The sequence below is a fragment of the Leptodactylus fuscus genome, chromosome 5 (assembly GCF_031893055.1).
Source record: "Leptodactylus fuscus isolate aLepFus1 chromosome 5, aLepFus1.hap2, whole genome shotgun sequence".
NCBI classification, from domain to species: domain Eukaryota; kingdom Metazoa; phylum Chordata; class Amphibia; order Anura; family Leptodactylidae; genus Leptodactylus; species Leptodactylus fuscus.
The window spans coordinates 207,789,134-207,933,312 of record NC_134269.1 but is presented as its reverse complement, the minus strand read 5'-3'; the positions used below and the strand labels follow the sequence as shown (position 1 = coordinate 207,933,312).

Sequence of the window (144,179 nt, the reverse complement as noted above, 5' to 3'; positions counted from 1 at the left end):
TTTCTACCCATCGAAGATGAGTGCGGGGACGTGTTAGTGATGAGGAAGAGCGGTAATGATTTATCAAACCTTCCAGAATCTGACACCTGTCATTATAGGGGGGGGGGGTTCTCACTATCCTTGGTCAATGTCCGTTGCTCTCATCTGTCACAGGACATTGAATGAGAGATGGAGCCTCTTTGTTGAGTGTCTGTCTGCATTCACCCCCATGTAAAAAAACAAGAGTGAAGGGGCAGCAGCCTATGGACGTGCGGGAAAACGGGGGGCTGCGGGTGGTCGCTGAGAATCTGTGGTGGTGGGCGGCATTTCTCTGCCATCAGTACTGCGAGTATCAGTATCAGTAGTGGCACACCTTGTGACTTAAATGGGGCACCTCTTGGGGTTGAAGCTCATAAGGGGAGGGGGGCACATCACAAAGGGGACTAAACTTACGGTTGAGATTCTGTGTCAGTCGCACGCGGTTATGGGTTGGCTTACTGTATACAGAACTATATGGGATTACAAAGAAGTGGAAAAGCAAAATTACAAAAAAAATAAAAAAAAATCATTCAGTTCCTGCATCAGCCTCTAGATGGTGCTGTGTGCATTGATAACAATGGATTCAGTACAGTCCTGCTATAATATTAGTAAAGTCAGAGGTGAATGTTGTGATCTGTAGAATCCCATTAAACCAATGAAATCTGTTTTTTCCGCAGCTTCTCCGTCCTCCATCACCACCTATGAGACGTGCCAGACCTACGAGCGGCCTATAGCGTTCACGTCGCGATCACGCAAATTATGGATCCAGTTCAAATCGAATGAGGGCAATAGCGGGAAAGGATTTCAAGTGCCTTATGTCACGTATGACGGTATGATCTGTGCACATATGTCATGTAGGGTCATGTGTGATGGCCTACCAGAGGATCCCATAGGAATAAAGAACCAGGTGGGGCAGTGCTCTGTACCCATATGCCCTCCATTCCTGTAAGCGGTGGAGGTCCCAGGGGTCGGACATCCCTAATCAGCTAGTTATAGGGGTGGGAATACCCCTTTAAGTGGCGACGAGTGACAAACTCTGCTCTGCTACATATTTGGATAGTACAAGCCTATAAATCGATCCCGTACTTGAGTCTGTATAGTATAGCAGCTAGGCGGGAGTTATTAGGAAGCACCCCGGTGCCGGGAACGTTCCAGAGACAAAAGCAATCGCTCTGATGATCCAGATCCCCCGGGTAGAGAAGTGAGGGTGGAACTTGGCGTCATAAATGTCCCGTTACAGATGGATGATCCCAATTTCAGACCCAATCCAAAATGATAAACTGAATCTAATTATGGTTTGTTCCATCTGCTTTTCATTTCACAGAGGATTACCAACAATTAATAGAAGATATTGTCCGTGATGGAAGATTATACGCTTCGGAGAACCATCAAGAAATTTTAAAAGTACGTAATCCGAAAAATGAACGGCGAGAAAAAGTTGGGTTTTGAGGTTGGAGCTCTTATCCACTGAGCCAAGGAGTCAGGGTAGAGTTACAGAGGCCAATGCCTGGCCATATTGATGACTTGTAGGCCCCGATAAAAGATGCGATCAGCATGGATTGCTTTAAGGGGCAACGATCGGAACAAACGTTCATAGGAATATTCCATTGACCAGTGATTGGCCCATATTAAAGTGCCTTAAAGGGATCCTATCATTGGATAACCTTTTTTTTCTCTCTAACACGTAGAACATGCTGCCTTTCAGTAGAAATCCCAGTTTTTGTCTGTTTGCAAATGAATTCTCTCGCAGCACTGAGGGCGGTCCTCAGCGCTCAAACAGCACTGGGCGTGTACCCAATGCTGCGAGAGAACTCTCCAGCGCTGCCTCCATCTTTTTCTGGAACGCCCTCTCCCTGTGTCGTCTTCTTTCCTGGGTTTCAATCTTCTAGGCCTCCGGCCGAGCCAATTGTGCATGCCCGGGCCACAAGAAAATGGCCACTTACACAGTAGGCAGGTATACAGTATAGGGTAAGCGGCCATTTTCTTGTGGCTGGGCATGCGCAGTCAGCTCTGATTGAAACCCAGGACGGAAGAAGACACAGGGAGAGGTTGTTCCAGAAGAAGATGGAAGTGTCGCTGGAGAGTTCTCTCGCAGCATTGGGGACGCCCCCTGTGCTGTTTGAGCGCTGAGGACCGCCCCCAGTGCTGCGAGAGAACTCATTTGCATACCTACCTGTACACCCCCCTGAAGAAGACCATGCCATTTCAGTACCTACTGAATCCTATCATGACCGTTGGACTCGGGCCAGATCCGTTTTCTCTTAGATAACTTTTTGTGTGTGTTTCGGTTCCACAGGACAAGAAGTTGATCAAGGCTCTCTTCGACGTCTTAGCGCACCCCCAAAATTATTTCAAGTACACAGCGCAAGAATCTAAGGAGATGTTTCCAAGATCTTTTATTAAACTGCTCCGCTCAAAAGTTTCCAGATTTTTACGGCCTTATAAATAGCTTTATTTTTGAAAATTTTTATTTTTTTTTTTCAATCCATATTCATCTGAAATCTTCCACCCTCTCCGCGGTAGTCACTGATCCACAGAAGACTGGTTTTGTAGTCTTAATTTTCCCATTCAGTCGAAAGATGAAAAATTTAAAAAAATTAAAAAAAAAAAAGAAGGGCTTATTTGACACATTTTTTTGGATGCCTCTCGGAGTAATCCTCTCCTCAGCTCGAGGTACAAAAATCCTCCCGTCTCCGCACCTTGATCCTCAAAGCTGCAATATCAAAAAGTTGTTCTCAAAAAGTAGGCAAGCTGCTGTGTACAGTGAGACAAAACCTTCCCGTAGGCAACTGCACAGGATGACGAGTGGCTCAGTGAGCAAGTGCGATCCTTGGGCCGGAAGTCAAAAGCTCCATCCATTCCGTATCACAGTATTCTCTGTCGGGGAATTTTTGGGTCACGTTTTTGAATTTGGTGGACGTGTCTAGCATTGTAGACCTCACCTTCGGTCCTGTTCATGGACATGGATTACACAGCATCGGTGGACACAACTTAGAAAAGTATTTGCCCCCTTTTGCACTGACATTACCTCCGGTCAAGAGATTCTCTTCTCAACACGTATTATGGTGACCGCTCCGTTACACATGGGACGTAACTATTCCGACCTGGGATGGAAGGTTCTTGGACTGCAGTGGCACCTCATGGACTTTGGTGGGGGTCTTCACAGAGTAAGGATTACGCATACACATCATCTCTGTGTTGGTTTAAGAATTTTTTTTTTTTTTTTTTTTTTTCACTTCTTCAAGTCACAAGAAAGTGACTCATTCTTGTTTCTCCGGTTGGTTTAAGAAACTACCTGCAAAAACGAGTATTATGGCAAGAGAGCGACGTGTGTAGTATAATTATTTTAAATTGCACTTGAATTTTGTATGTAATGTTAGGGGGAAGAGGTTATTTTTTTTTACTTTTTTTTTTTTTTTTTTTTTTTTTTTTTTTTTTTAGATTTTAGGATTCTAATCTAAAACCAAAAAACCATAATGGCTGTATAGTGATTTCTTTCACATTCTGTGTATAAACGACAGCCCTTCTTCAGTCCTCAGACTATGGCGTACTACAGTTTGGCATGGCCATAGGCGGTCTACTACTTTGTCTCGGTGTTAGAGATGATTTCTATATAATTTAGGGATTCTGAAAATGTGGCCCCACTGGAAGCACCAAAGTTACAGCCCCAGACAAACGTGACAACTCAGATAGGTGTGCATAGGTTCTAAACGGACATAGGAAGATGATCCACCGCTCTGGCAGCGACTTTTCTCCCTTTAGAACTAAAGGATTGGGCATGTTGAAATCCAACATGTCCCATCCTACTTTTCCCTCATGGCAGATGGATCAGGATATCGCTATACATTATACATAGTCAGTCATTCCCAGGAAAATCAACAGGTTTGGCCAACATTTACCCCATACACATGCATGCTCAGCTTGTGACACAGGCAAATGTATTGGCCTCTCCCCTTTTCTGGGACATCACTGACACAAAGTGGTCATGTCACGTGTTAGACGGTACGGAGCCTTGGGCCTGGGAGATTTGCCCAGTCTTACGGGAGGTCTCCTCTCTTTTTGGGAGACTCTAGAATTCTAGTAGTTCCATAGTGAGGTATTTTTGGTTTTCTAGCAACCATAGGATCATGACCGGGTGACGATCAGTTGAGTACAGGATAGACATGGCAGAAGCGCTATACGCTACACAGTGGACTGCCTCTTCAAGGGGCAATAGTCAGGAAGAAGGAAGGTTATAATATGTGCTATGTATATAGTGAGAGGAAGGCCTGAGCGAATGTGCGGAGAGCGGAGGGCAAGACCGATTCGGCACTGATCTGAGGGCAGAGGAAACTTAAAGGGGTAGACCCCAGATTTAATTGTTACAACCTTTCCACAGGATAATCAGAGGGGGTGAAACCACTTGGACCCCCACTGATCAAGAAACGGGGGTCCCACTTGCCCATTCGGATGGTCAATTATGTACAATGCCACAACATTTGCGGTCTATGGCCCGGTCTATCCAAGTCCAGTGGCAGTGCACATGCTCCCTTTAAAAGGGGGAAAAGGGGCACTCATTCTCATGATCAATAGGGGTCCCAACAATTGAGCCCCCCCACCAATCAGCATGGTATTTCCCACCCTGTGCATATGGATAACATTAAAACTTGAGCCAACCCTCTTAAAGGGTTATTCCCATTTCAGATATTTTATGGCACATCCTGCGAGTGTTATAAATTTGGGTCCCGATTCACCCACCGCACCTCCCCAACTGCCCTGGATTCATCGGAAAGATTTAGACACAATGGTGAAGCGGGGGGCATGTTTTGTATATTGTTGAGTGGAGACCATAGAAAAAGAGGCATTATATTGTGTGGGGGTCACAAGGGGACATTATACGGTGTGGCCATTGTGGGGGGATGTTATAACTTTGTGGGGGCCACCAGAGAGAATGATATTGAGTGGGAGTCACATGTGGGAATAATATTGTGTGGGGGCACTAAGGTGGCATTATACTATGTGGTGGCAGAAAAGGACTAGGTGAGACTGAGTGGGGTTAATGGGGCAGTTGGGCGGGGTTAGAAGTGGGGCTTATCATACAAATTTGATGTGGCAAATATCCATTTTGTCATCTAAAAGTTGGGAGTTTTCCATAGACTTCTATTGAAATCCTAAAACCTACCCTGTAGTTATACCATAAAGGTCTAATATTGAAAAACCCCTTTAAGTAGTCTTGCTAGGACTCACTACTTTTCTCTCTCTTTTCCCCTTGATAATCAGATTTTTCTGCATAAAAATGAGCAAAGAAAGTAGGCCTGGGCCCATTGGGCATTTTTGGATAGTAGTTTAGATCCCAAAACATTCTGATACTGCCCGGGTTCCCTGTTGGTCCCTCTTAACACACAGGAAATGCCACTCGGCCAATCACTGGATGAGGATGATCACAGTGATTGGCTGAGAACTCACTTCCTGTGTATGATGAAGGAACAGGAAGTAGAATTCTACAGGTGACCCAGGGAGCAGAGCAGGATGGGCAGGGTTGATATTGCAGTTGAAGGATGACCCTGGTTCTCTCGAGGCACAAGAAGGAGAGGGAGCCAATTGTGAAAAGAAAAAAGTTTTGACCTGTCAGAAAAACCCCTTTGAAGAAGGAAAACCTAGTGATAAACTAGTGATATTTTTGGGTCTAGAAAGGGCCACGAATGTGTAGTGGAATACCTCGTACCCCTCCCAGTCAGCAGAACAAACAGTTGGTTCATCATGGTTCCTTCAATCTGCTGATCGATGACGATCCTTGTGATCAGACTCTACTAATCGCATGTTGATGGCTAATCCTAAGGATAGGCCATCAATGCAGATTCCTGGAAACCATTTCACACCTGTGGCCAACATGAGATGATAAAAACATAAAAATAATACACAACCATTAACCCTTTGAGCACTATAACAAGACTGGGCTGTTTTTAATCGGAGCCGAACTTTTGTCTGGGGCTGTTAACCATCACATCGGACCGGCGCAATCTGGCACATACGCGGTTTAATTTTTCTCTGAATGTTTTTACTTTTGTTTAAATTCATCGTCATCTCATGGTTTTTGCCTCTCTATTCCCCGACATAAAACATCTTCCCTCCCCCCTCGGAAAAAAAAAAAAAAAAAATTGTACAGGAAATTATTAAAAAAATTTTTTTGATGCCTGAGTATACAGTTACAATGTAGTGTGTATTTTATTTATTCTGCCATTAGCTTAGTGTTATCGGTCGATTCACTTTTACGAGAAAGGCAAAGTTTGGGGTTTTTTTTGGTTTTTTTACTATTAGTACAATTTTTTTTTTATACCCGTTGTATTTCCATAGCAGCCATTTTGTGGGCAGAGTATTTTTAGGTGCAAAAAAATTTAAATTTTTTACTTACTTGATATGGTGAACTGAAGACTGTCACGGTATCTAAAATTAAAAATGAAGGCAATTTTCCTTAAAAAAAACTTTTACTGTTTAGCTCCTATGCAAAGCTACAAACAGACTGTGTAGTCAGATCCCGGAACCTTATTTAGTGTTCTAGATCCTCCACCAGAAGAGTTCTAGATTCCTACTGTAAGTCCTGTTCCGAACCTTAGGGTAGGTTCACGTGGAGGAATCTGATGTGGATTAGGTGGCGCATTCCACCCCCGAATCTACAGCAGATACCGCCCCCCAATGGAAGGCAGAGGCTACAGCAGGACACTGAAAAAATAAGCTTCCTGCTCTATCTTGACACCGATTTTGCAGCTGAATTCCTCTTCATTTTCTGCTGTGTGAACCTACCCTTAATGACCCAAATGTACAGAATCGTAGATCCCTATAAGTGTGGATGATCTAACACAGTTGTGATGGCATTTGTGACCATAATATGGTACCGAAACCCCTTAAGGGGTTATTTTCAATTGTAAATGATTTCTTCCAGAAATAGCGCCATCTCCATCCACAGTTTGTGTGTGGTATTACAGTCTAACACTATTCGCTTCATTGGACTTTAGCTGTAATACCAGAAACAACCTCTGAAGAAGTGTGGCACTGTTTCTAGGAAAAAGCATCCATGTTTTTTTTTTGTTTTTTTTTACCCTTTTGAGATTGAGATCATTCCCTTTAACACCAAGACATAACACCGAGCAGAACCAGTGCCCACCAAAAATAGTGACCCTTAAGGCCCCCTCTCCTTTAACAACCCCTAGGAAATAGACTATAGTAACCTCATAATTGGGTGCTTTCTGCTGTTAGAGCCTGGGTCTACCGGAGGATCCTCTGGGCCCATCTAACCCTGGTGACCACTTCTCGCCCATCCTCTTCTTTACGGTTGGATACAATTCGTCCAAATTCAACCAAATCCTGTAAAAGTAAAAAAATTACAAAATGAAAAAAAAAATAAAAATTATGAATTGAATCTATAAATTCCAAAAAAATTCAAAAACTTTTTGCCTTTTTGTAAAAGTGAATCCACCAATCCAGAAACGTCTTGTAATATACATCCATAAAGTGTACATATGTTGTCTTAGTTGTAATATTTAAGCCTTTGATATTCCTTGAAAAGGTCGAGTATATATGTAAAACATCACACTCTTGCTTACGGCTTATAACTAAAAACTCTGTATTATACTCGTAGACAAAACGCCCGTCTCGTTGTACCATAAACAAGTTTGCATCTAAATTGCCAAGAATGTAATAAAAAAAAAATGACTTTAATTTTACAGACGGTTCCTGTGCCCTGAGATTTGTTCAATCTTTGTTACGAAAAATAGCGCCACCCCTGTGCGTAGGTTGTGTCTGGGACTGCAGCTGAGTTTCATTGAAGTGAATGGAGCTGAGTTGTAATACTATGCACAACCTGGGGACAAATGTGGCGCTGTTGTTGAAAGAAGGCAGCTATGTTTTTCTAATATGTCCTAAAGTCACGTGGGCATTTATAGGATTGGGCCTGGTTGTCACATTTATTGGTCCCAAGGCCTGTTTGCTACACTGTTCTATTGAAAAGGACAAGGATGAACTGTAATACCAAACACAACCACTATCCTATGTACGGCACTGTGCTCGGTAAGTAGCAAAGAAGCCACAGCAAGTGATATCATAGTCCTGGGCAATCCCTTTAAAGACTAGTTCAGCAAGCAGAAATCTTAAAGGGGTTGACCAGGATTAGAAGAGAAGAAAACAGTGCCACACCTGCCGGCAGTTTTTCAGTGGTATTGCAGCTCTGCTCCATCAATCTTAATGGAGTTGAGTTGCACTATCAGACACAAACCATGGACAAGGTTGGCGCTGTGTTTGGAAGAAAGCAGCCATGTTTTTCTCATTCTGGACAAACCTTCATGAATAGTAAGGTGACTGAGCATCCCATGGGAGAACTGGAGATAGTTGCAGGTCTCATAAATATCTATTCAGATCCCCCATGGGATACTCGTTCACCTCACTATCATTCCCCACCAGAAACCATTTCAACAGGCCGGATGAGGTTGTGGACCCCCATTTTTGGATCCATTTGATGGCCGCAGTAACATCAGATCCCAGACCCGTCCTCAGATCCGCTTTTGTCCCTGGCGAGCAGCAGGTACTCCTTTCTCCGCCAAGGTTGACTATGGGTTAAAAAGCGGCGGACCCTCCCATCCCAATATGCCGAGTCTTAAGACTCCTTTAATCCCCTTACATCCAGCCCTAAATACCCAGAATCCCAGAGGAAAATAATGATTTGATTTGGAGTCTGATCAATCGCGGTCTGAAGCGTCTGATAAAACATCCGGATATAAGATAATGAGGCGCTCTCCCGAGACGGTGGCGCTCTCCTACCTAAAGCCACTTGGATCATTTGGTGTTTACTAAACCGAGGTTCTGTCTGTTCTTGTCTGGAGCGCCTCCACTTTCATCTGGGAACGTCTCGGAGACGGCGCTGGTTGGGAAGAGTAACATCAGAAGGCAGAAATTACAAAAAAAAAAAAAAAAAAATCCATAGTTGATAAAAATCCTTGAGTCGTCTTCTGTTCTAATCTACTTATTTCTGTTTATAGGAAAGAAGAGTTGTCATCACCACCCAGCTTTCCCAGAATAAAGAAATCTAGAACTGAAGAGAAAAGAGCAGAGACCAGCAAGAGCGGCTCTGTCTCTGGAGGACCCGAACTGTCCATGCATCACACAGATAACACATTGATTTCAATGCAAACTGTGTAATCCTTCATTTGTCCTGTTGGCGCACTGTTGGGGGATCAAATACCTTTCATCAGGTTGATCACTGGGGTTCTCAAAAGAGGAACACACTGAGATCAGCCTAGGCCTCATGTACACGGAGTATTGGGCCTGATTTTTAAAAAAAATTTTTTAACAATGCACTAGGATGACATCAGAGTCTTCCGTGATGTATTCATTTCCGATCGGTTTTGTTCTAGGCCCTGTTCTATAATAGTTGGAACGTAGCATCAATCATGTGCACGAGGCCTTAGTGTCAGGGACTTTATAGAAGACAATACAGCTCAGCAAGAGTTTCTCTTGCTCTGGAGGACCCGACCTGTCCATGCATCACACACATGGCTCATTGATTTCAATGATTGCTGTGTAATGCTTTGTTTCTCCTGTGGAGGCACTGTTGAGAAATTTAAAATCAGGTCGATCACTTCAGGTCTCATAAGCTTATTGTCAGGGGGACAAAGGGGCATTGCCCAAAGCGGATTTGCCCTTTAAAGACAGACTTACCAAAATTGGTTGTGACTCATTAGCATTGTGAGGTTGGCCCTGCCCCCTTTTAGTGAGGCCACGCCCCCTTTATATGACATGGCGATGAAACTGTGCTGGTCACGACCCTTTTTGTAGTCTGACCAGCACATATCATGCCCAGGTCACGTATGTCCAATGCAGCATCCTTACACCAGGCCCGGGGGACTTGCCAGCCCTTATTTTGGGAGTCTCCCAGACATTCCAGGAGAGTAAGCAAGTATGGTGGAAGAGAATCTCTGGTTGTGCAGTTCCTCCGTTATTCCTCCTGGCAATATACGAATAAACTGACAACTAGGTGACCATTTCTTGTGTCAAATCCGTTCTCATGAGACAATGCCCCTGTGTCTAGTGCCACACCCTGTCATTTTGTTCATAAATTTCCAGGAGGAATAACAGAGGAACGGTACATTGCAGAGTTATGAGAAAAGATGATCCAGAATTATTAGTCAGGATAGGTCACGGCTCTTCTTTAAAGGTCAAAACCATCCAGTTATTTGGGTCAGGGCCTTTATACGGTATAATATAATATACAATGTATTACATGGTGTCATTTTTAGAAGGTGCATTACCAAGTTCTGACAGGAGAGAGCAGCAAAGAGGAGGGAATAACAGAGAATAAATAGTCATTGGCTTAATGTTACTATTTAATAATTTTTGAGACCTTTTTAGTAAATCTCTATGTTCTGCAGGACCTGCAGTGATGTCACCGGCTATACAGGTCCAAGTGCAGGTCCTTCACACTCAGTGATGCCCCCTAGGGGGCTCGAACCCACAATATTTTGATTGTATGTCCCATAGACTGCAATACAAGTGTCCTCCAGTCTACAGGACTCAGAAGATGTAATGATATATGATATCAGCATAAGGTGACGATCTGAGCTCTGCTACATCTGACAACTCTGCCATTATTCCAGTGAGTTTGGGTGCTGTACAACACACATAGGAAACACGTCACTGTGCAGACACTATGATGTCTATAAAACTTACCTGCTATCTGAAATAAGAAACAGCTCCACTCTTATCCACAGGATGCGTCAGGTATTGCAGCTATTCAAATGCATATGGCTAAGTTGCAATACCTCTATACTTTTTCCCCAGAAACAGCGCCACCCTTGTTTATGGGTTGTGCCTGGAATTGCAACCCAGTCACATTTACTTTAACACTGTAATACCAGACACTGCCTATGGCAGGAGTGGCGCTGTGTCTCATCTTTTAGTTTTTTTCACCATCTAATTTTTTGGGTTTTATTATTAATATATTTTATTTTGTATTTTTACTATTATTGTATCTTTTTATTTCTATTTTTATTCAATTTTATTTTGAATTATTTTTAATCATAATAAAAATATTATTTGTTTTAATTTTTCCCCATTTATTTCATCAGTCTGGGTTTTCTTACTCCGCCTTTTGTCATCCATTTCCCACAATATTAGACAGTGTCTGCTAATACGGAATTAAAGGGATTTTCCAGATGTCTGATCCTGATGGCCTATCCTTGGTGTACGTTTTCAGCATCAGATCAGTAGGAGTCCTATACCTGGCACCACCACCGATCAGCACTGCTTACCACAGAGCCATACATTGTATAGTGGCTGTTCTTGGTATTGCAGTTTGTCTCCAACTATTTGAATACCACTAGGTAGCAAACAGGTCATGTGACCAATAAAGGTGGCATCACTGGGCTACTTAGCTAAAGCAGAGAACCCCCATCTCTTCACTCAGCTGATCACTGGATGGGGGGCTCGTGTGTAAGACTCCCACTGATCTGATCCTGATCACCTATCCTAAAGGTTAGACACATCCACAGTCTATAGGGGGCAATTATTCTTTAGTTATCATTACCATGTTACCTGATAAACAGGAAGCAGAGCCGCAGTGTAAAGCATGGCATGGCAGAAGATAAGACCGGGAGGGGCTCTCGGGTTTCCTGAACCATAGCTGTCACTGATGTCACCGACTGACCATAGTGGTCACTGACCGACCAGAGCTGTGTCCACATGGAGGAATGCTGAAAAAAAAAATGACAAGGAAGAAACAGTTTTGGTGAAGCAGGTTCAGGTGTAGCAGAGCTGAGGTGGTCATGTCACATAAGTCATTGTAAGTTACTGCAGTGATAAATGTTTTATCTAGAAAATAAATGCAGATATAGCAGAGAGGAGGTGGTCAGGACTCAACGTGCTATAGTGATGGAATATAATGTCTTTGAAGATAGATAGATAAATAGATAGATAGATAGATAGATAGATAGATAGATAGTGTTGGCCAAAAGTCTTGGCCCCCCTGCAGTTCTGTCAGACAATGATTACAAGCACAAACTCTTTGGTAATATCTTCATTTATTTTGCTTGCAATGAAAAAACACAAAAGAGAATGGAAAAAAAAAAAGTCACATCATTGATCATTTTACACAAAACTCCACAAATGGTGCGGACAGAAGTATTGGCCCCTCAGCCTAATACTTGGTAGCACAACCTTTAGACACAATAACTGCGCACAACCGCTTCCGCTAACCAGCAATGAGTTTCTTACAAGGCTCTGCTGGAATCTTAGATCCTTCTTCTTTGGCAAACTGCTCGCGGTCCCCCCTGAGATGTGAAGGGGGCCTTCTCCAAACTGCCACCAAGAGATCTCTCCCCCTCCCCCACAGGTGTTCTATGGGATTCAGGGCTGGACTCATTGCTGCCACTTTACAAGTCTCCAGGGCTTTCTCTCACCACCATTTTCTAGTGCTGACCTGAAGTGTGTTTTGGGTCATTGTCCTGCTGGAAGAGCCCTGACCTCTGAGGGAGACCCGGCTTTCTCACACTGGGCCCTACATGATGCTGCACAATGTGTTGGTCGTCTTCAGACTCCATAATGCCATGCACACGGTCAAGCAGTCCAGTGCCAGAGGCAGCAAAGCAACCCCAAACCATCAGGGACCTCCGCCATGTCTGACTGTAGGGGGTGTCTTCTTCTCTTTTTTCCTGTAAACTCTATGTTGAGGCCTTTTCCTACTTTTGTCTCCTCTGACCAGAGAACATTCTTCCAGAACGTTTTTGGCTTTCTCAGGTAAGTTTTGGCAAACTCCAGCCTGGCTTATGTCTCTGGGTAAGAAGTGGGGTCTTCCTGGGTCTCCTACCATACAGCCCCTTCTCATTCAGACGCTGACACTGGATAGTACGGGGTGACACTGTTGTACCCTCGGACTGCAGGGCAGCTTGGACTTGTTTGGATGTTAGTCGAGGTTCTTTATCCACCAACCGCACAATCTTGCGGTGAAATCTCTCGTCAGTTTTTCTTTTCCATCCACATCTAGGGAGGTTAGCCACAGGGCCATGGGCTTTACACTTCTTGATGACACTGCGCACGGTAGACACAGGAACATTCAGGTCTTTGGAGATGGACTTGTAGCCTTGAGATTTCTCATGCTTCCTCACAATTTTGCTTCCCAAGTCCACAGACAGTTTGGTCTTCTTTCTTTTCTCCATGCTCAATGTGGTCACACAAGGACACAGGACAGAGGTGGAGTCAACTGTAATCCATTTCAACTGGCTGCAAGTGTGATTTAGTTATTGCCACCACCTGTTAGGTGCCTCAGGTAAGTAACAGGTGCTGTTAATTACACAAATTAGAGAAGCATCACATGATTTTTCAAACAGTGCCAATACTTTTGTCCACCCCCTTTTTTATGTTTGGTGTGGAATTATATCCAATTTGGCTTTTTGACAATTCTTTTTGTGGTTTTCCATTGAAGACAAATTAAATGAAGATAATACCAAAGAATTTGTGATTGCAATCATTTTCTGGAAGAACACTGAGTATTATCTGACAGAATTGCAGGGGTGCCAATACTTTTGGCCAACACTGTAGATAGATAGGAGAGAGAGAGAGAGAGATAGATAGATAGATAGATAGATAGATAGATAGATAGATAGATAGATAGATAGATAGATAGGAAATGGAAAAAATGGCAGCACTCCAATATTTAGAAAAAGTGTGGATTTATTCCAAGCAGCGACGTTTCGGTTCTTATCTGAACCTTTCTCAAGCTTCTCTTTCTTTTTTTCTACTAGATAGATAGATAGAGGAGATATAGATAGATAGATAGATAGATAGAGGAGATATAGATAGATAGATAGATAGATAGATAGATAGATAGATAGATAGATAGATAGATAGAAGAAATATTTATTAACACATACACAGATGTAGCAGAGTGGAGTGTGTTATTTGGCATAGGGACAGTGATACACATCTTCCATGACAGCATATGTAAAGATATAGTGGAGCTGAGTCGGTCATTTGGCAGAATGCATTATTACACAGTGGTAGAATGACATAGAAGCAGATGTATATTGTAGATAGATAGATAGACAGGAGATAGATAGATAGATAGATAGATAGATAGGAGATAGATAGATAGATAGATAGATAGATAGGAGATAGATAGATAGATAGATAGATAGACAGGAGATAGATAGATAGATAGATAGATAGATAGATAGATAGATAGACAGGAGATAGATAGATAGATAGATAGATAGGAGATAGATAGATAGATAGGAGATATATAGATAGATAGATAGATAGATAGATAGATAGAAGATAGATAGATAGATAGATAGATAGATAGATAGATAGATAGATAGATAGATAGATAGACAGTCCTATGAAAAAGTTTGGGGACCCCTATTAATCAATCATTTTTAGTTCTAAATATTTTGGTATTTGCAACAGCCATTTCAGTTTGATATATCTAATAACTGATGGACACAGTAATATTTCAGGATTGAAATGAGGTTTATTGTACTAACAGAAAATGTGCAATATGCATTAAACCAAAATTTGACCGGTGCAAAAATATGGGCACCTCAACAGAAAAGTGACATTAATATTTAGTAGATCCTCCTTTTGCAAAGATAACAGCCTCTAGTCGCTTCCTGTAGCTTTTAATCAGTTCCTGGATCCTGGATGAAGGTATTTTGGACAAACAATTCAAGTTCAGTTAAGTTAGATGGTCGCCGAGCATGGACAGCCCGCTTCAAATCATCCCACAGATGTTCAATGATATTCAGGTCTGGGGACTGGGATGGCCATTCCAGAACATTGTAATTGTTCCTCTGCATGAATGCCTGAGGATTTGGAGCGGTGTTTTGGATCATTGTCTTGCTGAAATATCCATCCCCGGCGTAACTTCAACTTCGTCACTGATTCTTGAACATTATTCTCAAGAATCTGCTGATACTGAGTGGAATCCATGCGACTCTCAACTTTAACAAGATTCCCGGTGCCGGCATTGGCCACACAGCCCCAAAGCATGATGGAACCTCCACCAAATTTTACAGTGGGTAGCATGTGTTTTTCTTGGAATGCTGTTTCTTTTTGGACGCCATGCATAACGCCTTTTTTTATAACCAAACAACTCAATTTTTGTTTCCAAAATGAAGCTGCCTTGTCCAAATGTGCTTTTTCATACCTCAGGCAACTCTATTTGTGGCGTACGTGCAGAAACGGCTTCTTTCTCATCACTCTCCCATACAGCTTCTATTTGTGCAAAGTGCGCTGTATAGTTGACCGATGCACAGTGACACCATCTGCAGCAAGATGATGCTGCAGCTCTTTGGAGGTGTCTGTGGATTGTCCTTGACTGTTCTCACCATTCTTCTTCTCTGCCTTTCTGATATTTTTCTTGGCCTGCCACTTCTGGGCTTAACAAGAACTGTCCCTGTGGTCTTCCACTTCCTTACTATGTCCCTCACAGTGGAAACTGACAGGTTAAATCTCTGAGACAACTTTTTGTATCCTTCCCCTGAACAACTATGTTGAACAATCTTTGTTTTCAGATCATTTGAGAGTTGTTTTGAGTAGCCCATGATGCCACTCTTCAGAGGAGATTCAAATAGGAGATCAACTTGCAATTGGCCACCTTAAATACCTTTTCTTATGATTGGATACATCTGGCTATGAAGTTCAAAACTCACTGAGGTTACAAAACCAATTTTGTGCTTCAGTAAGTCAGTAAAAAGTAGTTAGGGGAATTCAAATCAATAAAATGATAAGGGTGCCCATACTTTTGCACCGGTCAAATTTTGGTTTAATGCATATTGCACATTTTCTGTTAGTACAATAAACCTCATTTCAATCCTGAAATATTACTGTGTCCATCAGTTATTAGATAGATCAAACTGAAATGGCTGCTGCAAACACCAAAATATTTAGAACAAAAAATGATTAAGATTAATAGGGGTGCCCAAACTTTTTCATAGGACTGTATAGATAGATAGATAGGAGATAGATAGATAGATAGATAGATAGATAGATAGATAGATAGACAGGAGATAGATAGATAGATAGATAGATAGATAGATAGATAGATAGGAGATAGATAGATACATAGATAGATAGATAGATAGATAGATAGGAGATAGATAGATAGATAGATAGATAGATAGGAGATAGATAGATAGATAGATAGATAGATAGGAGATAGATAGATAGATAGATAGGAGATAGATAGATAGATAGATAGATAGATAGATAGATAGATAGGAGAGAGATAGATAGATAGATAGATAGATAGATAGATAGATAGATAGATAGATAGGAGATAGATAGATAGATAGATAGATAGATAGATAGATAGATAGATAGATGATACTATAATAGAGCAGATCTCAGTTGGTCATATGTAACAATTCATTCTGCTATATAGCAATGTGATGAGCCATTTCCATTCCAGCACTGATGTAGCAGAGCTGAGTCGGTCACCGCTGTGATCTACTGATGTGTTCTCTGATTTATTTGCGTTCCATGACAAATTCCGCTCTGCTACATCAGTGGCGTTAAGCGATCCCCCTTCTGCCCCCTCCTGTATTATATTGTGTACGGCAGCGGGCGTCATCTATAGGTCCCGTTGTGTTCTAGGGGGTGCGCTGGGACCGGTGTCAATCATCGCAGCATACACACCCCCCGTATACAGACACAGCAGCTCCGCCGTCGTTGGCAGCGTTCTCCTCCAGCACGGCGCCTGTCAGCGAGGACCGGAGCAGCTCTCGGACAGAAGCTTGTGGGATCCGCGCGGAGGTCAGTGCCCTGGGGGTGGCGACACTTCTTTTATTGTGTTTTGGGTCTGTTTTAGGGGGGTTAAGGGGCCTCGCAATGGTTCCATTCTCTTCCGTCACCCCATTGTATGTGTGAGCAGGATAGTCGCCGAACATTCCAGTACTGGAGGGGGACTGCTGCCACAAAGTGTAAAACCGCTGCAAAATGACGGATTATGTGACCGGGGCCAAAGTGCAGAGATCCTGGCACCAGCCGCCAACTTCCCTGCCCGGAGGTTGTGCCTGAGGGTCGGCGTCTGCCAGCCTGCCATTGTACCGCTGGTGTATCTTACAGACACAGCAGCCGAAACGATAAAGGGACCCCGATGGGATTATCATCTGGTCTCCTGCTGTATGGGGTAGCCATTCTAATGTTCACCCAGCTTTCCCAGGACCCTGAGAGGCATCTAGTATGTCAGAAAATGCAGATTTTTTTATGTTATTCTGTACTAAATTGGGTGACAACTATTTACTGTCTTACTCAGCTTTCTGGCGACCCCGAATGGCATGCACATCCACCTTTTGATTAAATGATATAACAGTATAAAGTTATAAACTTTTCCGTTTCGGTTCGATAACCCCTATAAGCATCATAAGGACTATCACTCAGCTTTACCAGGATTCTGAATGGCATACACATCTGCCTTTAAAAAAAAAATGTATTCACAATCAGTTTCCGTGGAAAGTAGTGTCATAGCTAGTAATGGTTGATATGATGTTTGTAGGGGGTTATCTCCCAGCTTTCCAGGGATCCTGAGTGGCAAATGACCCTTTCAATATAATAAAGATGCAGATGAATGTCATTCAGAACCCATGGAAAGCTGGGGCAGTCGCTAATAAGAGATATTGTAATACTTATACTTATAATACTCAGCTTTCTGCATACCCTTTACTTACATATGCAGATTTGGATCATTCAGAAACTGTAGAAAGTTGGGTACAGCAGTGAAGCTTAGAGGGATTATCACTCAGCTTTCATTAGATCCTGAGTGGCACCTGCCATTTACAAAAGGTGTGTATAGGTATATACCGTTCAGTGTAGGACACAAATGATTTAAATAAGGAGATATCATTCAGCTTTCCTAAAACCCTGACCAGCATATTCCTTTATATCGTAGTAATTAGTAAATATAACATTCAGAATCTGTGTAAAGCTGGGAGACTGTAGTGAATGTAAACCATTGTGATACATTACAGGGGTTGTCACTCAGCTTTCCACAGACCCTGAGCGGCATATTACTTTATACTGTTATGTAGAGTCTATGGGGAAAATGTATCACCACTCTCAGTTACCCCTTGCAACCAATCACAACGCAGCTTTCATCTTTCAGCAGCAGAATATAAAATGAAAGCTGAGCTGTGATTGGTTTTTAGGGGCAACTAAGAGAGTGGTGATAAATTTGCCCCATAATTCATGATAATAATTGTAATTTTATTTGTCATTCGGGGTCTGTGGAAAGCTGGGTGACTCATGGTATAGATAGTGACCGTCATGGGTGGTGTCACTCAGCTTTCTGCATGCGCTGAATGGTATATATGTATACATTACATGGAAAGATGGATAAAAAAAACATTAGTAAATACAGAATACAGAGGCGCAGAGGATTTAAGGAGAGAGAAGAATCCATATCCACCTTTTGTTTCACACGTCATACTAATAGAGGACCTGGGAGCTGAGATATGGAAGATAATGGGATGTCAAATACCAGCGACCCCCCAAACACCTCCCCAAATCTAATAGAAGCGAGTCCAATAAACCAGAACATTTGGTAATCCAGAAATGATCCAAATTTAGGGAATTTTACTACGTTACACCGCTAGACACGACAAAACCGTGATGGCGGCATCACACTGGAAGTCTAAGTTATTGTATGATGCTCTATGATGTAGCAGAGCTGAACTTGTAACACCGGATGTACCTCAGTCACAGCTTAAAGTTGTCTTCATTTTTCCCACAATAGCGCCCCACCTGTCCATGGCTGTATATGGCTACAGCTCAGCGACGTTGAAGTAATTAAGGCTCAGCTGCGATACCAAATGCAACCTGTGGTGGCGCTGTTTCTGGGGAAAAAAACTGCCAGGTTTCACAATGTACGAAGCCGATTGCTGGGACAAATCCTTTCCCTATCCCCTTATCTGTAAATTATATGAACACAAGAAGGTCAGGGAAGGTGTATACAAGGAGAGCGGGACCTCGCTGGCAGACCATGCCACCCTGCAGTGCCCACCCTGCCATGCTGTGTACACACTACCCCCCACAGTATGAATTACTACAGGGCAGCATTCAGGAGCTCCCCAAAAGTTTCCCCTTTTCCACCCCGTCCCAACTGGCAGAAGCAGTTTCCCCCTTCTAACCCCAACCGGCAGCAGAATTGTCCCTCTAACCACCAATCCCCAACCAAACGCAGCATTCTCCCCCTTCCCACCCCAACCAGCAGCAGCATCGTCACCCCTTCCCACTTCTCCCCAACTGGAAACAGCATCCCTCCCCAATCTGCAGCAACATTGTCCCCCCCACCCCTCCAACTGGCAGCCGCATTGTCCTAAATACATCTTCTCCTAATGACAGCTTTTCCACCCCTCCCAAATTCTCTAGGAGCACAGGAGATATTGGAGGTGGAGGACGAGTGTCATGAGAGTCTGTCAGCCTCCCCTCTGATGTCCTCTGTGGTACTTCTCCTGACTCCTGCTGAACTACAGGTGCAGGACCTACACACTTCGGCCGGGTCATGTGACCATGATTGCAGGTCCTTAAGATGTGTTGCCCACAGAAGCTGCACTGATAATATTGAATGGCATTATCAGTGCGGTGTCTCCTTTGAGATGGCAACCGACCCACTGATCAACGAGCCCCCACCAGGCAACCGACCCACTGATCAACGAGCCCCCACCAGGCAACCGACCCACTGATCAACGAGCCCCCACCAGGCAACCGACCCACTGATCAACGAGCCCCCACCAGGCAACCGACCCACTGATCAACGAGCCCCCACCAGGCAACCGACCCACTGATCAACGAGCCCCCACCAGGCAACCGACCCACTGATCAACGAGCCCCCCAACTGGCAACCGACCCACTGATCGACGAGCCCCCACCAGGCAACCGACCCACTGATCAACGAGCCCCCCAACTGGCAACCGACCCACTGATCGACGAGCCCCCACCAGGCAACCGACCCACTGATCGACGAGCCCCCACCAGGCAACCGACCCACTGATCGACGAGCCCCCACCTGGCAACCGACCCACTGATCGACGAGCCCCCACCAGGCAACCGACCCACTGATCGACGAGCCCCCACCAGGCAACCGACCCACTGATCGACGAGCCCCCACCAGGCAACCGACCCACTGATCGACGAGCCCCCACCAGGCAACCGACCCACTGATCGACGAGCCCCCACCAGGCAACCGACCCACTGATCGACGAGCCCCCACCAGGCAACCGACCCACTGATCAACGAGCCCCCACCAGGCAACCGACCCACTGATCGACGAGCCCCCACCAGGCAACCGACCCACTGATCGACGAGCCCCCACCAGGCAACCAACCCACTGATTGACAAGCCCCCAACTGGCAACCGAGCCACTGATCGACGAGCCCCCACCTGGCAATCGACCCACTGATTGACAAGCCCCCAACTGGCAACCGAGCCACTGATCGACGAGCCCCCACCTGGCAATCGACCCACTGATTGACGAGCCCCCACCAGGCAATCGACCCACTGATTGACAAGCCCCCAACTGGCAACCGAGCCACTGATCGACGAGCCCCCACCTGGCAATCGACCCACTGATTGACAAGCCCCCAACTGGCAACCGAGCCACTGATCGACGAGCCCCCACCTGGCAATCGACCCACTGATTGACGAGCCCCCACCAGGCCTGCATGGACAAGTATTAAAAGGGGAATTCCTTCACACAATGATCCTGAAGTGTCCGACATTGAGCATCCAAAAAGTTGTCCACTGATGGTTCTCCTAGAATACAACGGCCTAGGACCTTACATTGAGAATTATCTGGTTACTGTATATTTTACGCTAGTATTACTTAGGTTGTATACAGCAGTATTATCTTGGCACTATATGGCGATCTAATATTACTGTGTGGATGCCCAACCATTAAACAAAAACAGCGAAGTGAACATGCTTTTCTTTCACACATTGCCTTAATCACCTCTACAAATAATAGTGCCATTGTGTTAGATGGTACAAATAGAAGGTGTAATGCTTCATTTCTCCTGCGGAGGTGCTGCAGGTAAAGTAAACATTTGTTGCCAGGCCCTCTAACAGTGCAGATTTCTGGTCACCCCAGCCCTGCAGATAGACAGGTTACTGTCACCAGACCCCAGTATATCACCTCAACCCTGCAGATAGATAGGTTAGTGTCACCAGAACCAGCATATCACCCCAGCCCTGCAGATAGATAGGTTAGTGTCACCAGAACCAGCATATCACCCCAGCCCTGCAGATAGATAGGTTACTGCCACCAGACCCAGCATATCACCCCAGTCCTGCAGATAGATAGGTTACTGTCACCAGAACCAGCATATCACCCCAGCCCTGCAGATAGATAGGTTAGTGTGACCAGAACCAGCATATCACCCCAGTCCTGCAGATAGATAGGTTACTGCCACCAGAACCAGCATATCACCCCAGCCCTGCAGATAGATAGGTTAGTGTCACCAGAACCAGCATATCACCCCAGCCCTGCAGATAGATAGGTTAGTGTCACCAGAACCAGCATATCACCCCAGCCCTGCAGATAGATAGGTTAGTGTGACCAGAACCAGCATATCACCCCAGTCCTGCAGATAGATAGGTTACTGCCACCAGAACCAGCATATCACCCCAGCCCTGCAGATAGATAGGTTACTGCCACCAGAACCAGCATATCACCCCAGTCCTGCAGATAGATAGGTTACTGTCACCAGAACCAGCATATCACCCCAGCCCTGCAGATAGATAGGTTACTGTCACCAGAACCAGCATATCACCCCAGCCCTGCAGATAGATAGGTTAGTGTGACCAGAACCAGCATATCACCCCAGTCCTGCAGATAGATAGGTTACTGTCACCAGACCCAGCATATCACCCCAGTCCTGCAGATAGATAGGTTAGTGTCACCAGAACCAGCATATCACCCCAGCCCTGCAGATAGATAGGTTACTGTCACCAGACCCAGCATATCACCCCAGCCCTGCAGATAGATAGGTTACTGTCACCAGACCCAGCATATCACCGCAGCCCTGCAGATAGATAGGCTAGTGTCACCAGTACCAGTATATCTATATGCAGGGCTGGGGTGATATGTTGTGGTCAAGTGACTGATTCCATTTAAAGGGAATGTATTGCATTATTTTATATTTTACACTTGAGACATCGCTGTTTATGTCTATATACAAATTAGCTCTTTGGGGCAATGGCCTTTCCCTCATTGCTCCACAGGGTTTGCAAAAAATCTCTCTCTCTCTGTAACGGAGGCAGTGATTCTCAAGGGCAAAACACCGTTTATTCAGATGACCCTAACCCATCTATCTGGGAGGTTTGTTCAATAATGATCTAATCTGGTCACACACTAACTTTAAAAGTGGACGATTCCTTTAAGTAATTGAATACCTTGATATGAATTCACTCTCAGCTGAGGAGCAACCGCAAAATAGATGTCACCAGTAGCTGTCACCGCTCCCGCCTCTGGCGCCTGTTTACACCAGTTTTCATGATAATTGTGATTAATTGAGATTAATTTAAATCTCGTCAATGTCGCGCGGGGCATGAAAAGACGCCGCACTCTGAGGATGCTCCTTGTTGACAGAGAGGCCGGCGAGCGACCGGCTGACGTTGTCAGGAAGGCGGCTGATCTGGAATTGAAAAGTGAGTGTGATTACTTTCTATGTGAGCGGCTCAGCATGTTCCTACAACAGAAGTAAGAATTCCCAGCCATAAATATCGTGCGGTGACATCCAGCTATTAAAATCTCACTAACAGTAACATATGCCGCAGTTAATGAGGTCTGGGGGCTGTCTGCTCCGCCATGAACAAAATGCCGCTACTGCATAATCAGGAGGGAAATCGCAGGGGTCAGAGGGGGCGCCGCAAAACTGTAAAATCTGCAAAAAAAATCTACATTTCTTTCCCTTCATTTATCCTATTAAATGTTGGTTTATGTTCCCTGCCTGCAATCTCCTAATACAGGAGAAAATCCTATCCCTGGATCTGATAACCCTGTTTTTTTAAAGGGGAGGGGGATCGTTAAAGGGGTTCTCCGCTTTGGACAAACCCTACTTGTTAAAAGGGTCTCTTGACAATAAGAGGATCAAAAAGTGTCCACTTAGGGATCAGCTGTAATCTGTCTGGAAACAAGGTGGTGAGTGTTCAATTTCCCTACAGCACCACCGCAGGGGAAACTAGGCATTACAACATGGCTATTTAATTGAATAGGTTGTCTGTTTTGTACAGGACAGGGAAGGTCCTCCAGAGAGGGAGACACTCTTTGTAAGTGCTCTTCATTCCACCAAGAGTTGAGGATTCTCTGCAGCGCCATCATAGGAGAAACTAAGTATTGTATTTAAATTAATGGGTTGTCTGTGATATACAGGACAGGGCGGATCCTCCAGAGCGGGAGACACTCTTTGTGCAGGATCTCGTGGTGGAGTGAAGGTGGTTATAAAGAGTGTCTCCTGGTGTGGAGGACCTGTCCTGTCCTGTATTACACAGGCAACCTATTACTTTAAATGGACACCATGTAATACTTAGTTTCCGCTATGATGGCGCTGCAGGCAAATTGAACTCTTACCACCAAGTTTCCTGATAGATTATAGAAGGTCATCTTGGTGGAATGAACAACAGTTACAGAGGTTACCTTCAATAATCTGTCAGGAAACTTTAGTAAGAGTTCACTATCACTGCAGCGCCACCACAGGGGAAAGTAAGCATTACACCGTGTCCATTTAAGCACTGTGTGCCAGTATTATCTGGGCCTGGACACTGTATGGCAGTATTATCCAGGCACTGTGTGGCAGTATTATCTGGGCCTGGACACTGTGTGGCTGTATTATCCCGGCACTGTATGGCAGTATTATCCAGGCACTGTGTGGCAGTATTATCGGGCCTGGATACTGTGTGGCAGTATTATCTGTGCATTGTATGGCAGTATTATCCAGGCACGGTGTGGCAGTATTATCTGGGCCTGGACACTGTGTGGCTGTATTATCCCGGCACTGTATGGCAGTATTATCCAGGCACGGTGTGGCAGTATTATCGGGCCTGGATACTGTGTGGCAGTATTATCTGTGCATTGTATGGCAGTATTATCCAGGCACGGTGTGGCAGTATTATCAGGGCCTGGACACTGTGTGGCAGTATTATCCAGGCACAGTATGGCAATATTATCTGGGCACAGTGTGGCAGCATTATCTAGGCACTGTGTGGCAGTATTATCCAGGCACTGTGTGGCAATGTTATTTGGGCACTATACAGCAGTATTATCTGTTATGTGGCGGTATCTAGCCCCGTCATGACACGATAACCACCTGCCGCCATCTTGAATATTTAAAATTGAATTGGTACGGGTGAAATCATTTAGGTCTCTAGGAAAAAATACCATTTTATTAAATATAATCCGTACGACTAATGCTTGTGAGTTCTGACGAACGCCGTCACTTTGTTCCTATCACCATTTATGATGTAAAAATTGGGTTTTAAAAAAAAATACCTCAATTAGAAATCTGCTCCGGCTCGGAGCGCCTGACGGTAATTATGTCTGCCGGGGGGGGCGACTTACCTTCTGTTGAAAAACACAAAGCTCTGTCATTTAAGTGCTGCTTTTTAGCAACATTTAGAGGCTTGTCGCTTGTCATGTGTGGGCATGTAAAATTAATTTTCTTTTTTATCTCGGCCTAAAAAAAAAAACCCACGAAAAAAAACACCCAGTAATACAAAGGAGCAGAATAATAAGAATACAGACAAGAAAAAAACGGATTGTTTATAGTTGGCGGCGCAGGATTCGGCTTAAAAATACAATAAAGGGGATTTTCGTTCTTGGAAACCGGTTTTGGAATTTTTTTTTCTTTGTGTGTAATAATTTAACCCCTTCTGTTCCTGAAATAGGAACACAAGGGGTTAACAAGTAAAAAAATAAATTAGGAATATAACAAATTACGCCGAGCGCCAACTGTACTATAGGCGTCAATCAACCCCCCGCCTTTGTAAATATACACCCCCTCCCCCTTCATAAATATATACCCCCGGCATTAACCCCCCCAGGCTATTTCTCACATGGCTTATGTGTGAACACAGTTACATCTTCTGCCTTTTTTTTTTTTTAGGATTTCGAGGAGGGGATTGTATTGTAGACGGAGAAGAAGATGACATACTTGTCTCTCATTGGGGTGGGAAGATAGCAGGGACAATCGTATGAAAGTAAAACCAGGACCACACTGCGACGATGGCGTACACCCACTCGCACATCATGGCATCGAGAAGGCATCCGCCAAGTCGAGTCATTATTGAACTAGACGAGTACAGCTCCAACCCCACGCAGGCGTTCACCTTCTACAACATCAACCAGGGACGATTCCAGCCGCCCCATGTACAAATGTAAGTAACCCGCTCCAAGGAGGCGACTGATAAGGAGGATGAATTAGAATCCGATACTAATGTTATATGTGTGTGGCGTTTTACATAGGACTGCAGGGAAACCTTAGAAGATTCTTAAGGTGGGCAGTAGAAACTCTTGTACTTCTACCTAGGTCTACGTTTCATCCGGACCATGGACTTCTAACCCAAAGGCTTACAGGAATCTCAGAAAGGAGGGGGAACTATTCCGAAATAAAGCTTGCAGGGGGTTTTGGGGGTTAATTAAGCTAAGGATGGATGGATAGATAGATGATAGATAGATAGATAGATAGATAGATAGATAGATAGATAGATAGGAGATAGATAGATAGAAGATAGATAGATAGATAGATAGATAGATAGATAGATAGATAGATAGATAGATAGATAGATATAGATAGGAGATAGATAGATAGATAGATAGATAGATAGATAGATAGATAGATAGATAGGAGATAGATAGATAGATGATAGATAGATAGATAGATAGATAGATAGATAGATAGATAAATAGATAGATAGGAGATAGATAGATAGATAATGTACAAGATGGATAATGTAGATAGATAAATATGAGATAGATATTGCAAAGATAAATAGATGATTAGATAGATCGATAGATATTACAGAGATACCTACTGCGTAGAAGACATAAATAAGTACAGAAATATTAGAGAGACAGAGGTTAGAAAGATAGGTATGAGATTAATAGATATGACATAGATAGAAGATAAATAACCACATAGAAAGATGGATATACTTTTGTTAGATGATAGATAGATAGATAGATAGATAGATAGATAGATAGATCAGTAACTATATTGAAAGATAAATAACTCACTACCTATTCAATAGCTAGATAGATTAATTAGATAATAGAGATAGATGATAGATAGATAGATAGATAGATAGATAGATAGATAGATAGATAGATAGACAGACAGACAATCCAGAAGATCAAAAATTGTCAAAGTACTCTAGTAGTTCTAGTGAAAACCAAAAAGTGCTCAATTTCCCATATTCGGTGACATTTCAATCCACATGAGCAAAGTCCTAATGGTGGACTACAATGTCCCTGAAGATGAGCAAAACACCCACCTTTTTGCTTTCAGCTAGAATTACTGGAGCGCTGTAACATTTCTGGATTTTCTAGATAGAGAGATGTGAGAATCATTTTTTATATTAATTTTCTATGTGTCTAGACACAGGTAATGGACTGTGATAGACAGACAGATAGATAGATGATAGATAGATGATAGTAGATAGATAGATAGATAGATAGATAGGAGATAGATAGAGAGATAGGAGATAGATAGGAAGATAGATAGATAGGAGATAGATAGGAAGATAGATAGGAAGATAGATAGGAAGATAGATAGATAGATAGATAGATAGATAGATAGATAGGAGATAGATAGATAGATAGATAGATAGATAGATAGATAGATAGATAGGAGATAGATAGGAAGATAGATAGGAAGATAGATAGGAAGATAGATAGATAGATAGATAGATAGATAGATAGATAGATAGATAGATAGGAGATAGATAGATAGATAGATAGATAGATAGATAGATAGGAGATAGATAGATAGATAGATAGATAGATAGATAGATAGATAGATATGAAATTGCCTTCTTCTGATGTCAATCTTCTGTGTATCTAGATAGATAGATATTTCTGTGTGATTTGTGCCATATGACTCTGATATCTTCCACCAGTGACTTGCCTTACACGTCACATGTCTGATATATAGCAGTAACTATTAGAAGATGGTAAATAATATAACATTCGGGCGCTGAGCTTCTGAGCTATACAGGGAGGATGAGAGAGAACTTTATATCTTGTACTTTCGCCCATCATTTGTTCAGCTGTCTGATCGGTGAAATATAAAATCATCATCTGGCGCTGCGAGGAATTATTGTTATGGAGGATCAGAAAAGTATTTATTATGTCCCATAAATATCCGTGAGCGCTGCGGCGATAAATACTGACTAAAGCAGGAGTGATGCTCGCCTGTCAGGGAAGACAGAAGGTAGACGGATGGGTCTGGGGGAATCACGGCCCAACACTACAACTAGGACCGCTGTATTAAGATAAATGGATATATATATATATATATATATATATATATATATATATATATATATATTTTTTTTTTAAATAATTTTTATTTATGTGGCTAATAATAATTATATTGGATTTCATTATTTATTTATTTATTTTTTTAATTCTTTGGGAGCTTCCAAATATCCATTGCCTGTTACATGAAGTTCCTGGTGCCCAGTGCAAAGACTGTAACAGGGCCCCACCGAGCCCTGGTGTTGTCCTATGTGGTAGAGGACTTGAAGCCCCCAGCCCTGTGTAAAATCTGTATTGGGTCCCCCAGCTATACATTGCGGTATATTTTATTGGAACCATAGCAGCCCGGTAGCGACTTGTACTGCAGCACGTCGTATAGCTACACCCCTGTCCACTGCTATTCTATTGTACCTCTGCACCCCTTGAGGGCGACTATGCCCAGAGCTACCATCATGGCTGCACAGGTCGTACCCAGGGAAATAAGAGGCCCAAACACAACAGTGTCCTGCCACCTACATGACACCGCATGGGCGGTACATATTTTAGCCTATACAATAAATGGACCTACTTATTAGGGCAGGGATGGGCAAGCCTGGTACCCAATGTGGTGCCCTATTCTATTCTTCCTTCCCCATGACCCACTACATCTACAATGTGGGGCGCAGGGTCTGTATATACATCATATCATTCCCCTGCATCCATGAGGGATTTTAGGGCTTGGGAAGAGCAGCTCGGGGGCAGTACTGTTTATTATTGAGGAGACATAGGGGTGTAAAGAGACTTAGTTTTCAGGCAATGCCCCATGGGAAAAAAAAGTAGGCAAATTAACTCATATAAGCCAGCTTGGCTGGTATGGCCCAAATCACACCCAAAATATAAGTAACTGGGTACAAGACTGATGCTAATTGGCATAATATGAGTCCAGGGGCCCCGACCATTCACCACATTTGTCTAATTGAATATATAGTATATACCATAGATCATACTTGCAAGTTACAGGGGCTCCCGAAAAATGGAAAGTCCTCCCAAACTCCCAGAAGACCAGCCAAGTTTCCCAGGCCCCGGGGTTAGCAGTCACTTTGGGCGTGGTGTGGTCAATGCATTTCATGCCCACATCCCAAGAAAGTGGGTGTGGTGATAAATTACATGGTATGCCGAAAGCGTGCCAATGTCCAGAAGGGGGTGGTCACACCTGTAGGGGGCCTCGCCCAAAAAATGTTCACAGCATGTGCGGTACACTGTTCTCACAGACTCCAGTCCCCAAATGTTGGCAAGTATGCCATAGAGGTACGCAACGCAAAGGAGGTTTAAGACGGCACCTTAAATGGGGCGTAAATTTTAACTATCCATATACTTCATTGGGATTTAGGTTAACACTTTATACTCCACTTATGTGTACATTATAGAAAATATCATGAGTTATACAGCAAATCCTCTCCATAAAACCGGATTTGCAAACTTTCCCGAAAGCTCCTGTAAAAAGTAGCGTCCTGAGAGAGTGGGCAACTCTCCGATGCCTGGCTCCTGCGGTGTAATACCTCATTTACTCCTGCGGTGGCGCTGTAGGGAAATGGTATCCTTACAGCCAGGTTTTCCTACAGCTGATCTCTGGGGATTCCCTCCAGGGAGACACTTTATGGTCAGAAGGTTAAGAATTTCTAACACTAAGAAGGTGGAGAACCTCTAACATCTATGGATGGCCCCTCAAATTTGAGAAGATTCCTAAGGCTTCGGTTTTCTACAAGATCTGACTGGTTGGTGAAAGCCGCCTCTGAGCTTTAGTACCGGGCAAGGACACGTCGATAGACAGGAGTATACATTGAAGGACTACACCGGATCAACATGGCACCCTCATTCCGATAGTCGGTCCTCCACCGATTACACCTTCATGACCCTTGATGTGTTTTACTAGAAAGCCCTGTGACACGTGGCCCCCGGGGTCCCTATAAATGGGTCTTCTAACCTCGCTGTCATCTATCCCGCTGGTTTCCTCCATCTCTGGCAGTATTCCTTCCCACTCTTATTAATAAATCCCCCGCAGAGGTTTTATTGAATTCCTTCTAGGTGCAATGTAAGAAGAAAGGTTAATCTTCTCGGAGAAGCCGTAATTAACCTTGTCAGTGCTGCGGCCTCTGATACCGCCATTCACACTAATTAAAACCTAGTGCTCTTTGTGGTAACCGGAGTAAATTATCACCAATTATAGCGCGATGTGGAGCGTCTTCATCAACAGTCTCTTGTTAGATGCCGCGTTCAGTCATTACTCAGGAAGCCAGGCTTTCATATGCTGCCAGACTAATTATATCTCTTAAAGGGGCCGCCCCACAGTAATTCTCATCATAACTGCCTGGTATACAGATGGATATGCTAGATAGATAGATAGATAGATAGATAGATAGATAGATAGATAGATAGATGGATAGATAGAAGGATATGATGATGATAGATAGATAGATAGATAGATAGATATGAGATCGATATAGACATAGATAGAAAGATAGATATAAGATGAATAGATATATATTAGATGAAAGAAAGAATAGATAGATAGATATGAGATAGATAGATAGATAGATGATGAATAGAAAGAAAGAAAGAAAGAAAGAAAGAAAGAGATAGATAGCTATGAGAGAGAGAGAGAGAGATAGATAGATAGATAGATAGATAGATAGATAGATAGATAGATAGATATAAGATGAATAGAAAGAAAAAGAAAGAAAGAAAGGAGAGATAGATCGATAGATAGATCGATAGATAGATATGAGATATAGACATAGATAGATAGAAAGATAGATATAAGATGAATAGAAATATATTAGGAAAGGAAGGAAGGAAGAAAGAAAGAGATAGACTCGTAAGATAGATAGATAGATAGATGATAGATAGATAGATAGATAGATAGATAGATAGATAGATAGATAGATAGATAGATATAGACATAGATAGATAGATAGATAGATAGATAGATAGATAGATAGAAAGATAGATATAAGATGAATAGAAATATATTAGGGAAGGAAGGAAGGAAGGAAGGAAGGAAGGAAGGAAGGAAGGAAGGAAGGAAGGAAGGAAGGAAGAAAGAGATAGACTCGTAAGATAGATAGATAGATAGATAGATAGATAGATAGATAGATAGATAGATAGATAGATTTGCAAACCCAAAAAAGTAATTTTGCTTGTTAGATACTGAATGAAATTAAACAGACAGATTAATATTAATGAGTCCAATCTCTTAAAGGGGCGGCCCTCGGAGTTTTTCCTTGTCATGTCGGCTTCTTTTATAGTTTTTATTCTGCAGTTACATTTCCTGGAGGAGAATGTCCCATTCTTATGTTAAGTTTTGCATTTCCATAGAGAGTCTGTGAGGATGATAATGAGAATAAAGATTTATTTAAAAAGGGAACATATTCCAGAAGTGGCGATCACTGTGAGGTTCTCTTATCAAGAAGAAAGAAAGTTCTGCCATTCTGTGTTATAATGTACATGTCTGTAGGAAAGCTGGGTGACGGATATTATTACATTTATCTGAGCTCCCGGAGGGCTTTTAATGCCGTCCTGCCCTGTTATGATAGATATGATAGATTCTCATATTATTGCCCCATACTATATGGGAACCAGTGATGGGGAAATTATATTGTGGGGCAGTGAGGTGGGCTATTATCCTGTGGGGACACATTAGTGTGTGGGGCATTAGGAGGAAATATTAAAGGGGTGGTTGGGCTTGTATTTTTAACAACTGGATCAGGGAGAACTGCCTGCATCCACTTACCGATCCATGCTTCTGCTTGTTGCCTCCATTTCCTTCTTTAGCCTTCCATGGGCCCTGTTCATCGCACATTATGTCCACAATGATGTAATGTGTGGTGCACAGGGGCCCCCTGGAGGCTGAAGGCGGAACAGGAGACTATGAGGAGCAGCAGAATAGGTAAGTTAATATGGGCCCTTACTTGACCTCCCCTGTTAATTAAATAGTAAGTAGTGGGGGTCTGATAAGGACCCCTAAAGGCACAGGGCTCAATGGAGGATTTACGAGGACCCAGTCCAAGCCTGATGGCATTCAAGAGACTAGAAAAGATGGGTGAAATATGTAGTAAATGTATTAGATAGACAGAAGATACACAGATAGAAAAGATAAATAGATAAATAGTAAGACTATGAACTGCTGTGACTCCAGAGTGGCGGGAAGAGGCTTACTGTAACTCTGTTTGGGAAGGCGGAGAGGCACTGCTAGGACTATTGGGGGTAAGAATGAATAGAACTGTGGTGAAGGGAAAGGAAGGCCACTATTGTGACTGCTGAAAGGCAATGTTGTATGAAAGGCATACCACCCTGCCACTGTCCCGCGCAGCTCCCTACATATCCCGCTATGTCCCTTTAATGATTTACTGATCAATCATTCCTCCGATCACCGCCTGCTCTTACAACAGATAAGAGGCTGCGGTGATCGGAGGAACGTTTTACTATGGTTCAAAGACCTTGTGTGACATCACAATGTGAAGTGACTAGGTGGGCGTGTCAGTGTCCCATGCAGTGAAGAGAGAAGAGATCAGTGTAAGGTACTGAGACGGGAGGGGGAAGGGGGGGATGTGAGATGCAGGATGGAGAGAGAGTGTGTGTGTGTCTGTGTGGGGACAGAGATGGAGGAGGGGACATGAAATGGAGCAGATAAAGGGGATCACTTAAACTGGGGGACAACTGGAGAGGGCATTAAACCGTCGGAGGAGCTGGAGGGGGACCTGTCTGCCTCTAGTTGCCCCCAGTTTAATGTCACTGTCCAGCTACCCCTACGGTTTAATGTCTGCTTCTAATTGCCCACCATTTAATGTCCCACTTCATCTGCCATTTATTTATTGCCCCCTTCAACTACCCCCATTGCTAATGTCCCCCTCCAAGCTGATCCAGTTTCATGTTTAAACTGGAGCACCAGGAGAGGGACTTCATACTGTGGGGCAGTTGGAGGGGAACATTACAATATGGGGGCATATAATGTGCGGGTGACTGTAGGAGGATTATACTGTGTCGGGGGACATGAAAAATGAAAGAGAATGGGCGGAGTCAACATAAAAGTGGGCGGGGCTAAATTTGTTGTGGTGCGCTATGCGAGCCGCACATTTTGTCCCTCTTTCTGTTGTTCAAAAGTTGAGAGGTATGTGAAAGGACCTACTATAACTTTATTTAGGAAGGGAGAGAGGCACTGTACAGACTACTGGGGGTGAGAGTGAACAGAACTTTGTTGAAGGGGAGGAGAGGCACTGTTGTGATGGCTGAAGGGCATGGATGAAGGAAAGGGCCTATTATAATATGAATTAGGAATTGACAGAGGCACTGCTAGGACTACTGGGGGTGAGAGGGAATAGAACTTTGTTGAAGGGAAATGAGGAGAACTGCAGTGACTGCTGAAGGGCGCCGCTGCAGGAAAGGGCCTACTGTAACCTTATTTAGGAATAGGTTGAGACACTTCTAGGACTACCGGGGGTATGTTGGAGGGGGAGGGGGGCAATGGAACTTGAGGAGCACTATTGTGGTTTAAAGAGGAAGACCTGCTGTGACTACTAGGAAAATGGGATATGAAATAGACGCAGAGGTAGATATGAGAGATGGATAGACACATATGAGATAGATAGGAGATAGATAGATAGATAGATAGATAGATAGATAGATAGATAGGAGATAGATAGATAGATAGATAGATAGATAGATAGATAGATAGATAGATAGATAGAACTAGTGGATATACTGGTGGATACTTAGTATCTAGCTGTCTTCATACTACCTTGTGGATCTACAATATATCTGACACCAATTTAAACTTTAGTAGGTAACATCTCTACTCGGCGCCCTCTTGGAGACAGACTGCTGAACGCTGCACTTTAAAAATATGTTAAACTTCACTATTGTCAGACTACAAAGAGAAGTGTTCATCTGACAAGCCGACTATTCCCCTGCGACGCTTCCTGCTGCTCTGCGATTCTATCTCCTGCAATCCCAGAGGAGCTAATTATTACCAATGTATATCTATTGTAGAAAATCAGGAGGCAGTGACAGATATGGGCGGGGGGCGCTCATGAGCTTCCACTTTTATATGTTGTTTTTTCATAAATTGTATGAAATCTGTGAATATGTGTCAGACTGGAGAGGAGACAGTCTGGGGCCCCATAGTGCTGGAGGGGCCTGTAAGTCAGGAAAGTTAGGAGACTTCTTAGTACTGCGTAGGGTGGTCCAATCCTATCAGTCCTGACACAGAGGCAGAATGTACACAGGGCTAAAGCTCATCCTATATAAGGCTCAACCAACAATCCAATTTATTAGGATAGCCTATATCTAACCATCAGCCTATCCTTCTATCTACATGTCTGACTTTTATTCTGTTTGTCTATCCATAACACTATCCCTTTATATAGAGAATTTTATTAATTATTCTATCAATATCACATCTATCCCTCTTATCTATATATCCATCTCTCTCTCATTATCTATCTATCTATCTATCTATCTATCTATCTATCTATCTATCCCTCTTATCTATATATCCATCTTTCTCTCTCATATCTATCCATCTATCTATCTCCTATCTATCTATCTATCTATCTATCTATCTATCTATCTATCTATCTATCTATCGATCTATCTATCCCTCTTATCTATATATCCATCTCTCTCTCTCATATCTATCCATCTATCTCCTATCTATCTATCTATCTACCCATCTCTCTCTCTCATATCTATCTATCTATCTATCTATCTATCTATCTATCTATCCATCTATCTATCTATCCATCTATCTATCTATCTATCTATCTCATATCTATCTATCCATCCATCTCATACCTCCTCATATCTCTATCTATCTATCTATCTATCTATCTATCTATCTATCTATCTATCTATCTATCCATCTCTATATCTATGATGAGTAAAAGGGTAACAATGTTTTGTACTTGTGACTTTCCGACTCCTTATCTCCTCATCCACTACAGCTTGGACTATAAGACTGCCATCATTCTATAGACAATCCTCTTGGCTATCTCATACATAAATGTGACTTGTAACTATTTAGCATATGATTAGTTCTGCAGATTCTTGTCATGTAACTACATTGTTACTGTTTTGCTCCTGGTGGTGGAAAAATCTTTATCTTCTTGTCCATTACATCCTGTCCTCACATTCCCTATAGCTCAGGGTGCCATTAGCTCAATTCCCAAGTGTAAGATCACTGGTTCACATCGAGGATCAGCCATGAAGACGTTTTCCCAAGATAAGAGAAACCATATTCTCCAACTTATCGATAGCAGTGTCTCGGCCATGAAAATTGCCAAACACATGGGAGTGCCTTGACAGGTGGAAGAATATGAGATATAGTATGTCCATCCATGCAGAAGCCAGTGGTAGACGTCCAGGCAAAATATTGGCGTCAACAAGTCGGCTCATCGCAAGGTCTATCAGTTCTGGCGCGGCAAACATGGCAGTGGAGATGGCTCGTAGGCTTGCAACGTGCGACCTGGAATGGTGGCCTGAAAAAGGTGAAGAAGTCTCGACTTCAGTATTGTAATAAGAAGGGTCGACTTGAATTTGCAAAAAAGTACAAAGCGCAAAAGTAGAAACAGTAGAAGATTGGAGATGGGCGATTTGGAGCAATGAGATGAAAGTCAATAGACTGGGATCTGATGGGTGCAAATGGGTCTGGAAGAAACAAGGAAAAGGGGGCTAGCAGATCGAGAAATTGAAGGAACTGTCACGTTTGGTTAAGGAAGTCTGATAATATGGGGTTGTTCCATAGCCAAAGGCGTTAGATAGTTGACCAGGATTGATGGTCTGAATGCTGAGGTGTCCTACAAGAGGAGTTACTTCATACACTCTTGTACTACGGGTATGACCGGCAGGACAATGACCTGAAGCATATACCTGATTAGCAAATAGATGGTTCAATGTCAATGAAGTAGAGGTGCTGGATGGTCCTCACAGTCCCAAGAGCTCAACCCAATCCAACACTTGTGGATAGAGTTAAAGAAAAAGCTGTATTCGTAAGCGAATCTATACCAACATTGGGAATGTGGTTGAGAGCCCAGAAGGATTCAGACAGTGCTGAAAGGTGGATTTACAAAAATAATAAAAATTAAACTTTAAATTTTTAGGAGCAAAAGGGTAACAATACAGTTACATGAGAAGAATCTGCAGAACTAGTCATAGGCTAAATAGTGACAAGTCAGATTCATGTACGAGATAGCCAAGAGGATTGTCTGTAAGATGATGGCAGTCTCATAGTCCAAGCTGTAGTGGATGGGGAGATATGGAGCCTGAAGGTCACAAGTACAAAACATTGTTACCCTTTTGCTCATCAGTGTATTGGTCTGTTATCTATCTATCTATCTATCTATCTATCTATCTATCTATCTATCTATCTATCTATCTATCTATCCATCCATCCATCTTCTATCTATCTATCTATCTATCTATCTATCTATCTATCTATCTATCTATCTATCTATCTATCCAACAGTCTTTCTTTCTTATCTATTTGGATTTCCTCCTTTCCTGAGCTGTATACATCTCCCGACATAGAAGCGATCCTCCTTGTGCTGTATAAATCTTCTACAATGATGGGGACAGCTATCTGCCAATAAAATATGCAAAGCAGCCTCTTCCTCCACAAAGTAGAAGACATTCTGTACCGCAGCTATTTTAATCGGCTACATCGAGGGAATCTTCACAAGGATTTCAGCTTGAAACAAATATTAATAGCAGATTGAGAGAGACGCCGGTGTCTCTGAGGCTCCATGACAGACTCAAAGGGGAAGGACTGAAGAATAACAATGTGCAGCTCATATTAAAGGGACCCTCCATCTACAACCACCAGTGACCGCGGAATTTACAGGAATGTGAAAAGTTCTACCAGATTTAGACTTCACTCCTCACAACCCTTCTTGCCCCTTTCCTGCCCGTAGTTTGGGGACATTTTTCGGACACCACTTTTTGGCATTATTATTTGGGCACTGTTTATTATTATATACTATCTCTTATACCATTTTAGGTGTTTGTTGGGCATCAGGTTTATGAGCAAAGTGGTTGAGAATGAACCACATTCGACCCGAATTTTCCAAAAGTTTTGGATTTGACACAAACCCAAAACATTTTGGATTCACCATCCATGACTCCCTATATATTGGGGTATAATAAGGAGAGGCCCCAGGGGAGGTGCAGAGACCTAATAAACCCTTACTCTCACTTACCCTCACCAATCCTTAGCTCTTTCACAGTATACGACATTCCCTCAGGGTCCACTTGGTGGTTTTCCTGCCACACGTCCCTGGGGACCACATGACCACTGAAACCCAATCACAAATTTAGGCAATTGACTATATACATATATCGATTTTGAGCGTCTCCCCATCATATGTCTATCATCGTACGGGAAGCCAAGAGTAATTTATGGTGTAGTATTGGTGGTCTTCTAATTTTTGACTCAACATACCGTTCCTAGGCTCCAGATATGGTAGACCATTATTTTATGTCACACTATATCGTGTATTGTATTTTCCTCCAGGGTAGATCCTGTGCCCCATGATGCTCCAAAACCACCCGGTTACACCCGATTTGTTTGCATTTCCGACACCCATTCAAGGACCGATCTCATCCAAATGCCATATGGAGATGTCTTAATCCACGCTGGAGATTTTACAGAGCTTGGGTTACCGAGTGAAGTCAAGAAGTTCAATGACTGGCTTGGTAAGTAATGAAGAAGATTTAGATCCCTAAATAGTCAAAAATTGGACTTCTCATATATATGTTTACTGGATGTATGGGATCTCAAAGTCATGAGTAGCCCAAGGGACTCAGAAAAATTGCCTTTGACAACGTCACTCTGTCTAAAGGGATAATTAATTAACCCAACCCAAACCAACCTCTTAACTTTCTAAGGGCCCTGTAGAAGTCATTGGGCTTGCCACCATAGCAGACACAGGCCTGGCTAGGTTTTAATGTCTACATTAAAGGGCTTGTCTCAAGTGCAACACTTATGACCTATCCAATGGATTCTGTCTGATCAATGGTGGTCCCACTGTCAGGACCACCACCAATCACGAGAGCGAACATCCCATGTCTCCCGATTCAGTAAATCAGAGTTCAAGCATGTGTCCTATTCAGAGTTGATGACGCTGGACTGATGATGAAAGCCAAGTGCTGGCCCTTATGTTCACGATCATTGGGAATCCCAACCGGTTAGACAATTGCCACCAATCTTGTGGATAGGTCATAAGTGTCAGTATTCAGACAACTCAGAAGTCCATATGCTTGATCATCCAACTCCTCCATCCTGGGCCATCATGCTACTGATACTACAGTGATACTCCAGATGGAAATGTTAACGGTAGAGATGAGCGAACACTAAAATGTTCGAGGTTCGAAATTCGATTCGAACAGCCGCTCACTGTTCGAGTGTTCGAATGGGTTTCGAACCCCATTATAGTCTATGGGGAACATAAACTCGTTAAGGGGGAAACCCAAATCCGTGTCTGGAGGGTCACCAAGTCCACTATGACACCCCAGGAAATGATACCAACACCCTGGAATGACACTGGGACAGCAGGGGAAGCATGTCTGGGGGCATAAAAGTCACTTTATTTCATGGAAATCCCTGTCAGTTTGCGATTTTCGCAAGCTAACTTTTCCCCATAGAAATGCATTGGCCAGTGCTGATTGGCCAGAGTACGGAACTCGACCAATCAGCGCTGGCTCTGCTGGAGGAGGCGGAGTCTAAGATCGCTCCACACCAGTCTCCATTCAGGTCCGACCTTAGACTCCGCCTCCTCCGGCAGAGCCAGCGCTGATTGGCCGAAGGCTGGCCAATGCATTCCTATGCGAATGCAGAGACTTAGCAGTGCTGAGTCAGTTTTGCTCAACTACACATCTGATGCACACTCGGCACTGCTACATCAGATGTAGCAATCTGATGTAGCAGAGCCGAGGGTGCACTAGAACCCCTGTGCAAACTCAGTTCACGCTAATAGAATGCATTGGCCAGCGCTGATTGGCCAATGCATTCTATTAGCCCGATGAAGTAGAGCTGAATGTGTGTGCTAAGCACACACATTCAGCACTGCTTCATCAAGCCAATACAATGCATTAGCCAGTGCTGATTGGCCAGAGTACGGAATTCGGCCAATCAGCGCTGGCCAATGCATTCTATTAGCCCGATGAAGTAGAGCTGAATGTGTGTGCTAAGCACACACATTCAGCACTGCTTCATCAAGCCAATACAATGCATTAGCCAGTGCTGATTGGCCGAATTCCGTACTCTGGCCAATCAGCACTGGCTAATGCATTGTATTGGCTTGATGAAGCAGTGCTGAATGTGTGTGCTTAGCACACACATTCAGCTCTACTTCATCGGGCTAATAGAATGCATTGGCCAGCGCTGATTGGCCGAATTCCGTACTCTGGCCAATCAGCGCTGGCTCTGCTGGAGGAGGCGGAGTCTAAGGTCGGACCTGAATGGAGACTGGTGTGGAGCGATCTTAGACTCCGCCTCCTCCAGCAGAGCCAGCGCTGATTGGCCGAATTCCGTACTCTGGCCAATCAGCACTGGCTAATGCATTGTATTGGCGTGATGAAGCAGTGCTGAATGTGTGTGCTTAGCACACACATTCAGCTCTACTTCATCGGGCTAATAGAATGCATTGGCCAGCGCTGATTGGCCGAATTCCGTACTCTGGCCAATCAGTGCTGGCCAATGCATTCTATTAGCTTGATGAAGCAGAGTGTGCACAAGGGTTCAAGCGCACCCTCGGCTCTGATGTAGCAGAGCCGAGGCTGCACAAGGGTTCAAGCGCACCCTCGGCTCTGATGTAGGAGAGCCGAGGGTGCACTTGAACCCTTGTGCAGCCTCGGCTCTGCTACATCAGAGCCGAGGGTGCGCTTGAACCCTTGTGCACACTCTGCTTCATCAAGCTAATAGAATGCATTGGCCAGCGCTGATTGGCCAATGTATTCTATTAGCCTGATGAAGTAGAGCTGAATGTGTGTGCTAAGCACACACATTCAGCTCTACTTCATCGGGCTAATAGAATGCATTGGCCAGCGCTGATTGGCCAGAGTACGGAACTCGACCAATCAGCGCTGGCTCTGCTGGAGGAGGCGGAGTCTAAGATCGCTCCACACCAGTCTCCATTCAGGTCCGACCTTAGACTCCGCCTCCTCCAGCAGAGCCAGCGCTGATTGGCCGAATTCCGTACTCTGGCCAATCAGCACTGGCTAATGCATTGTATTGGCGTGATGAAGCAGTGCTGAATGTGTGTGCTTAGCACACACATTCAGCTCTACTTCATCGGGCTAATAGAATGCATTGGCCAATCAGCGCTGGCCAATGCATTCTATTAGCGTGAACTGAGTTTGCACAGGGGTTCTAGTGCACCCTCGGCTCTGCTACATCAGATTGCTACATCTGATGTAGCAGTGCCGAGTGTGCATCAGATGTGTAGTTGAGCAAAACTGACTCAGCACTGCTAAGTCTCTGCATTCGCATAGGAATGCATTGGCCAGCCTTCGGCCAATCAGCGCTGGCTCTGCCGGAGGAGGCGGAGTCTAAGGTCGGACCTGAATGGAGACTGGTGTGGAGCGATCTTAGACTCCGCCTCCTCCAGCAGAGCCAGCGCTGATTGGTCGAGTTCCGTACTCTGGCCAATCAGCGCTGGCCAATGCATTCTATTAGCCCGATGAAGTAGAGCTGAATGTGTGTGCTTAGCACACACATTCAGCTCTACTTCATCAGGCTAATAGAATACATTGGCCAATCAGCGCTGGCCAATGCATTCTATTAGCTTGATGAAGCAGAGTGTGCACAAGGGTTCAAGCGCACCCTCGGCTCTGATGTAGCAGAGCTGAGGGTGCACAAGGGTTCAAGTGCACCCTCGGCTCTCCTACATCAGAGCCGAGGGTGCGCTTGAACCCTTGTGCAGCCTCGGCTCTGCTACATCAGAGCCGAGGGTGCGCTTGAACCCTTGTGCACACTCTGCTTCATCAAGCTAATAGAATGCATTGGCCAGCACTGATTGGCCAGAGTACGGAATTCGGCCAATCAGCGCTGGCCAATGCATCCCTATGGGAAAAAGTTTATCTCACAAAAATCACAATTACACACCCGATAGAGCCCCAAAAAGTTATTTTTAATAACATTCCCCCCTAAATAAAGGTTATCCCTAGCTATCCCTGCCTGTACAGCTATCCCTGTCTCATAGTCACAAAGTTCACATTCTCATATGACCCGGATTTGAAATCCACTATTCGTCTAAAATGGAGGTCACCTGATTTCGGCAGCCAATGACTTTTTCCAATTTTTTTCAATGCCCCCAGTGTCGTAGTTCCTGTCCCACCTCCCCTGCGCTGTTATTGGTGCAAAAAAGGCGCCAGGGAAGGTGGGAGGGGAATCGAATTTTGGCGCACTTTACCACGTGGTGCCTGAATCTGTGACTCGGTTCCTCCATTGCTCTTTGGAGCAATGAGGAAGTTGCCTCTTACCTTTTTGGCGCAATGGCAATGCCTGTGCTTCTCCAAAGAGATAAGTGGCCACGCCCTCATTGTTCCAAAGAGAAAAGAGGCCATGCCCTCATTGCTCCAAAGAGATAAGTGGCCACGCCCTCATTTCTCCAAAGAGATAAGTGGCCACACCCTCGTTGCTCCAAAGAGATAAGCGGCCACGCCCTAATTGCTCCAAAGAGATAAGTGACCACGCCCTCATTTCTCCAAAGAGAAAAGCAGCCACACCCTCATTGCTCCAAAGAGATAAGTGGCCACACCCTCATTGCTCCAACACACTCTTTTGCACATTGACAATAATTAGCAATATCTTGGCCACCGAGGAACTGAGTCACAGGCAGAAAACGCTGATTGATTCCGGGGACCCTAACCTATCTATCTGTAGAGCTGGGTTAATATTTTGGGTTTTGGTGACACCCCCTTAATACTATGTGCCTGGATGATATGTAGCCTTGTATACCTGTCTGCTGGACGTTATTTATTGGTTTGATTCGGCACTGCTTGGGTAAGACCACAAGGTATATAGGCTCACCATCCCCCTCTGACTACAAGATGATCCTCATTTACATGTTGTTGTTTCGGCACTTGTATTATTTGCTATTTTTCTAGCCTATAATGAGTCCTGTTACGTTACCATCAGCATCCGGCTATTTTTACCCCTCATCCCATGGCATCTAATTCCGTATAATATCTTCTCTCCTAGGAAGCCTCCCGTACGAGTATAAGATAGTAATTGCCGGCAATCACGAGTTGACATTTGACCACGAGTTCATGGCCGACTTAATCAAACAAGATTTCTATTATTTTCCTTCTGTGTCGAAACTGAAGCCGGAGAATTATGAAAATGTTCAGTCTCTGCTCACAAACTGCATCTATCTCCAAGATTCTGAAGTTACCGTGCGAGGATTCCGGATATACGGCTCCCCGTGGTAAGAACAACTTATTAAAACCCGGGAAACGCCGGCATATAACAAACTGACATATTCCATCAGGTAAAAATCCACAGAGCCGGGGCAGAGGCGCCAATGTTTAACGCCTTCTGGTATCTTAATGTATGGCGTCGTAAAAATGCTGCATTCTGTGTCGGCCGCCGCACCCAGGGTCATGTTTATTCATGGGATGTATATTATTACCAGGAACGGGGGAATATTCCGACCCTCGTCGTCTAATCAAAAGGAGATGATGCCGTCTTTGTCAGGATTGTACATATACTCGGGATGAGGCCTGGGTCTCTGAAGACTGCCAGGAGATGTATTAAAGGGGTATATATTTTATATATCACGTGAGAATAAATAATGTAAGGAGAATATGAAATACATATTATGTCTTCCCTGCCCAAGTCAGGGTCCCTTTCCATGGGAAGGGGCTATATCTGTGTACCGGTGGGTCCAAGCTCTAATCACAATAATGGTCCAATGAAGTCTCCAAAATTTGAAGGATATTATGGTCTTTTTACTCAGGGTTTTTGAAGGTTGGGCCCCCAGAATCAGTTTATCTGGTGGTCCCAAGGAACCTCAGTCCAACACCAGAAGGGGCAACTATACCTCTATTGGAATTGGCACGACCATATACTACATGGTCATCCATTCTCCAAATAGTAAATTTTTGTAGTGAAATTTTTGTGGTACCAAATGTAGACAATTGGGTGCTACACCCCAGTGTCTACTGGCCTGGGTAGTCTAGGTCTACTGGCCGCGGTAGTCTAGGTCTACTGGCCTGGATAGTCTAGGTCTACCAGCCTAGATAATCTTAGTCTACCAGTCTGGGTATTCTAGGTCTACCGGCCTGGGTAGTCTAGGTCTCCCGGCCTGGGTAGTCTAGGTCTCCCGGCCTGGGTAGTCTAGGTCTCCCGGCCTGGGTAGTCTAGGTCTCCCGGCCCGGGTAGTCTAGGTCTACCGGCCCGGGTAGTCTAGGTCTACCGATCCGGGTAGTCTAGGTCTACCGGCCTGGGTAGTCTAGGTCTACCGGCCTGGGTAGTCTAGGTCTCCCGATCCAGGTAGTCTAGGTCTCCCGATCCGGGTAGTCTAGGTCTCCCGATCCGGGTAGTCTAGGTCTCCCGATCCGGGTAGTCTAGGTCTCCCGGCCTGGGTAGTCTAGGTCTCCCGATCCAGGTAGTCTAGGTCTCCCGATCCGGGTAGTCTAGGTCTCCCGATCCGGGTAGTCTAGGTCTCCCGGCCTGGGTAGTCTAGGTCTCCCGATCCAGGTAGTCTAGGTCTCCCGGCCTGGGTAGTCTAGGTCTCCCGGCCTGGGTAGTCTAGGTCTCCCGGCCTGGGTAGTCTAGGTCTCCCGGCCTGGGTAGTCTAGGTCTCCCGGCCTGGGTGGTCTAGGTCTCCCGGCCTGGGTGGTCTAGGTCTACCGGCCTGGGTGGTCTAGGTCTACCGGCCTGGGTGGTCTAGGTCTACCGGCCTGGGTGGTCTAGGTCTACCGGCCTGGGTGGTCTAGGTCTCCCGGCCTCGGTGGTCTAGGTCTCCCGGCCTCGGTGGTCTAGGTCTACCGGCCTGGGTCAATCGGTCCAGGCGTTCTAAGTCTACTGGTTTGGGTATTGTAGGTCTTCTGCAATTACTATTGCTCTCCTTTGTGTGGGGGAAGGGGGAACGACAAATACTTAGAAGAGGGAGAGAGACACTGATCATACGGTGCAAATTATGGTGTCTGGTGGAGGGACTCCCAACATTTCTTCCCTTTTTTTACAATAGAAAGAGGTTATCTCCCTTCACACTACAGGACTTAAATATTGATAACCTATCCTTAGGAAAGGTCATCGGTATCAGAGTGGTGGAGGTCCAACAGGCGGCTCCTCCTCTGATCAGCTGTTTGAAGGGACAAGCCTTTTACTGCTTACCAAAGACAGCACCATACAGAGTGGCAGTACTCGGATTGCAGTTCAGCCCCATTCACTTGAATGGGACTCAGCTGATATCAAACCATGTGATCAATGAATCTGACATCACTTACTGTGAAGTCTTGGAATGCAGACACACTACAATAAGCTGTTCTTGAAGTGTCCCCATGCTGGGACCGTCAACGACCAGCTATAATCTGTGGGGAAACTTGTTATTAAGCATTCAAAACTCCTGCAGTGCCCCCACAGGGGAAGTGAAGAATTACACCATGCCCATTCAATTGGTTGCCTGTAGAGTAGGACTAATCTAACCACTTTAAAAGTTTCCCAGGCCTAATAATAGATAGCCTATCCTTAAGACAACTGGGATATGTTTGGTATCACAGCTCAAGCCTTTCACTTGAATGGAACGGAGATGGGATCAGGTCATGTGACTGGTGAACGTGATGTCATAGGGCCTGTGAAGTATTAGCTGATCCGCAGGGGTCCCCTGCCAATCTTCAAACTATGACCTATCATCAATGAATAAGTCCTTGAGAATCTCTTCAAGAAGTCTAGAAGGGGGTGACATAAGGACCAGCTCCTAGCACCCCTGACAAACTGTTTAATTTAGATAAGAAAAGCCTTTTCTGTTCAGATATTTTCCCTGCATCGCCCTCTGCAGGGTAACTGTTGTATTACAAAGCGGCCTTTGATTTCGATGACTGTCTTTCTAACGCATGCGCAGCTCCAGTCAGCCATTACTGGAGCCGCTCATACAAGAGGGGAGATGTATCAGTCCCTATACATCATATATGGTGGCATACAACGTGCGCCACGAACCCAGTTTCACACCTCAGTCGCCATATTGTCCGGGGACCTATTCATTATAACTCACGCCAGGCGATTTATGGAGACTGGAGACTCTTATCCACGACCTTATACCTGTATCAAGACTGGCATACGATATGCCAATCTTGATCAACCTACACCCAATGCGTTTCTCCGTCCTGGCTTGTACAGAGTGAGATCGCAGAGATATGGACAGGCAGTGGCGTAACTACCGCCATAGCAACAGGGGTCTTTTCGGATCCCTGAGTATAATGATTGGCGGACCGGGAGAGGTAAGAAACATAAAAAACATGTTACTTACCTCTCCACGATCCTGCCAGGCCTCCTTCCTGACGTCTCTGACGTCACATGAACCCGACCTGCATCCCGGGTCATGTAACGTCCGACGTCATTGAACAAGGACAGCAGCGCAGAAGGCAGCGGAGAAGACAGTATAGGAGCCGGGAACAGGTAAGTAACAGTAGTTTTTTATGTTTTTATTCCCCCGGGCCTCCGATTATTATACTCTGGGGTCTGAAAAGATATATAGAGTATAATAATTGTTTATGGGTGTCCACAGTGGGACATAATACTGTGTGTAGGGGCCACTATGGGGCATAATACTGTGTGCAGGGGCCACTATGGGACATAATACTGTGTGCAGAGGCCACTATGGGGGATGATACTGTTTGCAGGGGCCACTATGGGGAATAATACTGTGTGTAGGGGCCACTAAGGGACATAATACTGTGTGCAGGGGCCACTATGGGGCATAATACTGTGTGCAGGGGCCACTATGGGGCATAATACCGTATGGAGGGGCCACTATGGGGGATAATACTGTGTGCAGGGGCCGCTATGGGGGATAATACTGTGTGCAGGGGCCACTATGGGACATAATACTGTGTGCAGGGGCCACTATGGGGGATGATACTGTTTGCAGGGGCCACTATGGGGAATAATACTGTGTGTAGGGGCCACTAAGGGACATAATACTGTGTGCAGGGGCCACTATGGGGCATAATACTGTGTGCAGGGGCCACTATGGGGCATAATACCGTATGGAGGGGCCACTATGGGGGATAATACTGTGTGCAGGGGCCACTATGGGGTATAATACTGTGTACAGGGGCCACTATGGGGTACAATACTGTGTGTAGGGGCCACTATGGGGCATAATACTGTGTGCAGGGGCCACTATGGGGGATAATACTGTGTGCAGGGGCCACTATGGGACATAATACTGTGTGCAGAGGCCACTATGGGGGATGATACTGTTTGCAGGGGCCACTATGGGGAATAATACTGTGTGTAGGGGCCACTAAGGGACATAATACTGTGTGCAGGGGCCACTATGGGGCATAATACTGTGTGCAGGGGCCACTATGGGGCATAATACCGTATGGAGGGGCCACTATGGGGGATAATACTGTGTGCAGGGGCCGCTATGGGGGATAATACTGTGTGCAGGGGCCACTATGGGACATAATACTGTGTGCAGGGGCCACTATGGGGGATGATACTGTTTGCAGGGGCCACTATGGGGAATAATACTGTGTGTAGGGGCCACTAAGGGACATAATACTGTGTGCAGGGGCCACTATGGGGCATAATACTGTGTGCAGGGGCCACTATGGGGCATAATACCGTATGGAGGGGCCACTATGGGGGATAATACTGTGTGCAGGGGCCACTATGGGGGATAATACTGTGTGCAGGGGCCACTATGGGACATAATACTGTGTGCAGGGGCCACTATGGGGGATGATACTGTGTGTAGGGGCCACTAAGGGACATAATACTGTGTGCAGGGGCCACTATGGGACATAATACTGTGTGTAGGGGCCACTAAGGGACATAATACTGTGTGCAGGGGCCACTATGGGGCATAATACTGTGTGCAGGGGCCACTATGGGGCATAATACCGTATGGAGGGGCCACTATGGGGGATAATACTGTGTGCAGGGGCCACTATGGGGGATAATACTGTGTGCAGGGGCCACTATGGGACATAATACTGTGTGCAGGGGCCACTATGGGGGATGATACTGTGTGTAGGGGCCACTAAGGGACATAATACTGTGTGCAGGGGCCACTATGGGGCATAATACTGTGTGCAGGGGCCACTATGGGGTATAATACCGTGTGCAGGGGCCACTATGGGGCATAATACCGTATGGAGGGGCCACTATGGGGGATAATACTGTGTGCAGGGGCCACTATGGGGGATAATACTGTGTGCAGGGGCCACTATGGGGGATAATACTGTGTGCAGGGGACACTAAGGGACATAATACTGTGTGCAGGGGCCACTATGGGGTATAATACTGTGTGCAGGGGCCACTATGGGGGATAATACTGTGTGCAGGGGCCACTATGGGGGATACTACTGTGTGCAGGGGCCACTATGGGACATAATACTGTGTGCAGGGGCCACTATGGGGGGTAATACTGTGTGCAGGGGCCACTATGGGGGATACTACTGTGTGCAGGGGCCACTATGGGACATAATACTGTGTGCAGGGGCCACTATGGGACATAATACTGTGTGCAGGGGACACTATTGGGGATAATACTGTGTGCAGGGGTCACTATGGGGCATAATACTGAGTGCAGGGGCCACTATGGGGCATAATTCTGTGTGCAGGGGCCACTATGGGGTATAATACTGTGTGCAGGGGCCACTAAGGGACATAATACTGTGTGCAGGGGCCACTATGGGGCATAATACCGTATGGAGGGGCACTATGGGGCATAATACTGTGTGCAGGGGCCACTATGGGGCATAATACTGTGTGCAGGGGCCACTATGGGGCATAATACCGTATGGAGGGGCCACTATGGGGGATAATACTGTGTGCAGGGGCCCCTATGGGACATAATACTGTATGGAGGGGCCACTACGGGGAATAATACTGTGTTAAGGGGCCACTATGGGGGATAATAGAACGCGCAGAAACGCGTAGGAGGGGGTCGGTCGAGGTCTTTGGCATCGGTGTCGGTCGGGGGGAGGGCCCCATGTCAAAAGTTCGCCACGGGGCCCCGCCACTCCTAGTTACGCCACTGTGGACAGGGGTTGGTTGTCACCATGAGACTTCCCCTTTAAATAAGTCGCATCACCTCTGAGATAAGTTACAACACGGAGCTGAATTATTTCATTTCTTTGTCCATAAATCGAGTATTAGGGAGAGGAATGACACACACAGAACGCGCGAGGCAGAGTCTCTGCTCAGACAAGCTCGTCCTTGTGTACGGTAAATACGGCAGGATACGAGCCACCCGGAGCGCCGGCTTAATAAAGAAAGGATTCAGCTATCTGGAAGTAAATTGTTTTCCAGATTACTTACTTCAAGAAAGAATCGGTTCCTGCAGGAGTTACAATGGCCCCGGCAGCAACTTGAGAACATGACAAATAAATATGGAAATTTACATTATTTTTTTTTTCGTCCTGTTAAGAAGATTTTCATTGTGAATTTACAATCTGATGGCGGCGAGCCGTGACTTATTACTTTCCTCGTGGGTTTTTTTTTTTTGTAGGTTTTCAATTGAAAGTCTCCGTCAGCTTCAGACAAATCCCTGTGGCTTTTTATTACCGTCGATGGTTTAGAAGAGGCTTTTCCTTCCTGTCTTGTCGGCATAGATTTTGCAGCAGGGTGTGTGCGCTTTATGGCAGCCGCAATGAATGGGAGTTAATGGACAGAAACGTGGCCGTAGACCAATATGGCCGTGAGGGAGTAAGACCGGCCCTGTGGAAGAGGGAAGGGAGTGACATGGGGGATGAATAAGGAGCCTAATGGGTTGGAATAGCGTTACTATACCGCCATATCTGGGCCTACGGTAGTAGGATAGGGCTGAAATTTGGGGTTATTTTACATGGGCGACAATTGTCGAAAATTCAAGTTGCCCATTATAGCAATTACATCATGTCGTCAGCCAGGGGAATCACATGGAGCTCCTGGGCCCCAATGCAAAATCTGTACCGGGCCCCCAGCTATAAGGTAGTAATGGTGTCCTCATATTGGGACGAGACTCCTTAAGGCTTCTGGGCCCCAATGCAAAATCTGTACCAGGACCCTCAACCATTATGTATCACATAGTACTGGTCTCCTCATATTGGGAAGGGTCATCTTACAGACCCTCTAAGTCTAATGGACCCCAGTACAAAATCTGTACCAGTCTCCCAACTATAATGTATCGCTTATGGTAATGGTCTCCTCATACTGTAAAGAGACAACTTATGGGTCCCCCTAAGGCTCCTGGGCCCCAAAAGTTCGGGAGGTCAACCCTTTTTTGGGGGAATATAGATGGAATTATACCAGACGCGGATGTGAACTCAGTGTTATAACAATAAGATGACTCTGTTCGGCTGTCCCAATCTACACAGTAAAGCTGGTAAGTGAGCTGAATACTGTATAACAGGAAATGTTAGCTTATTGTACTGTCCCTAGTGGACAGACTGAGAACTGCAATACTCCAAGGTATTAAGTCCATATTAAGGACCCTCAACCATTATGTATCACTCATAGTACTGGTCTCCTCATATTGTGAAGGGACATCTTACAGACCCTCTAAGACTAATGGACCCCAGTACAAAATCTGTACCAGTCTCCCAACTATAATGTATCGCTTATGGTAAAGGTCTCCTCATACTGTAAAGAGACAACTTATGGGTCCCTCTAAGGCTCCTGGGCCCCAGTGCAAAATCTATACCAGTCCCCCTTCCCCCCAGCTGTAATATATTGGTTATGGTAATGGTCCCCTCATATTGGGAAGGGACACCTTATGGGCCCCTCTAAGGCTCCTGGGCCTGGCTGCGACACATTTCTGCACCCACGTTACACCCCTGTTGTCAGCACATACCATTTATATGGAGGGATACAGGGAGAAAATAACATAGTTGCCCATGTTATGCGAGCGCCACAAAAATTGAGGCATGACAATACCCCCTATGGGTATGCCCACATCCCCTTTCTTGTGTCGTGGGCACAAATTGTACACCCATTTGTTGGACATGTAGCACATAAAGTAATAGATAAAGTGGCAGGCTCTGGAGATTTGCCAGTTCTTCCAAAGTTTCTGGAGGTCAACCCTTTTTTGGGGGAATTTAGAAGGATTTATACCAGACACAGATGTGAACTCAGTGTTATAACAATAAGATGACTCTGTTCGTCTGTCCCGATCTACACAGTAAAGCTGGTAAGTGAGCTGAATAGAACAGGAAATGTTAGCTTATTGTACAGTCCCTAGTGGACAGACTGAGAACTGCAATACTCCATGGTGTCAAGTCCATATTATCACATAAGAAAATTGTAAAAAAACAAAAAACTAAATTGAAATATTAGGTAGTTTTTGAAGAATTGTGACCATCATGGTGGCTGTAGCTACTACAGTTGTGTGGGCACATTTTATGTATACATGGCGTTTTTTTTTTTCCATTTTGTTCTGAGGACACTACGGATGGCACGTTGTGTTACTTTAGAGCCAGGCTCGGCTATGGAGGGCGCTGTACCTGCTGCTGCTATTGTGGGGGCGCTGCATTGGGTACCATTCTGTACATTTTCATTACTTAACCCCGCCCGGTTTGTTATGGGGACATTACCGTCATGGGAGCTCAGTGGCTGGTAAGATTATTAGTTTTTACATTGTTTTCTCTTTTTTTTTTTTTTACTTTTCTATGGCACTTTAGATAATTTTATTTTTATCTCCCTGGGAAAAGTTTCACAGTTCCACAAAATAGTTTTGAGATTGATGCCTTAAGAGGTAGCCGGTGAAAGCTTTCAGTGTTCGGGCTGCCGAGTGAATGACAAATCTCATTTATTCTGAGCGCGCCGCCTGCAGCCAGCCGCACACAGCAGGAATTATGTCATGATTATTGTGGTTTTATCTGCTACAAGTGGGAATAACCGCAACGCCCGCACTCCCTGCACTGACATATGGATGTATGTGCGCATAAGGTGCGGAGGAAGTACTTGCCGGCTGCGTCCTCTGCCATCGCCGAGGTCATGGGGGGTAATTAGAGGTAAATTGAGATAAATGGATGACTTATTCGAGTAGTCGGAGATAGGAGGAGGTGAACTGCAGCGGGTAATCTGGGAAGGACTGCTGGTGGGATATGGGAATGTATATGTACAGGACCTGCCATGTGCGTCTTCTGTCACCACCGACGTCATGGTGGACAGTAAGAGGTTAAGTGAGATAGATGGCTAAATTATTTGAGTAGTCGGAGGTTTGCTGGTGGGACTTCAGGAACTGTGACTGTATGGTAAAAGTCCCCGTCATGTGTGTTCTCTACCACCACTACCAAGGTCATTGGGGACAATCAGGGGGAAATTGACGTAAATTATTAGAGAGAACCAGGAAAATGTGTTTTTTCATCCTCCCTGCCTCCATATTAGATTGGTGGGGGTCTGACGCCAAGTACCACTGCCATCCCGCAGTCTGAAGGGACCATCGCTTGGTCCATCTACCTGCACACCATACGCATCCTAATGGCAGTGTTGGGTATTGCAGCTCCATCCTATTCAGAGTGATTAGCAGATGACTTTGCAGGTAAAAAGATCTTGATACACACTGAAGAGCCCCAACATTTGAATGGAGGGGGTGCAGGATGTCAGACCCTCCCCCAATCTGATATTGATGACCTGTCTTAAGACATCAGTAGGATCTTTCACCTACTCGTTGCTTCATTCAATAGCTCCATTCTGTCACCATTGGAAGTATTTTTGTAGCCCCCGCCGTTCCTGAGCAATCATTTATATCTGTTTCAGTACCCATTACGTTAATTAGGTTCTACGCTCAGGTGGACGGTCCCAGACTATCTTCTCCAGCTAAGCGCCACCCACCCGACAGTAAGGAGTCATGCAGAACCTACAGCAACTTTGCTCAGGAATGGCGGGGACTACATCAAAAAATTCCAACAGTGCTGGAATCAGTGCAGCGGGGCTATAAAAGGGAGCAAAGTGTTGGAGTTGGTAGGGTGGTCATTTTGGGGAAAAATTACTCTGTATTGTACATGATAGGCCAGGACACATTCATACCTCCCAACCGTTCTGATTTCCGCGGGACATTCACGATTTGGGTGACATGTCCCGCGGTCCCGCTGCGTGTTTCTCTCGCTGACACATATGCGGCTGAAGCGAGGAGCTGACCTGTGTCAGCTCCTCGCTTCGCCGCTGCCGCCGGCTCCTGGCTTGTGTCACATCGCGATGTACAAGCCAGGAGCCGGCGGCAGCGTAGAAGCGAGGAGCTGACACAGGTCAGCTCCTCGCTTCAGCCGCATATGTGTCAGCGAGAGAGGCGCGCAGAGAGCGGCGAGGGAGCGGAGGAGAAGGTAAGTTTAATGTGGAGGTGGAACGTGAATCTGGGGGCAGAGATGGAGGGGACATGAAACTGGGAGCAGAGATGTGGGGACATGAAACTGGGGGCAGATGAAGGGTGTATATGAAACTGGGGGAGAGATAGAGGGGGGACATATAATTTACGGGTGACTGTAGGAGGATTATACTGTGCGCGGGCACATGAAAAATTAATGAGTGTGCGGAGTCAACACAAAAGTGGGCGGGGCTAAATTTGCCACGGCTCGCATAGCACTCCGCACATTTTGTCCCTCTTTCGGTCCTTCAAAAGTTGGGAGGTATGCACATTTATGGCCAGTAGAGTTATCCAGTGGTCTGCATGAGGCCTAAGTTCACACCCGCCATGCAAAATCCATAGTGGAAAGATTTCCTACTCCCATACACTTCGATGGCAAGTTTGGGCAGAATCTACAAAAGATTGGACAAGACCATTGGTTTTTGAAAAATTCTCCTTCCATTGACGTGAATAGGAGGGGTGAATTTTTCGTCGTATGCATGCCACATGTGAACTTGCCCTAATAGTCTCAGCCATGTTGACATTTACAGGGTCCAGAGGAGGCGACGGGGTCCAGGGACATTAGATAACTCTCAACAAAAAGTGGTAGCAACAAAACCGCTAAGAAAACTGCTTGTGTGTGACTGCGGCCTAATCCGCCCACCTGGATTAGCCGCTGTACAATCGTCGCCATCAATTGTCCAGGCACTTAGAAGTTCATAGGGATTAATAACACTTTGCTAAGGGCCACATGGGGTAATAAAGTCCTCCCCGGAGCCATCATTGGGGTTAATAGGCGGTAAATGTGCAGATACCAGATATCACTCCACGCGCGGACTCGTTTTTCTCGCTGTCGCCGGCGCGTTTATAGGAGACCTCAGACTATAGGTAAAAGTTTGCATTAATTTTCCCTTGGGTTTGGTTTTTACATTCTAATTTTCCACTAAATGAGACATCTGTTTCTGAGACGAGAATTTTCGATGGTTTCCATGGTAACCATCATTTCGCGTATGAAATGTATTCGAATGGTTACCTCAGAAGAGGAAAAAAAGCAAATTTCTTAGCGTGAGATGGTGACTATTCGGCTTATTGCGTCCTTCTCTTTTTGGTTTAAGGCCAAATCTTGAAATATTTACGTTCGAGGCGATTAATTAGACGTAATGATGCGCCGCGGTAATTCGGGGGAATTTAGGTGTCGTCCTGAACAACCAATCGGGTCGCTGCTTTCATGTTCAAACATGTAGTCGAAAAAATTAGAAATGGAATCTGATTGGTTGTTGCTATGGTCAGTCCAGGGAGGTTGAGAAATTTCCAAAAATTTCAGCCAAACCTGAGATTTTTGAGGTTCACCACAAACCGAATTGTCAAAAAGTTGTATGTAACAAGGGTTAAGGGTCAGAATTTGGCCAAAACCTACTCAGTTATTGACACGGATCATAAAACCCACTTCATTCTCCATTAAGTACAAAACTGCTGAAACCAGGAGTTCTTAAAGGGGACCTATCATCACCTCCAACTTTTTGCATTCTTCAATAGGGGCCCCTCCACTGATTCCAGAACAGTTGGAATTTTTTCTCTAGCCCCTACCACTCCCGAGCAATTGGTGGTGTTAGTTTCAATATCTCATAAGCCAATTAGTCTCCCTACAGTAAGTGGGCGGTCCTAGAATGCAGCAGAAAGTCTAGCACCGCCCACCTGAAGTAGAATGTCTAATTAGCAGAAGTGATTACACAGGAACGGTGGGGGCTAGAGAAAAAATTCCAACTGCTTGAGAATCAGTAAAGCAGAACCTTTTAGAGGATGCAAAGCGTTGGAGTTGGTGGAAGTGATGAAAGGTCCCCTTTAAGGGAGGTCCTGGCCAATCAGGTAGGTTTTTGGAAACAAACCACACCACATATCTCAACAACTGTTCTTGCATTAGATTAATAGGTAAGTGTTGGCGTTACAGCAGGAATAACTCCACCATTACTGTTTATTTTACGTTAAAGTGGTTTCTACCAGAAACAGCGCCACTCTTATCCAGAGGTTGTGTCTGGTACTGCAGATCAGCTATTTCTGATGATATGTTCTTGTTACTTACAGGCAGCCATGGTTCTACGGATGGGGATTCAACCTTCCTCGTGGACAAGCGCTATTAGACAAGTGGAACCTCATTCCAGAAGGCACAGACATCCTTATAACGCATGGACCTCCCCTTGGTAAGAGATACAAAAAGTGAAGAAAAAAAAAATTAATATCATGGACATACGGGGCAGAAATAATGCCACATAAGAAGGAATCTGCACTATAAGTGGCACCTGGTAGATGGGTACAAAATATAAAAGTGTAGTCAGGTGACTGTCCTGACTACAGTAGTCAGAACGATGACCTGTTATCTAGAACTGCGGAACTTTACTTACCATAGTAGGAGCTTGTACAATTTTTTTGCTCCTGAAACAGCGCCACTCTTGTCCACAGGCGCCGTCTGGTATTGCAGGTCAGACACTGTAGATTTAATGAAATGCCATGTTAAATTCTAATCTGTTTGATCGGCCCCGGAGCTTTACAATCCCCCGGACATCCCGATCTCTGGAGTTAGGAAGTGGCATTTAGGAGCCGGTTTTCTCTTTTTTTTCCCTTCTGTCGGCAGCTGCTTTTGAAACAGATGATAAATTTGGAAGCGCGGAAAGAAAACCAATGAGCTTCATTCTATAGGATGGAGGGAACAATTATACCCGTATTTACTGGATGTAAAAGGCGCTGATGAAATTGCTTGCCGCTGACTGACTGTCATCCGGCATATTGTTAGACTTAACCCTTCCCCTGCCGGCACAGACGGCATCAAAGCGTTCCGAATAAAATTTCATTGTAAATTTCTCCAACACCTGTGTATGGTCATGTAACGGGAAAAAAAACGGCAAAAAATTGGTCTCCGCCGTGCGACATAGGAATACAAATGTCTCTCTATTTGTGAAGGATATGGCCTACGTGAGACCATTTTATTGGCCGCTGCTCTGCCTGCAGGAAAATGCTGCAAAATTCACAAAAAGAGCAACTTACATTGCCTGTATAGTAATACGAGATCATAGATCAGCAAAAATTATTAATATTAAACCTATTTTTAAGAATTTTTAATTTTCCATATTAGTGGCTCTATTTAGAAAATAAAACTATATTGTGCAATTTTCACTCTGACCACTAAGCCTAATAAAAAAACCCTGACACTTTTCTTTGCAGAAGTCAATTCATTTACATTATTACAATAGAAGATAATACACCACACCACTCCCTCCATCATTACTGACAATACATGATCCTACATCTAGACCCCGCATCAATCAGCCGTTTCGGCCGTCTTTGTGTGCTGAAAGCTATACGTGATTGATATGGAGTCCGAGAGTCAGACCCCCCCAAAGATCAGAGTCTGATGGTGTATTCCAAGGACCCCTTTAAGGGGATGTTCATACGAGGAATTCCGCTTCGGTTTCTGCCGCCGTTTCCCATCACCTGCTGTGATCTCTGCTTCCCATTGAAAACAATGGAAGGCGGAATTTGGGCGGAATCTACCACTGATTCCGGGGCGGAATTCCTACATGTGAACGAACCCCTAGGTTATTGTATAAACAATGAAAGATTAAGGAACCTTCTACTTACAGACTTGTTGCATGACGGATAGGACTGGCACCCGGTGACCCCATTGACTGTGTTCATTGGTTTCCATCCCCTTCTTGGGCCACCCACTCCGTAGCGCCAATAATTCCGTCCGGGGTCAGGTTATGGCACTAGGAAACAAGCGGTAGATGAGGATTATTATCCAAGAATGGTGTCATATAATGTCATACTATATCATATACCCGCCATTACGTTGTATAATCGCAGCGGTAGATTTACCTGTATTCATTAAAAGGACTTCTATATTGACGGCCAGTGATCGGTGGGGTCTGACACCCGGGACCCTCCACAGATCAGCTGTTTGAGGAGCCTCTGCTATGTCCCGATGACATCACATTCATCAGTCCCATACAGCAGCAGCAGCTCAGTCCCATTCAAGTGACTAAGGTTGAGTTGCAATACCAAACACCACCACTATGATATATGCGGCGCTGTGCTTGGTCTTCAGTGATGAGGCTGCGAGGTCAATAATCTATAATCCCAGAAAACCCCTTTAACGTAACATGCTTGTGCCCTAAGGACCCCTTCAGCATGACCCTCGGGGTCTTCCCTGGCCTGACACGGACGCCATAGCGCTGCTCAGATATGACAAGGACATAGTTTGCAATATGGTATTAATATATAGAATTTTTTTGCAGGATTTTTGGATTGGGTGCCGAAAAAATTGCAGCGAGTCGGATGTGTAGAATTATTGAACACGGTGCAGAGGAGGGTTCAGCCGCGGCTACACGTGTTTGGCCACATACATGAAGGTATGGACGGCGGTGTTTACCAGGTGTGGCACCATACATTTTGTTGTGGCTGTGTGTGGTACTGCAGCTTAGTCCCTGTGAATGGGGCAGAGCTAGGTGTAATACCAGTTACAGCCATGGCATGATGTATGGCACTGTACTGAACACCGCAACTATAGGTGACCAGTGGGGGTGTCGGGAATCAGACCAATCCGATATTGATGGCCTATCCTAAGGAAATCAGCACTTAAAGGGTTACCAGGACTATGATACCGACCTCGTCGTCCTCTTCCCAGACATTGACGTCATGTGTACCAGTCACACGGCCATGCTACATAAGTGAATGCGGCTAAACTGCAATACCAAGCACAGCCACTATACAACGTAGGGCGCTGTGCTTGGTACGCAGTGAAGAGGCCGTATTAATCAGATAACCCCTTTAAAGTCCTAGAAAACCCCTTTAAAGGTCACGGGTCACTTATTAACCCCTAGAGAACCTCACACTAAGCCAGATCTTGTGTTTCTACCGTTGTAGGTTACGGCGTCATGGCCGACGGCACCACCACATACGTCAACTCCTCCATATGTACTGTCAATTACCAGCCGGTAAATCCTCCAATAGTTATTGACTTGCCGAACCCAAGGAACACGTGATTCATGCCACCAGGGGGCATCGTCATCATCCTCGGCTGGTCAAGGAACGCCACGTAGACGTGTGATGTATATACCAGCTCTGACTACCACCATGGGGATTACAGGTGGATATTTCTGTGCCAACTGCAGCATGAAAATCATTGCCAAGCCGAAGCCGAGCAGTCAGACATTGCGAGCGACGATGTTGTGAGAACTGTGATGTCATCGTGATGTCACCAGGCTGCACACGAGTCAATCTCTATGGATCTGCATACAGCGATTCCTGCTGCTACTGTTATGTCAAAGCACAAATCCTTCTTTCCATACACTTCAGACTGAGCAGGAGACGGACAATGAAACACCTCAAGATGCCGGAGACCCTTCTATAGTCTCTGAACTCGCTGCTCATCTACTAAGGGGTTAATGATAAGGAGAACGTTTTATATCTGCCGTGATAAGTTGTCCATTCCCGCTCCGTGTCCCGCTGCAGCAAGCGCAGCTCATGTTTGTTGTGTTGCGCTGAATTGTTTCTTCTTTCTGAATGCGAAAAAAAAGTTTTTATGTTTTTTTTTCTTCTGTATATAAATAAAATAATTCAGCGATGATGGATTCTAATGTGCTGTATACCCAAGAAACTGTCAGAGCGCAGCTCTGGAGTATAATACTGGGAGAATAATGTAATGTAATGTATGTACACAGTGACTGCACCAGCAGAATAGTGAGCGCAGCTCTGGAGTATAATACAGGATAAGTAATGTAATGTATGTACACAGTGACTGTACCAGCAGAATAGTGAGCGCAGCTCTGGAGTATAATACAGGATAAGTAATGTAATGTATGTACACAGTGACTGCACCAGCAGAATAGAGAGCGCAGCTCTGGAGTATAATACAGGATAAGTAATGTAATGTATGTACACAGTGACTGCACCAGCAGAATAGAGAGCGCAGCTCTGGAGTATAATACAGGATAAGTAATGTATATACACAGTGACTGTACCAGCAGAATAGTGAGCGCAGCTCTGGAGTATAATACAGGATAAGTAATGTAATGTATGTACATAGTGACTGTACCAGCAGAATAGTGAGCGCAGCTCTGGAGTATAATACAGGATAAGTAATGTATGTACACAGTGACTGCACCAGCAGAATAGTGAGCGCAGCTCTGGAGTATAATACAGGAGAAGTAATGTAATGTATGTACACAGTGACTGTACCAGCAGAATAGTGAGCGCAGCTCTGGAGTATAATACAGGATAAGTAATGTAATGTATGTACACAGTGACTGTACCAGCAGAATAGTGAGCGCAGCTCTGGAGTATAATACAGGATAAGTAATGTAATGTATGTACACAGTGACAGTACCAGCAGAATAGTGAGCGCAGCTCTGGAGTATGATACAGGATAAGTAATGTAATGTATGTACACAGTGACTGCACCAGCAGAATACTGAGCGCAGCTCTGGAGTATAATACAGGATAAGTAATGTAATGTATGTACACAGTGACTGCACCAGCAGAATAGTGAGCGCAGCTCTGGAGTATAATACAGGATAAGTAATGTAATGTATGTACACCGTGACTGTACCAGCAGACTAGTGAGCGCAGCTCTGGAGTATAATACAGGATAAGTAATGTAATGTATGTACACAGTGACTGCACCAGCAGACTAGTGAGCGCAGCTCTGGAGTATAATACAGGATAAGTAATGTAATGTATGTACACCGTGACTGCACCAGCAGAATAGTGAGCGCAGCTCTGGAGTATAATACAGGAGAAGTAATGTAATGTATGTACACAGTGACTGCACCAGCAGAATAGTGAGCGCAGCTCTGGAGTATAATACAGGATAAGTAATGTAATGTATGTACACAGTGACTGTACCAACAGAATAGTGAGCGCAGCTCTGGAGTATAATACAGGATAAGTAATGTAATGTATGCACACAGTGACTGTACCAGCAGAATAGTGAGCGCAGCTCCGGAGGATAATACAGGATAAGTAATGTAATGTATGTACACAGTGACTGTACCAGCAGAATAGTGAGCACAGCTCTGGAGTATAATACAGGATAAGTAATGTAATGTATGTACACAGTGACTGCACCAGCAGAATAGTGAGCACAGCTCTGGAGTATAATACAGGATGTAACTCAGGATCAGTATATATTACTAATTTACAACCCACTCCCCTATTTATTACTTTTTTGGAGGGCTGTGGGGGAGGCCAGAACTCCAATTCCTCAGTCTCCCCTGCAGCCGCTCTGGCTCTATGATGTCACCAACTCCCAACAGACTCGGGCTGCAGTTCCATTCAGTATAATGGAGTCAGTCAGTCATATGACCGAGAGTCAGAGTGACTGTAGTGGAGATAAGAACAAGAGTTCCGGCCTCCGCCATGGCCCTCCTCAAAAACGAATGAGCTAAGCTCTGGAGTATATATTAGTAATAAAGCTTAACCACTACCTGGAATGCATTAGTCAGCCTTATTACTCCCTGGATAACCCTTTTAAAGGGATTGCACTAACTTAAAACCACTGGGATCCCTACCGATCACAACTGGGATTCTATGTCCACAATGAGAATGGAGCAGTGGTCGAGCATGCCCAGTGCAGCTCCATTCAGCGCACAGCTGAGCACCGTCTCTTGTAGAGATTCATGGAGTGGAAGGATTCACGCTCAACCACCAGTCCATTTACTGTATACAAGGGGTATGAGACTCCTGTCTAAAGGGGGAACATATCACCGATCCACAGAATAGTTCTACGCAATGTGGTGGAGTCCGACCACTGGGACCCGCACTGATCTTGTCGGCCCCCCCACCAGATAGCGTAGAACTATTCTGTGGATCGGCGATACGTTACCCCTTTAATTAGATACGTTGGATAACTGTAGAATGTTATACTGTAGGTGTAGTGTTTTATATCATCACAAGACTCGCTCTCGAAAGCTTTTAGTGTCTCCCCCCCCCCCCCAACCTTTATTCCGGGTGAACAATACATCAGGAGTACATCTGTGTTTTTGTAGCTGGGGCTAAGTGAGATCTATAGTGAATTACTTATTTCTGAACAAAGCTCATTCAATTGTCAATCTACCTTGACTGGAAAGAAAATGGATTACGTTTCATTGTTTCTATGATTCTGTGAATGCGCCGAGCCGCTGGGCAGAACAGAAGAGATTGTACAAAGACAATTCTACCCCTTCTATCCTCACTTTACAGACATAGCCATACTTTAGTGGTCAAGGTAGTCCACAATGGTCTAGAAGTGCCGCTATCCAGAGGAAGATGAAAAAGTGACTAACAACAGCATTTAGAAGACATTACCCAGGGTGCAGCGCTTCTAGAGAAAAGGATCGAAAGATGAAAACAGCCAGAAAAAAAGAAACAAAGAAGTTCTGAAAGGTAAAAGAAGGTGAAAAAGTAATTCAGGTAATAGATACGAGCAAGAGAAGATGTAGGTCTGGTATAGTCTGCACTGACCTATTATCTATCTATCTATTCATCCTATCCATGTTTCTGTAAATTTATGTATCCCATATCTAATCTATCTACAGTATCTATTCTTTCTATGGTATCTATAAATCTGTATCTCAGGTCTATTCTATCTTCCTTCTACAGTCTCTATCTATCCATCTTACTGTAAATTTATGCATCCTATATCTAATCTATCATCCTTATCTATCCATCCATCTCCTATCTATCTATCTATCTATCTATCTATCTATCTATCTATCTATCCATCCATCTCCTATCTATCTATCTATCTATCTATCTATCTATCCATCCATCTCCTATCTATCTATCTCCGATCTATCTCCTATCTATCTATCTATCTATCTATCTATCTATCTATCTATCTATCTATCTATCTATCTATCCATCCCCTATCTATCTCCGATCTATCTATCTATCTATCTATCTATCTATCTATCTATCTATCTATCCATCCCCTATCTATCTCCGATCTATCTATCTATCTATCTATCTATCTATCTATCTATCTATCTATCTATCGTACAGCTAATCCATCAACATTCTACAATATCTACAGTATCACTTCAGTATCTAGTTATCTAATACGACTCCAGGTCATCTCTATTTGATTCTAATTTTCTAAGACTATTATGACCCTACTTGTTCCTTGAGACACACGTCAACGTCTCTTCAGCCCATCAAACGTCACAGTTGGATTTAGGTCAAACATCCCACAAGAAAGTGAATGTAACTTCCCTGCCGTCACCTTCTCCGGCCATATTGGTCCCATTCATACTGAGATCTCTTCTAATACTACATGTAGATGAAGAAAATTGCTGTCAATTTTGTAAAACTTACATTTTTATGAAGAAAAAAAAAACAAATATTTCTAGGACTTTTGCCATAAGAACAAAAACATTACAGTCGGCAAAATAAATAAGGAAAGGGATGGGGGTTGTTTAGTACATTGTCTGAATAATGTCCTGATACAAGCCAGTGAGATTTGGAAGGCTCTCCTGGTTATCCTTCTCATTTCAGACTCAGACAGGTAATTAAAATGCAAATTAAAAATGGAAATTAGGCCGTTTAACACATCTCCGAAGAATACAGCGCAAGGAACGGCTGGATGTCGCCTTCCTGTATGCCCAGTACTGCGGATAGTGACATCCATCTACACAGTACTCGGCCCTCTCTCTACACATCTCCTTATGTAACGCCAACACTCTGGACCACAGTCTGGACCTCCGAAAGGGAGGAACGGAGCGCAACGGATCTGTAATTAAAGGGGCGTTGATGACCTATCTGACACCCGGGCCCAGGGCTGTAGCTAGGTTATCCAGGGACAAGATTCATTGCCCTTAGGGCTCATTCACAGGGGGAAGAGGGGGCGGATTTTGACGCCGAATCCACCTCACAATGGAGGTCTATGTAGACCGCTAGCTTCCTTTTTCCGTGAGCGGTGTGTTCCGGCTCATGGAAAAAAGAAGCGAGCTGCCCTTTCTTCAGGCGGATTCTGCAGCCAATTCAGCCCTCGCGACAGCACCCTCCGGACTAAGCCCATTCATTTGGGCCTACTCCGGAGAGCGAAGCCGCGACTGTCGGAAGCCGCAACAGGCACATTTTGGTCCTATACTGACGCGGCTTCCCGCATCAAAATACGCGGTCCCGTGCCCCGTGTGAACTAGCCCTTACTCTATATCCAAATACCTGGCCTTGACAACCAGCAGCCAGGACACAAGTCTTATTTGCCCCCTCCCACACCTCGATACGCGACATGGATACAACAGACTTCCCAGATCGGACTCCCTTTGGCTCCTTAAAACGACCAGGAAAACCACCAGTAAGAGGAGATTTTTCTGCCTCAGCGAGACGGAGTGAAAAACATCAAATCGAAGCGTGCAAAGGCCTGACCAGGGGTGGGAAAAGGCACTGCCCAACGCACAATCAATGGGTGCAACAGGGTTCTGCCCATTGGGAACAATGACTGTGCCACCTACAGAAAATACTAGAACAAGATGTGGCACGATGAGTTGAGGCATAGCTTGAAACTCATGAACCCAGTGCAAAATCTGTAATGGGTCCCATATATTACTGGTATCTTCCTATGTTGTTCAGGCCTGGTATCCATTGCATCCCCAGTGGCCTCATCTCAGGTGATACACAATACAAAGCAAGAAGTCATCAAAGCAACCACAAAGCAGCCAGGTATACGTTGCCTATCTTGGATAGGGACTAGGGTTGAGCGATCGGGATCGGAAAAGATTGGATTTCGATTGGCGATCGAGTAAATTTCACGATCGCGATCGGAATTCCGACCCTATCTTTTCCAGCGGGATCGAGATCGGAGGTTATCTCAAGATCGGCTCAACCCTAAAAGTGACTTTTCCCATAGAGAAGCATTGACTAGGGTTGAAGATCGGGTTCGGAAAGGATTGGATTCCGATCGGCGATCGAGCAAATTTCACGATCGCGATCAGGATCGAGATCGTCTGGAAAATGATCGGAAATCGGATTTTAAAATCGATCTTGAAATCTCAACATTGGCTCAACCCTAATAGGGACCCAACGTCAAGCACCCACTTAAAGCCAAACTCGTAGAACATGGTGGACTCCACTACCTTACACATCAACATAAACAGAAGTTACAGAAACTTCTTAAAAGTCGACATCCAGTGACTTATTGTGTCACGTACGTTATTTTTTTGGGGGAATTTCCCTTTAAGTGCAACACCGAAAGAGTTAACCGATTCGCCCAGTAATAGAATATCTTCGGCGGGTTAACAATGGGCCAAACAGCCGTTCTCCGACGCGAATCCCGTAAACGTTTGTCATTGAGAATTTCCTGAGTGCCCATGAATCTTCCCCATTGCCCGGATATGGTGATGGACGATTCCCTTCAGTTTCCAACGAAACCCAGCAAGAGATGTTTTACCGCGTGCGCGCGGACGGCGCTTAATATCAGATTTGTGTTTTCACGGGCAGAAACAGACAGAATATGAAATGTTCATTTAATTACGGCTTCACAATCCCTACGTGAAGCTGATCGATATTCCGCTCACGTCAAGATGAAGACGTTGGGGATGAAATGTATTTCTGTACAGATAGAAAGCGGAGACGATCGCGGCGAGGACGCCAGAAATGAATGAGGGATGAGTAAGAAGGATGTCCTTTTCACTTGTTTGTTACAATCAGGCGCCTAGAACAGATGCTTGATGATAAAGTACGTCTGAAATGGATGTTTTTGTTAGGCTGAGTGCTAAGTGGATCGCTGAAATAACTGTTGATTAGGTTTATCAGACGGTAAAGCTTCTCGGAGAGGAGGCGAAGAGATATACACCGGCATGCAAAAACGCACAAAGACGTAAAATTCACTTTGCGGGCCGAAAAATAAACTAGAATATACGTTACACCTCTGTCATGAGCCAAAACTGGGAAACAAACTGGCAGAGACATAACCACCCTTACGTGTCCTCTTGAATTGGTCACGAGATCATCAGCTTTTCAAGACAACGTGGTGTCAAAGTAATTTCTTTTAGGGTTTCTATGAGTGGTTTCGCGTGGTTGTGCTGTGAGCTTGTCAAGGGTTTTGTTGCGATATTGTAATGAATTTATGGTTCCAAGAGTCCATAATCAATTCCAAGAAGGATCAAGTCTTGGACTAAGGTTCATTGGGCCCACTAAATTAAATGACTCTGGGGCCCACCCTCCAGCAAAGCCTAGGAAATAGACCATATTACCTTTTGAATTTGGGAGTCTTCTGACAGACCATTATTGTGTTCTGTAGGATCCTCTGGTACACATCTGACCTCACCTGGCAAGTAATTGTCCACCTGAAGAAGAGCTTGTGGAGTTCGAAACGCGTTGTGCAGCACATTTTTGTCCAATAAAGGTCATATATTTTATTCACCTTATTGACACTCCAATCTGTGGACCAGAGAGCGCAGACACCCATCTCCAGCCGCTGGCCTCCTTCCTTCTGGTACTTAGGTGGGTCAGTTTTGACACCATAGAAGTCTTAAAGATAGGCCACAAATATGATCAGGGGCCTACGATTAGAGGCCCCTGCACCGTTCGGTTGCAGGAGTCCACTTCTGACACATACTATATAAAATATGGGGCAGGAAACACTTGGCTCTAATTCTTGTATAGAGGTTGGGTTTCGGTTCTGCTCTCACTGACTTCGAAGGAGGCTGAGCGGCAGAGCCGACGACTGGCCACTATACAGAGTCTGGGCGATCCAGTTTAGCAGGGTTGTCTGAAGTAGACAGCTGTCCGCATAAAAACCTAAATCCTTGACAATCACTTTAAAAAGGGTTGTCCGGAATAAATGCAAAGCTTACCGGAAAGCAAGGGAGGTATATCCCGTTCTTGGTTGCAAGTCTCCTTTCACTTTGGTGCACAGATTGCATGGTCTGGAAGTGCAGAGGTTCAGATGACTGCTGTGGCAACCACTGGCCAAAGCGGTCACCTGATACTCCGCACTTCTTGTACACGGACTACCCAGGTCAGAAGTACTGTCCGATCGGAGATCCAAGAGTAGGAGAGTGTTACCTCTTGTTTCACATCAGCCCTAGGGCCCGGTGAGTTTCACAGTTTTCTCAGGAAACCCCTTTAAATGGGGAAGAAGCAGAGCAGGAAGAAGCCACAAAGTGGGCTCTTCTCCCCTAACCGGGAGAGAGAAAATATACTGTGGCTCTTTGCCCTGTGTCTTGGGCAACATAAACCTAAAGAAAATTTCCCATTAAGGGCTTTTCACCAAATTCTTAAAAAATTTCACTTTTGTCTTCTGTCAAGTTATTCCATTCTATAACCAGCAATACAATATGTGCAGTTGACCTATGGTATCTTTCTAGTGGGAACATCCCCCCCCCCAACCTTTTTTTAGGTCAATGACGAACATTGTACTGTGCAAAACATTTAGGCAAAAAATTCTGCTCTTTAGGAATGCTTTCAGAAATAGAAGGGTTAATAGTTTATTTTTGTCAATTAACAAAATGAATGGAATGAAGAAAAGAAAAATGAATCTCATCAATATTTGTTGTGACCTTTGTTCTTTGGAGGAGGAGTCCTGGAAGTGATGATCCGGCCCCCGCAGAGCCCTGATCTTAACATCATCCAGTCTGTCTGGGATGACATGAAGAGACAGAAGGATTGGAGCAAGCCTAAACTCACAGAAGATCTGTGCTTAGTTCTCCAAGATGGCAGCAGGAACAACGTCTCTGCCAAAAACTGCAATTGTACCCAGAAGAACTGATGGAAGGAAAAGGGTAATCCTACTATTATAAGAAATGTGAAAGTTTGGATGTTTGTTTCTCAATCACGCCAAAACGGCTAAATGGATTTGGATGAAATTTCGGCACATACCTAGATTGGAACCTGGAATGAAACAGACTACTTATTATGCAGATAAATGCCCGCACTGTGCCACCGCTAACACTGAATTTATGTATGTGGTAGGCTAAAGGACCTGAGATGATGTCATCACAGGTCCTTGAGCCATCCTCTGATAGGATCCCGCGATTGTGTGGGCGGCGCTATATAGGCTGACACCGCACAGTGTTTAAGCTGAGGAAAATGGCATCGCGCCGGTCACAACTGCAGCGGACATGCAGCCTTGGTGTTAGGCCCCGAGGAGTGTATCGGGTGTGCTGGCTGTGTGTGAGGACAATGGGGGAAAGTAGTGTTCCACCTCTGCTGGCGGGGAGTGAAACGTGAGCTACACGGAGGGTAAGTGAAAGCCGCCACAGTAGCGAACATATAGCCTGTGTCTCGACTCGCTAAGGGTATCAGAGCACATACTCTGTGACTACTGCAAGGGAATATGCTCTTCAACCTTTGCCGTGGGAGTTGAGGTGGGGGGGGGGAATCGAGGGCACGTGGGAGATCGGGGGGAGGCACCAGGGCCGCGTGGTGGTGGTGGTGGGGGAGGCGGAAGTTTGGGGGTCCGGGCCATACCTGCGTATCTCCGCATATACAGAGATGTAGCAAGGCCAAGTAGGTTGTCACCAAAGACAACACGTGGACGAAGTCATGGGCAAATGCTAGTCAACAAAATTAAGTAAACTGTTAACCCTTCTATTTTCAAAAGCATTCTTACTTTGCAGCAAGCCGGCCTAAAACTTTTGCACCACACAGATATTTTTAATATAATTAGAATATGCTAATTTTCTGGAGTCAAGTGGTCACTGTATTATCAGTGATGGATAAGGAGATGTCATTTTGGACTAAGTGAGTGTTTTTGTAAATCCCAGTAAGCGATACGTTCTCTCTCTATACTGGGAATGGTTAAAGAATAAAAATATTTTCCGTCTTCGGTCTAAATGATGAGCTTGAGAAATTCCTTAGATTGCCGGAATGCCGATACCTGTATTAAGTCAAGTTAAAGATAATGCTACAAGCCATATGATAATTTCTTGCTTCGATGACTTCAATTTCAAGTCTATTATTTCCTCTCATGCATGTAAATAAATTTTTCTGATTCCAGACAAAATATGAAGCCGCCTTACAGTGCGATGCTCGGCTTATTTGGATCCTATTATATGGTAATGAAACATTGTTCGCGAAAATCGGCTCCATTATTAGAAGGCGGAATTTGTAGGGACAAAAGGTACAATGTAGATTAATTTCACAAAAAGCAAATAATATTTCGAGGATTTTGGTTTCCATTATTTATATAGAAAACAATGGCTGTGATTTGCTCATTTTATAGGAAAAAAACAAGGATTTTATATCGCTAATTTTTTTTTTTATATATATAATTTTGTTGCATTTTTAAAATATTTATTGTAAAATACATAAAGCGACAGACTGAGGAAAAAATAAATAAATACCGTATATACTCGAGTATAAGCCGACCCGAATATAAGCCGAGGCCCCTAATTTTACCACAAAAAAACTGGGAAAACTTATTGACTCGAGTATAAGCCGAGGAGGGGGGGGGGGAATGCAGCAGCTACTGGAAAATTTCAAAAATGAAAATGGTCCGAGTTTTTGGGTGCAGTAGGTGCTGGGGAAGGGCAGGGGGTGTTTTGGTTGTCTGTCTGCCCCTTCCCTGAACTTGAGGTCTGAGTCCCCCCCCCCCCCACTTGGAATTCAGTCTGGCTGAATATAGAGGATCTGCAGTGCTCCTATTAACCCCTTCCCGACGGAACAGGAGCACTGCAGATACCCTATATTCAATAGACCGGGCACTGTCAGACACAGGGATACCTAATGTGTACTTGTTTCACAATTTTCTACTTATATATGTATTCTAAGCAAAGGAGGGATTTAGAACTTTTATATTTTTTAATTTTTTTTTTTTTCCACTATTTTATGGGAGATTCTATACATTACTATTGCAGCTGGTCATAGCCCCCACCAAAAAAAAAATAATTTTTTTTTTTGCTTGACTCGAGTATATACGGTATAAAAACTGTGCTGAAAAACTCGGCTTATACTCGAGTATATACGGTAAATAAATAAAATAAACTAACACATTAAATAAATTTTTTAAAATATGACAAATTAAAAAAATAGAAAAAACCAAAATTAATTAAAAAAAAAAAATTACAGGAATTAAAAAATATATAAAAGAAAGAAAATAAATAAAATTGAATTTAAAAATAATATAAAACAAAGAAATTGAAAAAAAAATCTAAAACCCCCCAAACAATTGTTTTCAACACCAAATTAATTTAATTCACCTAAATCTATATAGGGTAACTTTTAGATGAAGTATTGAAATTATAAATACCTTCTGCAAATTATAGAAGCACAAAAAAATGATATCAATGCAATTCAATTTTTTTATAGCAAATTTAATTAACGAATTTAATGAGAGGACAGATATTAATTAAGTTTATTTATAATTTCTGTACGGTAGATGATTAAAAAGAAAAAAAAAATCCATCACACACCTTCTTCAGGATGTTTTTTTGTTTTTAGTTAATGTATTTTTGGATTTTTTTTGTAGTTTATAAAGTTTAAAGAGCCCTTTTTTTTGTCTTATTAAAATAATTAGGATGATGAAAGCCGACGCGTTTTCATTAGCGTGTAATTTGGGAAGCCATGCTTGTTTTCTAGAAGGATGTTATTTATCAGGCTGCGGTTTATGAGCTGTGGCCAACGTTAACGTAGCTCTGGTGACTTGTAAATTGATTTATCCCATCTCTTGTCAAAGCAGAAAACCAACTCACGCGTTTCAGGGAAATATTCACATCACATGTAATTATTTCAGGAATTCACTCAAAAAGTCATTGTAAGAGATTTTAGATTTTAAATCTTTGTCAAAGTAACCAAGAATGTGGAAGAATTCATCCTCGGAAAGGTTGACGCCAAATTTCCGTAAAACCTGCAATAAGAAGTGAATGTTAATTACAGTAATCGACATCTTAAGGCAAAAAATGCAGTAAAGTATTGGATATACAAGTAATGTAAGGTTCTGTTCACATTTGGATACAGTTTTCCATTATAAACTTAAACCTTTGACACAATGTTGGATTTGTAGTGCAATGGACGCCAATGGTACTTGACTGATCCCATCGGGAGGTGTTGGGTTCCAAACAGTGCTGCTCAACCCAGAAAATGTGACAAAACCTCCAACAAGGATGTGAATACAGCCTTAAAGGGGTTGTCCAGGTTCTAAAGAGAATTGATGCTGATTAGAGATGAGCGAGTAGTATTCGATCGAATGCCTCCACTGCTTAGTTATTGGTGTAAAAAAGCGCCAGAGAATGTGGGAGGGGCATCAAATTTTTACTGCATTTATCATGTGGTATTCCACCGATTACACCAATAACTATGATGACCTAGCCAGAGGATCGGACACCCACCAATCAGCTGTTGTTGCTGCTGGAATCCATATATAAGGTATACGGGCTAGAATGAATGGAAGCGAGGCTGTAGTTCCCCAGTGCCACCATTAGAGTCTATGGAACTCCAAACACTGTATATAGCTTCCAGTCCATTGTGTGGTGGCAAGTGGAACTCCATCGTCATTCTGATTCTGGACATATACCTTTCAAAGTTCGCATCAGCTGATCTGTGTGGGTCTGGGTCTTAGACCCTAGCCATTCTGTCGGTACGGTCATTAGTATCAATTATCTTCAGATTCTGGATAACCCCTTTAAAGGGATATACTCATCTTAGACATGTTCAGCATATCCACAGGTCCAAGGCACTCCACCTTTGGGACCTGAACATCTCTGGAGGATAGGGATCCCCCAAACCAGTCTCATGCTGATGTGGTAGCTGCAGTGGTTGCGCATGCACCACTCTCTACGCTTACTTGAGCATGCACCCTTTCATATTCCTATGACGGATCTTATTTCTTTCTGTGGGATTTAAGCAGATGTCGAAACCTGACATCCAGTCTAATTTTTATGAAACGTATGTCAAAAAAAGGATCTAAAAAGTTACAAAAAAATTAGCTATCTGCAAGATACATTTTGGATCAGTCCCACAGAACAAAAATACTAGCGTGAACTCGGATCACAGTAGAGTTTCCCAATGTTCTTTAGGTTCCTTTCAGAGTGTACTGTATACGGTACCTGCTTAAAATCCTGAATGTTGATATACCCACTCCGCGTCTGATCGTAAGACTGAAACGTTCGTCTCATTGGCCTCCAGTTGTGCAGGATTTTTGGCTGGATTCTAAGCATGGCCTCCATGAAATAGGGTCCGTATATTCCAGTGCTCATCTAAAGTTCAGAATAAACGTACAGAGAGTCAGAGACAAAGATTTCAGTCTGGTGAAATAATTCAGAGGACTCCAGAAACGTGAAGTGAGTTGGAACGCCGCCGTCCACCACCAGATCCACCTACACTCAGCCTGGCAGTGGGGAGGCTCAATGGTCAGCGGGAAAAAGGAAACCCCCATTCTTGGGATTGGTGGAGGTCTTATTGGTCAGACCCCCACCAATCGGGTAGAGGATCAATACTTTTCATGGCACAACCCCTTTAAAGGGGCTCTATCAGCAAAATCATGCTGATAGAGCCCCACATATGCGTGAATAGCCTTTAAAAAGGCTATTCAGGCACCGTAAAAGTTATATTAAACTACCCCCCCGTTTTAAAATAACCTAAAAAAGATTGTGCTCTACTTATGGTTCGTGCACGCTGGGCGGGCATTCAGGGTGCGCCGTCTTCTTCATCCCCGCCTCTTCTTCCTCCGATGTCCTCCGGTCCCATCCTCCTCCGGCGCTCACAAGTGGACACTGATATAAAAAAATAGCCTGGGCGCATGCGCAGTAGCATGCGGCTTTTACTACGGCTACTGCGCATGCGCCCAGGCTATTTTTTTTATATCAGTGTCCGCTCGCGAGCGCCGGAGGAGGACGGGACCGGAGGACATCGGAGGAAGAAGAGGCGGGGATGAAGAAGAAGGCGCACCCTGAATGCCCGCCCAGCGTGCACGATCCGTAAGTAGATAACATTCTTTTTTAGGTTGTTATTTTAAAACGGGGGGGTAGTGTAATATAACTTTTACGGTGCCTGAATAGAGTTTTTAAAGGCTATTCACGCAAATGTGGGGCTCTATCAGCATGATTTTGCTGATAGAGCCCCTTTAAGAGAAAATAGACAGGAGTAAGAGAGGAGTGTCATCATCCCTTGTTACCCCTGCCTGCTTTAAGAGAAAATGGGCAGGGGTGACATTAGAGAAACAAGGAACCAGTCCCCTGATTGTCAAGAGAAGATAAAGCAAGTAGAATCTGATTCTGTTAGTGGGGTGTGAGGAGCGCGGTGTGGCGTCTTTACTACGTACCGCTATACGTGGCTTCTGCAGTTTCATCCTCTGCAGGAGGGCATTTTTTTGAGGGGTTGTTCCGAGTGTGACATTTCGCAGAACATCTGAATAGGAGATCTTTCCATTGTTTTTCATATCATATTTCAGAATTAAATTCTCAAGTTCCTCCTCGGAAACTTCCACGTTAAATTGCCGCAGAACCGCTACAAAATCGTGTAGAAAGTTTATATAAGGTGACGGTGACATTGCATCATCATATACAGCAGTTCTGGTTTGTTCACAACACATTGGACATAGACGTCAGGGAAATCGAATGCAGAGCCCCAACATACAACGCTATATAGGTGACGGTATTTATTGGCCTCAGCACCGCTCCTTTCCACTGTCTGGTAATGCGGCTTAAAGGGGCGGGCCATTGTAGAAAGTTATGATCTATCCACAGGTCTTAACTTGCTGATTGATGGGGGCTCCGGCGATTATGAGAATGGGGTCCCATTTGCCCCCTCTGAACGGAGTTGAACGTGGACACTGCGGCTCCATTTATTTACCACAGATGGCAGAATTAAGAGCTTGGATGTCTCTGGCAGACTCATAATGGAGCAGCAACCTCTATAGATAGGGGACCTCAAAACCTGGCGGGTCCCAACACTCACACCCCACTGATCAGCAAGTTACAATGTATCCTGGAGATACGTCCTAATTTGCTAGGCTGATCCAACCCCTTTAACGCTATTGAACTAAATGGGACAGAGATGTAATACCGAACACAACCTGTGGCAAGGGGTGGCGCTATTTTTGTAAGAAAGAAAAGTTTTTCCCAATCCTGTATAGCCTCTGTGCACAATATACGTACTGTATCTAATTTGTTTATTGCTAAATTAAAGAAGGTTTAATGGCCTGGACCCTGCGACGTACTTTGTTCTAATGATAAAAACAAGACACGATATATAGTTAATTATCTCGTAATTCTTCGTTAGACGTCATTAGCTTTGTGTTCATCTCGGCGTAGGAGATGGAGTTTTGCTAAGAAAAAGGACCTAAGTGGGAATCTAACTTTACTCAGAGTAATTACAATGGAAGTGAATGCGAGATATTGTGCACAGAGTCATTTACCCCTCGGGTCGGTCATCTGTGTCAGATCACTGGTGGTCTACCGGACCCCGAATGATCAAGGGACGGAGCGGGAAGCACAAGGCAGCTATGATCTGTTCCTATTCAATGTAGTGTTGGCTCTTGGACACTATAGTGTAAGTTGTTGCTCTGTCACAGTCCTAGGCGCTATTCAGTGTACCTGAGAAGTCGGTAGTTGTCACCTGACCCTCCTTCTCTTGGTCTTTTTCCCGAAACGCTCTATGAAGGTCTTGCCAGCATTTGGAGATTTTACTTTTCAACTTGCTTTCGACTTCTTCGCAGTTTACCATCGGCGCAGAGTGCGGCACGGCTGTATGTGGCCTCTGAGCAGGAGTCTGTAGGAGGGAAAAAATTAAGGAGTGTTAGTATGGGAAGAGTTAAAGGGGAGCAAACTTCTCACATGGACTATCACTAGGGCTATTAAAGGGGTTGTCGGGGAGTATAATTTATGACTTATCCTTAGGAGATCGGCATAGGCCAACTCCTTGCCACATTGTACTGACACTCGCAGAGCTCTCTACACCAGGTAGTGGCCAGGAAAGGTACTGCAAACTATTGATTTGATTGGGACTGAGCTTACAATAACATGCCTGGCTACTAGGCAGAGCTGGGCTAGTTCCAGTACACTATGGCAGCGGTGGGGTGTCACGAATAAGGCACCCACTGTTCTGCTGTTGATGACCAATGCTATGGATAGGTCTTCCATCAAATACTCATAGGGCTCATTCACACGGGCGGATTTTGATGCCGAATCCACCTCACAATCCGCCCCCTCACAATAGAGGTCTATGTATTGATCTGTGAGTGGTATGTTACGGCTCACGGAAAAAAGAAGCGAGCTGCCCTTTCTTCAGGCAGAGTCCGCGGCTGAATCAGCCCCAGCGTCCGCCTCGCGACAGCACCCTCCGGACTAGGCCCATTCATTTGGGCCTACTCTGGAGCGGGAAGCCGCCACTGTCGGACACCGTAACAGTTGCCGCAGGCGCATTTTGGTCCTATTCTGACACGGCTTCCCGCATCAGAATCAAGACAAAAATACGTGGTCCCGTGCATATGGGGAACTATGTCGACAGCTATTGAAAGGGTCCGGCCACCATGACTTCATAGATACGACCGCACCACCACCGAAAGAGTAGGACTTACAGGTGGCTTGTTTAAGGTGGACGGTGCCGTTTTAGGTCGCCTGGTCAATGACGTCCGACCTTGAGTGACCGATGACTCCGGCTTACGGTTTAGCTCCGAGCTTCGTGATAACGGTAACGGAGTTGTAGGCACTTCGCTGCTAAACATCTTCAAGAAATCGTGGTATCGGAGATTACCATAAGGATTCAGAGGCAAAATATTCCAAAGGATCTCAAACTGAGGAGAGAAAGAAACATTTTATAATTAAGAGGGTGCGACAAAAATGACCAAAAATGAGATGGAATCAGAACAACAGATTAAGTGAGAAGACGGACAAGGATTATTTTTGACCCGGCTGGATTCCCCTTACCTGGTCATCTGTGAGCAACATGAAATTTTTATGGAAGAACTCTTGAAAGTCTTCCTTGGAGATGACGTTGATGCCGGCGTAGTCAATGCTGAAGAGCTCCTTAGTGATGGAGTAAAAGCGAGCCGCGATGACTTCCCGGATGTGCGTCACGATGTCCTTCATGGTCAGCTCTTGACCAGATCTTGGCCTGGTGGCCCGCTCTACTCTCTCCACCCAGGTGGAAATGGGCTGAGACCAGAGAAAAGTAAAAAATTAGTATCGTAAAGGATTTTAAGTGGTAAGAATTCTCTAAATGAAAGTTTTTGTTCCGTCCATTGAAATCTTTTACACAAAAAAGTGGGCTCAGGTACTCCATAGAGAGTCACGGACCCTACTGTTGGTTGACTGGGGATGATGTCATCTTCTAACATGACCATGTCAACCAGTGCTTATTTCGGCCTTCCATACGTGCCATCCTGTATTGTGCACCATATAGTACCTATACATTATCACACATGATAGCGCCCAGATAACCCATGCCATACAACAGCTAAATACCATAGCGTGACAAGTGAATGGGGCTAGCTGCAGTTCCATGCCACACAGCCGGGTGTGCTGTTGTGCAGGGAAAATCAGTGAAGGGAACTCTGGTCATAGAATGAAAGAATTAAATTTATCACAATCAATGGTGTGTGGGTGTATGTGAGGAAGGGGGGGGGACGTTGTAAAAAAAAAAAAAAAAATCTGACCCCCACAATCACAAAGTGGTAGTACAGTCTAATGGTAACCCATCATTATATGAGATAGGAAGCCCCTTTAAGATTCATAGTGTCTCACATCTATGGTGTCAGGCCATTAGAAGAGCCACCAGGGCTCAGTCCCCTCATTCCAGGGGCCCTAAAACAGCAGCCTATCTAATATTAAGATATTAGATTGGTGGGGGTCCAATCCCCAAAAATTAGCTACTTGAAGTAGTAGCGACAGTCACGTCCATTCATCGCGTAGAGCTGCAGTACCGAGGGCAGTCACTACACAATATGTGGCGCTGTGCTTGTTACACAGTGAAGAGGCCGAGCATGCTGCAGTCTCTTCAGACAGCTGGTTGACGGGGGTCCAGGGTTTCAAATCCCCACCGCCCCCATTATTGATGATGCATCCTATTCAATTCAATCTCTGCAAATCCCTTTCGATCGATTTACAGGCTCAAATTTCCGATTCCATCTCATTTTTGGTCATTTTTGTCGCCCCCCGACACCTAATGTTTGCATATATTCAGTAATAATGACGATGTTTATCTCAACAGCCATTTTCTTTCTTATTGTCCCATTTCAGCTGCCGCCCGCAGACAAAACCGTCACTTATTAGTAAAAATGTCCGTCCGTTGACGGTAATCAGAGCGCAGGGAAGACAGACGATCACAAAGCCGGCGCGGTTGTTTTGCGAGCGTCGCATTGTTCGCATGTCAGCGCGGCGTTTTTTTGAAGTATTTATCGGTCAGGTGCGTAATAGTCAGTTACGAGTAAAATTATAGGTTTTATTTGGGAATTCTTGATGCGAGAACAACAAGGGAAAGAAAGAACATTCCTGTCGCCGGCGCGCGCGAGGCGGCCGCACTTACCTCGGCGGCGAAGGTGGAGAAATTACGGAGGAAGCTTTTCCAGTCTATTGTGTTGTTCTCGCTCGGCGCCAGTTTACTCAGGACGTACTTGAATTGCTTTTCCGTGAGCTTAAAGCAGAAACTGTCAAGAATCCGGTGTAATTCTGAAGGCTTTATTGTGCCGGTGTCGTCCTTATCAAATGCGGAAAACGCCTGAAGGTGACAGAAAAGGGTTTTGAATTATTTTCCAGTCACTTTGGGAACGGCACGAGGTATTCCGCGCACCGACTTTATTGGCAGAGTCTTCTCAGGCTGCCATGTTTTTGTGTAAAAACAATAAATTCTCGCACAACCGAGCGGCTTGTTACAATTGATGTAAGAGGCGATGACGGACAAAATGTCACGGGAAATGACAAACTTGAAATATGGTGGGTGGTGGTGGTGGTGGGAGGACAGTCTGGGGATATTGAGGTAATGAAGGGAGAGGATATAGGAAAGTATAAGGCGGAAATGCGTTGCGATTTTTCGCAGAAAGTTTTCCTCTCGAGACTTTCGGCCTCTATTATAACTATACGGAAAATGCCGGTCTTTCCGTAGGTATAATGGACGTGCTGCGATTGACAAAAACGTGGTGTTTTTTTTTTTTTAATTCGCAGATTTTTTTTTCCTGCACAGTCCCATCCACTTTGCAGGTACTGTAAAATGCAGTGCTGCGTTTCGGCAATGTGGGGCCCTGGCCTAAAGGGGTTTTCCAGGATAAATTGGGGGCAGGCTGAGTTCACACACAGTTTTTTGGTCAAGATTTTGAGCCTGCATTCGCCTCAAAATCCTGACCAAAAAGCCGGTTCCCATTGAAATCAATAAGAGCCGGTCAGGTCTTTTTTCCGGGAACCATTTGTTCCGGTTCCTGGAATAAAGAACGGGCATGCTCTTCTTTAGGCGGAGTCGTCTCGTGAATCCGCCTGAAGACACTCCTTCCTCCCGACTAGGCCCATTCTATGGGCCTAATCTGGAAAGGTGTGCGCGACTGGATGCCGATGCACTGCACATCCAGTCGCAGCTACCCCTATTTTGGATCGGAACCTGAGGCGGCCTCAGGTTCCGATCCAAAATACCCCGTGTGAGCCCAGCCTTACAGCTGTGTGATGGCCTGGTTGGAAGTGCAGAGGGTCAGGTGACCACTATGGCCTACATCACACATTGGGGATCGGTGACATACCAGCATTGGCGCCGCTTCTAGCTAATCACATGTAGATGCGATTGGCTGCAGCCGTCACCTCAGCCAGTGCCAGCATGGGGAACTAAGTCTGGATTATACCCGGGCAGTGCACCATGACATATCACCCCGGCCGCCAAGGAATATTCCATTTATTCCAGAAAACCCCTATAAAACTTCCTTCATCTTCGTCCCTCAAAAGCTAAATATCACATCGCTCCTGTCCTCTATGACATCATCAGTCCACCTTGTTGTGCTCAATTTTTACAAAAGTGGTTGAAAATGGAATCATTGTTTTGCCCCAAAATTGGGATCTTTGTCAAGCCTTGTACCCCAGGGTAACTGGCCCGCAATGGGCCCCTATGACTAATATGTGTAACCTTACATGACGGATTTATGAAGAGTGGGGTTAATAAGCCCTGAGCTGGCCGAGGGTGCACCTTATGTATGACAAGGACCATGGCTCCCCATAAATAAGGTGCACCCTCAGCCGTGCCCCCTACATATTGCAGAAAGTGGAGAACACTTTGAAGTTCTTACCTTATGCAGTTCCTCCTGAGAGTTCTTGACGGATTCTTTCAACTTCTCAAGCACTTTCTGTGGACTGAGGTTCTGGACGTTCTCTGTGGTCGCGATCATTTCTGGTCTTTGTCCATACTTAGAAGCTCTCCCGTCATCGACCATTTTCAGGAAGTCAAAATAAGAGAGTTTGTTGTCGAGAACTTTTAGCCCCAACCTTTAAGAGAAAGAATCGGTACTTTGTGTAAAGAAGTCACGTTCATTCGTCATGCAGACTGTCGGCAACTCAGTCCCATTCCAGTCAATGAGTCTGAGCACTGTGCTCAGTAAACAAACTGCTGCAAACCCTACAAACAGATGGTTGGTGGGGCTCCCAACAGCTCAGCCCCTTCACTTGAATGGGACTGAACTGCAATCAGGCCATGTGATTATTGGATGTGACGTCACATGGCCTGTGAAGCAGAAGCATCACAGCTGATCTGCGGGGGTCTCAGGGGTGGGACACCTGCTGAATTGTAACTGATGACCTAGGCTAAGGATACATATTCTGAGCATCCAAATATACATGCTCCTACAACTCAGCCTCAGTGGTGTAACTACCAGGGTAGCAGCGGTAGCGGCTGCCACAGGGCCCGGGATATTAGGGGCCCGGCAACAGCCGCTACCGCTGCATTTTTTCTTTTTTTTCTATTAATAGGCTGTTACTGGCTGGAGTAACAGGCCCTATTTACTTACCGATCCTGGCAGGGGCCGGGAACGGTAAGTGATGCCGCGGGCCCCACAAACACGATTATTATACTCGGGGCATAATACTGTGTGCGGGGGCCACTATGGTGGATAATACTGTGTGCGAGGGCCACTATGGGGCATGAAAGGGTGAAGACCGGGGAGTAACCGGGGTAAGCTCATACAAGGGAATTTTAGCAATTGAGTCTGCAACAAGAATGCCATCACCCATTCATATCTATGGGAGGCAAACACACGGAAGGGAATGGGAGTAGGAAACCTTTCTGCCACAGATTCCACAGCAAAATTTTTTTTTGTGGACTTCCCCTTAGACCCCATGCACACGGCCGAGTGTGCAGACTGATGTGGGACTGATTTTGTAGCGGAATGCCAACTTTGGATTTGGATCTGTTCAATTGCAATGAAACGGGGCCGGATCTATTGTCATCAGCATGGATCCTCGGAAATCCTCTTCGCCCGAACGCTCGGTCATGGGCATTCGGACTAAGGATCCTTTTAGCAAATAAAGTAAAACAAATATTTGTGGCCTCCGTGGGACGACACCCCCCCCCCCCCCCCGCCATCTCTGCTGCTTGTTATGTGGGTGTGTAATAAATATTAATATTTCTACAATGCACGAGGTTGTCAGAGGGAACTGGAGAGGACTAGAGAGTACAATGAGGTCTGGGAACATGTGCCCGTAAGTCGAGCAGCGACGAAGCTCCAAACATCTGCCATCTATGAGGGAGGGGTTGGCACGGTACCCGCGCAGCTGCTTGTGAGGGCTCCTGTCAGCTGCAATGTCTCCCCTTTATGTTTAACCAAACACTGGGGAGCGGGCAGCGACAATGGGAACCTCTAATGACAGGAAAGACGCCGGGCGCTGGCATCTACCCACCATTGTACCAGGCATCTGCTGAATGCGCCGTGATCAGCCCTCGCCCCATACAAGAATTAGGCAGATTAATAGAGAGCAGATCTTCCTATTGAACTGTAATGACAGGGTGTAACACAGAGCCCCCTCCTCAAATATTTCATCTGTTATTAGTAATATCAGCCATTACTCACTCGCAGGGGTCGCAGACTCTCTGTATAGACAAACATCTCACAGCTTGCAGAACCAAATTGACATGGGAAAGGTTTGAGCGGCACCAAGGACCTGAGGGATGTGGAGGGGCGGGGGGAGGCAAGTAATGTATCCGAATGTCTGCTCTGAGGGCTGGAATTGGGGATCGTGGGTCTGGAAACAGGGAGAGCTCTGAGGTCAATAACAGGGGAGTCTGTATTTTTAGGGAGCGCAGGGGTTGAGGATGGCACAGTACAGACCCCCACTCCAAGATTCACTCTCCTATTTGTATGGATGCCGAAGCGGGACAGGAAGTTCATCAGATACAGACCCCCACTCTCTCCTATTTGCATGGATGCCGAAGCGGGACAGGAAGTTCATCAGATACAGACCCCCACTCTCTCCTATTTGCATGGATGCCGAAGCGGGACAGGAAGTTCATCAGATACAGACCCCCACTCTCTCCTATTTGCATGGATGCCGAAGCGGGACAGGAAGTTCATCAGATACAGACCCCCACTCTCTCCTATTTGCATGGATGCTGAATCGGGACAGGAAGTTCATCAGACTAATGTCATGGAGTCTATTACTCTGGTGTTTTCTTATAGTCTTGTGTCACATTACCTGTACAGGAGGTTGAGAAATTGATCGTCGTCTAAATGAAAGTTCAAGTCCTCGAGCATTTGCCGGAAGTCATCCATATTTATCAATCCGTCCTTGTTTTTATCGATTTTTGCGAACGCTGCAGCAAAATCAGGGTAGTACTCTCTGAACTTATGTCTGCGGGTACAAAGATTGGTAAGTAATCCATCATTAGATTATGCCAAGTGTCGTGGCCCAGGTGAGACAACCCCACCATGGTATATGGACATCTTAGAGGGGGGGGCTGAGCCTTTATAAAGCACTAACAGGTAAACAGACCCCCCCCCCAATCTATGTACTATGTGAGTGTGTGAGATGTAATGCTACTAGTGACCAATGACAATTAGCACCAGCTCCTGATCTACTCTCTCGTTTGAGGGAAGGGTGATCTCTGGATAGTTATAGTCGGCCATATTTGTTATCATTGATTTGATAGTCACATGAGTTCCCAGGAGCCATAGGTCAAAATAATGTTCCCTGCAGTACCAGTATAGGCCACAAGTGGCGCACTGGTTCAACAGGAATTATGTGAAAGGTCTTACTTGATCTGCAGTTCTAGATCATTCATGTTCAGGGCTCTGGTTTGGTACTTGTGAAATTCATCCATTTCCTGATGGATCTTGTGCTGTGAGCTGTAATGCTTCTCCAGGGTTTCTTGGTTGTCTTCCATGATCCGTTCGCTTGGACCAAAGTCTCCAGTAGCAAAATTCACTCCTAGTTTCTGAAGGAATTCTTGATGGGTGAGGTGACCTTTACCTTCTGGATCGTATCTAGAAGCAAAATTTATGAAATAAGATAAAAGGTTTGGAAAATCAATAATTCTTCTAAGACCTACAAGCCTTTTTTATTTCTCCAAGTAGCCTAAGAGTCGCAACCATCTCATAACAGAAGTTCCAAAGATCAATTCCTATCCTTAAAGGGATTCTCCAGGCAAACTGAGGTCAGGGATTAGCTGCAAGGAATGCAATATCAAAGTTCATAAAGAGGTCACCAGATGTTCTTGAAGGGACTCCATGTAGAAGAGTCCAACATCAAAAGTTTGTGATGACATCATTGGCTGTTTTTGAAAGGACTCCACAAAATATAGTTCAATATCAAAGTTCGTGATGATATCATCGGATGTTCTCAAAAGGAATCCATTTTGAAGAGTCCAATATCGAAGCCTGTGATGACTTCATTGGCTGTTTTTGAAAAAACTCCACAAATAATCCAATATGAAAGTTCATGATGATGTCACCGGATGTTCTTGAAGGGACTCCATGTAGAAGAGTCCAGCATCAAAGCCTGTGATGATGTCAGTGACTATTTTTAAAGGGACTCTTCCACAAAGAAGCCTGTGATGACGTTATTAGCTGCTTTTGAAGGGACTCCATAAAGAAGTGTCCAGTGATGATGTCACCGGATGTTCTTGAAGGGACTCCATGTAGAAGAGTCCGACATTGAAGCCTGTGATTACGTCAATAGCTGTTTTTGAAGATACTCCATAAAGAAGAGTCCAATATCGAAATTCATGAAGACATCACCAGATGTTTGATGTTGCATGCTTCTACATAGAGTCCCTTCAAGAAGTCTGTGATCAAAGTTCATGAAGAGGTCACCGGACGTTCTTGAAGAACGTAGAAGAGTCCAACATCGAACGTTTGTGATGACGTCATTGCCGTTTTTGAAGGGACGCCACAAAGAATAATTCAATGTTGAAGTTCATGATGATCTCACCAGATGTTCTCAAAAGGAGTCCATTTTGAAGAGTCCAATATCGAAGCCTGTGATTACGTCAATAGCTGATTTTGTAAGGACTCCACAAAGAAGAGTCCCACATCGAAGGTCGTGATGAAGTCATTGCATGTTTTTGAAAGCACTCCACAAAGAAGAATCCTACATCGAAGTTCCTGAAGAGGTCATTGGGTGTTCTTGAAAGGACTCCACAAAGAAGAGCCCTACATCGAAGTTCCTGATGAGTTCATTGGGTGTTTTTGAAAGGACTCCACAAAGAAGAGTCCCACATCGAAGTTCATGATGTGGTCAATGGCTGTTCTTGAAAGGACTCCACAAATAAGAGTATGAGATGGAATGGCCAAGCACCACAGTTGTGCGAGGAACAGGAGAAGTAGAGAACAAGCTATTCATCTGAAGGACCTCACTAAATATCTCCTCATATCTCAGTCTCCTGGACCCGTGGGAGTCAGGCATGGGAATGGGTGACAAATATTGAAGGTAACCGCAGTCACACCTGAATTCTATAGATTTTAGATGGATAAAGGCTGTAGACAAGTTTCCCTTGTACATTTTTCCAGAACGTTCCTCATTATGACTATTTTGTACTAAATACTTTTACACGTTTCACTCATTATTGCACTTTTTTGCGGCATCTCAAGCGAATATTGTTTACCGATTTCGGTGTTGTTGACTGCCGGCTCATATGACAGAAGAGATAAGGAATTTTAAGTGGTGCTTATTTTTATTATTCTTCGTCTCCATGAAAGATTTATATAAATCACCCGAGAACGTCAAACCTTTTACATTAAAAAAAAAAAAAAAAAAAAAGTAAAAACCTACCACTATATCTAATTACAACAAAGCTCAGGACTTCAGTGAAAAACACGTTTTAATGCATTAAACAACAGAAAGTGATTTTATTTTTTTCCCCATATTGGATGGAATGTTAATATACTGGATGCAATGAAATATTTGCAAGTGCGAAGTGCGATAAGTGGCGATATTAAAAAAAAAAAAAAATCCGTATGTAGGAGCGTTAAAGAATGATAGTAATGTGCAAAAACATTAATAAAATGCAGAATTATGACGCAGGTCATACAAAACTTTTCTCCTACTTCACTATAATTGTATTCCTTGGGTACAGACAATGCACGGTAATGTTGTAGGCGCAGTTTACGCGGCAGCAACTTCCAAGGCTACGTATAGAGTACTTATAATGTACATGAAGAGGACCTTTCACCATCTCCACTAATTCTTTACGTCCATTAATAGGCCAGTCTCCACTGATTCCTGCACCGTTGGAATTTCTTCTCTAGCCCCCACCATTCCTGAGCAATCGATGAGGATAGTTCAGCACCCAATATGCTAATTAGGACACATACTGCCAAGTGGGCGGTCTCAAGCATCTGGTCCAGCACAGGAGAGTGAGTCTAATCATCATACTGGGTGCTGTAAATAACATCATTTATTGCTCAGGAATGGCGGGAGGGAGGAGGGGAGTGAGAGAAAAAACTCCAACTGTGCTGGAATTAGTCGATGGGTATAAAGGATGAAAAGAGTTGGGGTTGTGGAAAGGGGTGAAAGGTCCCCTGTAAAGGGAGTCTGTCAGCAGATCTGACCCCTTGAAAATGGCTGACAGAGCTATATAGAGCACAGGGGCAGCAGTGTAAACCTTGCAAACTTTCCGTGAGCATCCGGGAGACTCTCAAAAAGAAGGGAGGACCTGAAGTACGGGCTGACCTCCCAAGCCCGGTGGAATGTTCCAACGTCTGATGGGCTACCTTTTGTTCGATAGGGGATATGAGCACTGTATTTGCCAATTAGGTCCCAAAAAAGGATGTGTCATGTCCCAAAATGAGAGGACTACTACAATAGGGGTGTGGCTTCACCTGAAAATATTCGCAACATGCTCAGTGCACCCTCATGTATCACACAGGTAATGGTCATGCAGGTTACGGGTTGAGAAATACATCCCCAATTATGTCAGAACCCGCCCCCACTGATCTGATATCGATGACCCATCTTAAATATAGGTCCTCCATACCACTCAGTCCTGGAAAAATCCTTTAAAACGCGGATTTCTTGGTCATAAAATCTACATGACCATCACTCTGGGTAAGTTTACCTTGTTCGTCACTGGGTGTTACCATTCTTCTTGTCAATAGGGGGTGCCACTACATTGATAGAGCCACACCTCATTGCGTCGGACAATGGTAACACCCAATTAATGTTTTTTTTTTGTACATTTCCAGGAGGAATTACAGAGTTTTTATGAGCAATGTGCAAGCATGTACTAAAATCAGGTCAGGAACCCCGCTAGGTCCCCTTAAAGACCTTTTACTGTCCGTATATTCCATAAGTCTCCTATACCCACCTGTGCCAGAGTTTCTCGAATTCATTCTTTGTAATAGGAAGAGAAAACCTGTATAAAACATTTCTCAAATCTTTCTTCTGAATGATGCCATTCCCGTCGCTGTCGATTTCACAAAATGTCTACAAAGCAGAAAGTCGGCAGAATTACGAGATAGACATGTCATTATATGGCCGAGGTATTGTGTGCTGAAAAATGGAGCCGGCGAAAGGACAGATCAAAGAGGACGGTGTATAGTAGGAGTTGTAAAGGATTGAAAAAAACATGGCTGCTTCTTCCAGAAACAGCGCCACACCTGTCCATGGATGGTGTAGAGTATTGCAGCTCTGCTGTATTATAGTGAATGATGCTGAGCTGCAATACCAAACACAGCCACTGGACAGGGGTGGCACTGTTTTGGTCAAAATGGTATAATTTTGCAAATATGATGTATAAGGATATCAGATTGGTCGGTATCCAACACCCGCACCTCCTGCCGATCAGCTGTTTTGAAGCATTTATGGTAGGGCTGCATATGTCTCTGTATACTATATATACAGCTTCTGATTTCGTACACTCTAGTGGTGGCACCAGGAACTGCAGCTCTACTCCCATTCACTTGAATAGGAACAGAGCTGCCGCTGGCTATATATGGCTTCCAAAACAGCTGATCTGCGTGGGATCCGTGTCTCAGACCGCAACCAGGAAGATACTGATGACCTATCCTGTGGATACATCATCTGTTATCTTTTTTTGTAGGTCTTGCAAACCCCTTTAACCCTTCATGGCTGAATAAATCTGTCTCGTTCCATTCTTCTGCCAGCCGATCACGGCATCCCGCAGAACACGAGGTGTTGGCGCGGGGCGACCGACGCTGTGAACAAGCGCTGGATTAATGACTGTCACGCGTTTTACCTTGGCTAAGTCGTGCCATCTGCCTTGCGCCTTTGTCAGGAGATAGTAATGAGCCTGCTCGCAGGCCAGATCCGCGCACTCCTGGCTTTGTTTGGGCCTTCGTGAAATAAAAAAAGAGTTGGGATTAATTAACAAAGATGTATTCATGTGTGAGCAGCCGCCACAATATGTCAGCTTGTGCGCCGGCGTCATTTATCCTGCAACGCAGCGTTTCATATCACAGGAGATACAATTATAAGAATAAAACTGGAAAGAAAAAGCGTTTAGTCCTCTGTAATAAACTTGTGCAAGGACTATGAAGGAGTAACAGGAAGAAGAAAGGGAAATAAAAGGGATCCCAGGTCTGACACAATTTAGGAATCAGCCCCTTACCAGGCGCTCACACAGTGTTACAGGTTAAAGGGATTTTCTGGCTCCAAACTGATTTTTCATCTATTTAGGACACCCAGACCCCACACAGATCAGCAGCCTCTGTGAGGCAGAAGCTGACAGAGGACAAGGGGATATAAAACGACGCTCCAATTCAGGAACGGCCTCTCCCTGTGTCTTCTTCCATCCTGGGTTTCAATCTTCTAGGCCTCGGGCAGAGCCGACTGTGCATGCCTGGGCCACAAGAAAATGGCCGCTTAGACAGTAAGCAAGTGTAAGTGGCCATTTTCATTTGGCGGCGCTGGAGAGTTCTCTCGCAGCATTGGGAACGCCCACAGTGCTGCAAGAGAACTCATTTGCATAATGAAGAAAAACAGGATTTCTACCGAAAGGCGGCGCGGAGAAGACATCTACAGGTAGGAGAAGAAGAGCCTTTCTATTCCTACGTGTAACGCTAGGTTCACACCTGCGTTCTTCTTTCCGTTCTGAGCTTTCCGTCTTCTGCATGCCAGAAGTCGGAAAGCTCAGACCGGGTCCGGCCGTGAGCGGTGGTGAGCGTTTTATGCTCTCCGCCGCCCGGTTTCGCGGCAGAGAGCATAAAACGCTCTCGTGTTACGTGTTACGGCCGGACATCTCTCTCAAAAATGAATGGGTGAGAGAGACTCCTGCAGGTTTCCGTCTCCTGCCTGTTTTAGGAAACGGAAACCTGCATAACGGAGTTCACAACGCTGATGTGAAAGAGCCCTTAGTAAGGAAAAAAGGCTTCCAATGATAGGATCCCTTTAAAGATATTAAAAAACTAAGAAAAAAGGGCTTTCTAGAAATTTTTCTTGATAGCTTCAAGGAAAATGACTTTTCTTTCCCAAGTCTTTGGTGTGCCTACTGAAAACCCACCCAAGGACAGGATGGTCAGTCCACATGGCTGATAACCAATATGGACACGTGTACCTCACTGCAGACTATGTCGGCGTCACATACATGTAACTGGACTTCATCCATGGTGGGCAGTCGTCTTTCTCCTGCCTTCGTAATAAGTTAAGGAACTCGGTATAATTGAGAGTGGACATGAGGTTCAGTCCCAGGAGGTGGAGGAGACGCTCATATTCCTTCTGAGTGATGATGAACATGAAGCTGTCCAGCAGACGGCGGAGGTCGTGCATCGTGATAAGGCCGTCCCGGTTGGTGTCTAGTTTGTAAAAGGCGCTGTACGTGTCCTGAAGGTTAGAAAGTCCAATTGGTGAGGACGCCATCCCACACAAACACTATGGGAGTCAAGGGAACAGTAGAGCGCAACGCAACAGGAAGGTTGCCCAAGCTGTCCCGATATTGTACATCCGCACTTACCCCATACCCTTCCCTTAATTTATCCAACAACTGGCTCTGACACTCCTCCGCTGTCATGTAATGGAACTTGGTCTTATTCACCCGGTGGTTAGGACTATGATGTAACTTCTCTCCTGGTCCTTCTCCTGGCGGAACTGAGAAGCAAAATATATTGAGTTTAGGGTTATTAGAAGGCCCCGTTCACATGATGGAAACTGGGGAGGAATAAGGCCATCAGAGAATGGTGCAGGAAGCAGACAGCGTCACTCTCCGCAGTACCTGGTCTGACCACTACACAGGAAGTGGAGCTGTCTGCTTCCTGCTCTATTGTATCAATGTATAGAAGCTATGTGCTTAATTTTTACAATTTCCTAATTTTATCACCCATGCTGTCCTTTAGGACCTTTTCACTATAACATTATCTGATAATAAGAGTTGACCTTTAAATTTTTTATATTCTATTCCATACAGGTCCCCAATCTTCAATGATAGCGCCGTTCCCCATAAGGAGCCATACCTTCGAATAATGACACGAAATCCAGATAACTAAGGCCTTCCTTTGTAAATCCCAATTTTTCAGTCAAGGCATTAAACTGCTCCTCATCGAGATGCAGCTGGTGATCCTGCAAAACCTGCGGAAGAGAGAGGCGCGCGTTCAGATACATGTAGCGGCTGTAGATGTGTCAATTCTGAAGGTGCAAATTGTCAGATAACAGACGGAGCGGCTCAGGAATTTACGGCGAGGGGGATGTAGGATGTAAAGTATTTCCGAGTGTGTTAATGAATGGAACGCGCTCTCTAAGGAGACCGAGAAGTGCGGGAAAGAAAAAAAAAAACACCGCCACAGGGAACCACTAAAAAACCCCGCAACTTTATGTTTTTTTTTTTTCTTTCAAAAGTTTCGTTTGGGTCTCGTGGGTAAAATATCTCCTTCTCCCGGGAAGAGCCGGCTTATATAACGAAGGCTTGACAGATGAAATGTAATGAATTATTTCGGGAGACTTAACTGGGTGAGTGACAGCAGCCATCTAAAATGAACATTTTCATTTCTTTCGATACGTGACAGCAGGGGAAGAATTTTTTTTTACTTTTTTTTTTAATATTTTTTTCCTGTAGAACAACAAATCTTTACACGTTGTTAATTTAGTCATAAATAATTTAAATTAGCGCACACATATGTACAGGCTTATGCTCCGCGCAGGTAAATATGCAAATCTAGGACCTGACGTGGGCTCTAAAAATAATTACATTTCGATTAAAAAATGTTTTTCTTTTTTTTCGATTAGTTGGGTTGAGTTGATTTTAGGTAAGATCTAGTTATTATATCTTTTCTTTCCTTCAGACTTGAGATGAGAAATTTAGCATCTGGATACAGGGAACCTGCAAGGAGATTTATTCTGCTCCAACTATGTAAGGGAGAAGTCAGGCAGGGAGAAGCCTGCAGAGAACTGTTCTCCTAGTTTCTAGTCTTATGCAAATGAGGCATTTGGGGCACTGGGGGTGGACCTTCAGTCTTGGGAGCACTGCTCTTGTTGCTCAAGAAGGACGAGTGATGTCATCACAGTGAGGGGATCAACTCTTGCTGTATGGGGTGGCACAAGCAGGAGGTGGAAGGGCTCTAGGTGGCAAGAGCAGTGCTACATGAAAGTAAAGGTCCGCCTCCACTGCCTCATTTGCATAAGACTTCATACATAGCCATAGACAAGATGCATAGTTATCACTGTCATGTGGTCTGTAACACGGTGGTGGTAGACACCTTTTACAGGGAACCTGTCAGGGCAATTTAAGACAAACAGAGCCCAGTGCGCATGCGCCAGACCATGGGCACAAGAACACTGAAATCAGACGAATATACAGTAGCTTTAGTGCGCATGCGCCAGACCTTGGGCGCATGAACACTGAAGCCAGAGGAGTATATACCGGCTTTAAAGCGTATGTGCCAGACCTTGGGCATATGAACACTGAAACCAGAGGAATATACACTGGCTTTAGTGCGTATACGCCAGACCTTGGGTGCATGAACACTGAAACCAGAGGAATATACACTGGCTTTAGTGCGTATACGCCAGACCTTGGGTGCATGAACACTGAAACCAGAGGAATATACACTGGCTTTAGTGCGCATGCGCCAGACCTTGAGAGCATGAACACTGAAACCAGAGGAATATACACTAGCCTTAGTGCGCATGCGTCAGACCTTAGGCGCATGAACACAAACCAGAGGAATATACACTAGCTTCAGTGCGCAGGCGCCAGATCTTGGGTGCATGAACACTGAAACCAGAGGAATATACACTAGCTTTAGTGCGCAGGCGCCAGATCTTGGGCGCATGAACACTGAAATCAGAGGAATATACACTAGCTTTAGTGCGCATGCGCCAGACCTTGGGTGCATGAACACTGAAACCAGAGGAATATACCCTGGCTTTAGTGCGCATGCGCCAGACCTTGGGTGCATTAAATAGTGAAGTCCCAGTGTACATCCCCAGCTTCTTTAAAAAACTGCGCAAGCGCCATGAGCATTAGAGTCCGAACTCAACTCATAGGACTCAGCTCTGGGTAAGTATAAAGGTTTTATTTAATGCAACAGGGTAATTTGGGACGGTAAACACCCATAAGGACCTGTGGGTGGTTTATTGCTCCCCTTTCACAGCCCCGTGGTCACTTTAGATCACTATATTCAGCTCTCAGATAATGGGTCACTTTAAATATTAATAACTAATAATCATCATTAAAAAAAATTCTAAAAATAAAATCTTGTTTTTTCAGCCATTTTTAACTACGAGGATAATTTGCTTTCCATAAAGAGTGATTTTTTTTTCTCCATCTCTCAAAAATAATTATAGATAAAAAGTCTAAAACTTCAGCAGTAATTGGGAGAATATCTTTGTGCTTCTGACGGCGTTGGGAGACCGATCGTCTACTGTGCTTTTTTTTTTTTTTTGCAGGAAGTGTTAATTGTGCGGAGTGTAAAGAGGATGATTTGTGGCTCGTGGGGCTACGAGATGTGTTAACAGGATGAGAAATCTCTCATTAACAACTTGACACCGCGCTCGTAGTGCTAAGAAGTCTCGCGGCACAACAGAATGAGCCTTTTTATCAGTGCGAGCCCCGAGTCGCCCCGTAATCGTCATTATGTAACATTTCACTATTAAATGGCTTTGACGTGTGATAAGCCGATGAGAATCACACGGGGAGGGGGAGGGGGGGAGATGAATCACTCCGATCGCTCTACTTTTTTTTTTTTTCTTGTATATTTTTGGATTGTTGAAAAGTTTCCATAACACCGGTTATACATTATATATGGCCACACACACACCAGCTTTATTTCGGCTGACAAAACACTGCAGATTTTTGTTGATAGGACGTCAATTTTAGCCCACGCTGGTGATTATTTTAGGGAGGCTTGAGAGGCTTTTTTATGTAAACCACTTGCTCAGATCAAGTTAACGTGTCTGTATTAAAGTCGTTTTTTAGGATATTGAGGTGACCTATGCTTAGTAAAAGACATCGGTGGGGGGGGGGCGCGACATCTTCTATGGCCACCAATCAGCTGTGACCGATGATGTGGGAACGAACAAAGACAAACAAGCACAGCTCTGTACACTGTGTAGTGGCCATGTCTGGTTACTGCACCTTAGCACCCATTAAAGGGATCCTATCATTTCTGACTAACACGTAGGAATAGCCTTAAGAAAGGCTATTCTTCTCCTACCTTTAGATGTCTTCTCCACGCCGCCGTTTGGTACAAATCTGGGTTTTCTTCGGTATGCATATGAGTTATCTCGCAGCACTGGGGGCGTCCCCAATGCTGCGAGAGAAATGTCCAGTGCTGCCTCCATCTTCATCTGGAACGGCCTCTCTCCGTGTCTTCTTCCGGCACTGGGTTCAAACCTCTACGCATGCGCATTCGGCTCTGCCATCGGGCCTCAGACAGAGCCGCTGCACATGCTCGCGGTCATTTTTTTGGGGCCACATGGGGCCAAGCAGTAGTAACCCGGCTCAGTCATTACACGACAGAGCTATATAACCCGCACAGATTAGCGCTTCTGTGTGCCGGAAGCTGCTAGTTGGTGGGGAGCACCTATCCAAATAATAGGAGTGCGGCTCTAGTTCACTGTAACCTATAATGTGGGCAGGGTTGCGGTGTAGTAGCACAGGTGACCTATCCTTAGTGAACGTCATTAATACCATATAAAAGTGGGGGACTGATATCTAGTATGCCCTGACAAAGAGAATGGAGCCAGAAGCACAGCTCCGTACACTGTGTAGTGGCCATGCCAGGTATTGCACCTCACCCCTCTCTTTCAATTGAATGGGAATTAAACTGTCGTAATCTGGCTGGGTCACTGCACAGTGTACAGACCTGTGTACATTTGGCTCTGTACACTGTTTTTCCCTGGCGCTGAGCCGGATAGTGAGAGCACCAGTCCGGTATTTGACTACCACCAATATGATATTGATGACCTACCCTAAGGATAAACTATCAATACAAATTGGAGTACCTGCCGTAAGAGAGCCCCAATAAACAATACCACCCACAGGGCGCCTTTTTTACGCGGCCAAATGGAATTCAAAGGGAAGATGATTGAATACAATATAGACACATATACAACATGCACACACTAGGGGTGACTGCCAGGAGTGTGGTGGTCAGAGATGTGACAGTTCTAGGGTCTGAGAGAGTGGACGGGTGAGCTTATGGGATGTAGACGTTGAACAACTTTTATGATAAGTGGTTGACAACCAGGCTGGATCCGTCATGTCAGACATATTGGATGTCACTTTTTTTTTTATAAGGGTAACAATACAGTAGTACACGGCTGTCTTACCTTTCTAAACTCTTTTTTGGTGACTTTCCCATTTGGTTGTTTGTTGCAGGCCAGAAAGCTTTCCTTTATGGAATACTCATGTCTGGTGACGCAGTCCTTTAACCTGTCCATCACCTCGTCCGCTGTGATCTGCCTGATCAGGTTGCTGGCTTGGTGCTCAATCTCTCTCATCCTTGTAGTAAAGGAAAATAGACATCAGTCAGTTCAGGCCATATCATCAACGGTAAGAAATTAGGAGATGATGGAGGAATCCAGCTGCAGAGCTCTTAGACTTACTAAGTCATGACCAGGAATCTTACCATCACCTGCCATGTTACCGATACGAGTCACACACTGCACTTACAGTTGGTCTCTCTTTCCTTCTGTAAGGCTGCTATAACCGCAGGACGTTATAAGTTCCATCTACTCATATTTAGCTAGTAAGGCTAGCTACGTTATTAGTTATTTTAATCTATATCTCCTAACTAAGCAGGGAGAGAGTAAAGGACTGCACTGCTTCAGGTAACCTACTGTGCCCTGTGTGAAACAGACTGTGATCTATGTCTAGCTAGCTTTCTAAGCAGGGAGAAAGTAAAGGACTGTAATGTTCCAAGTATACCACTCTGCTACATATGAAAATATACTATAATCTATTTAGCTATGTATGAATGTATGCAGGGAGAAAGTATAGGAATGTAGCATTCCAAGTAGACTACTCTGCTATATATGAAACAATAGACTATGACAGTGATGGCGAACCTATGGCACGCGTGCCAGAGAGGGCACGCAGAGCCCTCCATGCTGGCACGCGTGCGGTCGCCCGGATCGCTCACCAACAGGGAATCCGGTACAGGATTCCCCGTTGATGAGCGATCACTGCCTTCAGTTGTATGTGCAAATGCACATACAGCTGAAAGCTGTCAGGGTAGACCGCGGCCTACACTGGCTGCAGAGTTTGACCTCTGCCCCGACGCGGGCGCGATGACGTCATCAGCGCCGCCAGTGACAAGAAGGTGGATGCCGGCGGCTCTTCAGGGGTGAGTATGAGAGTGGCTCACTGTGTATATGATGTTGGGGGGAGCGCTTATAATACTTGGTGGGGTGTAAGATACTGGGGGGGAGTGTATAATACTGGGGGGGCTTATAATACTGGGTGGGGTGTATAATACTGGGGGGAGTGTATAATACTGAGGGGGCTTATAATACTGGGTGGGGTGTATAACACTGGGGGGGCTTATAATACTGGGTGGGGTGTATAATACTGGGGGGAGTGTATAATACTGGGGGGAGTGTATAATACTGAGGGGGCTTATAATACTGGGGGGAGTGTATAATACTGAGGGGGCTTATAATACTGGGTGGGGTGTATAATACTGGGGGGAGTGTATAATACTGGGGGGAGTGTATAATACTGAGGGGGCTAATAATACTGGGGGGAGTGTATAATACTGGGGGGAGTGTATAATACTGAGGGGGCTAATAATACTGGAGGGAGTGTATAATACTGAGGGGGCTAATAATACTGGGTGGGGTGTATAATACTGGGGGGAGTGTATAATACTGAGGGGGCTTATAATACTGGGGGGAGTGTATAATACTGGGGGGGCTTATAATACTGGGGGGTGTACTAAAGAGCATATAATACTGGGGGGGGGGGGGGCTATTTATAAGCACACAATACTGTGTGTGGATGCCACTGTGGAGCATATAATCCTGTGGGGGGGGGACACCTACTGCGGAGCATATAACACTGGGGGGCTACTGTGGTACTGTGGAGAATATAATATTGTGTGGTGGGCCCACTGCAGAGCATATAATACTGTCTGGGGTCCCCTCACTATTTATATCACACAGTATCTGTTTTATAGCAGACGTGATATTAGTACAGGATGTAAGAATATTACACGGTAACTATAAAACAGATCCTGTGCGATGTAAATAGTGAAAATTAATTGTTCAAAGTACCAAATGCCGAGACCTTTACATTTCAGTACAACGTTGTTTGTATTATTGAAAGCTCTGTAAAGCCCCACATGACTGTAATTTTTGGTCAGTAACTGTCCGCAATTGTGGATCCGCATAGTATTAAGTCTATATTGTCGTGTTGGCACTCCGCGAAAATTTTGTGGGTTTTGGGTTGCAGTTTGGGCACTCGGTCTCTAAAAGGTTCGCCATCACTGGACTATGATCTATTAAATCAATAGCTATCTATGTATGTATGCAGGGAGAAAGTAAAGGACTGCACTATTACAAGTATCATTCTCTGTTATACATGAAACAATAGACAAATTTCTCCCAGGATAGATCGATATACTTTGCTATATATGAAACAGACTATGATCTATTTATCAATATCTATCTCCTATCTATCTATCTATCTATCTATCTATCTATCTATCTATCTATCTATCTATCTATCTATCGATCTATCTATGCCAGGAGAAAGTAGTCTATTGTTTCATATATAGCAGAGTGGTATACTTGTAATAGTGCAGTCCTTTACTTTCTCCTTGCATACATATATAGTTAGCTACTGATAAACAGATCATAGTATATTTTCATATGTAGCAGAGTAGTCTACTTGGAATATTTCAGTCCTTTACTTTCTCCCTGCATAGATAGTTATTGAGAAATACATCATAAAGGACTGCACTATATCAAGTTTCCTACTCTGCTATATATGAAACAATAGACTATGATCTATTTAGCTATATCTATCTGAGCAGGGAGAAAGTAAAGGACTGTAGTATTCCAAGTAGACTTACTCTGCTATATATGAAAATATACTATGATCTATTTATCAATAGCTAACTATGTATGTATGCAGGGAGAAAGTTAAGGACTGCACTATTACAAGTATCCTACTCTGCTACATATCAAACAATAGACTACTTTCACCTGGCATAGATACTACTGTATTGTTACCCATATATATATATATATATATATATATATATATATATATATATATATATATATATATTTCTAAAAAAAGTGACATCCAATAGATAGATATTGATAAATAGATAATAGTCTATTGTTTCATATATAGCAGAGTAGGGAACTTGAAATAGTGCAGTCCTTTACTTTCTCCCTGCATACATACTTACTTAGCTATTGATAAACAGATCATAGTATATTTTCATATGTAGCAGAGTAGTCTACTTAGAATATTTCAGTCCTTTACTTTCTCCCTGCATAGATAGTTATTGAGAAATACATCATAAAGGACTGCACTATTTCAAGTATCTTACTGAGCCCTATATGAAACAATAGACGGTGTATTCTGTAAGTAAATGATGCCACCACGTAGTGCACAAATTCTCTATTCAAAATTAAAAACATGAATGGGCTTAAAGTAAATCTCCACAACTACAGTAGGCTTTAAGGCCCTTATACCTGTTTTGCAAAGTGTGTCAAAAATATAAGTCTTGGCCTTATACACATAGAAAATTTTTGGAATTAATTAAAATACTGTTTTTTTTTATTCTCCTTTCAAAGATCCAGGTGGCATAGATACAGGCAACGGTACTTGGGGGGGGGGGGGGGGTTGTATTCAAATTTCTCTCTAGAACGAAAACTGTCTTTCTAGCGCCACCTATAGGTTTTTTTTATCCATTATACAGCCTGGATACAGGACTAGGAACATCGGCCAAACCAGGAACTGGCTACGAGGAAAAGTTTTTGGCAAAAATTAATACATTAATACCCATATAGTAGTGCTTAGGCTTCTGGATCTGTTAAAGGGTTTTTTTTTTCCCACAGACATAAGCATGTCCACTGGTCACATGACCATGCTGCGGTTCAATCTTATTCATTTTAATGGCACTGCCATGGCCATGTGACCAACATATATGATGTCACTTCCTGAGTAGAAGAAATCAGCCATGTTTTCTAATCCTGCACAACCCCATTAAGGCAAGGAAGAATGGTAATCATGGCTACCACGTTATTCTCATTATTAGGACATATTCTCACCTGTCGGAGTGATCGTTCTGCCTCAGTTCTTCCCGCAACTGGTTTCTTTCGAGGATTTCAGTGCTTACGCCATTGATGTCACCAGCACAAGAGACAGACACACCCAAGTCATGCAGGAACTCCATGAACGGGACGCGATCAGAAGAGCCATAACTGTACTGATCGAAAATCCTAAAAAGTATAAGATATATCATGCCCATATTTCCTGTTCTGTTCACAGCTGGAGAACTGCATTTGATATCATCGGATGACAGACAGACTACAGTTTTCCATTTAAAGGGAGTTTCCAGGCTAAAAATACAGATGACCTATCCTTAAGTCAGGTCATGAATATCAGCTCTATGGGGGTCTGACACCTGGCACCTACATCGATCAGCTGGTCTCAAAGACTAGAGCAGGAAGCAGACAGCGCCGTTCTCTGTGTAGTGGCAGAACTGAGTCACTGCAGCTTAGCTCCCATTTAAGTAAATGGAAGCTGATTTGCAGTAACCTGGTCTGACCACTACACAGAGAACAGCGCTGTCTGCTCTATTCTCGGTTTCAGATGCTGAGAACACTGAACAGAAGTGAAGAACGGTGGACCCCCACCAATCTATTGATGACCCATGTGACCCCATTAATGCTTAGGTGTTCCCCCTCCCTCCTGTGTCAATAGGGTATGTCTCTACCGTCTGATACACAACCTGACATGATCACCATTGACCAGTAAGGTGCACACCCTATTGACAAGGATAATGATTACATTTACTCATTCATTTCCAGGAGGAATAACAGAGGAAAGACTCTACTGATCTTGAAGTCACATAAATGTAATTTTCTATGGAAGCCTCAGTTGTGGTCACAGTATTATATGCCGTACATCTCACAGTGGTCGTCCGATACTGAAGGACAGTACGACTGAAGGATCCTTTGTAACTGGTCCTTGCTGATGGTCCCGGATCCTGTAGTGTCACATGACTGTAGCACTTTGGCGATGTCCTTCCAGTGCGCAGTAATCTTGTCTCGCAGAATGCTTTCCACCTGCAGCCAAACAGGTACAAAATGTTACAGCAGATACCTGTATATAGAGAGCTGTGTGCACCGTTATATATAGTGATACCCCAGACCGTCTGACAATCCAGGACAGAAATACAGTGTAATGTGGTATATTACAAGACCAGAAACAGAAAGTTGTCTATTGTCTCTTAAAGGGAAGGTGCCATCAGAAAACTGTTTTTTTTTTATTGTACGTGTCATGATCTATATTTTAAATAATCCTAAATTCTTGCGGTTTTCATTCTATCGAGCTTTATAATAAATCTGACACTTCCTGTTCTGTAGAGATCACTTCTTGGCAATTATCTCATGATAGATAGGGTTGAGCCAATCTTGAGATTTCAGGATCGATTTTAAAGTCTGATTTCCGATCATTTTCCAGCCGATCCCGATCGTAAAATTTGGTTGATCGACGATCGGGATCTGATCTTTCCCGATCCCTCAACCCTAATTGTATATTATATATACGGTGGGGTTGAGCCGATCTTGAGATTTGAAAATCCGATTTCCGATCAGTTTCCAGCCAGATATTTGCTTGAGCGCCAATCGGGATCCGATCTTTCCCGATCCCTCAACCCTAATGATGGAAGCTCCTGCACAGATAACCAAATTCTAACCAAAGTGAAGGCGGATAAAGACTCCAATTTCTTCGGAAACAAATTCAATCCATTATTGAGACATTCTAGTACTGTCCTACAGGCTGCAGCTCACAAGTCGTTCAGATGGTTCTTATGGGGGAGGTCTGACGTTCCGTTGTGTTCCGATAATTATAGAGCAGTAACTATTCTGTTCCGTCAAATCGGAATGGAACCCCCTACTGAAGTTAACGGAGAACGGAAGGAACTTGGATGACACTCAGATGACATCGAAACGCCTTCCGTTATAACGATGGGAACTATCTGGGACTAGACACGTGGCTGCGTGTGTGAGGCATTAAAAGGAGCTGTCCGGTGAGTTTAGGTTCACTTACTTGTTTTGACGGACTCGGGATTCAGGTCTTGTCCAGACCCCCTCCCCAATTACCTGTTAAATCAGGGGAGAAGGGAAGGATAGGACAATGATAAGGGGAACACTGCGGTCCCCTGACAGAGCAGAACTTTGGGGTCGGGTACACAAACCCCCCTACTCTGCTCTATGTCACCTACAGTCTTCCTTTTAGGATCATCCACGAGGAAGACGCTGATCTTGACTGAAGGAGCAAAATAAATGACAAAGTCAAAACGTTTCCCGTAATTTGAAGCCTACATTCTGGACTACAAAGTGTTAAGTGTTGACACGCAGATTAGAAAGAAGTTTATATGGAAATCGCTCGACAATCTAGCTGTATTTTTTAACAACATTGCAGCGCTGTTTACAACCCTCAGCGAGGCAGCCAGACGAGATCCGAGCTATTAAATAAGAATTAATTTAATCAGCCAGCCGGTCCCAACTTTTACATTCCAAAGTAGGCGAATCGCTTCTGGAAATGCGGAAAATCCACCGAAATCTGCAGCTAGAGGTTTGCATCCGTGTCTGACACAGAAGTGCAATGCCTGCGGGACGACAAGGATCTGAAGTGTCTCATAGAAGATTAGACTGGATTAGTATATACGTACTTATATTATACAGTGTGTATATAGACACTATATATATATATATATATATATATATATATATATATATATATATATATATATATGAGAGAGAGAGATAGAGAGATGCAAATTTATACAGATTCCTGGGTCTGTGTGGTTATTGCATATGGATTGCTATAGGTATACACTTACTGTATCCAGTGACAGCACAACTGGAGTCTCCTTCGGTGGCTGCCTTGAGTTATTTAACCATTTGTGACCTGTCTGATTAAAAAAAAAAAAACATACATGGTATTATAATGCAGATATTCTGAACATTTTAATAGCAATATGCAGAAGTAATGACAGAGCATGTGACAATAAGGTCACAACAATCTCTACTTACAAAATGTAAAGTTCCAATGTAAGGTCAGGTAGTGCTTTCTCCTGGTCTCTCCTTGTACATGTAGGCACAGAGAATACTGTACCCATCTATTCCTGAACATGATGTACAGTAGAAGGTACCTAGCTCTTCCTGTATGTCATATAGGCACAGATAGCACTGCCTTCCTATTTCTTCCTATGTATGTCGGAATTACAGATAGTACTGTTTCCCGATCTCTTCCTACATACTGTAAAACTTGGGCAAAGACAGTACTACTTCACTGTCTCTTTACATCTATGATATAAACAGATAGTACTGCATTTCTCTTTCCCTGTATACAATTTATGGGTTCTGGTGACACTAACCTATCTATCTGCAGGGCTGGGGTGATATGCTGGTTCTGGTGACAGTAACCTATCTATCTGCAGGGCTGCGGTGATATGCTGGTTCTGATGACACTAACCTATCTATCTGCAGGGCTGGGGTGATATGCTGGTTCTGGTGATAGTAACCTATCTATCTGCAGGACTGGGGTGATATGCTGGTTCTGGTGACAGTAACCTATCTATCTGCAGGACTGGGGTGATATGCTGGTTCTGGTGACACTAACCTATCTATCTGCAGGACTGGGGTGATATGCTGGTCCTGGTGACACTAACCTATCTATCTGCAGGGCTGGGGTGATATGCTGGTCTGGTGACATTAACCTATCTATCTGCAGGGCTGGGGTGATATGCTGGGGTCTGGTGACACTAACCTATCTATCTGCAGGGCTGGGGTGATCTGCTGGTTCTGGTGAAACTAACCTATCTATCTGCAGGACTGGGGTGATCTGCTGGTTCTGGTGACAGTAACCTATCTATCTGCAGGACTGGGGTGATCTGCTGGTTCTGGTGACACTAACCTATCTATCTGCAGGACTGGGGTGATATGCTGGTCCTGGTGACAGTAACCTATCTATCTGCAGGGCTGGGGTGATCTGCTGGTCCTGGTGACAGTAACCTATCTATCTGCAGGGCTGGGGTGATATGCTGGTCCTGGTGACAGTAACCTATCTATCTGCAGGGCTGGGGTGATCTGCTGGTTCTGGTGACAGTAACCTATCTATCTGCATGGCTGGGTGATATGCTGGTTCTGGTGACAGTAACCTATCTATCTGCAGGGCTGGGGTGATATGCTGGTTCTGGTGACACTAACCTATCTATCTGCAGGGCTGGGGTAATATGCTGGTTCTGCTGACACTAACCTATCTATCTGCAGGACTGGGGTGATCTGCTGGTTCTGGTGAAACTAACCTATCTATCTGCAGGACTGGGGTGATCTGCTGGTTCTGGTGACAGTAACCTATCTATCTGCAGGACTGGGGTGATCTGCTGGTTCTGGTGACACTAACCTATCTATCTGCAGGGCTGGGGTGATATGCTGGTCCTGGTGACAGTAACCTATCTATCTGCAGGGCTGGGGTGATATACTGAATCTGGTGACACTAACCTATCTATCTGCAGGGCTGGGGTGATATGCTGGTTCTGGTGACACTAACCTATCTATCTGCAGGGCTGGGGTGATATGCTGGTTCTGGTGACAGTAACCTATCTATCTGCAGGGCTGGGGTGATATGCTGGTTCTGGTGACACTAACCTATCTATCTGCAGGGCTGGGGTGATATGCTGGTCCTGGTGACAGTAACCTATCTATCTGCAGGGCTGGGGTGATATGCTGGTTCTGGTGACAGTAACCTATCTATCTGCAGGGCTGGGGTGATATGCTGGTTCTGGTGACACTAACCTATCTATCTGCAGGGCTGGGATGATATACTGAATCTGGTGACACTAACCTATCTATCTGCAGGGCTGGGGTGATATCCTGGGTCTGGTGACAGTAACCTATCTATCTGCAGGACTGGGGTGATATGCTGGTCCTGGTGACAGTAACCTATCTATCTGCAGGGCTGGGGTGATATGCTGGTCCTGGTGACAGTAACCTATCTATCTGCAGGGCTGGGGTGATCTGCTGGTTCTGGTGACAGTAACCTATCTATCTGCATGGCTGGGTGATATGCTGGTTCTGGTGACAGTAACCTATCTATCTGCAGGGCTGGGGTGATATGCTGGTTCTGGTGACACTAACCTATCTATCTGCAGGGCTGGGGTAATATGCTGGTTCTGCTGACACTAACCTATCTATCTGCAGGACTGGGGTGATCTGCTGGTTCTGGTGAAACTAACCTATCTATCTGCAGGACTGGGGTGATCTGCTGGTTCTGGTGACAGTAACCTATCTATCTGCAGGACTGGGGTGATCTGCTGGTTCTGGTGACACTAACCTATCTATCTGCAGGGCTGGGGTGATATGCTGGTCCTGGTGACAGTAACCTATCTATCTGCAGGGCTGGGGTGATATACTGAATCTGGTGACACTAACCTATCTATCTGCAGGGCTGGGGTGATATGCTGGTTCTGGTGACACTAACCTATCTATCTGCAGGGCTGGGGTGATATGCTGGTTCTGGTGACCGTAACCTATCTATCTGCAGGGCTGGGGTGATATGCTGGTTCTGGTGACACTAACCTATCTATCTGCAGGGCTGGGATGATATACTGAATCTGGTGACACTAACCTATCTATCTGCAGGGCTGGGGTGATATGCTGGTTCTGGTGACACTAACCTATCTATCTGCAGGACTGGGGTGATATGCTGGTTCTGGTGACACTAACCTATCTATCTACAGGGCTGGAGTGATATGCTGGTTCTGGTGACACTAACCTATCTATCTGCAGGGCTGGGGTGATATGCTGGGTCTGGTGACAGTAACCTATCTATCTGCAGGGCTGGGGTGATATGCTGGTTCTAGTGACAGTAACCTATCTATCTGCAGGGCTGGGGTGATATGCTGGTTCTGGTGACACTAACCTATCTATCTGCAGGACTGGGGTGATATGCTGGTTCTGGTGACACTAACCTATCTATCTACAGGGCTGGAGTGATATGCTGGTTCTGGTGACACTAACCTATCTATCTGCAGGGCTGGGGTGATATGCTGGGTCTGGTGACAGTAACCTATCTATCTGCAGGGCTGGGGTGATATGCTGGTTCTGGTGACACTAACCTATCTATCTGCAGGGCTGGGGTGATATGCTGGTTCTGGTGACACTAACCTATCTATCTGCAGGGCTGGATCCTAGTAAGGGGTTAAAGCGAGGCTCCAGTTTTAATGACCACACTAGATTATAAGTACATCACTTAGGCATCGGCATAGTAATACATTCCTATCATTCTGTCGCTGAGAGCCTCCTACTTGCAGCACTTAGTTGTACTTGTGTCCTTTGGCTGGAGGTGTAATCTAAACCCCCTCATTAGTAATATCTCACTTTCTTTCACCTGATATTCCCCTGCAAACATTATTTTTTTTTTTTGGCTTTCGATTCTGCCGATAACGCTCTTTAAACTATTAGGAAGCTCTCCCTCCCGTGCGTTCCAAATCTGTAATAATTGATAATGATTTGCAATGCTCCCACTCCCGGCAGCGGTAGACGGCAATCATCCCGGCGTAGAACTTTCTTCCACTGCTCTCTGTAGTGTTAATGTATCACGCTCATTAAGCCGGTGCCGTACACGCCAGCGCTCCGGCGTTCATCCCTTCACATCGTTATGTTAGCTCGGCTAAATCTCAGCGCGCAAAATGAGCCAGAAAAGGAGTAAAAAAAAATAAAATAAAAATAACGGGAAAAAAACAGCTTTCAGCTGCTAATGGGCACGTACAACAGATTCCTTCTCCTCAAACAAGTCCAGGAACTGGTGGTAGCTGATGAAGCCGCTGTGTTCCGGGTCAAGGATGATCATTAACTCCTTGAACTGCTCGTCTGTGATTCGGAACATCATGCAGTCTACGATGCGCCGCAGCTCCTTCCGGCTGACTCTCCCGTTGCGGCCCTTGGAAAGACAAAATATTGGTAAACCTTGACAGGTACCGCTGTTAGTCCAATTACGACGGTTATGGAAATGGATCGTAACAGAACGTTTCGAACATCCCCTAGTGCTCGGGAAGAATAATTATACTTAATGATTTCTTACGATTCCCTAGAACATGCCTAGAAGTTGATTGAAAGCAGCAAGTTTGCCGCTGGAACTAGTCAAACCAAGATATGGGGGTTGTGCAGGATTCCAAAAATGTGTAGCATGTGACCACAGGTTGTGCCTGATATTGAAGCGCAACTATAGAAAAGTTAATGGAGTTGCAATAACACAAAAAAGCTCAGGCATGTGATACAAGTCATACATGTAGGACTGACCACCTCATCCAGAAGACAATACGTATTCAGAAGTAAAGGCAGCACACCAATGCAGTTTCGCTTCTTAAAGCTATTGTCTCATCAAACACCGCTTGTACTTACATTGCAACGTTTTGGGTGAAAACACCCTTCAACACATTATAGCGCCACAGTGACCCCCACACAGTACAATCTGCTCCATAGTGACCTACACACAGTACAATAAGCTCCAGAGTGACCCACACACAGTCCGTTCTGTTCCACAATGGCCTACACACAGTATAATCTGCTCCACAGTGGCCCCCACACAGTCCAATCTGCTCCACAGTGGTCTCCACCTAGTACAATCTGCTCCACAATGGCCTACACACAGTATAATCTGCTCTACAGTGGCCGCCACACAGTATAATCTGCTCCACAGTGGCCCCCACACAATATAATCTGCTCCACAGTGGCCCCCACGCAATATAATCTGTTCCACAGATGAGTGTCCACAGAGAGGTCTCTGAGTGCCACCTCTGGCACCCGTGCCATAAGTTCGCCATCGCGGCGCTAGAGAGAGAAGGGGTGCTCCCAGAAAAAAGCCCCCCTGGGGGAGGAATAGTTAATTACTCTAGAATAGGCCTGAGCCATTACCTACTGTGAACAAACCATCGGAATTTGCACCTAGACGAGTTGTGGGATTCTCAGTAGGTAATGGTTCTAGAATAGTCCGATACCTGAGCCATTACTTACTGGGAACAAACCCTTGGACTTTGCACCTAGACGAGTTGTGGGGTGGGTTCTTAGAAGAGTCATCATGGGTCAGGTTCCTAGTAGGTAATGGCTCTAGAACAGGCCGATACCTGAGCCATTACCTACTAGGAACACACTCCAGAATTCAGCATTGTGCAGACAAACATGTTACAAAACCCTCATTCCATCTTTGATGAAAGGTGTTTTACCCGAAACATTGCATTGGAAACAAAAGCAACGGGATGAAACTTTAAGAAGAAAAAAAACTACTACTTATACTTCTAGCAATACCACACATAGCCTGTTGACAGGGATGGCGCTATTTTTGTGGAAAAAAAGCAGTTACTCTTTTATAATTCTGTACTATCCCTTGTAAGCTTTAGCAAAAACTAAAATCTATTATTGGAGTTATACAGTTATATATATATATATATATATATATATATATATATATATATATATATATATATATATATATGGGTTGTTGCTCAGTAACAAAAGCTGTGGCACCCCACTGATACAACCACAACGCCACACCATGTGGGTCTCGCTGATCTGCAACTTCTGTCCCATTTTGAGGATAGGTCATCATGTAATAAGTCTCAGAAAACACCTTTAAGTGCAATTTTTCATGAAGTACAATACAATGTATCTATATGTTGGTGGCAACACATAGACACATATAGGATAGACATCTTGTGACAGAATATCGCAATATCACATTGTTTTGAAAAGATGATCATCTTATGAAATACATATATGGACTTACCAACAGGAAACGTCAGGACAGACATATACTGTAGGTGTACCATTTACTCCACCTACTTACCTCATCGAGCACAAGAAAGGCCTGCTTTAAGGAAGGATATGCCTCTTGGAAGTGCTGCTGAAGTTTTTGTAGGATGTGGTCATTTGAAAAATGAAGGTCTTTGGCTTTTACAGAATTCACCCTAAAACGTACAAGTTTATAATCAATGAGGAAAGTCCAAGACAACACCATCGATCTAGGCCGCGACCCATAATGGCAGGTCAGCGCATACAGGCCGACTCTCGTGTACAAGCCTAGTACACTTCTCCAAGACTCTCGCCACATTGAATACCCCAACGTGGCATCATAATCTGAGCCACCTAACTGCTCAATCCTCCATAAACGTGCACACTCCAAACCTGCGTGTCTTATCAATGGGTAGAAGGGAAGAAACTAATGCCAGGCTTATCTGGAGTAAGAACAAAGGAGGGGCCACGTTGACATCCAAGCTCTTGGTGAAGAGTTGGGACATGTCCATACACATTGGCCATTTCACCAATCCTGCCAAAATTGTCAGGTTCGCCTGCCTCTCCCTCTGGGGATGATGCACTTGGCCATCTTTGTCCATACACTCCCGACAGCCCCTCCATACAACTCCTTTTTGGCCAGGACCTTGTGGCAACGGGAAAATGGTAGTCAAGAAACCCCCAACTCTTGGGGAAGGTCACAGAAATCGGAGCCCTGCCCATTTAGAAGTCATCACCCATCCAAACAGGTGTTAAATTTTTAATGACAAATTACCCCTTTAATTGGGTTCGTGTTCTATAGGAATGACTGTATCTAATAAGGGTGAGAGGGTTCACCACCTGTGATTAGACTTCATTGGCAGAGTTTGCCCATTTTCAATACCAGTGGCTCTTCGAAATTTTTGCAGAAAATCCTCCCAAGAAATTGGATCGGCGGTCCTAACTTTAAACCTAGAATTAAAAAATTTAAAAAAAGAAGGGTTATTTTGGTTATTTTTGGTATTTTTTTTACATGAATCTAACCCCCCGCCCCCAACAGTAAATAAACAATAAAAAAAAAAACCCGAGGTTATTTTTGATTTTATTCAGTTTTTCGTTGTGGAGAAATCCCACTCCCTCGCATCATTCTGCTCCGCATTTTACCCGCTATATTATAATCTATTGTGTTCCGTTGCGACACAAGAAAGACGATTATTTATAACCGCAGCTATTGTAGTAGCCATAGGACTAAAAAATAAGAGCATTGTATTTCGGTAAAAGAAAAACCTTTAGTAAATACGCCTGAAAATAGGAGTATGACATGGTTCTTGGTGAGCGTTATAAGGTATCAGCCATAGGAGCAAATATTTAGTTAGAGCCCCGAAACAACAGATACGGTGGGTCGCATTCATACACTAAAGAATGGCAGGGCACCTTGGTGACCATCGCTCTATACAGATGGGGGTACAAGGGACATCTGCTCTCATCATCACTGGGGATCCTTGTGGTTGGCCCTCACCAATCTACAATTTATTCACTAACCTGTGGATTGTATTGGTGGACAAACCTCTTTAAGTTGCAGTTTACCTCCCACGTTCAACGATACGTATTCACACTCCTGTGCCAGGAGCCTGTTGGTGGTCCCTACGTTGGCAGGTGTCCATATTAAAGCTACTAGGCAACTAGACTCCCTGCCGTGTTCCGCTCTCTTCTGTCTCTACCTGTTCCTCTCGCTCTTCTGTCTCTACGTTTTCCGCTCTCTTCTGTCTCTACGTGTACCTCTCTCTCTTCTGTCTCTACGTGTTCCTCGCTCTTCTGTTTCTATGTGTACCTCTCTCTCTTCTGTCTCTACGTGGTCCTCTCTCTCTTCTGTTTCTACGTGGTCCTCTCTCTCTTCTGTCTCTACGTGGTCCTCTCTCTCTTCTGTTTCTACGTGGTCCTCTCTCTCTTCTGTCTCTACGTGTTCCTCGCTCTTCTGTTTCTATGTGTACCTCTCTCTCTTCTGTCTCTACGTGGTCCTCTCTCTCTTCTGTCTCTACGTGGTCCTCTCTCTCTTCTGTCTCTACGTGTTCCTCGCTCTTCTGTTTCTATGTGTACCTCTCTCTCTTCTGTCTCTACGTGGTCCTCTCTCTCTTCTGTCTCTACGTGGTCCCCTCTCTCTTCTGTCTCTACGTGGTCCTCTCTCTCTTCTGTCTCTACGTGGTCCTCTCTCTCTTCTGTCTCTACGTGGTCCCCTCTCTCTTCTGTCTCTACGTGGTCCTCTCTCTCTTCTGTCTCTACGTGGTCCCCTCTCTCTTCTGTCTCTACGTGGTCCCCTCTCTCTTCTGTCTCTACGTGGTCCCCTCTCTCTTCTGTCTCTACGTGGTCCTCTCTCTCTTCTGTCTCTACGTGGTCCTCTCTCTCTTCTGTCTCTACGTGGTTCTCTCTCTTCTGTCTCTACGTGGTCCTCTCTCTCTTCTGTCTCTACGTGGTCCTCTCTCTCTTCTGTCTCTACGAGGTCCTCTCTCTCTTCTGTCGCTACATGGGCCTCTCTCTCTTCTGTCTCTACGCGGTTCTCTCTCTTCTGTCTCTACGCGGTTCTCTCTCTTCTGTCTCTACGAGGTCCTCTCTCTCTTCTGTCTCTACGAGGTCCTCTCTCTCTTCTGTCTCTACGAGATCCTCTCTCTCTCTTCTGTCTCTACGTGGTCCTCTATGTGGTCCTCTCTCTCTTCTGTCTCTACGAGGTCCTCTCTCTCTTCTGTCTCTATGTGTTCCTCTCTCTCTCTTTTGCCTCTACGTGTTCCTCTCTCTCTTTTGCCTCTACGTGTTCCTCTCTCTCCCACTGTGGAAGAATCTGGTTGCCTTTTAAGCCATCGCTTCCTTCTGATGTCGAGGCCTATTCTAAGGAGACCTCTGCCTTGGCTCCTTGTCTGCAGATCAAGGTAAACCCTTGTCTCTTGATCTTGGGTTTGTAATTAAGTTAAACTCCTGTCTTGTCCACTGGACGTGTTCCTCAGTTCCTATTGTTTAACTCTTGGTGTTGACTCCAGTCCTTGGCTTTGTTCCTAGGATAAACTCCTGTCTTATCCATTCGATTTCTTGCCTGGTTCCTGTGGCTCAACTCCAGGTTTAGACTGCTGCCCTCACTCGTGATTGTGGCTTTGTTAATAGAGTATACTCCTGTGTTTTTTAGTGGGTTTGACATCTAGTTCTGTGGTTCAACCCCTGGAATCGACTTCTATCCTGATTTCAGACCTTAGCTTTATTCCTAGCTTATACTCCTACCTAGTCCGTTGGATTTGTTGCTGGTTTCAAGTGGTTCATGTTCTCCCTCCGTACCTCGGTTTTGGCTTTACTCCTGTCTAGTTCACAGGATTTGTTGCCTGGTTCCTGTGGTTCAACCCCTACAATCGACTTCCGTCCTGACTCCAGTCCTTGTTCCTAGGATATACTCCTGTCTTGTCCGTTGGATTTCTTGCCTGGTTCCTGTGGTTTAGACTTCTGTCCTCGCTCCTGATCGTGGCTTTGTTCATAGGGCAGACTCCTGTATTTTTCATTGAATTAGTCATCAAGATCTCTGGTTCATTTTCTAGTATCGACTCTTGCCCACACTCGGTACCTTGGCTTGGTTCCTAGGCTTTACTCCTGTCTAGTCCGTTGGATTTGTTACCTGGTTCCTGTGGCTCAACCCCTGGAATTGACTACTGTCCTTACTCCAGCCCTTGACTTTATTCCTAGGTTATACTCTTGTCTTGTCCAGTGCATTGGATGCCTGGTTCCTGCAGTTCAACCACTGTCCTCCCTCTTGACATAGTCTTGGTTCCTGGGATATACTCCAGTCCATGTGTAGCGTGTAAAGTAGCACAGCAGACTATGCCATTCTATGCAGTAGAAAAAAACGGTATATTACAAATACTGGCTCACTAGTAGCCAATTGGACGCTCTTCTGACCTCGCCAGGTGAATGGGATCCTATGGACATGTCTGACGAATGCAATAAGAGGTTTTTTTGAGACATTCAGCAAACGGACATTGCAAAATGCAGTCTAAAAACAGCCGGACATGGCTGATAAATCTGCTCCGCTGACTCCGAGGTTAGGCTATAACCTTCCACGCCACATCGGAGAGGCAGCATCATTCTAGATGCCTGATATTCATCACATTAACTATAATAAGAGAGCGAAATATTCCTGTAAATCCAGGTATTACTGCAGCCGGCAGCCAACGCTTCTAATTACTTTCTTAATAACCAGCAAATTATTAACTAATTTGAGCCTACATTGTGTTTATTATAGGCCGGATGCTGTAGGATGGATGGGGGATGGTAACTTCAATCCTATGTGCTTGAAAACTTAGATCAGTAATAAATGGTACCTGGCTCAGCCAGCAACGATTCACGGTAATTCACTCCTCTTCCTCCTTGGTGTTCCACCAATGGTGACCTATCACCATCCCAAGACTGGTCTGCAGATTAGGGGACTAACCTTTACCTCGTTCCTGACACTGACCTCACCCTGGTTCCTGGATATTCCTTGTGCTTTGCCCTATGGGTTGTTTGCCTGGTACCCGTTGTTCTATTACTATTACGTTTCTGACTCCAATCCACTTTAAAAGGTTTTATTCATGAAGGCAGACCCCACCAGAGACTGTAAACCAGTGGGGGTCTAAATGCTGGTACCCACCATGATAATAGGACTGCTTTACTCTTTTCAGTAGCACGGGACTGCCTGAGCTAGCCAATTGTTGTACTACGGCTAACTCCAGCCGTCTCATTGGAATGAACCAAGCCATCATCTTGTGCGGCTACTTTGGCGCTGACCTGCACAGAAGCCGCAGCAACCCAGCTCTGACCATTGCCATTTATATTGGTAGAGGAGATTGTGTTTGCAGACACATCCACATTCACGTACAAGACGGACAAATCAAAGTAGCGTTAATAGACTATATAAACACTATACGCACACTAAACACACTATATACATATTATCTAAATGAATCCAAGTGGGCTGACAGAGGAAAGGTTTTCCGAGCCCGGCATGACTGGAAATTGTGCATAGCGTTCTCATTATAGATGTACTGCTCATCTCCGAGACGCTGTTCCTATTTTCGGAGGCATTGTGCTTCTGGAAGTAAATCAATGTAGGTTAGAGAATCTGGAACAACCTTCATTTGCCTTCCTTTAAATACCGTAGTCTATTAGTCTATGGAAAAGCAGCTAATAGGAGCCTCAGTCTGCGGGAGGGAGGGTCCGACTTACAGAGAACTGTTATTTCTGGGCTAATAATTGTGATGGGAATTACTTAGAGGGGTTTTCCAGCCTTAGGATAGGACATCAGTGAAAGATCAGCAAGGGTCTGACACCCAGGCCCCTGGCCGATCAGATGTTTGAAGAGCCTGAAGACTCTTCAGTGCTTACCAAGCACAGTGCCATACATTACATAATGGCTGTGCTAGGTACTGCAGCTCAGCCCATTCAGACTATGTGACCAATGAATGTGACATGCTATGGTCGGAGCCCTCTCGGTGCCCTGTGCCATGGATGGAGCGCTCTCTGCGTCCTTTGCTATGGAAGGAGTCCTCTTGTCACTCTGTACTATGGACGGAAGCCTCTCGGTACCCTGTGCTATGGAAGGAGCCCTCTTGGTGCCCTGTGCTATGGAAGGAGCCCTCTCGGCGCCCTGTGCTATGGAAGGAACCCTCTCGGCGCCCTATGCTATGGAAGGAGCCCCCTAACCGCCCTGTGCTATGGAAGGAGCCCTCTCGGCGCCCTATGCTATGGAAGGAGCCCCCTAACCGCCCTGTGCTATGGAAGGAGCCCTCTCGGCGCCCTGTGCTATGGATGGAGCCCTCTTGGCGCCCTGTGCTATGGATGGAGCCCTCTTGACACCCTGTGCTACGGAAGGAGCCCTCTTGGCGCCCTGCGCTACGGAAGAAGCTATCTCGGTGCCCTATGCTATGGAAGGAGCCCTCTCAGGGCCCTGTGCTATGGAAAGCGCCCTCTCGGCGCCCAGGGCTATGGATGGAGCCCTCTCGACACCCTGTGCTATGGAAGGTGCCCCCTCACTGCCCTGTGCTACGGAAGAAGCTCTCTCGGTGCCCTGTGTTACAGAAGGAGCCCTGTGCTAGGGAAGGAGCCCTCTCGGCACAGTGTGTTCTGGAAGGAGACCTCTCGTTGCCCTGTGCTATGGAAAAAGCCCTCTTAAATCCCCATCCACATGTTATACAAGGAGAATATGACATCAGAAAAATTCCAGTTTTCCTGTCAAACATATGTATTAGTAATTCATGATTTATTTTTTACATTTTACATATGAATACTAAAAAGCAACAAAATTCAGCAGAATATCACAACAGACTGACACTTCCTGTTCTGTAGAGATCATGTCTGAGCAGTTCTCTCATTATTGCAACACATGATTACAGTAAAAAGGTAACACGTATATATAGATAATGCAAGATCCACCATTCACAACAGGTGAAGGCTACGGCTCTCCTCCTACCTGTCACTGCACAATGACCTCTGTACAGGTCAGAGAGCATGCCCACAACACTTACCCATAAAAGTCAAGGTACCTGCAGATTCCTATGGTCCATGTGGCGGCTGTCAGATTTTAAGGTGTTTTCTCAGCTTATCATTTGATGACCTAAATTTAGGATAGGACTTCAGCTGAAAATCAGCAGGGGTCTGACACCTAGAACTCCTGCGATCAGCTGTCTGACGTCGCACTAGCCTTCTATGAGCATCAGTCCCGTTTCACAGGCCTATTCGCAGCTCAGTCGCATTCAAGTGAATGGTGCTCAGCTGTGATACCCAACATAGCTGCTGTAAAATATACGGTGCTGAGCTCAATTTGGTATGAAGAAGACCATCTGCAGTCTCTAAACAGTGGATCGGAAGGGAGCCTGAGCATCCTAGGGAAGGTCGTCAAAAGATACGCCTGGAAAAACACCCTTAAAGGGATCCTATCATTGGATACCCTTTTATTCTGATTAACACGTAAGAATAGCCTTAAGAAAGACTATTCTCCTAGCTTTAGATGCCGTTTAGTAGAAATCCGGGTTTTCTTCGTTATGCTAATGAGTTCTCTCACTGCACTGGGGGCGGTCCCCGGCACTCAAACAGCACTGGGGGCGTCACCAATCCTGAGAGAGAAATCTCCAACGACATTCTATCTTCTTACGGAACGCCTTCTCCCTGTGTCGTCTTCCATCCTGGGTTTCAATTTTCTAGGCCTCGGGCAGAGCTGACTGCGTATGCCCGGTCCTAAAGAAAATAGCCGCTCACACCAGCTTACTGTGTAAGCGGCCATTTTCTTGTGGCCTGGGCATGCACAGTCGGCCTTTGCCCGAGGCCTAGAAGACTGAAACCTTGTACGGAAGAAGACGCAGGGAGAAAATGGAGGTGGTGCTGGAGAGTTCTCTCGCAGCATTGGGAACGCCCCCAGTGCTGTTTGAGCGCTGAGGACCACCCCCAGTGCTGCGAGAGAACTCATTTGCATACCGAAGAAAACCGTGATCTCTACCGAACGGTGGCGCGGAGAAGACATCTAAAGGTAGGGGAAGAATAGCCTTTCTTAAGGCTATTCTTACGTGATCAAGAAAAAAATGTGATTTTAATGATAGAATCCCTTTAAGAGGAAGTATATGGAGTAGAGTCATTCCTAAAAGTAACAACAACGACTTGACTTAGAACCAGAAATAACAAAGAGCATAAAAGAACTCTAAAAACTGGAGCAAATTCAAAAACAGCCTATTAACTAAAAAGTTCTGAATAAATTGGAATTTTTTTTTTCCGGCAAACGGGACCAGAGGTTAATCCATCTTCCCTGACACTTCAAGACACTCTGGAGAAAACATCAGGGGTCTTACCTGCTCATTAACTGGTGAAACGTTTGGTCGGGTAGCGGGAAAATAAAGTTATTAATGATGGACTTGAAGGCATCGAGAGGAACGCATCCAGTGTCATCTACGTCAAATGATCTGAAGGCCTTCACGAGATTGGGGCGGGAGGAGGAGATCTGTACGGGAAGACATTGTATAGCCTTTGTTCATAAATCGGGCTTCATTAATTTTTGAAAAGGCTGAAACTTTTTCTCTCCAAATTTTTTTTTTCTTTTTTTTAATATTAGCGTATTTGTATTTTATGTCGGAGGAGCGTCTTCAGATGTTTAATTGATAAGTTTTACCGTTGCCTAAAAGCTCGTCTGTACTATACTAATTAGACTCAAGTGACAAGTTTTATTCCTTTGGTATAATTACGACTTCTGAAAAGCGAGATGCAAAAATATTGGGCCGTTCTGTGCGCGACGGCCGACTTTAACTACTACCTGCTGAGCTCAAAAAGAGACTCCGATCTCTCGTGGATTTTTTTTCGATTTTTTTTTTTCAGTAAAAAGGAATATCTTAATATGAATTTTTATTATTTTTTTTATATATCTGCGAAACACACGCTGAGAGGTTTGTCGTATTTCAAAGATAGAAAATTGGTCCCCTTTTCTTTTAGATTTTTTTTTATTTTTTCAACTTTTACGTTTTTTTTTTCTTTTGCACTTATCTCTCCGTGCAAAAATTAATTATTCATTCTTTCTTTCTTTTTAAGCTAATATGTAGAACTCGTGGAAGACGCGCCGATGAGTACATACCCCGTCTATATATGGACTGTATTTAAATATAGAAACGTAGCCTTCAGCCGTATTTACACTCGTCTTTTTTCTCATCTGTCAGTTTATGCTAATTAAAATATTTATGGTAGTAATTCCACATTGCGGGACTGAATAAGCAAAACATGGGGGTGGGGAATAAGCATATTTAGTTAATGAATGTATTTGCAATTAAAGGGATCCAATCTTTCAGACCCTTTTTTTTCTAACACGTTGGAATAGCCTTAAAGGGATCCTATTATTCAGACGACATTTTTTCCATTTACCACGTCGGAATAGCCTTAAGAAAGGCTATTCTCCTACCTTTCGTTGTCTTCTCCGTTCGCCTACAACCTGGTTCTTGTCGGTATGTAAATTAGCTCTTTCGCAGCACTGGGGGCGGGCCCCAGCACTCAGACAGCAGGGGGAGGGGGGAACCCCAATACTGCGAGAGAACTCTCTCCAGCGCCGCCTCCTCTTCTTCAGCAGCGTCATCTTCAGCCTCTTCTTCCGGCGGTGGCTTGTAATGTCTAAGGCCTCCGGCCTTGTGCAGAGCAGACTGCGCATGCCCATAAGCCACAAGAAAATGGCCGCTTGCATAGTATTGTAAGCAGCCATTTTCTCAGGGCCTGTGGGCATGCGCAGTCAGAGCAGCCCGAGGCCTAGAAGTAAGAAGACACCGCTGGAAGAAGAGAGTTTAGAGGCTGTTCCTGACGGAGATGGAGGCGGCGCTGGAGAGAGTTCTCTCGCAGCATTGGGAAGCCCCCAGTGCTGTCTGAGTGCTGGGGCCCACCCCCAGTGCTGCGAGACAGCTAATTTACATACCGACAAGAACAGGGATTGGAGGCAAATGGCGGCACCGAGAAGACAACGAAAGGTAGGAGACAAATAGCCTTTCTTAAGGCTATTCCGACGTGGTACTGAGAAAAAATGTCGTCTGAATGATAGGATCCCTTTAAAAAAGGCTCTTATTCTCCTACCTTTCGTTGTCTTCTCCACACCACTGTTCGCCTAAAATCTCGTTTTTTGCCGATATGTAAATTAGTTCTTTCGCAACACTAGGGGCGGCCCCAATGCTGCGAGAGAAATCTCCAGCGCCACCTCCATCTTCGTGTGGAACGAGGTCTTCACCGCATCTTCTTCTGGTGGAGTCGTCTAACTTCTAGGCCTCGGGGCCTAGGGCAAAGCAGACTGCGCATTTTTCTTGTGTTCGCGAGCATGCGCAGACGGATTGCCCTAGGCCTAGAAGTTAGAAGACACTGCCGGAAGAAGATGCGGTGAAGACCTCGTTCCAGACGAAGGTGGAGGCGGCGCTGGAGATTTCTCTCGCACCATTGGGGATGCCCCCAAAGCTGTTAGAGCACTGAGGACCGCCACCAGTGCTGCGAGAGAACTCATTTACATACCGACAAAAAAACGGGATTTTAGGTGAACAGCAGCGCGGAGAAGACATCGAAAGGTGAGAGAAGAAGAGCCTTTCTTAAGGCTATTCTGACGTGTTAGTTAGAAAAAAAGGGTTTGAAAGATAGGATCCCTTAACAAAAAAAAAAGTTTGAGATATTTTTAGGAAAATTTAAAAAAAAAAAAAAAAAAAAAAACGGATAAATAAAAGCAAAATAAAAATGACTAATGTTATGCAAGTTATGAAAATGTATTCATCATTAAAGGTGTAAAGTAGCGTTGTGGGGACGGGTTTAGACTTTTGGGAATACTAGAAATAGAGTAACTACATTAAGAACATTGTCTGACCCCACAATTTTGAATTTTTTTTTTTTTTTTTGTAGTAGAATAGGAATAATCATTATTGAAAAAATAAAAAAACAAACAGAGAAGAATTACTAAATTAAGTGACCCAGAATTCTGATTTAGAAAGATTATCTAGGATTTTAGGGCAAACTCTGGGTTGGCCAAAGTGCATGTAAAACAAAGAAAAAAAGAGAAACCCCCCCCCCCAAAAAAAAAAAAAACAACAACCAAAAAACAAAAAAAAAAACTACACTTTCCTGAGCTCTGTTGTCCAGTCCTGGGTCCCTTTCCTTCCCAAAATTAGATGTACATGAAGTTGAGACCAATAAGCAGCCCCGGAGGAATGAGACCGGCCCCGAACTCCTGACTTTGTTCCCTAAAAACTCTGGAGGAACTGACTATTCAGGCTCCCTAGAGACAAAGGTACGTAATTTGAGGGTGTGGTCCCACCTATACCCAGAAGCCTAGGGGCCCATAAGGCGCCTCTTCCCACTATGATAGTATTATAAGTATTCAAAAATTCTGGATAATTCCCTTTAGGCTAAGGCTCCCCATTGCGGAAAAGCAGCTTCATTTTTGGAGCAGATTTTGTTGCGTTTCTTTGAACCAAAGCCAGAAGTGGACTGAGTGAAAGGTAGAAATAGAAGAGCTCCCGATATATTTCCCTTCCTAATTATAGTCATTTTTGGCTTTGGCTCAAAAAACCCGCACAAAATCTGCAAAAAAAAAAGGAGCTGAGTTTCCGCAAAGTGGAGCCTTAGCCTAAAGGGGTTGTCCAGGAAGTATAAATTCACTTACCTGATCCGTCGGATGATGATGATGGACCCGGTCTCTCTAGATCGCCCCAATCCTGGGTCATGTGATTAGAAGAAGCACTCCGCCCCCCAGGTGGCTCCACCTCCTTCCCCAATCTCACAGATCATTACTTACCTGTGCTATGGGGGCTGGCTTTACTACAGTCAGCCCCCCCCCATAACATAGGTAACAAATTATCTGCGAGATTGGGGAAAGAGGAAGGGGGAGGAGCGACCCAGGGGTCAGAGCTGCTTTCAATTACGTGATCCGAGGTAAGGGATGAGTTCGGAGACACCGGGTCCATCATCTTCATCATCTACTGTATCAATTTTATCTCCCTGGAAAATCTTAGGCTAAGTTCAGACGTCGGAATTTGGTCCGGAATTTGAGGCGGCATGCCGCCTTAGATTCCGGACTGGAAAACCGTCCATCCGCGACTGGATGCCGGCGCAGTGCATACAGGATTAGGCCCAAATGAATGGGCCTAGTTCGGAGGGAGTGACGCATTGCGGTCTCCTGCGGCTGATTCAGGGCATGTCGCTTCTTTTTTCCGCTCGCGGAAAAAAACAATGACCGGCTCCCATTGAATTCAGAGGGAGGCGTTTTTTTTTTATCCGGAATTCGACGCGGAATCCACGTCAAATTCCGGACCAAATTGCAACATCTGAACTTAGCCTTGAAGCTTCCGTCTGGAGAAGATATAAGGTACCCATCACGTCCTGTAGAGTATTCTGCAAGGTGTGTCAATTGAGGTTTCCCAGAAATCCCTTGCGCGACTACATGGTGATAACACCGCTTCGATACGTGAAACTGCCTATCAATGTTAGGCTGCTTTCACACGGAGTAACGCTCTGCTCATTCAGACACGTAAACACGTGTCAGAGTGAGGCGCTTCACAACAGATCCTATTGACTTCAATGGGTGCCGTCTTACGCATATTACATGGTTATAAAGCCTCCCATTGATTTCAATGTGTAGCGCGTGTAAGACGGAACCTATTGAAGTCAATGGGATCTGTTTTACAGCGCTCACTCTGACACGTGTTTATGTGTCAGAATGAGCGTAGCATTACCTTTACCCACTTAGGTTAAGAAATGATCTCACTTTATTACAATACTTAAAGGGATTCTACCACTAAAACACTTTTTTTTCTAGTTACCACGTCGGAATAGCCTTTAAAAAGGCTATTCGTCTCTTACCTGTGGAAGTGCTCTCCGCCGCGCCATTCGTTCAAAATACCGGTTTGTACCGGTATGCTAATTAGTTCTCTCGCAGCGATGGGGGCGTCCCCATCGCAGGAGCAGCGATGGAGGCGTCCCCATTGCTGCTCGAAAACCGACCGCAGCGCTGCCTCTCTGGTCTTCTGTATCCTCCCCTTGATTTTTCAGCGTCTGTCGGACGCCTGCGCAGTATGCTCTCTGTTCGGCGAAGATTGCCGAACGTACTGTGCATGCGCGAAATTGCGGTGCCCGCACTATGGCTGGGACCGCAATTTCGCGCATGCGCAGTACGTTCGGCAATCTTCACCGAACAGAGTGTACTGCGCAGGCGTCCGACAGTACGCTGAAGAAGCAAGGGGAGGACACCGAAGACCAGAGAGGCGGCGCTGCGGTCGGTTTTCGAGCTGCAATGGGGACGCCCCCATCGCTGCGAGAGAACTAATTAGCATACCGGTACAAACCGGTATTTTGAACGAACGGCGCGGCGGAGATCACTTCCACAGGTAGGAGACGAATAGCCTTTTTAAAGGCTATTCCGACGTGGTAACTAGAAAAAAATGTGTTTTAGTGGTAGAATCCCTTTAAAAGGAGGTTATGCCGTCCCCATCGCTACCACCCGAGCACCGACCTCCATAGGGTCCGTGAACGCCGTATTAGGGCCATACACATTATCCCAAACACTGTGCTGATTTTTTTTTTTTTCTCCACTTATTTTCTTGATATCAGTTGAAAAAGCAAAAACAAAAAAACAACAACCCGTAACCGGTAGAAAAGTGACACAATGAAAAATGAAATCCCAGCGTCGCAGCATCTGCCCGTCATGTAATTGTAAAACTTGCCTTACAGCCACACATACGCGGAGATTTTCTCTCTGTCGGCTGTTTACTTAAGCAACGACAGATGGTTTTGGATTGGAAATTAACTTGCCTTTAATTGAACACACATTCCCTCGCTATAATACGTCTTCTTTACACTCTGGCAATGTATCTAGATGCAATTACATACGGTATATACCTCTATAGATATATATAGATCCATATACTTGTATGGGTTTTGTCCTTACATGGGCACGAGCGTAAGTAGCTTTCTGTCGCCATCGCTGTATTATATACTATTGACGGGCGTCATAGCAACAGCGAAAGCGACTATTGTTCTGCATGATACGAACCATATTGTTCTGCAATCTGTCACTGACTTGTAACGTTCGCCGTCTTCTCGCAAGAAATGACTCAACCTTTCTATATGTTTTTTTTTTTTATCAAATACGTAACGCCAGGTCATCCTGTGGTCAGAATTGTGGGATCCCGTCACTTGCTGCCCGTAGTTACTTCCCTCAATTTACGTAAGGCGAGGTATGGGGTCAGAAAACAGGCGTTCAGAGATTTTATCTCCAAAAAAACCTATTAACTGCTATTTTCAACTACTTTGCAAGGTCTCCGCACAAAAATAGACTTTTTGATTGGTCATTTTCTCCTTATCGCTGTCGGGTAGTCACGTGGCTCATTTCTCTCTTTGTGTCTACGAAATCTTTGCACGTACTCTGCAAGTCTTTCATTCCCCTATAGATTCATATCACCACCAGTCAGTCTCCTCAGTCCCCAGGAAGTTAACCAGTCAGTCATCTTCCCCCCCATTCAAGCTGTAGATATACACTCACCGGCCACTTTATTAGGTACACCTGTCCAACTGCTCGTTAACACTTAATTTCTAATCAGCCAATCACATGGCGGCAACTCAGTGCATTTAGGCATGTAGACATGGTCAAGACAATCTCCTGCAGTTCAAACCGAGCATCAGTATGGGGAAGAAAGGTGATTTGAGTGCCTTTGAACGTGGCATGGTTGTTGGTGCCAGAAGGGCTGGTCTGAGTATTTCAGAAACTGCTGATCTACTGGGATTTTCACGCACAACCATCTCTAGGGTTTACAGAGAATGGTCCGAAAAAGAAAAAACATCCAGTGAGCGGCAGTTCTGTGGGGGGCGGAAATGCGTTGTTGATGCCAGAGGTCAGAGGAGAATGGCCAGACTGGTTCGAGCTGATAGAAAGGCAACAGTGACTCAAATAGCCACCCGTTACAACCAAGGTAGCCAGAAGAGCATCTCTGAACGCACAGTATGTCGAACTTTGAGGCAGATGGGCTACAGCAGCAGAAGACCACACCGGGTGCCACTCCTTTCAGCTAAGAACAGGAAACTGAGGCTAAAATTTGCACAAGCTCATCGAAATTGGACAATTGAAGATTGGAAAAACGTTGCCTGGTCTGATGAGTCTCGATTTCTGCTGCGACATTCGGATGGTAGGGTCAGAATTTGGCGTCAACAACATGAAAGCATGGATCCATCCTGCCTTGTATCGGTAACGGTTCAGGCTGGTGGTGGTGGTGTCATGGTGTGGGGAATATTTTCTTGGCACTCTTTGGGCCCCTTGGTACCAATTGAGCATCGTTGCAACGCCAAAGCCTACCTCAGTATTGTTGCTGACCATGTCCATCCCTTTATGACCACAATGTACCCAACATCTGATGGCTACTTTCAGCAGGATAATGCAATGCCATGTCATAAAGCTGGAATCATCTCAGACTGGTTTCTTGAACATGACAATGAGTTCACTGTACTCCAATGGCCTCCACAGTCACCAGATCTCAATCCAATAGAGGAGCATCTTTGGGATGTGGTGGAACGGGAGATTCGCATCATGGATGTGCAGCCGACAAATCTGCGGCAACTGTGTGATGCCATCATGTCAATATGGACCAAAATCTCTGAGGAATGCTTCCAGCACCTTGTTGTATCTATGCCACGAAGAATTGAGGCAGTTCTGAAGGCAAAAGGGGGTCCAACCCGTTACTAGCATGGTGTACCTAATAAAGTGGCCGGTGAGTGTAGTTGCCAGTAAGTTACCAGTCAGTCCCCTTCTCCCCCTCTAGCAGCCCTAAATATAAGATTGTAAGACACAAAGCAAAATCGGAACACAAAATAAACGTAAATATATCAGTTCCATTATGTATTCTACGAAGGCTCTCCTGACGAAGGCTCTCTGCGCCGAAACACGCGTCGGGGTTTGGGTAGTGGGTGCCCGTCCCTGGTGATCTGCTGATTACCTTCCCCATGGGTGTCTATACTAATCTTCTTGCACTTGCAACATGTCTTTCTTCTAACATATGGTGGTCACTAGACCTCTGAGGGCAATGTATGCGCCACTCTTTGTATACAGGAAGTAAGATATATCTTAATAGGACCTGTAGTCTTTGATATTATAATATCTATTGTTCATCCTTAGGGGTGAACATAAAAGGGAGTCAGAATTTATATCTGTGTCCTATATAGTTGTTTATGATGGTAACACTCACCTATGTGAATTTCAATACATAATACGAGAGTGTGTACTTTGTACTTTTTCATGACTCATGAGGGAAACTAGCAGTATTCACAGGGACCACTATTTGCTGTGGCATCCATTATACCCATTTGTGTATGTGTACATTTGCTTTCTTTACATCGTCCTATTTTGTGTATGTGTTAAATTATTATAATAAAGATTTTTTGAGATTTTTATTATTAGTGTGTTTATTATGTCATACTTACCCTCTTTTGTGGTTTGTGTCAGCCCTAAATATAGTATTTAGTGAGTTCACCAATCAGTCTCCTTCCCCCTCTGGTAACTGTAAGTACAGCCCCCAGTATGTTCCCTAATCGGTCTCCTACCCCTTAGTGTTAGCCGTTAGCTGTACTATTTCCAGAAAGTTCTCTTTCAGGCCCCCTCCCTCTCTGGGGAACTTATTGGAGATTATATTTAGGGTTTTCAGAAGAGATAGGGGGCTGAATGAGCACTTATTGGCAAATATTTTTACAGCTGTCATACGCTGGGAAAATAATGACCGGTTGCTTACTGAAAAATATAATTACAGTTTCCAGAGGGAGAAGGAGACTGATTGGGGAACTTATTGGCAACTATGTAAAAGGCTGCCAATCAGACTCCTTCTCCCTCAGAAAAGCATAACTATATTTCCCATTAAGTTAGCAGTCACATTATTTTCCACCCATGGTAGCTATAAATAGATTTCCCAGTAAGTTCCCCAATCAGTCTCCTTCTCCCTCTGGAAACCGTAACTATATTTTCCAGTAAGCTCCCCAGTCACTTCCTTTCCCACTTATGGAAGCTGTAAATAGATTTCCCAGTAAGTTCTCAATCAGCCCACTATCTCTTCCAAAAGCCCTAAATATACTCCTCAGTAAGTTCCTCAGTCAGTCTCCTTCCCACTCTGGTACCTCTAAATATAGCCTCCAGTCAGTTCCTCAGTAGCTGTAAAAGTTTCCAGTAAGTTACCTGCAAGCTGCCTTCCCCCTGTAGCAGTCCTAAATATAGTCCCCAGTAAGTTCCGCAGTCAGTCTCTTTCACCATCTGACAGCTATAAATATATTTTCCAATAAACTCCCCAGTCAGTCTCCTTCCCCCTCTAGAAGCACAAAATATGGTGCCCAGTAAGTCCTCCAGTCAGTCTCCTGTACATATACTTCCTAGTAACATCCCAGTCAGTCCCCATCACCCTTGGGTGGCCCTAAATATAGTCTCCGGTAAATTTCCAGTCATTCTCTCGCCTCTATACAAGCTATAACCATAGTCCCCAGTAAGTTCCCCTGCATATCATTATTGTATTATGGAGTCTGTGGGGTTTTTTTTTTACTGTTGCTTCATCCTTGGAAGACAGTGTGGAAGCAATTTGCTTAGGCTGCAATTCAGTAAACGGGATCACTACATCAAATATAGAAATGAGAAATCGAGAGAGTTACTGAGCATGTGCGTCCACCATATTGTTCATTTTCCTCAACTTCAATATAAATATAATAATTACTGGTCAATCGTCATTAATAGAACTAGAGAGTGAATACTGATTGTCAGTCCCACAAAACAGAAATCTATGGAGAGTGTGCGGGGGAAGGAGGAGTCTACTACTAGCTCTAGCAGGCTCTCGATAGACTTCTGTGTGTGAGGCCTGACAATCTATATCGAATCTCTAGATATGGGTTCTATTAGTGATAAGAGACTAAGGGAGGGAAAAGAAAGCATCCTTTAAAAGAAAAAAAAAAATATATATATATATATATATATATATATATATATATATATATATTATAATAATAATAATAATTATATTAATAATAAATAAAAAGAGAAAGAAGCATTTTTCTTAAATAAGATATTAGAAATTTTCTGATATTTGTGTATGATATATATATATATATATATATATACTTTTATAACTGGATGTGCTCTTTCAGCCGAGGAAAGGAGCCAGAATAATGGAGAAAGAAGCATTTTTCTTATTTTACTTTAATAAGATATTAGAAAGTTTCTGATATTTGTGTATGATATATTATGTGTATAATTATTGTGCATAAGATTTTTTTTTTTTTTTTTTTTTTTTATATATCTGAGGAAAGGAGCTGGAATAATGGAGAAAGGAGCATTTTTCTTTAATATGATGTATTACAAGATTTCTTATATTCACCTGGACTATTTCATTCTTTTTTGGCCTTGTGATTGCCAATTGGATAACCTATTTACTAGATTTTATTGTTTTTTAATTACCTTCTTCCTGAATATTTCTTCAAGATCCTCAAGTGTATAATCTTCAGGGTGGAACCCGATGGATGAAGAAGGCAATTTCCACTTTTTCTGCTTCTCCCGTTCCAGCTTGGTTGACTCCCAATTTAAGGCTGTTTACAAAAAGTTGCAAATTAGATAATAATTCATGTATATGGTCCACAGTCCACACACAGAGTACAGCACGGAGCACACAGACCTGCATGCAAGGAGTGACACAACATCCAAAAAAGGGAATGATCAGCAAATACAATTTTTTTTTTTTTTTTTAAATAAATGGATCAGAATGGTGTTAAATATAAAATTCATACTAGTATCACCATCCCTCTCCCCCACTTTGGTAAATGACCACTCAGCCAGCGACTGGCTACAGAGGGGAACCGCCCCATTGGCTGAGTGGAACAGGAAGTACAAAGCGGTGACCTTAGGGGTGCTCGAAAGGGAGCACTGGGGGAGGGGGGGATAAGGAGATATGACTCCTAACTAGGAGGGAGTAGGACCCTTCTACTATTAGTCATGCATCATGACAACCTTCTTGGTCACCCTTACAGCAAATGGGTTGTCACAAAGCCCTCCTTTACTCTTCTGGGTCATAACTTCAGAGAGGATTCATTTCATAATATTTCTTAAGAGGGACTGAGACTTACAGGGGTTTCTACCCCTCTTTCATACAGTCAGAGTTAAAGAAGGGTTGAGCAGGACTTCAAAAACATGGCCGCTTTCTTCTTCTTAGGAAGTAACATAATGTAACATAATGGGAAGGAGATGTGGCATGACTATACGACCAATGGACATAAGGTCACTTCCTGAGAAGCAGGCAGCCATGTTTTCGAAGTCCTGCATAACCCCTTGTATTCTGACCAAGAAGGTAAGTTGATGAGTCGATCTTTGGAATGGGGTACGAGAACAGAGGTGGTTTGCATCCAGTTTGGACATACACGGTGGATGTAAATGTGAACTCCTGCTCCACTTGTTTCAATGGGACCCCCAGAGGTAGCCAATCCATGTACTTTGGCTATTTCCAGCCGTCCCACTGAATTAAATAGTGCGGGGAAACCCAAATCACACCCGTTCTCGTGACTGGTGGGGGCCAGCGGTCATAAAAGCTGAGTGGTACGCTTCAGCCAAAAAAAAGCATATTTAACAAAAATAATAAAAGAAATAAAAATAAGACAAATTAAAAATTACAGATATATATATAATTTTTAATTTATTCAATTTAATTTATGTATTTCTTTTATATTTAATTTATTATTTTATATTTTATTATTTAAAAAAAAACCTACAAAGGCAACAACAGGAAATAAACCAAGTAATAAGAAAACTAAGATGACAAGTGCATGTGATAGATGTCTAAAGCACTCACTTATGTGTGATGTTGATCCCTTGAAACCGATGAAAAGAGGCAAAAACAGTAAAAAGCAGGAAATGTTACATTTTTTATTTTCAGTCCCAACAACCCCTTAGATCCAAAAAGAACAAGTCTCTGACATTACAAGGAACTCTACGTATCACTATACATGATGGTTGTGTTCTTTTTTTTTGCACCCCCATCTTGAAACCAGTCATGGATACACCAACAGAATCGGGGGATGGTAAGGCTCTATACACCACATTTGGCCATAGAATTTACAATATAGGTTTGGAAGAAAAATAATAAATATCCAGACACACTAGCTACAGGGGACAGTGACCTGATATTTGTTTTCTCAGATCTTCCTTTTTCTCTTACGTTTTAGCTTAGTCAGGAAGCATTATGAGTATTGTGTGAGACTACAGCTTATATATACTGCATATAGGGAGTCGGAGGTAGTCTGAGACACGCCCCCTGCCTCCTCATTGGTTCAGCTTGCTCTCCTCTCACTATCCTATCTATCTGCAGGGCTGGGGTGATATGCTGGGTCTGGTGACAGTAACCTATCTATCTGCAGGGCTGGGGTGATGCTGCACTGCCCAATAGTGAATAGGATGACATTTTTGACATCTTGTAATTTTGGACCACTACCAATGAGTAGTACAAGGGGAGCTAACCATACAAGCAATGCTCCTATCCTGAAGAAGAGGCAAAATGAACTTTGCAGCAAATTCAAGTCATAAATGAGAGTAGATTTAAGGTTGTTCTCCTTGGACCACCTCCCATACGTGGATCACTGATGGTCCATATGACAAATATATGTATTTTCTCCAATTTCTAGTCCTGAATTTTCTCTCATTAGATGTCCCCGCTCATCCCCGGACAGAGACCAGATTTCACTATCACTCATTACCTTGTGCGACACTCTCCGGCCCAGGTCTGTTCTGCTGATCTACATTCATCCCCAGGTTCCTCAGCAGCTCCTTGTAGTCCAGGCTGTGCTTCTTACCTATACAGTATCGGTTCCAAAACCTGGAGACATAGACAACACCCCCTATAATAGCAGCTTATACCCCTCAGCTAGTACAATGAGATGTAAGAAGGTCACATCAGAGGCTTCAGATCCATAAGCACAAGGAGAACAGCGACTACAGTCACACAACAAGGGCTATAGTCCTGTATCTTAATGCTGTGACAAAGGAAAAGTGGCATGGTGGCATACACTGGCGCCCCCACCCCCCAAACTATGTCCTGTACCGCCTTCTGCCTGTACTACATGTCCCGTACCGCTCCCTACCTGTACTACATGTCCCGTACCGCTCCCTACCTGTACTACATGTCCCGTACCGCTCCCTACCTGTACTACATGTCCCGTACCGCTCCCTACCTGTACTACATGTCCCGTACCGCTCCCTACCTGTACTACATGTCCCGTACCGCTCCCTACCTGTACTACATGTCCCGTACCGCTCCCTACCTGTACTACATGTCCCGTACCGCTCTCTACCTGTACTACATGTCCCGTACCGCTCTCTACCTGTACTACATGTCCCGTACCGCTCTCTACCTGTACTACATGTCCCGTACCGCTCTCTACCTGTACTACATGTCCCGTACCGCTCTCTACCTGTACTACATGTCCCGTACCGCTCTCTACCTGTACTACATGTCCCGTACCGCTCTCTACCTGTACTACATGTCCCGTACCGCTCTCTACCTGTACTACATGTCCCGTACCGCTCTCTACCTGTACTACATGTCCCGTACCGCTCTCTACCTGTACTACATGTCCCGTACCGCTCTCTACCTGTACTACATGTCCCGTACCGCTCTCTACCTGTACTACATGTCCCGTACCGCTCTCTACCTGTACTACATGTCCCGTACCGCTCTCTACCTGTACTACATGTCCCGTACCGCTCTCTACCTGTACTACATGTCCCGTACCGCTCTCTACCTGTACTACATGTCCCGTACCGCTCTCTACCTGTACTACATGTCCCGTACCGCTCTCTACCTGTACTACATGTCCCGTACCGCTCTCTACCTGTACTACATGTCCCGTACCGCTCTCTACCTGTACTACATGTCCCGTACCGCTCTCTACCTGTACTACATGTCCCGTACCGCTCTCTACCTGTACTACATGTGCCGTACCGCTCTCTACCTGTACTACATGTGCCGTACCGCTCTCTACCTGTACTACATGTGCCGTACCGCTCTCTACCTGTACTACATGTGCCGTACCGCTCTCTACCTGTACTACATGTGCCGTACCGCTCTCTACCTGTACTACATGTGCCGTACCGCTCTCTACCTGTACTACATGTGCCGTACCGCTCTCTACCTGTACTACATGTCCCGTACCGCTCTCTACCTGTACTACATGTCCCGTACCGCTCTCTACCTGTACTACATGTCCCGTACCGCTCTCTACCTGTACTACATGTCCCGTACCGCTCTCTACCTGTACTACATGTCCCGTACCGCTCTCTACCTGTACTACATGTCCCGTACCGCTCTCTACCTGTACTACATGTCCCGTACCGCTCTCTACCTGTACTACATGTCCCGTACCGCTCTCTACCTGTACTACATGTCCCGTATCGCTCTCTACCTGTACTACATGTCCCGTACCGCTCTCTACCTGTACTACATGTCCCGTACCGCTCTCTACCTGTACTACATGTCCCGTACCGCTCTCTACCTGTACTACATGTCCCGTACCGCTCTCTACCTGTACTACATGTCCCGTACCGCTCTCTACCTGTACTACATGTCCCGTACCGCTCTCTACCTGTACTACATGTCCCGTACCGCTCTCTACCTGTACTACATGTCCCGTACCGCTCTCTACCTGTACTACATGTCCTGTACCGCTCTCTACCTGTACTACATGTCCTGTACCGCTCTCTACCTGTACTACATGTCCTGTACCGCTCTCTACCTGTACTACATGTCCCACCATACCCATAATCTGCTCCTCCTATCCATGTTCTCTTACGTTGAGATTTCGCTCCCTCCACTTGCGTACACATTATTATTACTCACCAAAGAGTTCCTTTAATTCTCTCTTTTTCTTCCCTCCCCCTACTTCCATACATTCGATATTTTTATCTCCCCGCACGCCAGCGTTTCTTTATTACGGACATGAAAAGTTACAGCGCTGGTACTTTTCACTGCTCTCTTTATTCCTGCTGTACGTCGAGCGCACCGGCTTGTAACGCGGTAGCGCTCGCTCAAGGGAGGTCGGCTGGTTGCGTCGCCCCCTCCCCACCATCACCCCCACCATCCGCCCACCGCACTCACGCTCTTTCTAAACCCTTTGCCTTGTGTCTTTGCCGTTTAATTGAAAACCGCGCAGGCGTTTTATAATTTACTGCTTATGTGATTCTGGAATGGAGACAAATTCAATTTAAGGATCTAAAGCTGTTTTCAGATGGCGGTGAAAAACGCCGGGTTTAGTGTGAAATAAAACACAGCGCTGGGTTATTGCCTTCCTAATTTCAGAATGCCGGCGGGATTTTGGCCGGGGAACAGGGGAGCTCGGTGACAGACTCGGGGTATTCTTCTTTTAATTGAATTAACCTGCGTGCTGTTATTCGGGGGCAGGAGCACGCCATTGATGTGGAGTCTTCGGCGCTGTCACATTGAAGAGGATGACTCCTAATAATGGACGGTTTTAGTCGTCGCCGGCACTTCATCTGGAGGGAACTTTCTGATCTCGCGCTGAATGTAGAAGCGGCACAGAACGGAAACCTCGGCAGTCATCTGTGAAATATCTCAGTGCTTTGACTGAACTTAAGAGCGGCAGATGTGTTTTTATTTCTACTTAGTACGGGGGGGGGGGGGGATTATTAATGGCGTCTATAAGAGAAGAGCGCTTCAGTGTACGAGAGGGGTTTGAAACAATGGGGACGGATTTTTTTTATTGCAAACTATATGGTGGAGAAAGGCTGTGCCCATCACATTAGAGGAATGTGGCGTAGCGGTCGTGACTATACACATTAGATCCATGGTTGGTGAACCAATCGTGACCATACACATTAGATCCATAGTTGGTGAACTAATCGTGACCATACACATTAGATCCATAGTTGGTGAACTAATCGTGACCATACACATTAGATCCATAGTTGGTGAACTAATCGTGAACATACACATTAGATCCATTAATGGTGAACCAATCGTGAACATAGACATTAGAACCATGGATGGTGAACCAATCGTGAACATACACATTAGATCCATGGATGGTGAACCAATCGTGACCGTACACATTAAATCCATAGTTGGTGAACTAATCGTGACCATACACATTAGATCCATAGTTGGTGAACTAATCGTGACCATACACATTAGATCCATAGTTGGTGAACTAATCGTGACCATACACATTAGATCCATGGTTGGTGAGCCAGTCGTGACCATACACATTAGATCCATGGTTGGTGAACCAATCGTGACCATACACATTAGATCCATGGTTGGTGAACCAATCATTCCCAAACCCATATACACATTAGATCCGAGTTGGTGAACTAGTCGTATATAAGACCCGGTTCACATCTGGATCGGAGTGCCACGACTGGATGCCGATGCAGTCACGGCCACCCATAGTTTGGACCAGAACCTGAAGCGGCCTCCTCGTCAAATTCCGGTCCAAAATACCCCGTCTGAACTCGGCCTTAGGGAGATCACCAAGTGGATTTCCTGAATGGAATCCCAAACGCAGATGTGATCCGTGCCTTAGATGCATGGTTAATGTACCATCTGAATTCAGCAGAACTGCTCATTCCCATACACATAAGATAACCTCACAACCAGCCCCCAACTCATAAGACATGGGGACCCCTTCTCCAAACCCACACTGAGCATGATAGATCCGCCTCAAGGAACCGTACTATCCTCTTTACCATCTATACGTCCAACTTCCATCTCGACACAAGTTCCTCCTTCCTACAGAAGAATCTTTCTAACACCCCCGGTATCAGAGGATGGGAAAGTCCACGTTAATATGACCCTAACCAGACCGCTTGTACAAATCCCCTACAGATACACCCCGCTTACTTCTCATACTCCACGCTTTTCATCTTGAAGCAGTAGTTTTCCAGGACACGTCGGAGTTCGTGCTTTTGGATCTGCCCATTTTGGTTGTAATCGAAAAGGCGACAGGACCGGACAAAGTTTTTCAGATTCTTAGATATCTGTTGGTGGATCAGAAGAAGAAGAATATTACGCAACTATTAGTAACAACAAGTCTTATCTAAAAAATGCATGCAACCATTGGAGAGTGGGCAAGGCTTGTCCATAGGGGGCAGTATTGGGGTAGTTACTGGGGTAATAAAGGCATTGTGATTGTGAGGTCAAAGCATGAATGGGCTGGAAATGGCTTAAAACATGCTAAGGGATTGTCACCCGTCTGCCCAACAGGGGGTGACGATGAGCTCCTCCCTCTCCGAAACAGAACATGTGCTTTGTTCCTTCTGGAATAGGTTTGATGAAAAAACTAGAAGAAAAAAAAACAAGTGAACCCAAGAAGGATAAGGTGTCTCGCTCTGGTGGACCTGTCCTGTCCTGCATTATATAAACAACCCACTGATTTGTATAGACAGTGTGCAATGCTAAAGTTCACCTATGGGGGGCGCCAAAGGGAAACAACTCTTACTGCTTGTTTTTTCTCTCGCTGAGGGTCTAGCACGGGAGACGTATTGAAATCAGTTTATATTCAAGGAACCAGTAAGTAAGGAGTATCCAAAGTGTTAAGTTTAAGGACCTTCTATAACACAGCGGGTTCTTAGGCAGGACCCACACATCTCCTATTGCCCTAATGGGTCATAAATAAATGGGCTCTTTAACACTTTCATTGTTGCTCCCAACAGGGTATTAAACAGGCTCTTAATCGGCTCCAATTTGTGGTACAAATTTGGGACTAATCCAACGTCAGCATTATAACAGCACTTACCGTATATACTCGAGTATAAGCCGACCCGAATATAAGCCGAGGCCCCTAATTTTACCACAAAAAACTGGGAAAACTTATTGACTCGAGTATAATTCAAAAATTAAAATGGTCAAAGTTTTTGGGTGCAGTAGGTGCTGGGTGCTGACTAGAGTATAAGCCGAGGGGGGCTTGTTCAGCACAAAAACTGTGATGAAAAGTTCGGCTTATACTCGAGTATATAGGGTAGTTCTCGTCCGCAGTGATGTTGTGACCATATGAGGGTGCTCCACAATGGGCCACATCACTGTGACCTAGTCATTACCCGGCACCACCAGAAACATAGAATCCATGTCAAAGAGAATACTAGAGTATTCCAAAGACCTGGCCCTCACTATTCTTGACCTCATGTATAGTTGGGATCCATGATAAAGAGTGACACGTACATGTGGTGTGCATAGAGTGCTGCAACCTAGATTATAGGTCTCACCGTGCCCTCTTAATGACTATAATGAGGCCTACTGCGTTTCCGTCATGTGTCCAACATTTTACAGGAGTGAATAGAGGGAGCCCCCTGGACCCAGTACAGGTGGTGGGTGACAGAAGGATACTGTCCGTGGTGAGCTCCATACAGGAGAACAAATCCCACCCCATGTATGGGACCTTGATGGCACTTGGCAGCTCTGTAAGTGACCGTCTGCTTCACCCCAAGTGTGAGAAGGAGCTATCGGAGGTCCTTCCTCCCAACTGCCACCAGTCTGTATAATCTACATCAGTCCAAGCGAAGATCACTCCGCACAGAGAACTAAACGATCCTGAAGTCTTCCTTCTTTCTTTCTTTTCTTCCTTAGCTGCTATGGATTGCTAGTATGTTTTTTTCGCAGCTTATGTGTGTCTATTTCTGTAATATATTACTGTGTATTATCCTGTATCTGTATTACTATGCTGCTGTAACATGCTGAAATTTCCCCACTGTGGGACTATTAAAGGGATCCTATCATACAAACACAATTTTTTCTTAGTAACACGTTGGAATAGCCTTAAGAAAGGCTACTCATCTCCTACCTGTTGTTGTCTTCTCTGCGCCACCGTTCGCCTACAATCCCAGTTCTTGTCGTTATGCAAATGAGTTCTCTCGCAGCACTGGGGCCGGTCCTCAGTGCTCAAACAGCACTGGGGGCGTCCCCAATACTGCGAGAGAACTCTCTCCGGCGCCGCCTCCATCTTCGTCAGGAACGTCCTCTTCATCCTTTTCTTCCAGCGCAGGTCTCAGAATTCTAGGCCTCGGGCAGAGCAGACTGCACATGCCCACAGCCCACGAGAAAATGGCCGCTTACCCAGTATTGTAAGCTGCCATTTTCTCGTGGGCTGTGGGCATGCACAGTCTGCTCTGCCCAAGGCCTAAAAGTCTGAGACCTGCGCTGGAAGAAGAGGATGTTCCTGACGAAGATGGAGGCGGCGCGGTGCTGTTTGAGCGCTGGGGCCCACCCCCAGTGCTGCGAGAGAACTAATTTGCATGCCGACAAGAACCGGTGTAGGCGAACAGCGGCGCGGAGAAGACAACGACAGGTAGGAGACAAATAGCCTTTCTTAAGGCTATTCCGACGTGTAACTAAGAAAACGATGTGTTTGTATGATAGGATCCCTTTAAAGGATTATTTTATCTTATGTCCTAGGACAGCAGGACTATCCTATTGAACTTTGGGAATTTGGAACGCAGCAAGTCTTTAACACCAACCCTACAGCTTCAAAAACCCTCCTGTTCCCCATACAAACTTGATAAGATCCACCAAAAAAACCCTCCGTTTGTCAAAGTTGAAGACTCTGCTCTATTAACCACTAAACAAACTCCTTGTCCTTTGACTGACTTTGAGAACCGACCAGAACCTCCGCCGCTTTACGGCTCCATTACGGGCTCTCGGCACTCCTTCGCACTTGGAATATTTACATAACAATATGAAGCAGGCAATGAAAGTAGGAAAATCTCTCCCCGGAGGGGCCGTTTTATTGACATCTTCTCCGGAGTCGGCACAGGGTTGAACTGGTCACAGGAAACCACGGCTAGCGCTTCGCTCGGTGATCGACCACCACCTACACGTGGACGTGAGCCAAACAGGAGATCTCCAAGCTGCCCGGGCAGGGCAAGATGGGTCATTTTATGGGATGTTGTTTTTTTTTCTTTTGCGTTATTGTCTTGAAATTGTCATTGTAGAAGAAAGACGAAGATAAAAAAAAAAAAAAAAAAAAAAGACACAGATGAGCAGATATCAAGAGACATTCGCTACTAAATGAACTGGAACAGGATAAGTATCTAGACAGTGAGGTTGTGCGTTCTGGCTGTATTCCGGCAGTAGCGCAGTCTAACTTGTCTTTCTCTATTGATTCCATCTGTTTACACTCTACAGAGTATTGGCGCCCTGCTGTGCATATATCCTATTTACCAGCTGGTAGCTTTGGAAGCCTTCCAGGCCCTGGCAGCCTGCCTAGAAAAACAAATGGAGTTTATTACTTTGTTCGTCTTCTGTTTTTAATTAACTGTAGTGTCCAGTATGGCTAGTTGACTTGCATTTACATAGAAATGAATGGGTCTAAGGATGAGGTGGCATTCCCCCTGCTTGGGTCCGGCCTGGTACGAAGACTTGTTGGACGTGGAACTCCGCGCTGGGCTGTGTCGGCTTCTATGTTGCTTTCCAAATTACCAAAGAGGATGGTGGGTAGATATGGGTAGTCTACTGGGATGTCTAGACCCATGACCAGTCTATAGTGGTATATGCCCAAAGGGACGTCGTAGAATTCTATCATTAAAATCAAATTTTTTCTCGATCACATGTAAGAATAGCCTTAAGAAAAGCTATTCTTCTCCTACCTTTAGATGTCTTCTCCGCGGCGCCGTTTGGTAGAAATCTCGGTTTTCGTCTGCATGCAAATGAGTTCTCTCGCAGCACTGGGGGTGAGCCCTGGCACTCAAACAGAACTGGGTGCATTCCCAATGCTGCGACAGAACTCTCCAGCACCGCCTCCGTCTTCTTCAGGAATGGTCTCTTCCCGCGTCTTCTTCGGAGCTGGGTTCAACTTCTAGGCCTCGGGCAGAGCAGACTGTGCATGCCCGCGGCCACAAGAAAAATGTCTGCTTGCATAGTAATCTGTGTAAGCAGCCATTTTCTTGTGGCCGCTTACACAATAAGCTGGTGTAAGCGGCCATTTACTTGTGGCCTGTGAGCAAGCGCAGTCTGCTCTGCCCGAGGCCTAGATGTTTCAACCCGGCTCTGGAAGAAGACGCGCAGAGAAGCCGTTCCTGAAGAAGATGGAGGCGTCACTGAAGATTTCTCTCGCGATATTAGAGTCGACCCCAGTGCTGTTTGATAGCTGAGGACCACCCCCAGTGCTGCGAGAGAACTCATTTGCATACCGACAAGAACCAGGATTCCTACAGAATGGCGGCGCAGAGAAGACAATGACAGGTAGGAGATGAATTGCCTTTGATCGAGAAAAAAAAATAATGTGATTTTAATGATAGGATCCCTTTAAATAGATAAATGTTATGGGTTGGTCAAAACAGGACAACCCAATCTGATATGACAGATCCCTCGACAAGGATCGAGCCCAATCATCTTGTCTCTGATCGTGGACAATGGCCAGTACAACACGTTGCTGAGTAAATGTAGCGTCTCTATTGCAGCTGATCCTGTAATAGATGGGTGCGAGGAGTCCTCCAGAGCCAGAAGCCGTGGGCCCTCAATCCACTAAGTGAGTTTCTGAGAGAATGACGTTGGTTGACTATCCTTAGCATCTCCCTTCTGCTCTGATCTGTAGACACATGGACTCCACAAGACCTCTGAAGGCGTCTTTAGCACCAAGACATCATCAGCAGATACATAAAGAGCCATTAAAGAGGTTGTCAGGAATAATTTGTTTATTTTTTTAAATTAGGCTGGAAAAGGTGAAAAAAAAACCCCAAAAACCATGCTCACTCGTCTCTGGATGCTCCGATGCCTCTCAGCGCATTACAGTCCTCTCATTCACCGTCTTCTTTTGCTGGAAGTCGTCGCCGGCTCTGACGTCTCGTGTCCCTTTCCTTAGGCTGCTGATTGGCCTCAGCGGTCACATGTGGCAAGGAACTCCACTGGAGGAAGCCCCAGGAGCTGCAGAAACGGGACAACCCCTTTAAGGATACTTATTCCCTATTCACAAGATAGGGATTGATTGTCCAATCACTGGGGGTCTCACCACCAGGTCCCCCAGCGATCAGAACAGGGGGTCTAAGGTCCACTGTAAAGCCTTCTTGTGAATGGAGCGCCAGTGCACTAACAAGACCGGCACTCCATTTACTGGAATCTCTGGCAGTTCCTGCAGGCCCAGACACCAGACCCTGCACAGATCAGCTGCTCCAGAAGCCTCCAAGTGCTGGAAGTTGCTAGTAGATGGGAAGTGCGTGCGGACTCTTCTACACAGTCCAGTCCTATTAATGTGACCAGCGCCTACTTTAGACATCAACGTTAAATAACCAATCGCAGAAGGCACGTGTCATCAGCCATCTTGGTGCGCTCATCATTGTGGAAGGCACGATGGATCAACACAAGTATACATCTATCCTTGCGGAGCATGTTCACCCCTACATGTGAATTGTTTTTCCTCAGGATGATGGCATCTATCAGCAGGACAATGCGACGTGTCATAAAGCTCGCAGTGTACGTGCGTGGTTCGAGGAGCACCAGGATGAGTTTACCGTACTGCCTTGGCCAGCAAATTCCCAGGACTTGAACCCAATGGAGAATCTGTGGGGCCACCTCGATCGGTGGATGCTCAACCGCGTAACCTAGCGCAGCGGGACACGGCACTGGCTCGGCATGGCTCAACATCCCAGTGATCATCATCACAACATCCCCTCTCTTCCTGCACGTCTCGCAGCGGTCCGCTCTGCCAAAGGGGGTTATTCTGGATTTTGACAGGTGGTCACATTAATGTGACTGGACTTCCATCGCAAGACCGCGCGATCGCTTCAGATGGGTGGACTACAAGGATAAAGCGTGACTCTGCTTATAGAAAAACGCAGGAAACAGGCACCTAAAGAGTTAATCATCAGAATTTCGGTATAACACAGAAAGCAGAGCGCCCCCCCGGCTTCTCCGTCAGCCATTTTTCATAGACTCGTAGCACTCGGGTGACCCGCTTTATCAAGCTCGGAGTCTTCCCTCTCCCCAATAGTGCTTTATTTATAACGTCTGTATAATTTTCGCGGCGACGTGATTAAAGTCAATAATTTAGAAAAGACTTTTATTACGCACCAGCTAAAACGTTGCGCGCTTTCTCCGGACCCACCGGCAGTGAAGGGATTAACTAATGTACCATAAGCAGTTGTCTTTTTATCATCCCTCTGACAAACGCAAGAGGCAAAAAATGATGTGCGAGAGATGGAGCCCGGGACGTTGTAATACTCCGCAGCGCCATCAAGGGGCCAAACCGTAATAAATCACCAAAGAGATGGCAATTAGAAACCCAAAGTAATTTCCTAATATTTCCAGGCTTCAAATTTCCAGCAGCCGCCAGGAGTCCGTACCGGAGATGAAGGAGAGTGCCGACGAGAAAAGACAACGAGGAACAAAGATGGAGGAAATGTTATAGGGTTTATAAAGACAGGCGTATCGTACATCAGTCTTAATAAAGGGCACTGTGGTAATCTATGCCAGTTAGGGACTGGCGTGAGATCTAATGAATCTGTTGGGCTTCGGGCAGCACCGACCCTGTGGGCAATGAGGTGCAGATCGGGACTTGTGGCATAGGTTTGGCACAAGATAGGGCCTTGTGCTAAATATGTGCCACAAAATCATTGGATCAGTTCCATCCATTGGCCCAATAATTGCTGGGCAAGACCAAATATAGGGGTCTGGTTTGGGGTGAGATTAATATAGGGGGTCTGGTTTGGGGTCTGATATTAATATAGGGATCTGGTTTGGGGTTGGATTAATATAGAGGTCTGATAATGTAGGGGCCCAAATATATTTAAGACATCGGGTCTGGGGTGTGAATTTAAGTCAGCGGACTGAGCATATTTAGGGTGTCTGGTCTAAAGTGTCATATTATTATTAATACATACCAACGTTCCCAATTTCCAGAAGGCTCCTGAGAGCAGGTGCGAGCTCCCGGTCACTGGGAAGAGGGTGCAAGTCTCCTGGGTCAGAGGAAGGATCACACAGCCTCTGGGCAAGCAGTGATTTCATACATAACTTGTGCACTTTATGTACCTCGTCATATCACAAGATGGAGTGTGTGGGAGTGCAAGAGTGGGTGTGGCCACAACCATAAGATAATATAGTCCCGTCAGTAGGGGTGTGGCCACAGCCATAAGATAATATAGTCCCGTCAGTAGGGGGTGTCGCCACAGCCATAAATAATATAGTCCTGTCAGTAGGGGGTGTGGCCACAGCCATAAGATAATATAGTCCCGTCAGTAGGGGGTGTGGCCACAGCCATAAGATAATATAGTCCCGTCAGTAGGGGGTGTGGCCACAGCCATAAGATAATATAGTCCCGTCAGTAGGGGGTGTGGCCACAGCCATAAGATAATATAGTCCCGTCAGTAGGGGGTGTGGCCACAGCCATAAGATAATATAGTCCCGTTAGTAGGGGGTGTGGCCACATCTATAAGATAATATAGTCCCGTCAATAGGGGGTGTGGCATTGTTCAGCTGAGCAGGGATTTCCTGGGTGTCATGAAGGGAACACGAAACAGACACCAGAGGGGACCTGGTAAGAGTTGGGGGCCGGGGATCAGAGAACAGAGGTCCGTTCTTTTCTTTTAACCCAATGAGCAAAAAATTTCCCTTCGCTGGACAATTCCTTTAAGGTCAGTGATGAGAAAGAAGACACTGCTATAGGTATAAACATGGAAATTCCCAAATAACCAAAAAAGCAACACCGCCATCTATAAGGCAGGATGATATGCCGTACTCCTTCAGCGATCCTAATAACGATTCATTATTACCCTATTAATGGCGATTATCGCAGGACAATACACCGCAGGTCTGGTCTGTTCTCCTATGGCAACCGCACGATATACGGTATATTAATTAATAAAATGTGACAGAAAAATCACACGATCTGTACATTACCGCAGGATCGGGGGGACTGTAACAAGGTGTCTAATTACTATCTCATTAGCTCACACTAATTAACCTAGATTTTAATTATCGCCAGCAAAGCCGGCGCTAACCTGAAAACCTGAGGGCATATGTATAGCCTAGCAAGGCAGGACTATGTGCGAATTACATCACTAATAGTGTACTGTAAACCTACCGCGGCAGGACCCGAGTGTGAACATCAACGTAAGAACATGGCTTTATAGGGCAACTAGACATCATGGAGTGGACAGGACCCCCCCCTCCCATGTGATGTGAACGGCCCTGACCCCTGCCCATGTATGTTACAGACATGATCATGTCACGGGGATGACCATGATCAACCCAGATCTGTGTTTGGGTGCAAATGTTAAGCCCCTGACAACCAGGTGTGTGAGCCGAATATTCTGGAGGGGAGGGGGAGTTACCCCAGGTCCATAGGGAAGGCCCGTACCCCAAAAGTACGATTCTAACTACTCCCTGCTCTTCGGTCTCCCGGCTCCTTCTCTGATCCTGGCTAGAGAGGAGCGAGTACTGTTCGGATCAGCCGATCCGAACAGCACGCTCCATAGAAATGAATGGATGCACTTGGTACTTCCGCTTTGACGGCGGACGGCCGCTTAACCCCCCGCGTGCCAGCTACGTCCATTCATTTCTACGCGAGCGTGCTGTTCGGATCGGCTGATCCAAACAGTACTCGCTCATCTCTAATCCTGGCATCTAAGTCAGAGCGACGCCAATGCTCAGGAGGGGCGGGGAGTCCTGGGAGTTGCCCTGATGGCAATTGATGAGAGTGGTGGCCGGTCAGGGTCAGCAGAGGGGGTGGCTTTAATCAGAAGATTGCTCCTTGGGTAGGTTTCTGCTTACAGCAAAAAAAAAAAAAAAGTATAATTTAATGTATAAGAGACCGGCCCCCACCCACGCCCCCTCCTAGCTTCTATATCTCATACAGTGCTGTATAGTGACCTAGATATACATAATCTCCGGCACCGTAGGGAATGGATCACAGTCAAGGTGCCCTAACAGCTAAAGCGGCTTCTCACCGTATATGAATTAATAAGCCTGTATGTCGCTTCAACATGGAGACACTTAACGTGTTACCTACTGGTGAGATAACACTACACGTGTGCAGGAGACGCAGACAGATGTCTCCTCTCCCCTCCACCCCTGGAAGGTGCAAATTCACACCTGCTACCCATCTCCATGTTCATGTTTTGTATTAAGAAAATCAGAAATGTGACAGTGTAATTTATGCCAGATAAAATAGACTTAACACTATCATCGCTGCAAGGCCTGAGCACTCATTTTCTTTTTTTTGTTTGCTTGTAATACCAAGCTCAACCACATGGTGTGCTATATAAACAATGAATTTTCATTCTGACCTATAGATGGTACAACGCACCACCTAGTGGTAAATATAATTAGTGCACGTCGAAGGACTTCAAGTAATGTTTTCTGAGTAGACATAACAGGGATTATGACACCAGAGACTTAAAATCATTGGACACCCCCACAACCAGATCCCTAGTGACCCAATATAAGGTACCTGAAATGTGTTATAATCTAAGTCATGTATGAAAGCAGCTCATTACTGCCACCTACTGGAGATGGTTCCACTTAAAGAGGTATTCCGGTCACAGCAAGTTACCCCTATCCAAAGATTATTATTTGCATTTTTTTCCCTACCGGTATGTCTCTGTGACAGTGATCTCTGTAATGCTAAAACGATAGAACTCAATAATGTTTACCACTTGTTTCAGTCGGGTCTCCAGTTCATTCAGAGTCATTACTTGGTTTGCTTGGGAACAGCTCCATCTAAAAAAAAAAATGGGAATAATGTTATTATAGTGTCTTGGGGTCCTGGGCTCGAATCCAACCAAGGGCAACATCTACATGATCTCTGTGGGTTTGCCTGGGTTTCCTCCAACTTGCCAAAAATATATTGTTCGGTGAATTGGATTTCGTAAAACAACTGATCCTTGTGGGTGTTGGGGGATGAGCGCCTGTATGGCAGCCACTAACTCCTCTTGTGGGTGTTGGGGATGAGAGCATGTATGGCAGTCACTAACTCTTCTTGTGGGTATTGGGGATGAGCGCCTGTATGGCAGCCACTAACTCTTCTTGTGGGTATTGGGGATGAGCGCCTGTATGGCAGCCACTAACTCTTCTTGTGGGTATTGGGGATGAGTGCCTGTATGGCAGCCACTAACTCTTCTTGTGGGTGTTGGGAATGAGCGCCTGTATGGCAGTCACTGACTCCCCTATTCCATAACACACCCTGCGCTTTGACTCCACCCTGAGGAAATTGGTAACTGGGTCTTGCAATTTAACTTTCCTATAGATTCTGACACTATTAGAACTGATTCGACAGTGTAATCCAGGAATTATCCAGCACTTATATGCTGGTGATCTACCCTACGGAGGTCATCAGTATGTGGTAGGTGGGGATCCAACCTCCGGGACCCCCACCAGTCAGCTGATTGAAAAGACTGCAACATTTGATTGGATAAGTGCAGCAGCCTCTTCACTGAATACCAAGCACAGCACCGTTCTTATTGTAGAGGCTAAGCTTGGTACTGCAACTCAGACTCATTCACTTGATTGGGACTGAGCTGCTGTACCATGTGACTGATGAAGGTGACATCATCAGGGAAGAGGCCAGGGGCGCTTGCGAGTGACCCTGCCTCTAATAACAGCTGACAGGTAGGGTCAACAGCTGTCGGACCCCTGCTGACCACATAGAGATGATAAGTATAGGTCATCAATATATTAGTCCTGCCAAAAACCCCTTTAACTTGACATTTTCAATACAATGAGTCACGTTAAAAGGGGTTATCCCGCCCCAATTTGAATTTTCATACTGATGTCCTAACTACAGGATAGGTCATCACTATGTGATCTGTTGGGGTCTGACACCAGGACCCCGCACAAATCATCTGTTCTCGCTACTAGTGGATTGACAGCACATGCAGCACAGCAGCCCCATCCACTGCATAGTGGTGGTTCTGGTGAACTGCAGCCCCACTCCTATTACTTTTATAGCAGCAGCCCATCTGCTAGTACAACAGCTGATCTGTGTGGGGTCCAGGTGTCATTCCTCCACAACATATCACATAGTGATGACCTATCCTGCGGTCAGGATAATTGGAGCTGGACAACCCCTTTAAAGTTTGCAGCATCTGTACTTCCAAAGGACACTGCAGGCATCGTGTGACCGCAGCCTAAGAACTGGTTGCCTTTGCTGTTGCAGTCAGGGCTGTTACTGCACCATGTGAATACAGCGCTTGGCTGCAGTCAGACCATGGACAGCTCTGGCTGTCTACTATTGTTTCCTGTAAACACAAGCCCAACCACGTTGCTATGTTCTGCGTTGCTTCATGTGCTTGTGTTACCACCTACGGACGACAGCAGGAGGTAAACCAGAAACATGGAGGATTTCTATAGATCCTGAATAATTGCCAGCACGTAGGGGAGGACAATGCGAGATCAGAACCTGCTGTCCTAGCGACTAGTGAACATGACAATTCACATTCTGCCGCACCTACCTCCTCTTCACCTGTGACCCACCGGTGCCAGCCCGATGGAACCGTGCCAGGAACTCTGCGTATGGGATGGTGCCGTTACCAAGGACGGGGATCTGAGGACAGAGAAGATCAGAGAGTTGTACTGAGTTCAGTTCATTTCCAGTTTGCCGCTTCTGGTGTTTTTACGACAATTGGGTGATCTAATACAGTCACTATATGACCCTCTGGGTCGAAGGCTCCCCTAACCCTCCTCACCCTCCCTGAGTGAATGAACCCCAAGGCCCTGAGTCAGTGTTGCAGACCTTTCACAAGTGACTGGGGCAAGTAGTGGCGAGTGACCTGCCATCACTTTACAAGATGGGAATATCCCTTTAAGAAAGGAAGACCATCCTAAGTCAAGGGAATAGACTTGACTTGAGTGTAATAGCTCCGCCATATAACTGCAGCCCAGAATATACCGCTATGAGGTCTCACCTTTGTTAACAGTTCCTCATACTGTGGCTGGGTCAGGGCTAGGATGAAGTTCTGCAGGACTCGGTACAGTTGGCCTTTGGTCACCGTGAAGGTCTGATCCACGTCTAATGCTAAAAATGCATTTTTCAGATCTTCCTCAATCTCGCCGACCCTGTGGTATAATATCCGTTCAATGTCTTGTGCTGTGAGGTTGGGATCCGGCACAGAGAAGACCGATGAGCCTTCAGAAATAGAGACATAAATGATGGAAACGTGACACTACACAGAAAAGGGATCAGCCATCATTAAAGGGGATGTGTTATCTTTACATTGAAGTTTTCCAGGTAATAGGTGGAGGTTAGGATACAGAGGAGAAACTAGGAGACTCACTAGAGATGAGCCAACAGTAAAATATTCAATATTCGTTTTGAATAGCCCCTCAGTATTCGACTATTCTAACGAATATCGAACCCCATTATAGTCTATGGGGAAAAAAAAAAAAAAAACTCGTTTCAGGGTATCCCACCATTCGACTCAGGAGAGTCACCAAGTCCACTATGACACCCCAGGAAATGATGGCAACACCCTGGAATGCAACTGGGACAGCAGGGGAAGCATGTCTGGGGGCATCTAACATGCCCAAGTCCCTGTATTACGTTGGGATCCCTGTCAGCTTGCGATATGCGAGAGTTGACTTTTTCCCATAGGAATGCATTGACCAGCATTGATTGGCCGAATGTCAGAGTACAGCATTCAGCCAATCAACGCTGGTTCTGCCGGAGGAGGCGGAGTCTAAGATCGGTCCACAGCAGTCTCCATTCTGGTCCGATCTCAGATGTAGCAGCGTTGAGCGCACGCTGAGCTCAGCTACACCATCAGAAACAGCGGAGCTGACTGTGTGATGAACCCTGATACATATGAGATGTAGCAGAACTGGCTGTGACTGGAGTATAAGACATGATGTAACAGCAGAATAGTGACTGCAGCTCTAGAGGTGACTGGAGTATAAGACATGATGTAACAGCAGTGACTGTCTTATACTCCAGTAACATCTAGAGCTGCAGTCACTATTCTGTTGTTACATCATGTTATACTCCAGTCACATCTAGAGCTGCAGTCACTATTCTGCGGTTACATTATGTCTTATACTCCAGTCACAGCCAGTTCTGATACATCTCATAAGTAGCAGGGTTCAGCACACACTCAGCTCTGCTGCATCTGAGATCGGACCAGAATGGAGACTGCCGTGGACCGATCTTAGACTCCGCCTCCTCCGGCAGAACCAGCGTTGATTGGCCGAATGCTGTACTCTGTATAGCATTCGGCCAATCAACGCTGGTCAATGCATTCCTATGGGAAAAAGTCAGCTCTCGCATATCGCAAGCTGACAGGGATCCCGACCAGAGAGAGCCCCAGAGAGCTGGGTGAGTGACATTCCCCCCTAAATAAAGGTAATCCCTAGCTAACCCTGCCTGTACATCTATCCCTGTCTCACAATCACATAGTTCAGTCTCATATGACCCGGATATTAAATCCACCATTCGTATAGATTGGAGGTCACCTGAATTTGGCAGCCAATTACTTTTTCCGATGCCTCCGGTGTCGTAGTTCCTGTCCCACCTCCCCTGCACAGTTATTGGTGCAAAAAAAAGCGCCAGGGAAGGTGGGAGGGGAATCGAATTTTTACTGCGTTTGCCTCGTGGTATTCGATTGGAATCGAATACCTCGAAAGACCTGATATTCGATCGAACGGTGTTCGCTCATCTCTAATACTCACCACTGCGGCCTCCTCACTACATAGCAAGCACAGCGCCCTACATGGTATAGTGGCTGTTCTTGGTATTGAGGTAGCAGGTGGTGAACTGGACGGACTAAAGGGGCACTTGTAGATCTCCATATTGGGTCCACACTGTGCAATTCCCATTTTTAGATATTTTAGATAAAACTTACGAAGAGAAGATCTGACAGACGAGGAGCTGCTGCCTCGGGAGAAGGTCCGGCACGGGGAGGAACACGGCCGTCCACTAAAGCTGACGCCTCTCGTCAGAGGACGCAACTCAGTCACATTGCCGGGATTCAGGATTCTGGATTGCATGGTGGATTGTGCTGGAGAGAGATGACAGAACAACAAATAAAACAATGACTGCTACATTAAGCAGAATATTACTGAAAACCAAATTAATTGCCAATAAGTGAGATTAGTCATCGGGGACGCGTCACGCGCTTTTAATTTCCCGCTAATCGGAATTTATTTCATTGCCTGAAGGATTTTATTTCGTCGTCCTATGTTATTCTATAACGTCTTAGATCTTTCCACGAAGCCTAGGACTGACACCATGGAGACTGACGAAACGTGGGACCCGAAAATGGCCGAATATCTCAAAACGGTCACGAAGCGCGTGGGACCTTGTCGCAGGTGGGCACAGAGAATAGACAAAATCTCTAATGCAAGTCCTGTAGTTTTCTTCTGTCCGAGGATTCGGCCATTGCTTCTTAGGTGTAGAGCAGAAGACAACCAATATGGCCGCCAGTGTAACTTGCATAGACGTCCGGATGTTAGAGAGGATTGGTCAGACCTCGTGACATCACTGTTTTGATAATTAAAGGGGTTGTGCCTTTAAGGATGCTTATACAGCTGGGTCCCCCAGAGATCAGGTGAATGGAGACCACAAGTCCGCCATACCTCCTCCTCAAATGGAGCACCAATGCGGTTGTGTGACCAGCACTACATTCACTGCTATGGGGCCGCCGGGGTGTAATCTCCTGCTCAGCCGACTCCAGGCCTTGGCTCAAAAATTTACAGCAAAATCTGCAACAAAAAAAGCAAAAAAGTTGCCTTTCCGCAACGTGGGGCTTTAGTAAAGGGATTCTACCATTAAACTACTTTTTTTTTCTAATTACGTCGGAATAGCCTTAAGAAAGGCTATTCGTCTCCTACCTTTAGACGTGGTCTCCGCCGCGCCGTTCCGTAGAAATACCGATTTTAACTGGTATGCAAATGAGCTCTCCGCAGCAATGAGGGCGGGCCCCAGCGCTGAAAGACGGATGAGCGCATCCCCATTGCTGCCCAGAGCTCTTTCCTGCGCCGCCTCCTTGTTCTGCAGAAACTCCGCCTCTTCTGGCTTCTCTTGCTCTTGTAGTTCGATACAGGAGCATAGAGAGGCCACCCCAAAATGGCCGCCGGCCGGCTCCTGTATTGAACTGCAAGAGCGGCTACCCAAAAATGGCCACCAGCCGGTGGCCACCAGCCCATTTTTGGGTAGCCGCTCTTGCAGTTCAATACAGGAGTCGGCAGGCGGGTGTTTTGGGGAGCTCATTTGCATACCAGTTAAAATCGGTATTTCTATGGAACGGCGCGGCGGAGACCACGTCTAAAGGTAGGAGACGAATAGCCTTTCTTAAGGCTATTCTGACGTGTTCATTAGAAAAAAGGTAGTTTAATGGTAGAATCCCTTTAAATTGATGGACCAATCAGTTAAAGGTCCTGGGGGATTCGACAACTGGAACCCCTTGGACCAGCTCGGTGAATCAGTGGTGGTGGTCTCCGAACGCCGCCTATGTGACGCCACGCGCATCTTAGGCACATCTGTGAAAGTGGGTGGCACTGAGGACGGAGCGGGTCGCCTACGCCCACCGGATCTAGAAACCACGATTTTTACACCTCTGGATTTTGGTATACCTGCACCCAATATACAACAACCTCTACCCATATCCCAGTGACCCCCGTCCATAGCCCCTGCGCTGTGGTTTTGGTTTATAACATATGTGGCACAACAGAAACCACCGGTGACCACTGACTGTGACGTAATCTCTCCACAGAGCCCATGAGGGCGCTGTTACCCCCCCAGAACCAATGCTCCACATAGAAACCAATGGCACTGTACAGCCAGCCAATCACATCGCTGCTTCTATTTCCAACCCTGCACTGAGAAAGTAAAAGCTACAATCTGATTGGTTGTTACAGACAACTTCTCCTCCAGCCCCACCACACACATAGGAGG

At 45.0% G+C, this 144,179-nt stretch overlaps 3 protein-coding genes across 9 annotated transcripts in view; 2 read left to right on the top strand and 1 right to left on the bottom strand.

The window, feature by feature from the left end:
* SCUBE1 (signal peptide, CUB domain and EGF like domain containing 1) overlaps positions 1-2,467 on the top strand; it is a 139,325-nt gene extending 136,858 nt beyond the window's left edge. For all 7 annotated transcript variants that reach the window (XM_075275128.1, XM_075275127.1, XM_075275124.1 and 4 more), the window contains 4 exons: positions 1-52; positions 696-848; positions 1,343-1,422; positions 2,315-2,467. The exon at positions 1-52 is cut by the window's left edge and continues 146 nt beyond it. In XM_075275128.1, the coding sequence (XP_075131229.1) occupies positions 1-52; positions 696-848; positions 1,343-1,422; positions 2,315-2,467 (438 nt within the window). The remainder of the gene's footprint in view (positions 53-695; positions 849-1,342; positions 1,423-2,314) is intronic.
* A 14,244-nt stretch (positions 2,468-16,711) lies between these two features.
* Positions 16,712-57,152, top strand: MPPED1 (metallophosphoesterase domain containing 1). The gene is made up of 7 exons (XM_075276456.1): positions 16,712-16,791; positions 25,134-25,404; positions 37,047-37,228; positions 41,736-41,961; positions 54,118-54,233; positions 56,325-56,438; positions 56,953-57,152. The coding sequence occupies exons 2-7, from the start codon at positions 25,253-25,255 to the stop codon at positions 57,069-57,071; spliced, it is 909 nt and encodes a 302-aa protein (XP_075132557.1). The 5' UTR covers positions 16,712-16,791; positions 25,134-25,252; the 3' UTR covers positions 57,072-57,152.
* Positions 57,153-68,652: 11,500 nt separating this feature from the next.
* On the bottom strand, positions 68,653-142,273 carry EFCAB6 (EF-hand calcium binding domain 6). The gene is made up of 30 exons (XM_075275121.1): positions 142,129-142,273; positions 140,200-140,420; positions 139,747-139,838; positions 137,950-138,016; positions 128,216-128,352; positions 124,059-124,177; positions 121,777-121,904; positions 111,656-111,804; positions 104,670-104,780; positions 103,885-104,005; positions 101,812-101,982; positions 97,880-97,951; positions 95,938-96,098; positions 95,079-95,249; positions 91,122-91,293; positions 86,807-86,921; positions 86,311-86,444; positions 85,945-86,180; positions 84,598-84,694; positions 83,707-83,825; positions 80,159-80,386; positions 79,599-79,754; positions 77,204-77,399; positions 75,469-75,660; positions 73,872-74,099; positions 73,523-73,738; positions 72,540-72,714; positions 71,267-71,451; positions 70,053-70,202; positions 68,653-68,854 (listed from the first exon to the last, which is right to left on the bottom strand). The coding sequence occupies exons 1-30, from the start codon at positions 142,271-142,273 to the stop codon at positions 68,732-68,734; spliced, it is 4,587 nt and encodes a 1,528-aa protein (XP_075131222.1). The 3' UTR covers positions 68,653-68,731.
* Positions 142,274-144,179: the final 1,906 nt, after the last annotated feature.

Excerpts from the sequence above, each read along its gene's own strand:
- MPPED1 (XM_075276456.1), top strand. The coding sequence starts at position 25,253 with ATGGCGTACACCCACTCGCACATCATGGCATCGAGAAGGCATCCGCCA. Across the intron at positions 54,234-56,324 it reads AACGCATGGACCTCCCCTTG|GATTTTTGGATTGGGTGCCG; the intron begins GTAAGAGATACA and ends ATTTTTTTGCAG. Across the intron at positions 56,439-56,952 it reads GTTTGGCCACATACATGAAG|GTTACGGCGTCATGGCCGAC; the intron begins GTATGGACGGCG and ends CTACCGTTGTAG.
- EFCAB6 (XM_075275121.1), bottom strand. The coding sequence starts at position 142,273 with ATGCAATCCAGAATCCTGAATCCCGGCAATGTGACTGAGTTGCGTCCT. Across the intron at positions 121,905-124,058 it reads GCCGGAGAGTGTCGCACAAG|CCTTAAATTGGGAGTCAACC; the intron begins GTAATGAGTGAT and ends TTTTGTAAACAG. Across the intron at positions 72,715-73,522 it reads CCACCTTAAACAAGCCACCT|ACTCCTGCTCAGAGGCCACA; the intron begins GTAAGTCCTACT and ends TCCCTCCTACAG.